General features: G+C 45.3%; 6 protein-coding genes and 1 non-coding gene across 14 annotated transcripts; 2 read left to right on the forward strand and 5 right to left on the reverse strand.

The window, feature by feature from the left end:
- The first annotated feature begins 11793 nt into the window (after positions 1 to 11793).
- ARAF (A-Raf proto-oncogene, serine/threonine kinase) lies at positions 11794 to 22167 on the forward strand. 5 transcript variants are annotated; one of them, XM_068532894.1, is made up of 16 exons: positions 11794 to 11881; positions 13221 to 13375; positions 13515 to 13618; positions 14381 to 14483; positions 14574 to 14728; positions 14841 to 14939; positions 16359 to 16515; positions 16620 to 16647; positions 16727 to 16872; positions 16967 to 17169; positions 18900 to 19076; positions 19178 to 19224; positions 19763 to 19881; positions 20121 to 20252; positions 21248 to 21382; positions 21588 to 22167. In XM_068532894.1, exons 2-16 carry the CDS (start codon positions 13280 to 13282, stop codon positions 21720 to 21722), a joined length of 1836 nt encoding a protein of 611 aa, XP_068388995.1. In that variant the 5' UTR covers positions 11794 to 11881; positions 13221 to 13279; the 3' UTR covers positions 21723 to 22167. The 5 variants fall into 5 exon arrangements, with proteins under 5 accessions (XP_068388995.1, XP_068388996.1, XP_068388997.1 ...); XM_068532895.1 differs by having other exon boundaries at positions 16374 to 16515; XM_068532896.1 differs by lacking the exon at positions 11794 to 11881 and adding an exon at positions 11888 to 12025.
- A 444-nt stretch (positions 22168 to 22611) lies between these two features.
- On the reverse strand, positions 22612 to 67313 carry SYN1 (synapsin I). Of its 2 annotated transcripts, none has more exons than XM_068532889.1 (13): positions 66937 to 67313; positions 56000 to 56057; positions 55805 to 55896; positions 53997 to 54153; positions 53735 to 53824; positions 28391 to 28453; positions 27168 to 27310; positions 26996 to 27070; positions 26805 to 26907; positions 25346 to 25492; positions 24903 to 24990; positions 24213 to 24804; positions 22612 to 23232 (listed from the first exon to the last, which is right to left on the reverse strand). In XM_068532889.1, the coding sequence occupies exons 1-13, from the start codon at positions 67311 to 67313 to the stop codon at positions 23097 to 23099; spliced, it is 2121 nt and encodes a 706-aa protein (XP_068388990.1). In that variant the 3' UTR covers positions 22612 to 23096. The 2 variants fall into 2 exon arrangements, with proteins under 2 accessions (XP_068388990.1, XP_068388991.1); XM_068532890.1 differs by having other exon boundaries at positions 23084 to 23194.
- TIMP1 (TIMP metallopeptidase inhibitor 1) lies at positions 32869 to 36430 on the forward strand. Its single transcript, XM_068532911.1, has 6 exons — positions 32869 to 32975; positions 33828 to 33956; positions 34716 to 34795; positions 34979 to 35105; positions 35355 to 35479; positions 36155 to 36430. Exons 2-6 carry the CDS (start codon positions 33836 to 33838, stop codon positions 36323 to 36325), a joined length of 624 nt encoding a protein of 207 aa, XP_068389012.1. The 5' UTR covers positions 32869 to 32975; positions 33828 to 33835; the 3' UTR covers positions 36326 to 36430.
- On the reverse strand, positions 53342 to 53448 carry LOC137757580 (U6 spliceosomal RNA). Its single transcript, XR_011072419.1, has one exon. It is a non-coding gene; the product is annotated as a U6 spliceosomal RNA (small nuclear RNA).
- A 4246-nt stretch (positions 67314 to 71559) lies between the features above and the next one.
- On the reverse strand, positions 71560 to 76907 carry CFP (complement factor properdin). The gene is made up of 9 exons (XM_068532906.1): positions 76832 to 76907; positions 76598 to 76748; positions 75239 to 75414; positions 74594 to 74764; positions 74265 to 74456; positions 73901 to 74074; positions 73458 to 73649; positions 73187 to 73298; positions 71560 to 71774 (listed from the first exon to the last, which is right to left on the reverse strand). The coding sequence occupies exons 1-9, from the start codon at positions 76905 to 76907 to the stop codon at positions 71624 to 71626; spliced, it is 1395 nt and encodes a 464-aa protein (XP_068389007.1). The 3' UTR covers positions 71560 to 71623.
- A 4505-nt stretch (positions 76908 to 81412) lies between these two features.
- ELK1 (ETS transcription factor ELK1) lies at positions 81413 to 95301 on the reverse strand. 2 transcript variants are annotated; one of them, XM_068532905.1, is made up of 7 exons: positions 95259 to 95301; positions 95183 to 95214; positions 87978 to 88221; positions 84859 to 85308; positions 83693 to 84157; positions 82904 to 83005; positions 81413 to 82818 (listed from the first exon to the last, which is right to left on the reverse strand). In XM_068532905.1, the coding sequence occupies exons 3-7, from the start codon at positions 88185 to 88187 to the stop codon at positions 82720 to 82722; spliced, it is 1326 nt and encodes a 441-aa protein (XP_068389006.1). In that variant the 5' UTR covers positions 88188 to 88221; positions 95183 to 95214; positions 95259 to 95301; the 3' UTR covers positions 81413 to 82719. The 2 variants fall into 2 exon arrangements, with proteins under 2 accessions (XP_068389006.1, XP_068389005.1); XM_068532904.1 differs by lacking the exons at positions 95183 to 95214; positions 95259 to 95301 and adding an exon at positions 92108 to 92242.
- A 1199-nt stretch (positions 95302 to 96500) lies between these two features.
- On the reverse strand, positions 96501 to 102979 carry UXT (ubiquitously expressed prefoldin like chaperone). 2 transcript variants are annotated; one of them, XM_068532913.1, is made up of 7 exons: positions 102924 to 102979; positions 102640 to 102746; positions 101589 to 101670; positions 101386 to 101453; positions 101009 to 101116; positions 96810 to 96873; positions 96501 to 96596 (listed from the first exon to the last, which is right to left on the reverse strand). In XM_068532913.1, exons 2-7 carry the CDS (start codon positions 102735 to 102737, stop codon positions 96546 to 96548), a joined length of 471 nt encoding a protein of 156 aa, XP_068389014.1. In that variant the 5' UTR covers positions 102738 to 102746; positions 102924 to 102979; the 3' UTR covers positions 96501 to 96545. The 2 variants fall into 2 exon arrangements, with proteins under 2 accessions (XP_068389014.1, XP_068389013.1); XM_068532912.1 differs by lacking the exon at positions 102924 to 102979 and having other exon boundaries at positions 102640 to 102788.
- Positions 102980 to 142567: the final 39588 nt, after the last annotated feature.

Below are 142567 nucleotides of genomic sequence, written 5' to 3' on the forward strand. Positions count from 1 at the left end.
TACCAAGAACATTCCAGAATAAACAGTCTGAACACTAAACTCCATCGTGGGGCCTGCTTGTTAGAGAGCCCCACCTGCAATACCACCTTCCTATCTTGCTGCCTATGCTGTCAGGTTTTAAAGGCAATGACAAACATTGCAACTACCAGATCAGATGGATGAGTCTTTGGCTTCAAGGTATATGGTTTCAACAAACTTCTGTATATAACATAGCTAATATTATATAGCTAGAATACACCTCAAGTTGCAAAGCTTCGGCCTACTGTGAAACGTGTGCATTTTGAAGATATAAATGGAAAGAAATCCTTTAACTCAGCTTAGATTTCAACTAGTTTGTACGAATACTAAGGCACTCAGATTCTTGGATTAAACCTGAAAACCTGCCCATTAATTGTAAAAAAAAAAAAAAAATAGAAGAAAGAAAGAAAAAGAAAAAAACTGGTGATCTAGAAATGTAAGAATTTTATCTGAATTAAAACTTCATATTGAGGATGAAATGTTTTTTACCATCTTAGCCTTTTTTGTTTCTTATACTTTAGTGTGACATAAATTTTAAGATTAATCTGAACAGAAACATTTGAACTCAGAGCAAAATATTTGCATCTTTTTACAATCTTGTGTTAGTTTCAGATGTATAGCAAAGTGATTCAGTTATATATATATATATACATATATATGTATATATATACACACATATATTCATATATATATTCTTTTTCCGATTCTTTTCCATTATAGGTTATTACAAGATACAGAATATAGTTCCCTGTGCTATACAGTAGGTCCTTATTGTTTATTTTATATATAGTAGTGTGTATCTGTTGATCCCAAACCCTTAATTTATACCTCCCCGCCCTGCATCTTTTTGAAATAGAAATTTTTAGTGCAGTATAAATGACTAAGTCTCTGTTGAAATCTTTCAACAGTGCCACTAGAGGGCCTGCACCTAAGGAAACACTTGGTATAGTAGAGGTTGCTAGGTTTAGCAATTGCTGGTTTTAAGAGCCTTAAAAACTTTAAGATAGAAAATAACTTGCGTGAAGAAAATGAGAAAGAGGGAGACAGAGAGAGAGAGGTAGACAGTGACAACAAAGCATTAGGTGTTGATGGGTTACAGGAAGGATCTTAGATGTCCTAGGGCCTAACAGTGCCAATACTGCTCTTCAGAATTAAGAAGTACCATTTCTCATGGGAACCTGAACTTTTAAAGAAAAAAGGTTAAAAGAAACGCACCCTTCTGTGGCATTCTTAAAAGCTTTGACACCGTTTTTAGCATCAATTAAAATTCTTCTAGTATTACGATGCAAATTACATTGTTTTAGGAGCAAGATTGGGAATAAAGGAGTGGACACAGGTTTAGAGAGCTAGGCTAGGCCCTGCTGGGAAGGGTGGGTCTAGGCCCCCTCATTCTGTCCCTGGCAAGTTCAGCCCCCTCATCCTTAGGACCAGGGAGGGAAGAAAGGGAGTCTGATTCTCTTGTTCCAACTTCATGTTTACCAGCCTCTGCCTAGACTGTCTCCACCTTTGGGCACCTCGCTCTACATTAATGCCTTAAGACATCTCTTTTTCCTTCTGCATTGGAAGAGGCTTCCCATGAGACAGAATGACCTTTAGACTGGAAAATTAGGCATTATCTATAAAATTGTAAAGATTTTCAAGTGAGTGTGCATTTCTGAATGCCAAGAATTGTTATTTTTCAGTGATTTCTCAAGGGAACGCTGATAAGAAGATGTTTTGAATATTTTCCTTCCATGCCCTTTGCTAACATCATCTTTGCTCACATAGTTGTTGAGAACGTGAAACTGAGACAAAAATGTTGTGTAATCTAGAGGAAAGAAATGTTCCCAGATCCTTATCCTTGAATGAGAAATATGGTGTATTTAGCTTCTGGAGTTGCCATAACAAAATACCACAGACTGGGTGGCTTAAACAACAGAAATTTAATTCTCACAGTTCTGGAGGCTGGAAGTCCAAGATCAAGCTGCTCCCAAAGTAAATTTCATTCTGAGACCTCTTCTCTTGATTTGTAGGCGGCTGCCATCTCACTGTGTGCTCATATGAACTCTTCTTTGTGAAGGGGAGGGGAGTGAGAAGAAGAGAGGGAGGAAGGGAAGGAAAGAGGGAGAGAGAAGAGAGAGAGAGGGATAGAGAGAAAGAGAGAGAGGGAGATGGAGAGAGGGAGAGAGAAAGCTCGTGAGCACTTTTTGATGTCTCTTCTTTTAAGGACACTAATCCATCAGATCAGGGCTCCACCCTTATGACCTCACTTAACCGTAATTACTTCCTTAGAGACCACATCTCTAAATATAGCCACACTGGGGGGTTAGCCACACATGTGAATTTTGAGGGGACGCAACATTCACTCCATAACATATGGTGAAGATGCCTTCATTCTCTTCCATAAATAACGAGCTAAATGTACTGAATGTACTTGTTCCCCATAAATATATTGGTAAAATCTCTTTAAATATTAAAGCTAAAGATGGAATTCCACAGCATAGTAAAATTTTTTCAGAAGGCTCAGAGAATATTCTCTCTATGCCTGAAGGTATTTATGTTTCCTATAAAATATCTGATTGACAGAAATATTGTGCTGAAGCATATTGTATACCTAGACCATTTCTATATTAAGCATTTAACTGCTAACCTAGAATTAAACCCAGGAATAACAGACAGGCCTTTTCAAGAGGAAGGATGCTGTGTGTAGCAAAACTTCTCCTGCCACTGTGAAAAAAACAAAACAAAACCCAAAAGTTTCAGGGAAACAGCAGCTTTTAAAGAGACTTTAGCCAGAGTTATATCATTATTTTGGAAAAAGCACCCAAGGTCTTGGTATTGGGGATTGTGTGGAGTCATTAAGAAAAGGAGCAGGCACTTCTGCTTCCAGCCAAGATGAAGTAACAGGTAACAGATATAACCTCCCATCTGAAAGAAGCAAAATAAATGAAACAATATAAATGACAGTGGACAATATAAATGAAACAATGGTTTTTTAAGACACTGGATATCAGGCAATGAAGGACAATGATCCCTGAGATATGGAAGATAAACAAGGTGAGACCTGTGATTGCCCCAGCTTACCACCTTGAGAGAGTTTCCATGCCCAGCAAAGTGTCAGAGAATGAGATGAAGCCCAGTAGACTCCTTGAGTTGGGAAGATCTCCTGGTTGTGATAGTGTACTACAGTTTTGCAAGATGTTACCATTGGGGGAAATTTGGAAAAGGGTACATGGACTTCTCTGTATTATTTCCTACAACTGCATGTGAATCTACAATTATGTCAAGATGAAGTTTTAAAAAAACTTTAACTTTAAAAATAAGAGAAATAAAGGTGCTTTCAGATATAGAAAAGCTGAAAGAATTAATCACTAGTAGACCTGCAGCATGAGAAATGTTAAAGCATGTCCTTCAGGCAGAAAGCAAATGATAACAGATGGAAATCAGGACCTACCCAAAAAAATGATGAGGGACTTCCCTGGTGGTCCAGTGGTCAAGAGTCCACCTTCCAATGCAGGGGATGCCGGTTCGATCCCTGGTTGGGGAACTAAGATCCCACATGCCACGGGGCAACTAGGCCCTCATGCCACAACTACTGAGCCCGCGTGCCATAACTAGAGAGAAGTCTGCACGCAGCAATGAAAGATCCCACGTGCCACAACTAAGACCCGACACAGACAAAAAATAAATAAATAAAATATTTTAAAAACCCCAAAGGAATGATGAACACTGGCCTTGGAAACTACATATATAAATATATAAGATTTTGTATATTCAAATCTCTTTAAAAGAAAATTGCCTGTTTAAACAAAAATAATAATAATGCATTATGGGGTTTATAACATGTAAAAATATAATGCATGACAACAATAGTATAAATTTCAGGAGGGTAGAAATGGAAGTATACTATTGTAAGGTTCTTATACTATATATGAAGTGGTATATTGTAACTTGAATGTAGACTATGATAAGTTAAATATGCTTACTATGAAACCTAAAGCAACCACTAAAATAACAGTTATAGCTCATAAGTCCACAAAGGAGATAACATGGAATCATCATAAAAATATCAATCCAAAAGATGGTAGAAAAAGAGATAAAAGGGCACAAAGAGCAGACGGGACAAACAGAAAATGAATAGCAAGATGATAGACTCGAACCTAACCATATCAATAATCACACTGAACATAAATGGTCTAAACATCCAAATTAAAAGGCACAGATTGTCAGATTGGATAAAAAGGCAAGACACTACTATATGCTTCCTACAAGAAACGCTTTAAATATAAAAACAGAAATAGGTTAAAAGTAAAAGTGTGGGAACAGATACACTGTGCTAATACTAGTGAACACTAGTGGAGTGACTATATAAATATCACACAATGTTGATTCCAGAGCAAAGAATATATCACAGAAAAGGTCATTTCATAATGAAAAGTAGCCAATTAATCAAGAGGACATAACAATCCTAAACATTTATGCACCTAATAACAGTGGATCAAGATACATGAAGCAAAAACTGATCGAACTGCAAGAAGAAATAGAGATTTCAATACCCTTCTTTCAAAAGCTGATGGAACAAGTAGGCAGAAAATTAACAGGGATAGAGTAGATGTGAACAACACTGTATTATTCTGTTCAGGCTGCCATAACAAAAAAGGCTGGGTGGCTTAAACAACAGAAATTTATTTTCTCACAGCCCTGGGAGCTGGAAGTCCAAGATCAAGGTGTTGGCAGATTTGGTTTCTCCTCAGGCCTCTCTCCTTGGCTGCAGATGGCCACCTACTCACTGTGTCCTGACATGGTCTTTTCTCTGTGTGTGTGTGTGCTGCTGGTGACTCTCCCTCTTCTTAAAAGGACACCAGTCATACTGGATTAAGACCAACCCTTATGACTGGATTGAACTTTAATTACCTCTTTAAAGGCCCTGTCACCAGATATAGTCACTTTGGGGGTTAGGTCTTCAACGTATGATTGTGGGGGAACACAATTCAGTTTATAACAACACTACTAACCAGCTTGACCAGACTGACACTTATAGAACAATCCACCCAAAAACAGCAGAATATATTCTTCTCAAGTGCACATGGAACATTTACCAATATAGACCATATTTGGGGCCATAAAACAAGTTTCAATAAATTTATAAAGATTAAAGTCATGCAAAGTATGTACTCTGACCAAAATGAAATTGAATTAGAAACCAATAACAGATGAATCCACTATCATAGTTTGAGTCTTCAACCTTTCTCTCATAAATGGACAGATGCAGCAGGCAGAAACCAATAACAAAAAGATCCTTGGAAAACCCCCAAGTATTTGGAAACTAAATAACCCATGGATCAAAGAGAAATCAAGAGAAAAAATTTAAAAATCTTAGAATTTGTGGGATGCTGCTAAAGCAGTATTTAGGAGGAAATACCTATATTAGGAAAGAAGATCTCAATTCAATGAGCTTAGCTTCCACATCAAGCAACTAGAAAAAGAGGAGAAAATTAAATCCAAAGTAAGCAGACGGAAGGAATTAATAAAGATCAAAGCAGAACTCAGTGAAACAGAAAACTGAAAAACAATAGAGAAAATCAATGAAATCAAAAGCTGTCTTTTTGAGATCAATAAAATTGATAAACCTCTAGATAGACTGATGAGGAAAAAAAGGCACCACTTACCAAAATCAGGAATGAAAGAGGTGACATGACTACAGATTCTACAGACATTAAAAAAGATAATTAGGGAATATTATGAACCACTTTATGATAATAAATTTGACAACATGGATGAACTGGGCAAATTCCTTGAAAGACACAAATTACCAAGGCTCACTCCAGAAGATAATCTGAGTAGCCTTAAAGAAATTGAAATTGTAGTTTAAAATGTTTCTACAGAAAAACAAAAAAACAGAAAACTCCAGGCCGTGGCTTTACTGGTGAATCTACCAAATATTAAGGAGGAAATAATAACAATTCTACACAAACTCTTCCCCAAAATTGGAGAGGTGGCAATACCTCCCAACTCATCCTATGAGGCCAGCATTATCCTCATACCAAAATCAGACAATGACATTACCAGAAAAGAAAACTACAGACCAATATCCCTCAGTAATATAGATATAAAATTTCTAAACAAAATTTTGGCAAATCGAATTCCATAATGTATTAAAATGATAATACATTGTGACCGAGTGGGATTTATCCCAGGAATGCAAAATTGGTTTAACATTTGAAAAGCAATTAATGTGATTCACCACAATTACCACAATGACAAAGTTAAAAAGAAAACCACATGATCATCTAAATAGATGCAGAAAAGCATTTCACAAAATCTGATACTCATTTTGACAAAACCCCCCAGAAAATTAGGATAACAGGGAACTTTATAGGGTATCTGGGAAAAGGAAAGGAAAGGGAAAAAAAGGAGCAGAGCTCCTCAAGGCCATAGCCCTGGCTGGCGAAGCTGGGTACCTGCAGGCCACCAGGATTGCTAAAACATCTGTCAATGCTGGGAATGAGCCTTCTGAAATGAAACTAGCCTTCGTATTGGATTCTTTGAGATATTTAATCTCTCATAATCCTGTCAGCGTCCTTGAACTTGGATCATACATCAAGTTCTGCCAAGGGACATAGATCTTTGCTTTGATACTTTATTAATATCAGTGGTGATGATAGTGATAATAGGAATAGCTAACAGTTACTGCACAGCCACTATGCATCAGGCACTGTGTAAAGTTTGATACGGATTAGTTCACAGAATCTTACAACCACCCTATGATGGAAGTATTTAAAAATATATATATTAAAGATAAGGAAACCGACACGGAGAAAGGAAACAATTCGTCCAAGGTCATACAGTTGCATAGCAGGACATGGGGATACTCACACACTCTAACTAGACAAAAGGTCAACTCTTAAGACATTCTGGGTAACTTCAGAATTGATTTTCTCATACTACATGATGGTACACAACATGTACATGGGCAGCCCAAAAACTATGAGGAATTTTTATATATACAAAGGACTAAATATAATACATATATAATATCAAGAATGATGTAGCAAAGACCATATGTGGGTCATTTATCCAGAAATAATGAAAATTTATTTGGGGCATATTTGTCTGAAATCTCACTTACAATGGTTTTACAAATTGAATAAAAACTTATTGAATATGTGTGAAGTAAACCAACAGATATTAAACTTTTTTTTCACCTTTGATGGACCTGTGGGTCAGTGTACATGTGCTTGGAATAAATATGCTAACCTTGAGAAATTTTGTACCAAATGCATTTCTGATCAAAATCAAAAGCAAACATTTCAGAATCACTTCCTTTGGGGAAATTGCTTTTTGTTTAATTAAAAATTTAAAAATAATTGCTGAACATATTGAATTGCAATCCCTACCAAAGGAGCTACCAGGGAGGGCCAGAGGTGTGTGTCACTGTTCATGGCATTTCAAAGATGGTTCCACAGATCAGTTTGTAGGTTTATATTGATCTCTTTGTTTGACTATTAAATATTTTCATATTCGAGTTTTGCTTTATTTCTAAGAAATAAACATAGCCACCGAAGGATTTCCTCATCAGAGTAAACTTTAATAACAGAATTACAGGACCTGTTATTTGGTTTAATTATTTTTTTCTTTTTTCCCCCAGCTTTATTGAGAAATAGTTGACTTTTTTTTTTTTTAAACTCATCTGGTCCTTGGGTTTGGAAACTGAAAATATACAAAACCGCACGTTTTATGAAAACATGGAAGTATCATATTTAACATATAAGGAACTTTTTAAAAAATTAATTTAAAACAAAAGAACCCTGTCTGTTGGTTTAATGGTATGTTTCTCATCCATTTGGATCACAGGGATAGCAATTTCAAATTATCACCCGATGCATTTTGTAGGACAGACTTTTTAATAAGGAATATTAATGTTACAGGTAGTGTTTCGGTTCACTTGCAAATTTCCCACACTTCTGACCCCTGGGTTGTATATTCAAAATGTCTTCAAGAAATATTCAGAAGCGGAAACTTCCACACTCTGCTTTAGATGGAACACTTACAGTTGCACTGGCACTCATCTAAGAGCAACATTAAAGCTGGTTTGCAGCAAGTCTCAGGCCCGCACCACCTCTCATTGGCTGGGACGGCCCAAAGACCACCTGGGCTCAGAGTGACTCCCTGCAGACCACTGCAGTGGCCTAGAGGAGCCGATAATTGAGGGCGCTGAGCCAGGACTTGGGACTCCCGGCTAAGTCTTGGTTTGTCACTCAGCAAAATGTGTATACGCAGTCCTCTCCCGCAGTCATCTCTCCTGTAATGGGTTGCTGAGCAGGAGGCAGGGTGATGGGGTTTCAGAGGTGGCGTTAACCTGGCGGCCACAGGGGCGAGCCAGGGCAGTGGCCTTGGGAAATGGGAGTGGCAGGTTTCAGAGGGGAGCCTCAGGCACGCAGGACTGCTGGGGTAGATCCAAGATTCCTTAAGGAGGTGCCCCTGGCTTGCACCCTTGTTTAACATTTTTTGTTAACCAAACATTTATTCCTGGGGCTCCCTCACCTCTGTCCAGTAAGGGCAGCCTGAACCTCAATTTGCTCAGCTGTAAAATGGGTAGCCTTACAACAGCAGTCGGTGAACACTTCAGGTTTTGAATGTTTCTCAGAATTTAAAATCAACACTAACAAAAACCAACAACGAGTTTAAAATCTTTTAAAAGTTTTAGGTGGATAATTTTGAGGGTGATGTCAGAAAACCATAATCAGCTAGTTTGGGTTTTAATTTTTGTTTTAATACATGGTGCTTCTGATGATTTTAATGTGATGATGATGATTAAAAACCCAAATCCCTTTAATGGCCTTCATGGCTTGTCAGGTACCTGTGAGGTATATGGCTGAAGTCGTGTTAGTTGGGATGGGTTTTGAGTGAGTCTATGAGTCTTTGGAGAGAACGGATCGCCTTTGAGTGAGCCTCGCCCCCCCCAATCCGCCCCCGCCCCATCCTTCCTCTTCCCCACACAGCACTGTGCAGTGAGCTTACCCTGGGATTTTGCTCATCTTTTTATAAACGTTGTGCAAAGGAGTCAGAAATCTGTGTTCAAATACTGCCTAGAAATTAAAGTTTTTAATCAAATTAAATAATATTTAAATGAATTGAAATTTAAAATACACTCTCCCCAGCCATGAAATTATTGTTTCTCCTGGTGAGCATTTCGGAGCCCCTCACTGAGCTCCAGCTGGAGTTGTTCCTTACCCCACGTGGCGCTAAGGTGGCCGCCAGGGCTCCTGCACTGGGAGACAGGCATGCCCGGTCCAGGGATCCAATTTCAGAATAGAGAATTTGTTTTTTAAATCCTCTAATCAATAAGAATTCATAAGAAATCAAATGTTTAGAATTACGTTTGAAGCCATTTTTTGCCATGCATTTTAAAAATCAAGGTATATTTTACATACAATAAAATATTCCCATTTTCAGTATAGAGTTCAATGAATCTTGACAAATGCATAGAGAACGTCCCAATCAACCTCCAAAATTCCTTCATGCTCATCCCAATCATTCTCCCCCAAGACAACAACTAGTTTGATTTCCTTCACTACAGATTATTTTTCCTGGCTTAGAATTTCATACAAATGGAATAATTACAGTATTTCTATTTTGTGTCTGGCTCTTTCACTCAACCTTGTGTTTATGAACTTCACAGACATATGAAGTAGTTTGTCCCTTTCATTTGCTAAGTAGTATTCCATGATCCCATTGTTGTGTTTCTTTGTCAATTCTTATGTTGCTGGACTCCTGGGATGTTTCCAGTTTTTTTGCTGTCGTGAAGAAAGCTAATGTGAACATTTGAGCACAAGTTTTTTGTGTGGACATATTGCGGTAGCATGCTGTGGCTGGCTCACCAGAGCCAATTTTGCAAACCTCTTCTCAACTCTGGTTCTGTGACGTCATATTAGTACACAGTTTGAAATAAGCCATGATGGGAGTATTTACACCATAGTTGGCAATCGCTACAAATTAGAGCTTTCTTTCCCCGGAGAGCTTGTTGGTAAACATTTACCGGTACACCACTGGACATACGTTTTCTTTTTTTTTGGAGTAAATACCTAGGAGTGAGATCGCTGGATTGCATGGTATGTCTGTTTTACTTTACATGAAGCTGCCAAACTGTTTTCAAAGTGGTGTAACATTTTACACTCCCAATAGCAACATATGAAAGTTCCAGTTGCTCCACATTCTCATGAATACGTGGCATTGTCAGTCTTTTTAATTTTAGCCATTGAATGAAGATCTGAATAGAAGAGGGGTGATGGGAAATGGAGGTTATATGGCAGCCAAGTAAGCTGTACATTTGTCTTTCTCCTTATAGACAGAGAAAGTCCTCAGTAAATACAAGTTGAAGCATGTTGAGATCCCCTCACATAATGCCCTTTCCCTGATCTTTCCCATTTCATCTCAGAGAGGAATGCTGAGGCTCCTAATGGGAGAAGGTAATCACTTCAAACACAACAGGCCGCGTTCATACTGTTGGGGAATAATTAAAAATAAAATCTTGTGCCAACCCAGTGAATTCGCTCCACAAAGGTAGAAAAGAATGAAATAGTTTTATTGTCGAATAAGCATTAAACCAGCTCGTGATGTGCATCACAAGCAATTCACTGAAGAGATTTCAGAGAAGGAAAGAAACCTCATCGTTTTATATAGCCAGGCAGATACAACCCATTGCACACAGGTTCTTAAGACAGATGATAACTTGCCCTCAAGAGAACTTGACAGCACCATTTACTACACACAGGTCATCTCAAATTCCCTGGTAATCGGTGTAGCCATCTGCCTTTAGGCAAAGGAAGAATAAAATACATATCTCCTTGACAAGCAGGTGACAACTTGGAGCCAGTCGCCTAGGTCAAATTCCTAGGGTCGTGGAGATAGGGCGCTATCTCCGCTGACGTTTACATTTCAAAGAGATGGCTCCCAGGCCCTCAAGAACAACATTCCTGAGTTGTAAAACTGGCAGGAGGCCTATTTAGCTTTTTTTTAAAAGAGTTACATATATCTTGAAGGTACGGAGAAAAAAGTTACAAGTTTTCTGAAGGAAATACTCCAAGAAAAGGGAGGATGGAAAGTCTCTTTCACTTGTGACACCAGGAAAAATTCAACTTTTAAAAACTTTGTGTTTACCCTACAATATTTCCACACGCTTCCCTGCGTTATGCCCTACTCCAGGTCCACAATTTCCCCTGACCTTCTACTATTAGTCTTTCAAAATCCTTATCAACTCCATTCCTAAAGGAAGCCTCCCCAAACAGCAGGCCGCCACTCCTAGAGCCACAGCCACGGCCACACTAGAGACTCGCTGTTATCAAAGGCTATGACTACAGTCTCTTAGAATTGGAAAACTTTGCAGATATTTGGTCTGATTCTAACCCATTTCAAAGACGGTAAAACTGAGACAGGAAAATCCCAAATGGGTACTTAAGGCGCCGGGTCACTGGAGCAAAAAGGACGCTTAAGGATCCCCCGCCCAAATTCGGGGATCCCTAAAGTCAGCCCCAGGTGACCAAAAAAAACAAACAAACCAAAAAAAACCCTGCTTGATTCCACTACGGCACGATTGGGGTTAAAGCCCACGGAACGCAGGTCTCCTCCTGACTGCGCCTGCGCGAGTCAGGACGTGCGAATTTGCCCTAGACCCTGACGTTTCAGGCAGCCCCTCCTAATGCGGAACACGACCCACATTCCGCCGGTCCTGCCTTGACAGGCGTGACTCTAATCCAATACGAATGGAGGGCTGAGTCCTCCGGAGCCAATAGCCAAAGTCCAAGGGGCGGTGGAGGCGGACTCTATAAGGAAACAAGAAGACAGGCCCAAGATGGAGGCGGCGGCGGCTGTAGCGGCGTGACAGGTGAGGGCGGGCCCGGCAGGGTTAGGTTTCTGGAGCGACCGCTGGGCTCGGGTAGGGAGCCGGGACCGAAAGCTCAGCTCCAGGATGGCTGCGCCTGGGCCCCGACGCCCCCCGCCCGGAACCGGAGGAGTGGTTTGACCTGGGGTGAGACCATCGTCGACAACGCGGGGGGGGGGTAGACTGGAATAGGGGTGCAAGGCTGCGGGGGATGGTTTCGCCCGTCGCGTGTGGCAGCGCGCCTGCGCAGAGCTGGAAGGCCCTCGGTGGGCGGGGCCGGGCCGAATGGGGCTTGGGTTGTGGTGCCTTGTCATGTGCAGTCCCTCTCAACCTCCTTAAGGTATCTGATGACCCTTGCTTACCGACAACGGGGAATGCGTGAAGACGTAGCTCACTTCTCGCTTTCCTTATTCTGGATCAATGTCTAGCCCACTAGGAGAATGTTTGAGGATTCCCCCATTCCTCCTCTTTAACCCTCCCCAGCCTCCTTCCGTGATCACCAGTAATATGCCTGCGACCCTTTCATTAGTTGTCAGGGAGAATTTTGGCGCGCCCTCCGCCCCACCCGCGCTTTACCCCCGTTTATCTCAACTCAGCCACGTCTGGTGTTGCTCCATTACCCTCCTTTCCCCCATGACAGTGTCTGGTGACACCCGTTATCCACTCTTCTTCCCATTACAGTCCCTAGTGACCCCTATTACATCTCCCCTCAGCGTAGTGTCTGCTGAGCCTCTATGAACTCCCCATCACAGTCTGGTGACTCCCATTAGCCACCTAACACAGTATCCGTGAACCTACCATCATTACCGTTCAGGGCTTTGGGATGCCCACAGTGCCCTTACGAACACTGTTTGATGCAATTCCCACTTCCCTCAAACTAAGGGCAGTATCTGATGATCCTCTGTTAGTTCCCCATCACCCTGTCTGTGACTCCCTCCGCACCACAGTATCTGGTAACCCCCTTCGCCATTAGAAAGCCAGGGCAGCCTGTTCATGTCCATTACGTACCTGACAGGCCCCAGTGCAGTGCGTGCTGACTTCCCCGTTAGTCCCTAGCACGGAGACTTACGTGCTCCTGTGCCCTCCGGGACAGTGTGTGTACCTCTCACTATGTCCTACCCCCCACCCCACCCTGCCCTATGCAGTGAATCCGAGACCTTGGCACTTAAGTGTGAGACAAACAACAGGAGCGGCTGAGCAGAGGAGGAACTGGATCCCTTGGGCTGTGTGGAAATTAGGCTACAAGGGGTGACGTGGAGCTGGGAGATTGAATTTTTGCCCCCTGCCACTTTGCTTCCAGACCATCATTATGGGACCTCTGAATTTTCCCTCTGTCTTCTAGGAGCCCCATGGCACCTGCCCAGCCCCACCTTAGCCCGTCTTGACAAAGTCCTAGGCTCCATGGAGCCACCACGGGGCCCCCCTGCCAACGGGGCCGAGCCGTCCCGGGCAGTGGGCACCGTCAAAGTGTACCTGCCCAACAAGCAACGCACGGTGGTGAGTCTGACGGGAGCAAAACTGGCAAGGGGTGGGCGTGGACCCAGTTGTAAATCTTGGATCAGAAAGGTGACAAGGGCTGGGAGAGTCAGCTGGGGACCCCACTGAGCGCTGACTCCTCACACCTACACACACACAGGTGACTGTCCGGGATGGCATGAGTGTCTACGACTCTCTAGACAAGGCCCTCAAGGTGCGGGGTCTCAATCAGGATTGCTGTGTGGTCTACCGGCTCATCAAGGGGTAAGTGTGGCACCGCCACCTCCAACTGGGCACGCAGCCTTCCAGCCCCTCCTCAGAGTCATGCGACTCTCCACTCTGCTGTGCAGTCTCTGTTAGTCTTCCCTTCATTCAGTGAATCCGTGAGTGCATCCAGCTTTTGTCTCATTACTTCATTAGTTTATTGGCCTGTAAGGTCAGCAACTCATTTTCTTCTTGGACCCCAAATCCTCACCGTGCTCCGTCATGTCCTCCCAGAATTCATCTGTTTCATCTTTCACTGTTTTATCAATTTGTCAGCTCTCTCCTTCCTCCATTTCCTTGTTCTCTGTCTGCTGTGTGGGCCTCGCTGACCTTCCCTTTATTCCTCCGTTTTAGAGTTCCTTAACTTTTTTGTATTCAATTCACGCATTGCTTTTTATTTGTTATCTCAGTGCCTCACCAGCTGCTTTGTCGGGGGCTTGCTCAGGACTCCTAAGATTTAGTTGTTTCTTCAGTCTCATTTGCTGCTCGTCTTGTGGCTAAGAGCATGGACTCTTCGCACTGTCCTGCCACTCACAATCCCTTGTGGCTCTGGACAAGTCGTTTCATCCCCCTGAGCCTCAGTTTCCCCATACGTAAAATGGGGGCAAGGATAGTACTAGTTCCTAGAGTTGCTGTACTAAGAATGAAACATGTCATCTATTATTGCATGGATGGCAGGCTTGGAGGGACTTTTGGGGGGTTCCCTTCTTCCCCATGGCCCCTGTCCACCCTCCCACTCACTCCCTTCCATGCCTTCTGCAGGCGAAAGACAGTCACCGCCTGGGACACAGCCATTGCCCCCCTGGATGGCGAGGAGCTCATTGTGGAGGTCCTCGAAGACGTCCCCCTGACCATGCACAATTTTGTGAGTGCAGGGTAGAAAGTGGGGGCAGACCGTGGGTGTGGCGGGAGGGTCCCTGACCAGGCCTCAATCTTCTCTACTCTGTGACAGCAGGTACGGAAGACGTTCTTCAGCCTGGCCTTTTGTGACTTCTGCCTTAAGTTTCTGTTCCATGGCTTCCGCTGCCAAACCTGTGGATACAAGTTCCACCAGCATTGTTCCTCCAAGGTCCCCACAGTCTGTGTCGACATGAGTACCAACCGCCGACAGTGAGCCTGGCCTGGGGTGGGCAGGGGGATGGGGAGGACAGAGGCCCAGCCACAAGGCTCTTACAGACAGCTGACCCATGTTCCCTTGCTTTACACCCTGAATGCCCTCAAGGTTCTACCACAGTGTCCAGGATTTGTCCGGAGGCTCCAGACAGCATGAGGCTCCCTCGAACCGCCCCCTGAATGAGCCACTCACCCCTCAGGGTCCCAGGTAGGGAATGCCTTAGCTGAAGGGCTGCTGTCAGAAGAAAAAGATCTGGAGGCCTCCGTAGAGTACAAGCCATACTGAATTCATTTGTTTACTCCATGAACATTTATTTAGCACCTACAAGTGTGAGTAAGGGCATGGAGCCCTGGGGCCTTGGGTGAGTCCCCTGATCTCTCTGGGCCTTAGTTTTCTCATCTGTAAAGAGCGGATAATGACCACATAGGGTTCTGGTGAGGATTAAATGAGTTAAGACATGTCCAATGCTTAGAACAAGAACTGGTATAGGATAAGTTCTTATTAATTATAATATATATCTATATATATGCATCTAACTACTTAGTTAATTCCTCCAGTATAACCATGCTCAAGCCTTTCCACTTTGAAATACATATTATTTTATCGTAAATTCCCTTTCACTTCTCCTTTATGTTAAGTATTATAATACTATAGTATTTCAATGTTGAAATATATTATTGCTCTAATATATCATGTTCATATGATATGCATTTTATATATCTATATATTTTATAATGTCAATATTTATATGATATATTTATGCTATTGTATTATGTGTTATGTTGATAATATTTTCATATAATGTAGAACATCAAACATTTTTATGTAATATATGAAATAGTAAAGTTAGAGCATTATGTTATTTTTAATTATGGGTATATGTGAATAAATTATCTATGAATTGCATTTCAGGATAGTGAAGGGACCATTAAGAAATATTTTTGTAACATTATAATATATTTAGTATATATCATGTATAACAGATGTGTATGTGTAACATATAACATTATTATAATATGTGTAAAGCATTGTAATTTTAATATAGATAACATACTGTACGTTATATAATACATAATATATTTGAATAGTACATATAGTTATACAATATTATATATTGCTCTTCCCCCACTATCTGCATGGCTTGCTGTCCTTCCTTTAAGTCTTCGCTCAAATGTCACTTGCTCAGAGAAGCCTTTCCTGACATCACCAGGGACACTTCCTGTCTCCTTATGTTGCTTTATTTTTTGCTTTATTGCACCTATCACCATTGGACATATTAAATATTCTTTGTTTTTTATTTCTCTTTTTTCCTGCTGCAGTCAGCCCCATGAGGGCAAGAACCTTTATTTGTTTTTTGTTTTTTTTAAATTTAAAATTTTTAGTACAGTTCAAATCAGCATGCGTGTAGAACCTTTATTTGTTTCGTCCACAGTTTTATTTCCACTACCTAGAATGGTATCTGGCACATGGCAGGCACTCAGTCAGCGCTTCTTGAACAAATGCATAATAGTAATGACAGTGGACGTTTACTCTGTGTGAGCTAAACACACACTTAGGACGGGGCGGGGCGTGGGCGGTGGTGGCAGCTCTGCTGGTTCTCTCATTCACTCGACAGTGATTTCACAGCCTTTCCCCTGCCAGCTCCTGCACCCAGCACCGCGACCCCAAGCACTTCCCCTTCCCTGCCCCGGCCAACGCCCCCCTCCAGCGCATCCGCTCCACATCCACCCCCAACGTCCACATGGTCAGCACCACAGCCCCCATGGACTCCGGCCTCATCCAGGTTGGTGTCGAGGCGGGAGGTCACGGGGGAGCACCGGGCAGAGGGGAGGGCCATTCCTGTTGTCTTCTATGTCCTCTCTCTGACGCCCAGCCCTCTGCTTCCAGCTCCCTGCCCAGAGTTTCAACACTGACGGTGAGCCCCCCGCTACCTGCACCCTGAGTCCCCCACCCCACCCCACCCGGCTCCACTCACATCCTCTCCGCAACTGCAGCTGCCGGGAATAGAGGTGGTGGCGATGGAACCCCCCGGGGGAGCCCCAGCCCGGCCAGCGTGTCCTCGGGGAGGAAGTCCCCACATTCCAAGTCCCCGTCAGAGCAGCGGGAGCGGAAGTCCTTGGCCGATGACAAGAAGAAAGTGGTGAGCTCCAGGGGGCACCTTTGGTGGGGGCACCGCAGGCCGAGTGATGAGGGGTGTGGGCAGGCCCCTGAGATGCCGCCCTTGTGGCCCGCAGAAGAATCTGGGGTACCGGGACTCGGGCTATTACTGGGAGGTGCCACCCAGTGAGGTGCAGCTGCTGAAGAGGATCGGGACGGGCTCGTTTGGGACCGTGTTTCGTGGGCGGTGGCACGGCGATGTGGCCGTGAAGGTGCTCAAGGTGGCCCAACCCACAGCTGAGCAGGCCCAGGCCTTCAAGAACGAGATGCAGGTGCTCAGGTGAGATTGCTCGCGCGCAGGGATGGGGGCAGGGGCGGTGGGCACCGCCTTGGTGCCTCTCTGGGGAAAGGCCATACTGAAGGCACTTCCTGCACGTCCCCTGTGTACGTGTGGTGTTATAACCATAATGGTAAGTTTCTTCTCTATCAGAGAAGCCCCTTTCCCCTCTGGGAAAAGGGTATGTTTAGAGGACCTCTGGTCACATTGGTGTTTGTGTTTGTGTAAATACTGATATTAATTAATGGCTCTGCCTCCAAAATGTGGGTCTTTTCGTTTGCCTGCTGTGAAATGGGTATCACTAATGTTACTGTGGTACTTACATCAATGGCATAATGTGAGTTAACTGCATCGCCAGGCAGCCTGGCGTCCTTCCCTCTCCTCTGCTTGTTCTGCATCATTAGTATATCTTTATTGTGTTGCCTTCTTGTTATTAATTATAACAATACCATACTTTAAAGAACAGTATTAGACCTATAATCAGAACCAGAATTTAATCATTGTTTGATTAATGATTGTGGTTGCTCTGCCTAATATATCATTCATACTATATTAACTCATTTGTGCTAAGAAACCCTGATGCTCCCTTTTTGCCACCCTAGTTCCTACCACTCCTGGGGTTGCCAGGGTGGGCTTTCCCCTCTGACAAGTGGGCACAATTATGTTGCAGAGTTGACGTTATCATAATTCCTTGTGCTGTTTTAATACTCATCCTCATAATGGATGCCACAGTAAGGAAATTTTCAGTCTTTGCTCCTCTCTATGAAATGACAATGATTTGAGCAGGCTGTGAATTTGCGTTGTGTTCGTATTGAAACTATAACCTAACTGCTGTGAAGAATACTAATGTGCTGTGAGCAAAATTGCGGAGCGTTGTTGATGTTCTTTGCGTGTAAGTTACCATTGTAACTGCAGTTAATACTTCTATAAGGAGTGAAAGTTTTCTTCTAAATGAGGGTGGCTCCATTCATACAGGACAGAGTTTCTGTCAGGTAACCTAGGTACCCAGTAGCGATAACAGCAAGGACAGTGATATTTTCAGGGTGCTTGCTTGTGTTCAGCTGTTCTAATAAGCACCTTACAGGTTATTTACTCACATAGTCCTCCCAACACCCCTGTCAGGTAGCTCACGGAATTATCACAGTTTTGCAGTTGAGGAAAATGAGGCACAGAGAAGTTAAGTGTCTTCCCTGAGATTGTACAGTGAGTACCCAGGGAAGCCTGGATTGGAACTTAGGGTCTAATTTGAGTCCAAATCCCAAGCTCTTTACCTCTAAGCCTCTCATGGTTAACAGGATATAGTCACACATCACTGATATTTTTACCCGGCATTTATCGATATTCTGTTGATATATCACTGATGAAGGTTGGCATTCCACTTTCTCATCTCATCTCAAATGGTCACAGGCTCAGGTCATGATCAGGGTCAGAGGTATGGCAGGTACTGATGATTAAGACACTCCTGGTCAGCAGGGGGTGAGGGGTAATCCCTCCCTCCTGCTTTTGTTGGGAGACTTGGATGAGGAAGCCCAGGACATAAGCGCCCAGCGTGGAATCATAGCCCAGCAAACACATCTCACAAATTCATTGACTCTGGCCATAGTCTGGCCCTGAGCCTCCTGAAAGCCAGGGTGGGAATGATGGCAGAAGGCAGCAGTGAACAGCGCCATTCCCAGTGCTCAGAAAGTTGCTGTTTACCCTCCCTGCCCTGATACCTCCCGCCCTGCCTGCAGGAAGACACGTCACGTCAACATCTTGCTGTTCATGGGCTTCATGACCCGGCCGGGATTTGCCATCATCACACAGTGGTGCGAGGGCTCCAGTCTCTACCACCACCTGCACGTGGCCGACACACGCTTCGACATGGTCCAGCTCATTGACGTGGCCCGGCAGACTGCCCAGGGCATGGAGTGAGCGTCCTGGCCTGGGGACTAGGGAGGGGCTGGGGGATCTGGGGGTGGGGAGATGAGGTAGCCCTCAGACCATCTGACACCTGCTTGTACCCCAACAGCTACCTCCATGCCAAGAACATCATCCATCGAGATCTCAAGTCGAACAGTATCTACATGTTCCTCTCTAAGGGCTGGGCTGGGGTGGGGGGCATCAAACAGGATGAGGGCTTAGAGGGATGGCTCTTGTGGGAGGCTTTCTGGGGGCAAACAGGGAGGGGCACACGTGGCATTTCCCTTTGCCAGGTGCCAGAGCTGTGGCTGGGGAGGGGCCTTTAATGGGAGTCTCTTGGTCAGGAGTCAGGGTTTTGGCTGGTGCAGGTGCTGTTCTTCGGGACTCTGGTCAGGGTCTGAGGAGCGGCAGCTGTGGAGGGCGTTAGGGGAGCTCCTGACCAGTGTCACAGGCATGGTGAGTGTGGGTGCCATTAGAGGAGCTTCCTAGTCAGGAGGCACAGGAGGGCCAAGTGTAGGGGGCATTAATTGGAGCTCCCCACCCAAGTCAAGGTTGTGGCTAGTTTGTGTGACATTGCGGGGCTTCTGGTCGGGGTTAGAGGCGTGACTGGTGTGGAGGTGTCAACGAGAGCCTCCCAGTCAGGGCGAGAAGCCCGGCTATTGGGAGTCCCTGTAGTGGCCCTTGACCCTGGCGGACATCTTCCTACACGAGGGGCTCACGGTGAAGATCGGGGACTTCGGCCTGGCCACAGTGAAGACGCGGTGGAGTGGAGCCCAGCCTTTGGAGCAGCCCTCGGGCTCTGTGCTATGGATGGTGAGTTGGGCCAGGCTGGACTGGGGGCATATAGGGACATGGGCTGCTGGGCTAGGATGTGGGAGGCCGAGTGGGGCCGGGGATGCCTGCACCCCAAGGTGTGGGTGTCTGGACTGCTCATGCTTCACCCCGTGTGGGTGGCTCTGAGTTACACCCAGTGTGGCTGGTGGGCTCTGGGCCTATGGGCCAGTCATTTGCTGACCTCCACATTTCCTCCTGCCCGGTCCGACCTATTGAAGGCAGCTGAGGTGATCCGTATGCAGGACCCGAACCCCTACAGCTTCCAGTCAGATGTCTACGCCTATGGGGTTGTGCTCTACGAGCTCATGACCGGCTCGCTGCCTTACAGCCACATTGGCAGCCGTGACCAGGTGAGCCCCGTGCCTTACCTGCCATCTCCCAGGCCAAGGGATCCCCTCAGCCTCCAAACCTCAGATCTCCACCTTTGCACGGACCAAGAACACCACACTTCCCCCAGAAACCCCAAGTTTTCTGAGCTGAGGATTCCCAGATTCCTCTGGGTCTTCCGTACCCAGAATTCCCTCCTTCACCCACATCTACTCCTCTGGGTCCTCAAAGTCCAGAATCTCCTGAATCCCCTATACCCAGAATCCCCCTAGGCCCCCCAAAGCCCAGAAGCCCTCTGGACCCCTAGACACATACAGTCCTCTGGCCTGGGTACTCAAACTCTCCAAAGTCCCCAAAGACCAGAGTCCCATTTCTCCCAGAAACAATCCCTTTGTACTTCTGGAATCCTCACAGTTACCTACAACCATTCAGGCCTTAGGTATCTGTCAGACTTCAGGGCCCTTGAATCCGTAATATTCTAGGCCCCAGACATTTCTCCAGGTTCAAGGCCTGGACTCTCCCAGACCCTCAGAAACCCAGGATCCTCTAGGCTTCAGGTACCAGTAGTCGTTGGGTCTTGAGCACTCACAATCCTACAGACCTACGTGGACCCATAGTCCTGTAGGCCCCAGACCTCTACAGAAATACAAGCTACTGAGGGCTGGAATCCTTTAGCTTCCTCCAGACCCAGAATTTCATGTTTCCCCCAGACTCAGTACTTTCTAGGCCCCTAAGCCCCCTAGAAACCTGTGGACCCATAATCATCTGGGCCCCGGACACCTACAGCCCTTGACTTCCCCCAAGCTTAAATCCTTCTGTTCTGTAAGCAGAGAATCCTTCTAAGTCCTCAGAGACCCAGAATCTTTAGATCCACAAGATACCCACAGTCCTCTGGGCCCCAATACCCAGAATACCCCAGTTCTCCTAAAAGGGGCCCTCCAGGTCCCTCAAGACCCAGAATTCCCTGGGCTTCCCAGCCCAGACCCCCAGATCACCCCATTCCTGTCCTCCCTCCCAGATTATCTTTATGGTGGGCCGTGGCTATCTGTCCCCGGACCTCAGCAAAATCTCCAGCAACTGCCCCAAGGCCATGAGGCGCCTGCTGTCTGACTGCCTCAAGTTCCAGCGGGAGGAGCGGCCCCTCTTCCCACAGGTGGGCCGAGGAGGAGGGCTGGACACCCTGGGGAGGGAGCCTCTGAGGAGAAGGACTCTGAGGTGTGAATGTGAACTGTGTTGTGTTCAAGGCTCCGAGGTGTACAATGTGTGTGAGTGTGTGCTTCCCCATTAGGCTGGGGTCTGGGGGTGTCAGGGTGCCCACGCGGCTCTGGACACCCCTCCTCACCCGCCCCTGCCCCCAGATCCTGGCCACGATTGAGCTGCTGCAGCGGTCACTCCCCAAGATTGAGCGGAGTGCCTCCGAACCCTCCTTGCACCGTACCCAGGCTGATGAGTTGCCTGCCTGCCTACTCAGCGCAGCCCGCCTTGTGCCTTAGGCCCCACCCCCAGCCACCAGGGAGCCAATCTCAACCTGCCACGCCAAGGAGCCCTGCCCACCAACCAATCAATGTTCTGTCTCTGCCCCGTTACTGCCTCAGGATCCCCCATCCCTGCCCTGGGAGATGAGGGGGTGCCCATGTACTTTTCAAGTTCCTCTGGAATTGGGGGGCCCTCAAAGACCGAGACCCCTGCCTCCTCCATAATTCGGTTTCCTCTTGGCTTTGGCGATACTTCTGAATTCGGGAGTTCCTCCATCTCCAACGGCTGGGATTTGTGGCAGGGATTCCACTCAGAACCTCTCTGGAATTTGTGCCTGATGTGCCTTCCACTGGATTTTGGGGTCCCCAGCACCCCGTGTGGATTTGGGGGGGTCCCCTCTGTCTCTCTCCCACCATTCAAGGACTCCCCTCTTTCTTCACCAAGAAGCACAGAATTCTGCTGGGCCTTTGCTTGTTTATTTTTCTTCCGGACTCTTCTCATGGGGTTCAGAGCCGCTGAGGGGTGAGGGTGAGTCCAGGCAAGGGTTGGAGGTTGAGGGGAGGTGCGGACCACACAAACAGCGCCACTGCACGCATCACCACAGGCGGCACGATGAACGAGGACCACATATGCCAAGCACGGCACGAGAGGAGGCCACGTCAGTCACAGACACAGACATCACTGCAAAGGTGGGGAAGTGGGGGACCACTGGCCTGTGTGCAAAGGATTCTGGGAGGATGGGTGGCGTTTGCATATTTAAAGACAGCTGTCAGAGGCAGGAAAGTGGGGCAGGGGTCCCTGGGGAATTGAGGGGTCCTAGCAGTGGGAGGAGCTCCCAGTGTGTTGAGTGGGGTTGGTTGGGGTGGGGGGTGGGGGGGTGAAGGGAAATCCTTGGGGAGCTGGGTGGGGGCAGTTGAAGAGGTGGATCTCCAGAGATGTGAGATCCATAGAAAGGGTCTCAAAGGTAGGGGTTTCTTAAGGATTTGGGAAATTTTGATAGGGAACAAGGTGTGCTTGAGAGATCTGGTACCAGGAGTGGGGTTTTCCAGGAATTTCAGGGCTCCGGGAGGGGTTGCCTGGTGTTTGGGAGCTTCCAGAAAGGAAAATGCATTCTGAGGGCACCAGGAATGGAGGTCTTCAGGGATTTGGAGGTTCTAAAACTGAGAAGTAGGTCTCAGTTTTTGAAAGGACTTGGGAATTCTAAACGTGAGAACTGGATTTAGGACCAGGAGTGAGGTTTCCCCAGGGACTTGGGCATTCTGAGGAGTGAGAAGAGGGATCTTGGCGATCCAGGAGAGGGCTTCTCAAGGGATGAGCTTCCAAAAGTGAGAATTAGATTCAGGGCCCAGACAGGGGTTGCCCAGGGATTTGGGGGCTCTCAGGGTGGGGTGTCAGTCGGAGAAGAGGCTGGCGAAAGACTTCCTCAGGCTGCGGATGGTCTCAGCTTTCACCTCGTCCTGGCTAAGGCTGGGCCTGGGCGGGGCTGGCTCTGGAAGGTTGAAGGCATTGGTCAGAGACTGGGATTTGCTAGAGAGAAACAAGGTGGAGGCGTGGGAGGAAGGGGGGGAGAGGAAGGGAGGAGGGGGAGAGAAACACAACGTTACCCCAGGCCGGGCCCCAGCCCTGCCCCTCTGGTCCTGGGGCTGTGCCTGTGACCCTCCCCCCCCCCCCCGCCCCAGCACGGGCCTGGACCCTGAGGGAGTCTCAGGACGAATGGAGGAGCCCTGGGCCAGGCTGGGAGGACTTGGATCCAAGGTGAAGAAGCCTGGGATTGATGGGAAGAGTTCTGGGCTGAATCTTCTCTTATAATTCTAGGCTAGATTGGGAGGAGTTTGATATATAGGTGACGATGGGCAGGGAGGTTTCCAGTCTAAGGGTGAGGAGTCCAGAAAAGCGGGGGGGGGGGGGGGGCGGTGCTTGGACCAAGGACAGGCTGGAAGGGGCAAATCTAAGGGGGAGCAGTTGGGTGGGGCAGGGAGGACTTCTGAGCTAAGAGAGGAGGTCTGGAATGGACCAGAAGAGGCAGAGAGGATGGTGTGATTTGGGAGGAGACTGAGATGGACCAGAAGGGAGCCTAGACTTTAGGAGAAGCATGAGGACGACTGGGAAGAGTGAAGTGACATAGGAGGACGGTGGGTGGGGCCGGGAGGAGTTTGCGGGTTCGGCTGGGGGGGGAGTCAGGTTGGGCAGGAGGAGGATGAGTTTGGCAGGGAAGTACTGAAGGAGGGTCAGCAAGGCGCCTGGGGTGGGCCGAGAGGAGCTGGGCTGGGGGGCTTTCCCAGGGCCTACTGGGAGGATTCTGCACTTCAAAGGGGGTTTCTCTGGGATGGAGGGCAGGAGCCTCTGTGAACTGGGAGGGGTCTGGCCCAGACTGGAACTGGAGAGAGAGCTCTCAGGACCCCTGTGTAGGACCTGGGTCTGAGGAGCCTGGGAGCTGGGGCTGCCCTCCAGGTGCAGGAGCGCATTCTGTGAGCAGCAAGGTGAGGGCTGCTGTGGGGTCCCCTTACTTGAGCTGGGGGTGTGGGGGTCCCCCGGCAGCGGCGGTGGCAGGTGGCGGCACGTCCTGGCTGGGTTTCTGGGCCAGCTGTGGCTTGGTGGGACGTCCAGCGGGGCCCGAGCCACTGGGTCGAGGCTGCTGCGTGGTGGGTGGCCCAGTGCGGGGCATGGGACCCGCCTGGCTGGCCTGGCGTGTGGGGCCGGCAGGGCCTGGGGGTTTCTGGGGTGGGGCCTGGCGCTGCTGACCACCCGGTGGAGCCCCTGAGGCCTTTGGCGGAGCCTGACCAGAGGCCGATGTCTGACGAGTAGCCTGTGGGGGGCCTGCCTGGCGCTGGGGAGAGGGGGAGGCCGGCGGGCGGGCTGCTGGAGGTGCCCCGGGGCCTCCCGCCACTGGCCGGGATTGGCGGCCTTGACCCTGGGGCAGCGGCGTGGCCTGGGACGCAGGCTGCTGGGGCGCTGATGTGGGACTCGGTAGGCGCTGGGGCAGGGGGCTGCCAGCTGGGGGTCCGAGGCCCGAAAGGTGCTGCTGACCCTGCGGGGTCGGGCGCTGCTGCAATGGGGGTCCCTGGCGTTGGGGGCCTGGGCCCGGCTGTGGAGGGCCGCCTGAGGGACGGAGAGAAAGTGCACACGTGAGAGCGAGCAAGTGAGAGGTGGGGGGCTGCCGGCGGGGTCGGGGCCCAGGAAGCTGGCCCCTCACTTACCCTGTGGCGGGGGTCGTTGCTGAGCTGGGGGCCCCGCGGGCTGCTGGGAGGTCTGGCGGCCCAAGGGCAGGGCCCCTGGGGACGGAGTCTGCGGCAGAGGAGTGGAGCAGGAGAGGTTAAAAATAGTTACCAGCCGGTGGAGCATCAGCCAATCAGAATGACATGGGTTCCCTGTGTGCTGGGTGTTGCCGCATTTGTGGCTGAGCTGAGGGGATGGCAGGTTGTGGGGTGCGGGACTCACTCCCAGGGGAGGGGTCAGGAGGCACTCAGGGAAGTCAGGGTAGCAGCTATTTATCATTTTTTTAAAATAGTTGGTAACTGCTGCGACACATGTGCGTCATGGCGATGCCCCTAGCCTGCTGATTATCAGCTCTGTGACACAGTATGACCAAGGGCTGGCCTGCCCGCCACTAGCCTCCAAGGGCCAGAGCCAGGGGCCTGACCTGGCTGTGGGAGCCCCTGCCGGGAGAGGCATCCCGCTGCCACTGCCGGGGCAGGGCCTGGGCCATCTTGTTGACCACAAGCTCTACGATGAGTTGCTTGTCTTCATCCTGGTGGTCACCGATGAGCGGCATGGAGGAGCCCACCACCTGGGGGAGGAGAAGGGATCCAGTGAGGAGAGAAGCAGGAAGTGCATGGGAGGGTGACGATGACGAAGTGCTTTAAGTTGGGAAAAGGCATGACTGGCGGCTGCCCAGGAAACCAACTTCAGTATGAGAAGCACCGATTATGCAGTGTGGGGAAGGCTTGCCTTTTACAAGATACCTTACAGCTTAGGACAGACTAGCAGGGGTGAGCTAATGAGGGCCTACTGGCCAAATCCGGCCCAGCACCTGTTTCTGTGCAGCCCCAGGCCCCGGAGCTAAGGATGGGTTTTACATTTTTTAATGATTGAAAAAAAATCAAAACATTTCATGACGTGAAAATTATATGAAATTTAAATTTCATTGTCCATAAACCAAGTTTCATGGGAACACAGCCACCCTTACTTTCTTGCCGTATCGTCTGTGGCTGCTCTTGCAGAACTGAGGAGCTGCAGTAGCGACCGTATGGCCCACAAAGCCTAAGATACGCACCGTCTGGCCTCGACAGAAAACGTTTGCCAATCCCTGCTTTATAGTTTGCTCGGTGCTCTGTGTTTTACAAAGAACTTTGTGGTTTACATGGTACTTTACAGTTTACAAAGCTCCTTGCCCTTTACAAAGGACTGTTACATATATGGCGTGTTTAGACTTTGGAAAGTGCTTTGCAAAGGGCACCACTGTTTACACGATGCTTTACCATGTATAAAGCGCTACCGTTTACCATGCACTCTGAATTTTCAAGGTATTTTACAGTTTGCAGATTGCTTTACTGTTTACCGGGGACACTGCTGCTTATAAAGAGCTTTAGAATTTTGAAAGCGCTTTGCTTCAATAATGAGGATTTCCCAGTTTACAGAGCTCCTCTTTAAAATAATTTTATGAAGCACTTTGCTGTTCACTAAGGAGTACCTTCCTAAGGTACTTTACAGTTTACAGAATGCTTTAAGTATCAACCACCACTCTCTATAAAGTTCTTTGTAGCTTACGAAGTACTTTGCTGTTGGCCAAGTACAAATTCACAGAACACTTTAAAGATTACTAAGTGCTTGGTCATTCACCAGAATGTCTCAGTTCACAGAGGACGTTACAGCTTAACAAGTGTTTTGCGCTTCACTAAAGATGTCCAAGTTCACAGAGCAGTTTAGAATTTAGTAAGTATTTTGCCATTTGCCAGGGATGTCCCGGTTCACAAGGCACTTTACGGTTTTACATATTGCCATTCGCTGAGGGCTTTCTAGGCCCTGGCGTGCTTCACAGTGTTGCTGCCCTGCACCTGCTCCCCGCTCTGTGCCCCCACCAAATTCTGGGGTGCTCCTACCTCAATGATGTGGTCCCTTCCGTCCTTGCCATGCAGCGCTTCCACTGCGCAGATGTCCAGTCCCCCAAAGATCTCTGAGCACGTGTCCACCCACAGCTTGTACCTGCCAGGACACAAGGCAAGGAAGCCCATCAGTGCCTGGTCTGGGCGGCCACACTTCTACCCCCCAAGCCCAAGTTCAGGCCGCCCACCTGTCAGACATGGCAATCTGCTCGAGCATCGCAGAGCCGGTGTTGGTCTTCCAGTTTCCTGACACTGACGTCCTCCTGGAGAGTAAGAGGAGACAGGAGAGAGGCTTGGGGGGCCTGGGCTGCACAAGGCAGGGCAGGGGACCCCTACCCAGGCCTTGGTCTCCTTACTCACATGTAGGCCTTGTAGTTCTGCCCAATCTTCTGGACGCGCACATCGTATTTGGCATCAATGAAGGGCTCGGCAGTGGCATATGTCTTGGTCAGTGCCACGACACTTGCGATGTCCTGGAAGTCGTGCTGGTTGTCCACCTTGACCTGTGGGAGTGGGGTGGGGAGCAGGGCCCGGTCAGGAGGGGGCGGCAGTCGGGGTGCCTTAGGGCAAATGACACAGGTGTGGTGAGTGCACAGAAATTTGGTGGACACCCCAAGGCACTCAAGCATGCATTAATTCTGGGTCTCCTGGTTTTTACATGTACACACAGACACCAAATTGGGCGTCTACAACTCTGTGAACACACAAAACCCGACTTTTAGACTTGTTTACTTTAAATGGTTAAGTTGTATGGTACGTGAATTATATCTCAATAAAGCTGTGGGAAAATTGTGTGTATATACAGTATATGCATGTGGGCACCCAGACAAAATCAATTGTACACACAATATATAAACATACAGAAGCATGGACACACTCAAACATACAAATTACAAGTCTGCTTTCTACGGACACACAGACAAAATCAGATGGGTGGACAGCATACAGGACCCCAAGACCCTTGAATGTAAAAGATGATGTAGTGTGTGTTCAACACAGAGGCCTGCCTATACACAGACACAGTGCTGGATACACTAACAAAATAACAGGACACACAAAACTGGCTGAACGCATGATAGAAAATTGGGCCACCAAAATGTAAGAATATGAGGAAAAATACAAATAGATAAATGACACAATTATACAGAATTATTGTGTGCACTGAATACACAATATACTTCTAACAGGCGTACCTTCTCGGAGATACTGTGGGTTCAGTTCTGGACCACCGCAATAAAGCGAAGGTCACAATAAAGCAAGTCACACAAACTTTTTGGTTTCCCAGTGCATATAAAAGTTATGCTTATACTGTAATCTGTTAAGTGTGCAATACATCTAAGTGTCTAAGAAAAACAATGTAATACCTTAATTAAAAAATACTTTATTGCTAAAAGATGCTAACCATCATCTGACAACCCAGGGTTGTCACGAACCTTCAATTTGTAAAAAAAAAATGTAGTATCTGTGAAGCGCAATAAAGCGAAGTGCAATAAAACGAGGTATGCCTGTTCTTATATCCGCACGATGCCAGGAACATGCATCATTTATAAGCACGCACATACAAAGCCCACCCGGGGACTTACCTTACCCATCCCAGAGTGTGCGTGCCCCATCTTCACAACTACAGGGTACGTTGTGCTGCTGAGCTGGTAGGGTGGAAAGGGAGAGCATGGTCAGGGAAGAAGGGCTGACAGCCATGGCTGGGGGTGGTGCTGAGGGGAGCCCATCCAGCGGGAGCCACACTGAGAGCGATTTTCCCAGAAGAGGTGGGTCAGAGACAGCCAGCCGGCAGCTGGGGGTCACACAGTACCTCGGCGCCCAGAATTGAACCCAGAGCCCTGCCTGCCTGTCCCTCCCTCCACCACCCCCAAGTCCCAGACTTCCCGCCTCTGCTTTCCTGGGCAGAGGCATGGGATAGGGGTGGGGGACTTTTCCGGAAAAGGGAAAGTTTGTTTTTACAGTGAATGGATGATAGAGAAGTGGGTGTGTGATGTGCGTGCGTGGGCGCGTAGTGGCGAGCATGTAGCAACTGGACCCCTCAGCCAGGCCTTGTGTGTGTCTCCTCCACACACATATACAACCCAGAGACACACAAACCCTCAGAACTCAGATCTACACAGCCAAACCCAGAGCTTCCCACACATGCTGAGACCCACGCGATGGAAAGATCCACCACCAACACCGGTTCCGGAGCCTGCCTTGCTGTGTGGCTGCACAGAGACCCTCACAGCCAGCCAGCCAGCCCAGCAGCACACACTCAACACTTGTAGACACGCAATCAACACTTTTGGGCAGAGACATACACACAGCCCTCCTCCTCTCACCCAAATCCACGTAACAGACGGACACGCAACACGAAGGTTATCCATGCAACACAGAGACGAACAACCCTCAGAGGCACAGCCACAGAATGCAGAGGCACACACAACTCTGACAGGCACACACAACAGAACTGGGCACGTATTCAACACTGACAGATACACACGCAATGCTCCTGGGCATACGCACAACAAACAGAAGGACCCACACCACATGGACAGGTATACACACTTCTAGGTATTCACACTTCTAGGTATTCACAGAACCACCGAGACCCACAACACAGAGACTCATACTCCTGGGCACACGCAAAGTGTATGCAGGGACGCACACACAAAAAACGTGCCTTGCCATATATACAGATGGAGAGGCATGCACACAACCAGAGACACCCAGAACCTCCTAAGTACATGGACAACACCCCGGGGTGTGTACATGCACACACACTCACATCCAGGCGTGGGGATACCTCAAGTCTCCCCCAACCCTGGGTGGAGTAGAGGGGACCTAGTTGGCCGACCCCAGCGCCACCATACATGGATGCACATGCAGGGCTTTGCCCTCCCTCCTCTGTGCCGACAGGGGTGACAGGGTAGAGGATGGCATTCCCGGAGGGGCTGCTGGGGCGGTGGCGGTTCCCAGTTCCCGACAGGCACAGGAAGTCCGCAGGGTCAGGGTGACCGATTGACCTTCAGGCCTCACCCTCCCTCTGCACGCCCCCCCACCTTCCTCATTTCCCAAATGACTGGCGTCATGATGGGGCGCTGAGAGGCACTGAGTTGTTACCGGGATGCTCTGATTAGCATTCCAGGGAAAACAGGCTGAAATGGCAGATGACGTAACAGGCACACACGCAGACCACAGAGGTGATAGCACATCCTCAATTCCATTCGCAACCCAGACCTGCTTTACAGGGGCAGGCACAACTCCAGAAGCAGCAGAAAACATAATGGGCTCAGGACTTCCCTGGTGCCACAGTGGTTAGTCATCCACCTGCCAATGCAGGGGACACGGGTTTGAGCCCTGTTCCGGGAAGATCCCACATGCCGCGGAGCAGCTAAGCTCCGTGCGCCACAACTACTGAGCCTGCGCTCTAGAGCCCGTGAGCCACAACTACTGAGCCCACGTGCCACAACTACTGAGCCTGCGTGCCACAACTACTGAGCCTGCGTGCCACAACCGAAGCCCATGCGCCTAGAGCCCGTGCTCCGCAACAAGAGAAGCTACTGCAATGAGAAGCCCCACGCACCGCAACGAAGAGTAGCCCCCGCTCGCCGCAACTAGAGAAAGCCCGCGCGCAGCAGCGAAGACCCAATGCAGCGAAAAATAATAAATAAATAATACAATAAAAAAAAAAACACCAACAAAAAAACCATACTGGGCTCAGGTACACTCAAGTACACACACACACCACAGAGGGGCACACACCACCTAAAGGCACACAGGCAACTCTCAGAGGCAGAGACACAGCAGGAAACTGTGTGCAAGCACACATGCACACCACCCCCCGCCCCGAGGTTTTTAGGCTCTTTTCATAAACCTTCCTTGTTTTCTCTGGACCTGAGCCTGAACACAACACTGTGTATATGTGTATGCGTGTGCCCACACATGTGTGCATGCAGGGAGCTCTGAACACTGGGATCCCCTGGCCAACCCTAGGTTTGAATCTTGGCCTCTCCTCTTCCTAAGGCCATGTTCAACCCCAGGCAGGTCACTTAACCCTCTCTGGGCCTCAGTTTCCTGATCTGTATAAAGGGTACAATCAGGCCCAAGCAGTCGGTGTGTGTGGGGACTGCCAGGTGTCTGCTGTGCACACCCAGCTGGACCCCACGCCCCCCACACCCATCCAGCTCGCCAGGTGGCCATACAGCCAGACACCCGTCCATGAAACCCCACCAGTTTCAAAACCTGCACGATAACCCGGGTCCACACAACCCCTCACATGTAGACAGTGGGCAAAACTCTGTGCTGACTCAGGTTTCAAAGTCATGATGCTGCAGCGGGACTTCCCCTGCCCTCACTTCTCCCTTCGCCTCCACCACCGACTTAGCGCCCCCCGTCTCATTCACTCTCATTTCCCACTTTCACAGTCAGCTCCTCCAAATTCCTGGTTTACTTCTCTTCCCTCTTATCTGGTCCTGCCCACCCCCCCAACAGAGTCATTTCTTCACTCTCCTTCCTGGGCAGATCACTTGACCCCTTTGTGTATCTCATTTTCCTCATTGGTATAATGAGAACACGAACAGTCTCTAACTCACAGATGTTGTGAGGAACACATTAGTTATTTCGGGCAAAATGCTTAGCACAGTATCTGGCACACAGGAAGCCTCCATCCTCAAAAGGTGTTGGGCACTATTATTATTATTGGTTTAATATCCCTAGGTTAGCCAATATTAATTAACAAGGAGGTAATCGGGACTCACTGACAGATAAAGTATTTCCAAAGATTTTAGAGCCGTGTTTGATACATAGTAATAGTAAGCACTTCGTAGTGCTGGTGGTAGTTTCTGTTTTGGTGGTAGTGTTGGTGGTGATGGTTGTGCTAGCCACTCTGAGTTAATCAAGCTTAATTAGCAAGGGGGTGATGGGGATTGGATGAGAGAACTACACAAAGGCTTCAGGGCACAGTACACAGTAAGCGCTCCATAAGTGGCTCCTATCATCACTATCATCATCATTATTATTATTGGCCTGTCCTCCCTGACCTAACCAAGGATGTTAATCGGCCCTCAGAGCCCTTTCCCAGGACGCCAGGGAAGATTCAGGCAGCATCTGGAAGCTGGTGGACAGAGATTGCCTCACGCCGATCCCCACCAGGGGCGTGGGAGGGTTGGTGGGGAAGGGGCAGGGCAGGATGGGAGGGGATCAGTTTCCTACTGACTCACTGGCCTCTTTCACCACCATTCAACTCCCCCCACCCCAATGCTCATTCATTCACCAGCGACCTCCCCGCTTGCCAGGACTGTGCCCAGCGTGGGTTAAGATCCTGGTGCCAGTTAGCCTAGGTTCAAATCCCAGCCATGCCCTGTGGTCCTGGGAAAGTTCTTCAATTCCTTTATGCCTGTCTGGGAAATGGGAATAATACCGATAACCACCTCAGAGGCTTATCGTAAGCTTTAAGTGAAATAAATTATGCCGAGTGCCGCCCGGTACACAGTTGGTGCTATATAAATGCTGACTATTTGCCTGTGGTTTTTTTTTTTTGAGAAGGGTTAAGACCCAGGCTCTGGCTCCATCCAGGTCACCTGAGTTCCAATCCCAGTTCTGCCACTTATTAACTGTGACCTTGGATAAATCACTTAACCTCTCCGTGCCTCAGTTTCCCCACCTTGTATCCTTCCTCCATTCACCTGCCCTACCTCCCTCCACTGCTTCTACTTGTTTGCTCTCTGCCGCTCACCGCCCCCCCCCCAAAACAGTAGGTGCACAAGAAATGCTTATTGAAGGAATGAACTAATTTGGGCTTTAGCCATGGGGATTTTCGGGGATGTGGGTGATCGGATAGATTTTGGAGACTTTAGGGAATTGCACTGGGTGGAATCCTGCCTGTAAGCCCTCCATGAGACCGCCTGGAGGGACTGGTGCCTGACGTGGAGATGGGGGAGGGGGGTGGTCAGGGCGAGGCTCAGGGGGAGGGAGAGGAGGAGGGTGCATCTCCTTTTCGGCAGCCCAGGGCCCGCCCCTTGGCCTCCACGGATGGTGGGCGGATGAGTAATGCATCCAGGAAGCCTGGAGGCCTGTGGTTTCCTACCAGCTGCCACCCCGCCCCTCGCTTGGATATTTATCCTCCGCTGCTCCAGCCCTGCCGCCATCGCCGAAGACCCAGCGCCCAGAGAGGCTACACCAGAGGTAGGTAGGGGCTTGGGCGGCCCGCAGGGCCTGGAACTGGGCTGGAGCTTTCCTGCCTGATGATACTCGGCTGCTCAGCCTGGCCAGCGGGTACCGGGAGCCTAGGCTGGTCCAGGGGAAGAGGGTGGGGGGCTGGAACTGCTCCCCCAGTCCCGACACTCCAAATTCCTTTGAACCCCTGGCATCCATCCTCAGCTCCCCGAAAGCCATGAGCCCTTAATGTCAGATGCCTCCCAAGCTGCCAACTCCTCTAAATTCCCTCCCTGTCCCCCGGCAACCCAAACCCCTGATGCTCCCTAAACTCCCCCAGCCTCCCAAATCCCTAAACTCAAAGCTTCCTCTGAACCCAAATCCCTCAGGCACTCCCACCCCCTTAAGCCCCCAAACTCCCTCAACTCCCTAAATCCCCAACCTCCTCCAAATTCCTCAACTTCCCTCAACTCCCCCACCTCCTCCACCTCTCAATATGCGCAACCCCCAAACTCCCAACCTCCCCGAAAACTCCTCCAGCTCCCCAAAGCCCAAATTCCTCAGCCCCAACTCCTCAACCTTCCGACTTCTTCAACACTCTTAAATTCTCAAACTCCCCAGCCCCCTTATTCCCCAAACGCTACAGCCCCATAACTCCCCCACTCACCTAGTCCCCTAAATCCCTCAAACTCCACAACTCCTAAACTCTCCTGACTCCCTACCCCCCTAAACTCCCCTGGGCTCTCAAATCCCCAAGCCCCTTAAAATCCCCAAACTCCCCAACCCGGTGTGTGTGTGGGGTAGAATGGGGTGGGAGGCCTGCCCAGGTACATGGATCGGCTGAGCTGGGGGCCCTCTGAACCCTCCTCCCCACCCCCACAGAACGCACCATGGCCCCCTTTGCACCCCTGGCCTCTGGCATCCTGTTGCTGCTGTGGCTGACAGCCCCCAGCCGAGCCTGTACCTGCGTCCCACCCCACCCACAGACGGCCTTCTGCAGCTCCGACCTCGGTGAGTGTATCCACCCTGCCCACACACTCTGGGCTTCGGTTTCCCTCTCAGTCCAGTGGGGTTCACGATGGTGCCTACCTCTAGAACAATTCCACTCAGCCCCACACTGACTCTGCTTTAGCCGCTCTGCCATCCTCACACTTCCGTGATTACTCAAGGCCCAATCCCACCTCAGGGCCTTTGTACTGTCTACTTCCTCTGCCTGGTATACCCATTCCCCCAGGTATCCACATGGGTGGCTGCCTTAAATGTCACCTTCTCAGGGTGGCCTTCCCTGACCACCCTGTTCAAAACTTGAACCCCTGTCCCCTACTACTCCTGATCCCCCTCACCCAGCTCTGAAGTTCCCCATCACACTTAATACCGTCTAACTTCCTATATACTTAATTATTTTGCTTATGTTTAGTCTCTCTTCTCCTGGCTAGAATGTGAGCTCCACAAGGAACGGATTTCTGTGTTTTGTTCACTGTTATGTCCCTGACACCAAGAACAGTGCCTGGCACAGAGCAGGCGCTGCAAAATATTTGTTGAGTGAACGAACACATGATGAATATGTGAAAGAGGCTTGAAGCAGTGCTTGGCTAAGAGTAGGCACCAACATACAGGTGAAGCAATTAACCAATGTATAAATCGCTAGGGTGCTGTCTGGCATCCAGCAATCCCTATTTAAGTATGTGCTTTGCTAGTATTATTATTGTGATTATTTTTATTGGCTCATGCAGTCCCTTTGACTCGTTTTTTTCCCCTCTTCTCCTGTAGTCATCAGGGCCAAATTTGTGGGGACTGCAGAAGTCAACCAGACCTCCTTATACCAGCGTTACGAGATCAAGATGACCAAGGTATCCCTCCTGCCCCTTCCCCCGGCAGTTCCTAAAATCTTCCTCCCTGTCAAAATAAAAGACTTTGGCCACCGGTTTGGCGAGGAAATTAGCTGTGATATCAGAGTGCTATACGACTTCAGGGAAGAATGTGGAGTGGGAGGATTATGTCAGTAAAAGATTCTTCCCCTCATCCATTGACAGATGTTCAAAGGGTTCAGTGCCTTGGGGGATGCCTCTGACATCCGGTTCATCTACACCCCCGCCATGGAGAGCGTCTGCGGATACTTCCACAGGTCCCAGAACCGCAGTGAGGAGTTTCTCATAGCTGGTGAGGCCCCGCCCCATCGCCCTGTGCCACGACACCCCTCCGATGCTGCCTGGCAACTGCAAGGGAGGGAGGAGAGGCTCTGTGGGAATGGTCCCAGTTGAAATGGGGACCGCCCCAATTTCAGCCTATCAGAAGGCTGGGGCTTTGCCCAGCGGGGTCTGTGGTCCTGGGAAACCAATCTGGCACCACTCTGTCCCTGGCCCAGCCAATCAGAATCTGCCTGTTGACCCCCCCCACCCCGCCCCGCAGGACAACTGTCGAACGGGAACCTGTACATCACCACCTGCAGTTTCGTGGCTCCTTGGAACAGTCTGAGCTCCGCTCAGCGCCAGGGCTTCACCAAGACCTACGCTGCTGGCTGTGAGGAATGCACAGTGAGTGCCTGGACCTTGCCCGCCACCTGGAGAGCAGTCCTTGGGCTCTTCCCCAAACCATGGCTTGTTTTTGGTTCCCTCTGACTATTCCTTGTCCCTATGGCTGCTTCCCAAACCCTAGGGATGTCCCTGATCTCTCCTGCTGTTCCCTCAAATCTGAGACTGTTCCCTTGGACATTCTGCTTGTTCCTGGGAATTCTCTGTTTCCTGGACTTTCTGGCTGCTTCCTGTCCCTCTGACTCCCCCCTGTGACTGCTCGGCCACTCTGACTGTTCCAAGACTGCTCCCTGATGGCCCTGAATGTCCTCTGACCCCAGTGACTATCTCTGAGCCCCACATCTCCTTATGCTTAAGTTTCGTGCCCACCGGTTGTTCCCTGCTACTGCCAGCTGTTCCCTATCCAATGGGACAGGTCCCCAGGAGACCTGCCTGACTGTTCCCCCACCACCATTCCGGGAAGCTGATCCTTTCCCTGGACTGCTGTCACCTCCTCAAGCCCAATGACTGTTCCCCACGATGGGAGGGAGTGTTCTTGAGTCTGTACCCAGGTGGGGTGACAACAGGTCTCCCCAGCAGCTCCAAATTAAAAGCTGAGGAGCAGAAAGTTCTCCTCCGGAGGGGAGGTAGGGGCAGGAGGAGAAGCCCTCAGAGATGTGTCTCCCTCCCCTCCTCCAGGTGTTTCCCTGTTCATCCATCCCCTGCAAACTGCAGAGTGACACTCATTGCTTGTGGACGGACCAGCTCCTCACGGGCTCTGACAAGGGCTTCCAGAGCCGCCACCTTGCCTGCCTGCCCCGGGAGCCAGGGATGTGCACCTGGCAGTCCTTGCGGCCCCGGATGGCCTGAATCCTGCCCCTTCAGCGGAAGCGGAAGCCTGCACAGTGTTCACCCCCATTTCCACTCCCGCCTTTCTTTCTCCAAGACAATGAAATAAAGAACTACCACTCAGCAGGCAGTGTCCCTGTGTAGTGTCTGGGAACAAACCTATGTCAGACGACCTGGTGCGAGCATCCTGGGACCAATGCTGAGGGGGTGAGGGGTGTCAAATGCTTTTTATATTTTACATAAAATTTGAGGTATTGGTAATAATTCTCTACATTGGCATTAGTGCTGGCGCCTGCAACATCAGTAATGGTAATTTAACCTGCCTTATCAACCACGGCTTATTGGATAATCTCTCTACTCAACGCTTAAAAGCATTTTACCAGACTAATTTGTAATTCCTATTTGCATTGAACTTTCTAGTTCATAAATTATCCCACTGCTGCCAAATCACTACCTCACTGGCAGATTCCGCTATTCACAAATCCCTCCAGTTGACCAGCTCATTGACAAATGCCCTATCAATCAGTAAACGGCTCTCCTCCTTGCCTCGGGTGTGGTCCTGATGTCATTCAGGGAGGATATTTTACCCCATCCAAACCTGTGGGTGTTACTGTCCCCACCCTTAGGTTTTGTACTGTGAGTCTGACTTGAGTGAAAGAGGAGACTCCCAGGGGGCCCAGAGGCCCCCCATCAACATAACCGAGCCAGGGACTCTGGAAGAAAGGGTAGCCCTGGTCTCCCACCCACAGCCTGTGGGAGATTCCTTGGAAGTGTTCGTTTGGAGAAAAGGAGAGATGGGGAGAAGGTGTGATCTGGAAATCCCCAAGCTCTGCCCTTCTCCCCTCTTCCCTATTTCTCCTCCCCTCACTCCTCTGACCAACTCTGACGCAGTGAAGTACATGTAGTGTTCAAAATCAGGACCAACCAGGCACGTTAGCACCACCCCCCCTTCCCCTACACAGCTGTCCCTTCACCAAAACTGAGGCCTCTAGACTCGAGCCTCACCTTTCTGCTTTATCTTCCCCCATGAAATCTGAGTGAGAGACCCTCCAAACACTCCCTTCCTCAGGCCTTCCTGCTCACACAGCCGGGCCCAGGCCCCTCTGGGCTCTTCCCAGTCCCTGGTGCCTACCCCTTACACTCCAAAGGTCCTGACTGAAGTGGGAACTGGGCTTTCAGATTGGTGCAAACATTCAGTGGAACACTCAAGTGTCCTGTTGACCTGGATCCTCTTTACAGAGATCTTTGTTGAAGGAAAAGACCCCCAAATTCCCTCCCATCAGACTACCTACTGGTGCTACCAATAGGAACCCAGGTCTCCTCCAGGACATTCTGGGTCACCAAGCGTGGCCCCCTGGATCCTCTGTGGTCCCTGTCCTTTTGCACTCCTGGAAGGTTCTGCCAGGGTCTAAGGTATGTCCCAGGGATGTGTGGATTTTGAGCACCCAGTGGCTGCTTGTGCAGATACGTCCAGCAACAATTTCTATGTCAGTATCTACATGTTGATATGCCCTGGGAGGATCTGAACCCTGTCCACCGAAAGGGGCAAATGGCAGCTTCCACTGATGGGTACAAGTGTAAGGGAAGGACCTGGGCCCTGGTGGCCTTGTCGCTATTGGCTCAACTGCCTGCAAGAGTCTGGCAGCTCCTGACAGTTCACCATACCCTGTACTCTTACACTGGTCCCTGACGCCAGGGCTTCTTCCCTGAGCGCTCTGCTATTTTAACCCCTGGGAGGAAGGTGAAGGAGAAAGTGGCAGAAGAAGGATGGAGCCTGGTGTGGAGACGGTTCTCCTGCCGACCTGTCCACCTGCAGGTAGTGCCCTGGATCAGGACTCAACGCTTCACGGGGCTGACCGCCAGGCCCAACAGCAGCCCTCTTCACAGAATTTAGAACATACAAGGCCACCTCCCCCAGACCCCGGCAGGAGCTCCTGGCAGGAGATCTGTAGTCCTGGGGTCACTACATCCCTCATCACTCTTCTAGGAAATCCACTACAGTGAGTGAAGTGATTTACCCCTCACCCCCACATTCCATGTGTCTGTGTGTCAATCTCTGCTTGGAAGAGCATCTCTGATGGCTGAGAGAAAGCACGAGGGGGTAGCAGTCCTGTGAGGTGTGCAGCATGGGGTCCAGCTCCATGGGTAGCCTGGGGGCTGGCCCTTCCCTCACCCGAGCCTCAGTACTTCTCCCTGAAAAATGGGTCTCACACTCCCTACCCAGAATCCTTCCGAGGTCTGTGCTAGGGTTGGAGGATGATTTATGGGTGCATTCGTTCATTGGGTATTTTGGGGGGGGGGGTCAAAACACATGAAACTCTTATAACAATAACTTCCTGTGTAAGATTACTAACAGTGATATTAATTTCTAGACTGGCAGTGTAGTGTAGTGGTTAAGAGCCTAAACACTCGAGCCAGGTCATTTGCAGTCAAATCCTGCCCCTTCCATGTACTAGCTCTGAGACCTTGGGGAAATCACATTACCTCTTTATGCCTCAGTTTCCACATCTGTAAAATTGGTATAAAACAAATGCCTAACTCCTAGGGACAATGTAACTTTACATGTAAAGTGCCTGGAACTGTGTTAGGCACATAGCACTTACAAGTATTGGTTAGTAGTAGTAAGATAAATGTAATTTAATGTATAACTTTAGTAGTGATCATTCTTCTCACTAATGATTATTTACAATATTGAAAATCACATTTAATGTCAGGAATGATAATTTACAATATTGGAAATAATGTATAATATCAGTAGTAATAACTGAATGCACCCTGGAAACCTTAGTTTAACTCGTGATCCTGATAATCTCCCCCACAGATGTTACAAATATTTAATATGCTCATTTGTTTTTTCTTATTACTAGGATACTTTTACACTGCTTCCCAATGTGCAAATCACCCCACTTAAAAATACCAACATTTAAAAAGACTTCTGAGGACAACCCCTCTCCCCAGTGATAACATTCCCCACTATGAAGTCCTCACTGTGGACAAATCACCACATTTATAAATCTCTACTGTTGCCAAAACTACAGGTGACAAATCTCTAAGCCCTTGGTAAATCTTTCCTTTGAAAAGTCCCCTCTCTTCACTGTACAAATACCTCTTTCACAAACACCCCACTAACAAATACCTCTGTTGAGCTACCCTCTTTATTCATAAATATCCCATTGACATATCTCCATTGAAGACCCCCCGCATTGACAAATATCCCCATTCACAAATACCCAGAAGTAATCTATCGCCCACTCATGGACCCCAGTGACAAATATCTCTCTTCATAATTACCCGATCCATTGGCATATCTCCTATGACCACTCAGTTGACAAATCTCTCTATTCATAAATACCTTTCTATGACATAATTCTCACTGACAACCTCTACTGACAAATCTTCCCATGTATTCTACTGGCATATCTCCCCATTCAGACATGCCCATCAAAATGCTCTCATTGCCAATCTTCCTATTCAGAAATACCCACCATTGATATCTACCTCATTGATAAGCCGACTTTAAAACCTTTCCATTCATAAAACCCCATCCATCCATATAGCCCCTCTTGATTGACTTCCCCCACTGACATTTCCCCATCCTTAGATATCTCTAGTTGGAAAATCTCCCTGCTGGAACAGCTCCCAATATATTACCCTATATGTTGAAACATCTCTCCACACCCCCCAATGACAGATGAAGAGGTAGATTTCTATACGAACACCCCTTCCTTTTTATCAATACTGACACCTACGTCTCACTCTCCAGCCTTGGACACTTCCTATGCCAGTAGTGGTGAAATCTGAGGACCAACCCCAGTTATACTGTAGAGCGCCCACCAAAGGAAATGATTAGGGCACAAGCTCTCTCTGGATGTAGGCGTGAAGGTGGAGTTTAAAAAAGAGATTAGTTGAAAGTCTGCATGAGAAGCTGTGAGAACCCCAGACACGCCCCAAATACCAATCCCCACTCCAATAGAAGGCTAAAGACATGATCTCTTATAAGAGTAAAAGAGAGGGTTCAAATGGGCAGGAATGCCCAGGCCGCACCTCCCTGTTGTTGACTATTTATCCACCACTGAGCTTGGGCCTCCTGCTGAACCTCTGTGGAGAGTTACAGCTCTGATGAATGGAGGTGGGGCCACTGGTACCAGAGGCCCAGTCTCAGTGTCCTTTCCCCCCACCACACCATGGGGGCCTCCCTTGACCCCAGGCCCCTGGAAAGTAGTAGTGTTAATTAAATGTTCCCTGAATCTTCTCCTGATTGGGGGTGAGCTGGGCCAGGGAAAAGTTATGCTTCGACTCCCCCCACCCCGACTGTGTCTCCAGGTCCTTGCCATGAGTTCCGACTTCCTGCTGGCCCCTGCTTTGCTCCTGGCTCTGTCCCTGACCACCCTTGGGCTGGCCCTCATACTGTTTATTGTAACTCAGACGTGGGTAAGTCTGGGTAGACCTCAGAGAAGCCTCTGATGCAGGGACTCACAGTGAGGTTCCAGAAGGGTGAATAAAGCCCCCTGAGGTGGTTGAACCTGGATGGTAGTTGCTCTGCAAACCTTTTTTTCCCAAGAGTCTTGGGGACAGGGAAAATCTTGAATGTTTGAACCCCAAGGGGTCCCCTGACACATTTCTCCCACCCTTAGTCCTTGTGGCTTAATTCCTGGGTCTTCTCACTGAGACCATGAGGCATTATGAGTTCAAGTAACCAGGGCACCCTGCTCACCTCTTCCCTGTACCCACCTCCCCACCAAAATACAAGCCCCTACCTTGCTCTGACTGAGGGAATCGGGTGGGTCTTTGAGATCCAAAAGCTAATGATGCAATACTAAGACCCAGCCCCTCACCCCATAAATGCTCTTCAGTCCCAGTGTCCCTCTCTCTTTTCCCCCCTCACAGACAATCAACGTCCTGAAAGGGGTCCTGAAACTCTGGGTCATGAAAGTACCCAAATATAAAGAGCAATGTGGTTGTATCTATCTACACACCCACCAAGAACAGTGGTGGTGACATCCATGGGGAGAAGTTTTCTTCTAGGAATTCCTTATCTCAGGTCAGCCAGCCTGTCCCCACCCTGCATGGACTCCTCATCCTCAGACTTCCGGCTCTGTCCCAGCCCTGGAACAAAGTGCCCCTCCCTGGGGCATTCTTCTACCAAATACCCCCAACCTCAGGATACTGTGCTCTTGATTTCAGCCAACCACAGCAAATTCTGTCCCTGACCCATAATGTCCTGGATCTTTGGGGCTGACCACCTGGGGATCACAATCTGTCCCAGCCAAATGACATCTGGTCACACTTTACTGACCATCAGGACATGGCATCCATCCCCTCTAGGCTCTTTGAGGGATGGGAACCTGCACTGAGTTGTGTAGCCTTGGAAGGGGCTCGGGGAGGAGTATATCAAGAGGTATCTTGAATATCTACAGGTAAGGATGCCCGGGGCCTTGAGTGTGCCCCTCAGGTATGCCTGCAGCCACAGCTCCAGCTCTGCCCTGTTCTTTCTGCTCCCTGTTCCTGTTTGCTGGGCCCTACTTCCTCTCCTGGTCCCCTGCCCCTGCTCCTTCTCCGTGTTCTATCCCTCCCCCCGCTCCTGCGCCCTCTCCTCGCTCTCTTCTTTCCTCTCTGCTCCCCACTCCTCTTTGTTTCCTCGTTGTTTGCTATTCCCTTTCATGGGTCCCTGGCTCCCCTGCCTATCCTTAGCGTCTGTGGCCCTTCTCTTCCAGGAGCAGAAGCTATGAGGAGAAGCGAGTGGAGGAGTGCCCTGCCCAACCACCCCCAGGTGCCTCCCTGCCACCCCCACAAAGCCACATACCTGAGTCTCAACCTTGCACAGTGTCCGTGGAGGGACCTCTGTTTATCTGAGCACTGGCAAGAAGAACATGAAGCCATGAACTTGGCTGTCTTCCCCGGTGACCTGATATCTGCTATTGAATCTTCCTGTACAACAGCCTCTGGCCCTGGACCCAGACTTCTATTCAGCCACAGTGGGCTGGGGACGCTTCACCTCCTTCAACATCACAAACAAATCTAAGCCCATCAACCTCCCCCCACCACCCCCTCAAGCCTCCCAAAGACCACCAGCTTCTAACTGTGCTAGGGATCTGTCTGGTTTGTGTTGTGTTTCTTGATCTGGGTGCAGAAGACAGGAGTGTGTTCACTTTGTGAAAATTCAATGAGCTGTACTCTTATGATATGTCCCCTTTTCCGAACTTGTTATACCTCAGTGAAATTGGCCCTTCAAAACAAAACCCCATAAGCTACAAGAATATACTGTACAGCATGGAGAATATAGCCAATATTTTATAATAACTGTAAATGGAGTATAATCAATAAAAATTGTGAATCACTATGTTGCACACCTGAAACTAATATAATATTGTAAGTCAACTATACGTCAATAAAAAAATAATAAGTTAAAAAAAAGAAAGGGAAGAAAAAGAAATCCCCGCCCTCTTGACATATCTCCCTCGCTCTTTACTTCAATTGCTCCCTCACTCCTGCTCTCTCTCTTTTCACACAATCCCCACATCCCTGACCCTGTTGATTCTCACCCCAAAGCACCCTCTCTTTCCTCATAGCACAGGGACCATGAATCCTGGGCCCAGAGAGGGGACTGGATCCGGAGAGACCTTGGTGTTGGACTCCACCCGTCACATCATGAACCCTCTGCAAATATTTGCTGAGCCACAAATCACCTGGAGTGCAGGTAGCAAGGGAAGGGAAGTCCTTATGCCCATAGCACCCCACCCTCTAGGTCTGCATGACCAAGTTGATGTAAGTAGATCACCAGGCTAGGGAAGTCGGGGTGAAAAGAAGTCAAACTGTGCTTCACAAGATCTTCCCTGTGCCCCACCCCTGACTGGTGACTATTTAGACACATTGAGATGAGTATCCCTGAGGATTCCTGGTGGTCTCCAAACTGGACGGGAGTAGATGGGGTAGGGGGGCCAGAGTCCTGGTATGTGTCTTCCAGCTTCAAAGTACGGGGTGGCGCAAGACTGCTCCCACAAATCCACGCCTAGCTTTTGCCCCTCCATGCTGCACAGTGGGGTTGGCGACAAAAGAGGAAATAGGGGAGGCAAGCTGGCCTGTGGGAAGTCTAATGCTTCTGCCACCACTCGCCACCATTACCCACCATTAACTTTGTCTTCTTCCTGGCCTCTGAAGTCCTGTTCTTTCTGTCCCTTGACAAAAATAGCCTCTGCACAGCTACAGACAGCCAGGAGGTGCGTCTGCCCTACTAGATATCAGGAATTAATGAGAAAATATAGTTATTAAGACAGTACTGCACTGGAACAGGTATAGAGAAAGTGACCGATGGAGTAGAACAGAGAGTCCTGAACTTGCCCCACACATATATAGGATTTTAGGATATGACGGAGGTGGCATACCAGATCAGTGGGGAAAAAAGTGTTGCCTATAAGGAAAAAGATGAAACTGGATCCCTACCTATCTCACACTGTATATGAAAATCAATTTCAAGGAACACATATAATAAAGATGTTCGGAAGAGTGCTACTTGATTGCTACATTGAGAACAGCGTAATGTAAGTGAATGGATGTGATGACCACTCTGTAATGCATGTAGAGAAGCGTTAAAGAAAACATGTAATAAAGATGTTTGTAAGAATGCTAAAAAGAAACAGAAAAAGTAAATCAACTTCAGATGGATGAAGAGCTTAAATGTCAAAAACAAAGCTTGCCACTTTTATCATCTACTAAATTTCCATATGTACATGGATCTAAATCTGGGTTTTTAATTGTTCTTCTTTTAGTCTGTTAGTCTATCTATTCATGTGTCAGCATCATATCGTTTAAATTAGAAAAGCTTCATAAAATGTTTGCTGGCAAATGCATTAAACTCCTTGTAGGCTGGTAGGGCTAGTCCCCTCTCATAGCTCTTCTTTTTCAGGGTTTTCCTGGCTATTCTTGCATGTTTGCTTTTCCATATGAACTCTACTATCAACTTGTCCAGCTCCAGATAACAGCTTATAGGTATATTTGGGGGGATCACATTGTATTTATAAATTAAAAATAGAGACCTAGGAAGGGGAACTGACATCTTTATGATGTTAATTAATCTTATCCACAAATAAGGAATGTCTTTCCAGTTGTGTAAGTCTACCTTTGAGTCTTTCAGGAGTGTTTTAAACTTTTCCTCATATAAGTTTGCACACCCCTTGCTAAATTTATCCTGAAATATTTTATCTTTTTTGTTGTTACCTTACATGGGGTTTTCTCTTCTATCTGGTTATTTGTGTATATGAAAACTACTGATCTCTGTATGTTGATTTTATATTCTGCTATGTTATTAAGTTACTTTATTGTTTGAAGTTGTTATTGGTTCTCTGGGGGATTTCCAGATATACTATCATATCATCTATTAATAGAGATATTTTTACATCCTCTTTACCCATTCTTGCATCTATAATTGCTTTGCCTAGTCTAACTGCATTGGTCTAATACCTCTAAGTATTGTACAATGTTGAAAAGGAATGGAGACAGTGGGCACCTTGCTTTGTTCCTGACCTTAGTGGAAATGCTTTCAATGTTGTCCTATTAAGTTGATAATAACTTTCGGATTGAGGTATACAAATTTGATTATGTTAAGAAGGCATGAGTTGATTTCTGTTTTTGAATGATTTTATCATAATGGGTGCTGAACTTTGTTAAAGGCTTTTAAAATATCTATGGAAATGATCATATGACTTTCTCCTCAGATCTGTTAATATGTTGTATTATATTAATACATTACCTATAACAAACCATCCTCGCATTCCAAGAAGGAAACTTACTTACACAGTTATGCTATCTTATTTTCTTAATTTAGTTCTGGATTTGTTTGCTAATATTTTATTTAGGATTTTTGCATTGATATTTATGATTGAAAATGGTCTATGCTTTTCTTTTTGTGTTATCAATGTTATAATTGCTTCAGAAAAATAATGTGGAAGTTTATCTTCATTTTCTGTTCTTTGTAACAATTTAGGTGGCATTGGGATTAACTGGTCTGTAACAGTTTGGTAGAATTCCCCTGTGAAACCATCTGGGCCTGATGCTTTTTTAGGGGGTAGTTCCTTAATAACTTTATTTCTTTTATGGAAATTGGTCTGTTAAGCTCAAATGGGGTCGATTTTGGTAAACTGTGTTTCCCTAGAAAATTATCCATTTCCTGTAGGCTTAAAATTTTATCTGTGTATGCCTTTTTATATTTTAACTTTTGGAATCATGCTAACATATTACATTTAAATGCATAAAACTAAGTCAGTATAGATGGGAAAAAACCTAAAATTTAATATAAAGGGAAACAAACTATATTTGAAATAACATGAATAATATAACCATGTTGAATGACAAAATGAACTAAACCATGTAACATTTGAATACAGTACTTTGTATATCCTCATCTAAAGACATAAAAAGGGCAAACAAATCTCAAGCTATACCTTACTACAATTGTTTTTCACAGTGGTAAGGGTGTTGAAACTCTAAAAATACTTTCTGTGTATTGTAGGATTGAGCAAATGAGTAAATATATTGATGATGTTGGAAGCTAGGGCTCTCAATGTTAGAGAAGATAAATATAAATATAGAAAGAGGGAAGGCTAGGAGGAACCCTATGTTGTGTTGGATTAGAATTGAAAGTATCGGGGATCCTAGCTCAAAGAGAAGAAACTCCTCCCAATTCCCTGGTCCAACTGATTGCTGATCACCAGGATCCTGTGAGTTTCTGCCCAGAATGAAAAAAACAGTTTTCATCAGATACACCACACTAATACTGGTAGGAATGTTTCCCTCCTGCTGTTCCAGTGACTTGCTGATCTGCGCCCTTTCTCCTTCAGTGGAGCCAACCTGCACAGTGAGACAATGTGGTGAGGCACCTCCTGTGGATAAAAGGCATGTAAATCCAGACCCTTCTCCCTCCATTTTCCTGCGTGTGATCTTGAACCAGTCAAGGGCGCCCCTCTCTCCATGGCTTCTGTTCCTCTCAGGCTCACATCCCCCCTTCTCCCAGAGATGCAGGAAGGAGGAAAGTGTGTGAAGTAAACTCTGAAGAAGCCCCAGATGAAGTGACACAGCCAGGAAATTTCAGAGTAACAAAACTCTGGGGGAATTTCATGACATTGGAAACACAAAGGATCCAATGTGGAAGGCTGATCCAAACTTGGCAAGGAGGATGACAATTTACAAAGCATAGAAATAATGTTGGCTCCCTGTCATCAGGTATGCCATGAAAAGAAGGCAGTCATTGCTCACACTACTGTTCATAAGTTTATTATAAAGAAATAAAACAATTTAATTCTTAAAAAAGAAAAAGAAAGTATCAGGGGAATTCCCTGGCAGTTCAGTGGTTAGGACTTGGCACTTTCACTGCTGGGGGCCCAGGCTTGATCCCTGGTTGGGGAACTAAGATCTCACAAGCCGTATGGTGTAGCCAAAAAAAACCCAAAAAATATCAGTATGAACACATTTCATATAATTTCATATATATGTATATATAAAATTTCATATGCATATATTTCATATATATATATATATATAATGAAATTTCCTAAGCTCTGCACAACGAGAGGATCTAGAAGCAAGGACATTCCAGTAGCAATGAGTACATCTAGCTCCCAGATCCTGGCTTTGAAATACCATTATCCTAGGGTTGTGAAAGAATAAGATATGCCTGGAGGTGATGTTGGCAGAAATGCCAGAGTAAGGGCCTATAAAAATCCTCTCCTCCATAAAAGCAATGAGAATATTGGTAAAAATTGTCACAATCAACTTTATCAGAACTCTGGAAACTGACCAGAGGTTTACAATAATTCAGGAAGCATTTATTGAAGAAAAAGGCTGAATCTCACTAAGAACAGTAAGTTTTGTGGCATTTGAACTTTTCCTGTTCCCATTCTCTTCTTCCCACTTCCACAACAGATTTTAAAATCAATACCCTTGCAATTCTGATGAAAACACAGCAGGCTGGCTAGCAGCCAATGGAGGAAGCAGAACAGGGTAGGAGTTCCTCTAAAGCCCCATTCCCAGAAACTATCTTTATTTGACCTGTATGGCACTTCCCCAGAAAACTCCATTCACCAGACTTGTCTATTTGACCTGACTCAGAATCCACCTGGTGTGAACAGTTTTTCTTGGGGGTGCTTTTCAAAAATAATCAGCAGCAATTGTTTAACACAGCAGCTGTTTGAGGCAACGATTACAGTTAAGACAATCAACAAGCTGACCAAAACTTAACAGAAAAATCTGAGTAATAAGACGTTCATAGGAGGCTTTGAAAAGTTCTGACATATTCCTAGGAATCTAGAAAGCCATAAATATGCATAATGCTGTGTGCATGCCTAGGATCTCTGGCTGACCTTGAGGCTCTGCACAGGCAGGAAGTGAAGGCTAAGGCAAAGTTGTAAACAGCCTGCCTAAACATTGAAGGCATGCCCCAACGTGCCCTCAGAGCCCATCAGCAAAGGCTGGGAGACTTACTAGATCCAGGTGTTTAAAGAAATATCTGTCCAATCATTAGTTGACCACTAAGCTAATAAAGCAGAGACTTCAATGACCATATATGACAAAGAATATAGACTTTAGAGAATTAGTTCAGGAAAGTCCCTAAAAAACCCCCCAAAGAACAACAAAAGCAAACCCTGGGGAGGAGGGGGAGTCTGATTTCCAGAGTTGCCACATTATATTATTTAAGATATTCAGTTTTCAACTAAAATTTATAAGACATGCGAAGAAACAATAAAGTATGACCCAAACACAGAAAAATAAAGCAGTCAGTAGACACTGTCCCTGAGGAAGTCCAGATGTTGGAATTAATAGACTATAAATCAACTACTTGGAATATTTTCAAAGAACTAAAGGAAACCATGTCTAAAGAACCAAATGAAAGTATAAGAATGGTGTTCTAACAAATAGAAACTATCAGTAGAGATAAAAATTATAAAATAATAGAAATTCTGGAATTGAAAAACATAATAACTGAAATGAAAAATTCATTACAGGGGCTCAACAGTAGATTTGAGCTGGCAGAGGAAAGAATCAGCAAATTTGAAGATAGGTCGACTGAGATTATCCAATCTGAGGAGCAGAAAGAAAACAATAAACAAAATTACTGGAGCCTCAGAGGCCTGTGAAACACCACAAGCATGTCAACACACACATACTGGGAGTCCTAAAAGGAGAGAGAAAAGAGAAAAGTGAAATAAAGAATATCTGAAGGAATAATGGCTGAAAACCTCCCAAATCTGATGAAAAAGATTAATCTGTACATCAAAGAAGCTCACGAACTTCAAATGGGATAAACTCATAGAGATCTACATCTAGGCGCATCATAAGCAAACCTATAAAAGTGAAAGACAAAGAGAGAATCTTGAAAGTAGTAAGAGAGAAGTGACTTTTCACATACAAAGGATCCTCAGTAGGACTGACAGCTGATTTCTCATCAGAAACCTTGGAGGCCAGAAGGCAGTGGGACAACATATTCAAAGCACTGAAGGAAAAAGACTGTCAACTAAGAATTCTATATCCTTCAAAACTATATTTCAAAAATGAAAGAAAAGTTAAGACATTCACAGATAAGCAAAAACTTAGATAATTTGTCACTAGCACACTTCTCCTACAAGAAATACTAAGAGAGTCCTTCAGGCTGAAATGAAATGACACTAAACAGTAACTCACATTCACATGAAGAAATAAAGAGCACCTGTAAAGGTAACTACATAGATAAATATAAAAGACAGTGTGAATGCATTTTTTATTTGTAATGCTTTTTTCCTCCTATCTGATTTAAAAGATAACTGCATCAAGCAATAATTATAAGTCTATATTCATGGGCATATGATGTGTAAAGATGTAATTTGTATGACAATAATAGCACAAAGGCAGAGTGAGGGAATAAAGCTATAAAAAGGCAAAGTTTTTTTTAATACTATTGAAATTAAATTGGTTTTTAATTAAAATGAGAGTGGTATAAATTAAAATGTTAATTGTAATCCCCAGGGAAACTACAAAGAAAATAATTTTTTAAAAAACATGGAAAAAGAAACAACAAGAGAATTAAAATGGCACACAGGAAAATATCTATTTAACACAAAAGTATGCATTAATGGAGGAATACAGGAACACAAAAGGCATAAGAAATATAGAAAACAAATAGCAAAATTACAAGCATAAATTCTACCTTATCAGTAATTACATTAAATGTAAATTAATTAAACACTCCAATTAAAAGGCAGAGATAGGCAAAATAGATGAAAAACATGACGTAATTATATGCTGTCTATAGGAGACACCCTTTAGATTCAAAGATACAAATAACTTGAAAGTAAATGAATGGAAAAAGATTTACCATGCAAATAGTAACCAAAAGAGAGCTGGAATGGCTATACTAACATCAGATAAAATAGACTTTAAAACAAAAATTGTTACGAGAGATAAAAAAAGGACATTTTATACTGATAAAAGGGTCATTCCATCAAGAAGATATAACAATTATCAACATATATGCACCTAACAACAGAGCCCCAAATACATGAAACAAAAAAACAGGCAGAACTGAAGGGAAGAAATAGACAATTCAATAATAATTGTTGGGACTTCCCTGGGGCACAGTGGTTAAGAATATGCCTGCCAATACAGGGGACTCAGGTTCAATCCCTGGTCCAGGAAGATCCCACGTGCCACGGAGCAACTAAGCTCGTGCGCCACAACTACTGAGCCTGTGCTCTAGAGCCCGTGAGCCACAACTACTGAGCCCATGCGCTGCAACTACTGAAGCCCGTGTGCCTAGAGCCTGTGTTCTGCAACAAGAGAAGCCACTGCAATGAGAAGCCCACGCACCACAATGAAGAGTAGCCCCCACTCGCTGCAACTAGAGAAAGCCCATGCACAGCAACAAAGACCCAATGCAGCCAAAAAATAAAAAAAGCAAAAGAACAATAATTGTTGGAGATTTCAATACTTCACTTTAAATAATGGATAAAACAACTAGACAGAGGATAAACAAGGAAAGAGAAGACCCAAACAACACTATAAACCAACTAGACCTAACAGACATCTATAGAACATTCCATCCTACAACAGCAGCATACATGTTCTTCTCAAGTGTACATAGAACATTCTCTAGGACAGACTATATGTTACACAAAACAAATCTCAATAATGTAAAAGAGCTGAAACATACAAAGTATGTTCTCTGACCACAACTGAATGAAATTAGAAACCAATAACAGAAGGAAATTTGGGAAATTCACAAATATGTGGAAAGTAAACAACACACTCCTAAATAACCAATGGGTCAAAGAAGAACTCACCATGAAAATTAGAAGATACTTTGAGATGAATGAAAATGAAGACAACATACAAAAATTGCTTATAGGGAAATTTTAGCCGTAAACGTCTACATTTAAAAAGAAGAAAGATATCAAATCAATAACCTAATCTTCTTAAGAAACTATACAAAAAACAAAAACAAACACTAGAGCAAGCAGAAAGAAAGAAGTAATAAAGATTAGAGTGGAAATAAATGAAGTTGAGAATAGAAAAACAATAGAGAAAATCAATGAAACCAAAAGTTGGTTCTTTGAGAAGATCAACAAAATAAGCAAACATTTAGACTAAGGTTTTATTTTATTTATTTATTTATTTATTTATTTATTTATTTAAACTAAGATTTTAAAAAAGAGAAAACTAATTACTAAAATCAGGAATGAAAGAGACATAACTACTGACCTTAAAGAAATAAAAAGGATTATAAGAGAACACTATGAACAATTCTATGCCAACAAATTAGAAAACCTAGTTGAAATGGACAAATTTCTAGGAAGACACAAACTCCCAAAACTAATTCAAGAAGAAATGGAAAATCTGAATAGACCTACGATAAGTGACGAGATTGAATTAGTATTTAAAAAAAAAAAAAACTTCCTACAAAGAAATACCCAGGACCAGATGTCTTCACCAGTGAAGTATGCCAAACATTTAAAATAAAATTAACACTAGGGACTTTCCTGGAGGTCCAGTGGTTAAGACTCCACGCCTCCACTGCAGGGGACACGGGTTTGATCCCTGGTCGGGGAATTAAGATCCCACATGCCGCACGGCACAGCAAAAAAATACAAAAATTTAAAAATTTAAATATTAAAAATAAAATAAACACTAATCTTTCATTAACTCTTCCTACAAATAGAAGAGGAGGGAACACTGTCCATTTCATTCTATGAGGCTACTATTACCCTGATACCAAAACCAGACAAAGACATCATTAGAAAACTACAGATCAATATCCCTTATGATTATTGATACCATAATTTTCAACAAAATACTAACTGAATCCCATAGCATATAAAAAGGATTATATGTCAGACCAAGTGGGATCTGGCCCAAGAATGCAAGTGTGGCTCAATTTGCATGAAAATCAATATGGTAATACGCCATATTCATAGAATAAAGGACAAAAAGCCGTATCATATCAAAAAACATAGAAAAAGCATTTGACAGAGTCCAGCATCCTTCCATGATAAAAACACTTCAACAAATAAAGAATAGAAGGGAACTTCATCAACACTTAGGTAGCAGTTAATAAATGTCAGATGCACTGTTGTAACCACTTTATGTTCATTAAATAATTTAATTCTCACATTAACTCTATAAGGCAGGAACTATTATTACCCATATTTTACAGATGGGAAAACTGAGGCACAGAGCATTTAACTAACATTTCTTATGTTCGGAAGCTAATAAGTTGTGGAGTTAGGATTACAACACAGAAATTCTGACTACAGGGTCCATGTTCTTAACCATAGTCAGCTATACTATCTCTCAGTGAATGTAAAATAATAATAATGATAAACAAAGTTGGTTTCCTAAGAACTAATGATTTGATCTTCATCTGTTGGTAAACTTAATTCATAGCACTGTTGACTTATATCAGTGACCATAATTTGTAATACTTGTAAGAATTTTTAATATTAGTACCAATGTTTATTTAAGTTGGTAAAGCTGGGTCAATACTGATATTTAATTGTAATTTAATTCATAAAACTGGTGATGATTATTTATATAAGTAAACATAATTTGTAACATTGTAAAAAACTTCTCAAATTAGTTATAAAACTTGATGGCATTGGTAATGGTGATTCAATTTCTTTTTTTTTTTCCAATTTCTATTTGTAACTAAAACCTGATTCATAACTGTGGTACTCATAACTTATACTAGTAAACATAACTTTAATGTTAGTAATTATTTATGATATCAATTGGATGTTAACCATATTAATAATGATTTCTGTTAGTAACTGTAGGATAGCTCAAAACATAGGTACTCATAATTTATATTAGTAATCTTAATTTGTAACATTGGCAGTAATTTGTAACAGTACTTTACAATGTTTGTACTAATAGTTTAATTTCTTTTAGTAATTATAACTTAATTCACAACATAGGTACTACTCACTTATATTGATGATCTTAATTTGTAACACTGTAATAAATTGTAACCTTAGTTGTAATATTTGATGATATTAGTAATGATAATACAATTTTTATTATTAAGTGTAATATAATTCAAAACAGGGACTTATAATTTATATTAGAGCATAATTTATAATATTGATAATAATTTGTAATAATAGTTATAATCTTCAATGGTACTAGTAATAATTATCAACTTCTATTAGGAACTATAATTTAATTCATAACATTGGTACTCACAATTTTTTATCAGTAACAGTAATTTGTAATACTGGGTATAATTTGTAATATTAGTGATTATATTTGTGGTAAAAGTAGCCGACAATCCAATTTTCTATTTGTATACAATCTAATTTTTAACACTGCTACTGATAATTTTTATTGGCAATCCTAATTTGAAACACTATTAACATTTCTATCAGGAGGAATAATTGGTAATGTTAGTAACAATGACTTGATTTGTATATGTAACATAATCTGATGTGCATCATTATTTTTTAAGTCTTTATTGAATTTGTTACAATATTGCTTCTGTTTTATGTTTTGGTATTTTGGCCGTGAGGCATGTGGGATCTTAGAATTATGCAACGCTTCATGAATTTGCGTGTCATCCTTGTGCAGGGTCCATGCTAATCTCCTCTGAATCGTTCCAATTTTAGTATATGTGCTGCCGAAGTGAGCACCATAATCTGAATCATTACATTAATTCTGTTAATTTACATTAGAAATCAGTTTTTTAATACTGGTGAGAATAGATACTATAACAGGATCAATGATTTAATCACACCTGTAACAACATAAGTAAATTCCTGGTAGTAATAAACCCTATCACGAAGCAACGTCGCCCTCCATGTGCATGTGCCGGCTGCACTCTCTGATAGCATACCACTGGTAATACATCCATTGGCAATACTATTGCAATAGGCATGATGCCTTTCCTTCCAGCTCACTCCCTTTCCCCAGACTCACCATCTCTTTGTGATTGGGGTAGAAGGTCTGATCGATTAGAGGGAATTCCTCTGTCCCCAGTTTCTTGTGCAGTCGAACCATCTGAGCGAACTATGAGAGTCAGGAGAGACGGGTCAGCAAGTCCCTTTACCTGGAGGGAGTCTCCAAGCTGGGACTCCAAGCTTCCAAACTTCCTCCGTTCCCCCAGATCACAGTGGTTTCAAGCTCCCGCATGCATGTATGAGCTGTTCCCTCTGCCAGTAGCACCCTTCCTGTCACTTACCACCCAGGGCTTGTCACAGAAGTTGTAGACAGAATGCAAAGAGTTAACGCTGGGGATTCCGGCATACTGCAGCCCAATGACCAAACTGCGGTAGTCTCCATTCCGTGCCATGCTGAAGGCATGCTGGCGGATCAGCACGAAGTCTGGTTTCAGAGACCTGGGGTGGCAAGGGTAGAGTGTGGATGGTCCTCCCAGAAGCTCCCCACCGCCTTTAGAATAAAGGTCAAGTTTTGAAATCTCCACAGCTCCTAGAAACTACACAGTGGTTTCTCACCTCAGCCACATACACAAGCTGTTCCCTCCACCACATGTGCCCTTCCTACCCTTTCCTCATCTGGTGGCCCTCTTAAGCCTTTCCTGCCTGCTCCTCTCCTCACCAAGGTGAGCTTGCAACTTGCCCGCTCAGCTCTCACAGCTCCCGGTCACAATCTCTCAGACTACTTCTGTCCACAAAGGATGCTGCCCAGAATAAATTCCAGCCTCAGAGCCTCTACATGGGCTATTCCCTCTGCCTGAAACGCTTCCTCCCTAGATTTCTACATGCACCACTCCTCCACCTCCTTCAGGTCTTTTCTCAAATGTCTCTCACACTACTGGTCTACCCCCAACCAAACAGCAGACCCTTCCCCAATCCCTTCACCAATCCCTATATCCCTTTGCTGATATTTTTTTCTTAGCACTTTGAATTTTCTTCTTTATTTGTTTATTGTGTGTATCCCACAGTAGAATGTAAGCTTCATGAGAGCAGAGGGATTTTTTGTCTTTTTTGGGGTCTGTTTTGTTCACTGCCAGGACCTCAGCATGTACAACAGCTCCTGGCACACAATAGATACTCAGTAAATATTTGTTGAATGTAAAATGCTGAGAGCAGCACCTGGCATGCAGTAGATGCTCAAGAAATGTTTGTTGAATCAATATTTGGTTGGCCAAAAAGTTCGTTTGGATTTTTCTGTAAGATGTTATGGAAGAACTCGAATGAACTTTTTGGCCAACCCAATAACTGAGAAGTTTGGCTTGTGGTCTTCTGGGATCCTTGGCTCTTCTCCAGAAGAGAAGCTATCTCCTTACATTCTGTGCCTAAGTTCTTTTTCTAAAAATTGGAATATAATTGGCATGCTATATGTCAATTATTGCATAAGTTTAAGGTGTACAACATGTTGATTTGATACATTTGCATATTATAATATGATTGCCATTGTAGCATTAGTTAGTACCGCTACCATGTCACATAATTATTTCCTTTTTCATGGTGGGAATAATTAAGATCTGGTCTTTTAGCAGGTTTGCTGATTATGATACAATATTATTGTCTGTATCCACCGTACTGTGGATTAGATCTCTAGGATTTATTTATCTACCAGTTGCAAGTTTGTACTCTTAAACAACATCTCTCCTATTCTTCCACCCCACCCCCTAGCCTCTGGCAATCACCTTTCTACTCTCTGTCTCTATTAGTTTGGCTCTTTCAGATTCCACATATAAGTGATAGCATACAGTATTTCTCTTTCTCTGTCTGATTTATCTCACTTAGCGTAATGTCCTCAAGATCCAACCATGTTGTCACAAATGGCAGGATTTCCTTCTTTCTCATGGCTGAATAACATCCCATGTGTGTGTGTGTGTGTGTATGTGTGTGTGTGTATCACTTCTTTATCCATTCACCTGTTGATGGATACTTAGGTTGGCTATTGCAACGTGCCTAAGTTCTTGCTCACAGAAGGATGAGAGGGGAGGTGGGGACTCTCCCTCAGCTCTAAGGGAGCCCTTATGCTTCCCCCATAACACCAAGGTAACCTTTTTACACTCACCGCACAACCTTCACCCCATTCCGAAGAACTTCCATGTCCACAGAGAATCCACCATTGGCATGAGCCACGAGGTTGAGATCAGAGAATTCAGCCTGGGAAGGAAAAAAAATCAGGGATTCACTCACATCACACAAAAAAGACCACTCAGTTTGCAGTCTGGACAGTTGACCCCCATGTCCACCTGCCCGAACTAACCTGTTCTACTTTAATGTCAATTTCTCCATGGATCTTTTTCCCTTTGAAGTATTTCGCCCTGAAGAGGAAAAGCAGAGCACATCCGTCAATGCTCCAAATCTCAGGAAGACAAAACCCAGGCTGGTCCTTTGACCCCTTTGCCCCTCCAGTGCCACTAGAGAAACTATAATGTGATTTATAATTGTTGAAATACTTTGAAAAACCTAACAGTTCTTTGTGAACAATGAAGTCTGTTGTAATCCTTGTGGAGGTATGTAAATGTCAAAGGACATTGCAAACTATAAAACAAGTTCTTAAAACACAGAGAGCAGGCATTTCCCAAAGCATGGTCTGCTTGTCATACTGCTATCTGAAAAGCTTTGCAAAACAAGGAGTGCTTTGTAAAGTGTAACATACTTTGAAACTGCATGGAGGTTTGTAAATGGCAAAGAACCTTAGGGGATATATATATATGGAGTGTGCCCAGGCATGCGTCAGCGCCTATGTCTGCTTGTGTGGCCTGAAGCATCTCTCTGCTTTCTAGCCCTTTCCCAAGGAAGAACACATTCACCATGTGTAGTTGTGCACTGAGAGGGACACAGCAGCCATGAGTGGGCAGCTGCATTAGAAAAGGAGGAGCAGATTGAGGGGTGCAGGCCGGTGGGGGTTCTATAGAAGCCAGAGTCAGCCATGATGAGGGTGGGGAGGAATGCAGCTGAGGATGAGGGGAAGCCACAGGAGGGGAGAGGCGTAGGAACAGCAGTAGACACATCACGAACTGCTAAGTCACTGTCCCTGGGCCCATTCCCAGATGGGCTTCTCCCCCAGGCCCAGGATTCCTTCCTGACAGGCTTCTCCACAGACAGAAGCTCATCCCCAATCAGGTTTCCCGTAGAAGAAGGCTGAGGGGAGGAGCCACTCCTGGGATTGCCTACATGCACACAATCAGGGTCTCTGATATACACAGCACAACCAGCCCTAGTGATTTCACTGACATACCCCTAAGACCCCAAGCACAGCTATTTTCTCCTCTCTCTCCCTCTTCCCTCCTACCCCCTACTCCATCACTGACACTGTCCCCTCACAGATGTTGGAAGAGAATCTCTTAGACCTGTGCATTTTTCATTTAGAAAATGATGATGATCACATGATATCACTTATATGTGGAATCTAAAAAAATGGTACAAATGAGCTTATGTACAAAACAGAAATAGAATCACAGATGTAGAAAACAAACTTATGGTTACCAGGGGGAAAGGGGGGGGAGGGATAAATTGGGAGTTTGGGATTGACATATACACGCTACTATATATAAAATAGATAACTAGTAAGGACCTACTGTATAGCACAAGGAACTCTACTCAGTACTCTGTAATGACCTATATGGGACAAGAATCTAAAAAAGAGTGGATATATGTATAACTGATTCACTTTGCTGTACACCTGAAACTAACACAACATTATAAATCAACTATACTCCAATAAAAAATTTAAAAAATAAAAATAAAAAAATAAGATGAATGGAAAAATAAATAAATAAATAAATGAAAATGATGAGTATAGACTATCTCACTTTTTTGACCATAAATGTAGTGGATACTGTGGTGTTCTGCTCAGATCTCCTCTTCAGGGCCAATGCACCCTGAATATCAGCTGTTGAAAGATCACAGCTGTGTCCCCTTGGGAATTGTCTTCTGTCACAGGGAACTTCCTTGGCCAAGGTTATACTCGCTTCTGGCAGCCCATGGCTGATATCTGGTCTATGAGTGAGTACAAAGGCCAGCCTCTTTGCCTCAATATAGGCTGACTCTGAAGGACCATCCTAGCTCTAGAGCTCCCCCTTAGGATCAGCTGAGGCCTTGGATGCTACCGCATTGTGGACCCACTTCTCCCTCTGCTCAACCTTGCCCTCCTTACAGGTGCTGATTCCAAAGGCACTCCCCAGTAAGCCTGTGCATGCAATTCTCTGCCTCAAAATCTGTTTTCAGAGACCCCAACCTAAAACAGTGGGCCAGAGAAGTCAAACTACAAAGAAGACTCTACTGCCTTTCTGGAGCTGGGCCACCCAGCAGCCAGCAGGCAATAAGGAAGCATCATTTGTGGGGGTGGACCACAATAGTCCCTGACGTGCTGTAGCAACACAAAGCGCCCTGTGACATGTCTGGGCTGTGGTGCAAGCAGGATGCCACTTGAACCATATGATCTGGCAAACCCTATGATGCTGGAGATGTCTGTAGTGAGAAAAGATGCAGTGTGGAGTTGATTCTCCTGAGTGGGAGAATTATAGTGCAGGCCCACGGGGTTTTGAAGCAGCAGGAACTTTAACTGATGGTGGACTGTAATGAGATACTAGTGGAAGGGGATGCACTAGCTGGTGAAATATTCCTGGTACTAGGGAGGTGTGAGGGAAATGGTAACCAGACTTGGATGACTATTCGCTAAACACCATTGATTAGCTGAAGAAAGATATGACATGCTCAGGGTGAATGATCACCAATTCAAAGCAAAATGTAAAAGGCAGAAGACCTCCTTGGCTGTATTTAAGGAAACCCCAATCTTCTGCAACCAGAGGGCAGACAGAGGAGAAGATCAGACTTAGGACCTAACTGTAAGTGTAGTAGAACTTCAGAGAAGGTTGAATTCCCAGGCCCAGTACATCTCCTATGCCATGCTCAGGGCCCTAAAAGGACAGGAGTGGAGCCCTGAGATTGTGATGGGGATATCTGGAAAGATGCATGTAACACCTTGAACTTACAGATTCACCTGAACCCACTGGGTCTGCTGGAGTAGCCCATTCCTTGTTAGAATACAGACCTTCCCTGTGCTTGAAAATAATGCAGAGGCCTCGAACGAAGCATGTGTCTTATAAAACAATTCTTACCCCTTTCAGAATCAACTTCCCTTCCCCTCTTGGCAACCATCAATAACCAGGGTCAAATCCTAGCACAACCTGACTGGAGAGGTTCTAAGCTTGCAAAGGAAGGAAAGGAATGATATACAGAAGCTGAAGAATCTGACTAACATGTATCAGCAGGAGCTGGGAAAGCATGCCTGAGACTGGATGCTGAGGACAGTGGACCAAGGGAGTGAAGCATGAACTTGGAGCACTCTCCCAGGACACAGAACTTAAAACCACGGCAAGGACTCTAGGAAATGTTGCTGATACAATTTTGGATGACTTGTGGAAGCTTGGAAAAAACAGTGGACCACACCAAGTGAAGCAGAAATACCAGACTTCCATGGCAGATTGTGGAGGAAAGGATCAAAGGGCTCAGAGAAGCAAATGTATTAGAGGAGATACACTACTTAAGTCTGGAAAACCAACCAGCTGACTATATTCTATGGGAGGGCCCAGAGGATATACCCGACTTACAAAATGATGAATATGTTGGTGAGAGTGGCACCAGCCATGTTGAGAAGCACAGTGGACATAAGGTCATAAATGAAGTCCTGGCCCAGGTCCTGCTCACAGTGGGTACGTTGGGTCCACAGGTCCACCTAGTGGTCACTTCCCCAGCTCACAAATACATAATTGGAATGGACATATCTGTAGTTTTCAGAACCCCTACATGAGTTCCTTGGCCTGCCGGGGCAGAGCTATGGTAGTGGGGAAGTTCAAATGCATGCCTCAGAAATTATACCCCCCTCCCCTGATCAAAACTGTAAATCAAAGACAATATTGTATCTATCCTAGAGGTGATGGTGGAAATTAGTGCTCCTCTGAAAGAGCTAAAGGACGCAGGGGTGTCAGTCCCATCATATCTCCACTGAATTAACCAGTTTGGGCCCTGAGGAGGCTGGATGGATCCTAAAGAATGTAGACTACTGCGAGCTCAACCAAGTGGTAGCCTTGATTGAAGCTGCTGTACTGGTCATGCTCTCATTGCTGGAGCAAATTAAAGGATCTCAGGTACGGCAGGTGGGCACTGATTTAGTGAATGACTTCTTTTCTATTCTGATCAGAAGAGAGGATCAGAGACATTTCACACTCACATGAGACTGACCACAATATACATTGATGGTCTTGCCATAGGGCTATGTTATCTTTCTCACCCTATGTCATCATATAGTCCAAGAGGACATGGACCATCTGTACATCCCAGAGAATACCACACTGGACTACTATATCGATTACATCATATTGATTGGCCAAGATGAGCAAGAGATGGTTAGCACATTGCCTTGATAAGACACATGCACTCCAGAGGGTGGGAGATAAACCCTGAAAAGACTCAGGGTCCTGCCCATTAGTGCGATTTTTAGGGATTCAGTGGGCCAAGGTATGCCAGGACAGCCCCTCCAAATAATCGCGCAGAGCATTGCATCTTGCACCTTCCACCATGAGGAAGGCCTCTTCAGGTTCAGGTGAGAGGTCTCTTTAGGTTCTGGAGGCAGCATATTCCACACCTGGAAATACTGTTCCGATCCATATTTCAGGTGACACATAAGGCTGCCAGCCCTGAGCAGGTCCAGGCCGTGGTGTGAGCAGTCCTGCCACTCAGGTCATATGATCTGGCAGATCCTACGATACTGGATAGTGGGGAAAATGCAGTGTGCAGCTTACGGGATGCCTGAGTGGGAGGCCTCTGGGGTTCTGGAGCAAGGCCATGCCATCTGCAGCAGAGAATTACACAGTTTTTGAGAAACAAATCCTGGTGCAGTACTGGGCCCCGAGAGAGACAGAATGCTTGACCGTGGGGTACCAAGGGACCACGTATCCTGGTGCCTATTATGAGCTGGGTCCTGCCAGGCCCACCAAGTAATGAAGTCAGATGGGCCCAGGAGCCAGGATCGACCCCAGGCAGGACCATGCAAGCTGCCTGAGCAAGTAACCCGGATGCCCGTGTCATCCACACTGTGTGTTAATGCCTCCCTCAGCTCACTAAGGGAACACCTTACAACCAGCAGATGAAGGAAGAAAAAGCCTAAGCTGGGTTCACAAATGAGTTGGCTTGGTACGTGGGTGGAAGCCAAAAATGGACAATGACGATGCTATAGCCCCACTCAGAGTGGTCTTGAAAAACAGTGGCAAAGCTCCCAATGGGCAGAGCTTTGGGCTGTGCACCTGGTCATCTATTTTGTGGGGAAAGAGAAGTGACCCAAGATTCGAATACATATTCACTGATGGGCAGTGGTAAATGGCTTGGCTGATTAGACAGAGGCCTTGAATGAACAATATTGGAAGATCAGGAAAAGGAGGTCTGGGACACCGAAATGTGGGTGGACATACGGGAGTGGAGATGAAACGGAGTGAGGAGTGAAGATATTTGTACTGTGTGTTTACACCCATCAGATAGCATCCACCCTGGAAGTGGCACTAAGCAACCAGGTAGACAGAATGACTCAGCCAAATGATGTCAGCCAGCTTCTAGAATCAGCCAGTGCTGGCAGATGGGCACACGTATGAAGTGGCAAGGGTAACAGAGATAGAGGCAGCATGTGAGGCCTACGGCATTATTGCTGAATGTCCAACCTGCCAGCACCAGAGACCAATATTGAGTCCCTGACACAGCACCATCCCTCGAGAAGACCAACCGGCCACTCCATGGCGAACTGACTACACTGGGCTCCTTCCACTCTGGAAAGAGTAATGACTGATTTTGACTGGAATATTCTATATATGGGTTTGTCTTTCCTGACTACAGGACCTTAGCCAGCAACCCTGTCCAAGGGCTTACATAATATTTGATCCGCCAGTATGGGATCCCACATAACATTGCATCAAACTGAAGGACACACTTTACAGCAAAGGAGGTGCAAAAGTAAGCCCACGACCATGGAATCAACTGATGACATTATATACCGCGCCACCCAGAAGCTGCTGGCCTGAGAGAGTGATAGAACAACCTGGTGTAGCCACAGCTAAGACCTAAGCTTGGAGGTGATACCGTGCAGGAATGGGATACCATCCTCCAAAACACAGGGTACACGCTAAATCTGTTGTTTGTGCTGTGCTCTTTAGAGGTAGAATACACCTGTCTGGAGACTCGGAGGTGAAAGTAGGAGTGGCCCGGCTTACCATCAATCCCAGTGATCCACTTTTGGAATGTGTGCTTCCTGTTCCCTCAGGGTTCTGCAAGGTTAGAGGTCCTGGTTTTCCAAGGGGGAACACTGCTACCAGGGGACACAGCAAGAATCCCATTACCTTCTAAGCTTTGACTGCTACCTGGACGCTTCAGGTTTCTCATGCCAACGGAAAGGAAGACGAGTCACTGTCTTGGCAGGGGCACGTGACCCTAATCATCAGGAGGAGATAGGGTTGCTGTTACACAGTGGGGGCAGGGAGGAATATGTTTGGCCCCCAGGCGATCTGCTTGGGCATCTGTCGGTACTCCTTGCTTAACATTGATGGCAAATGGACGAGTACAGCAGCCACAGTCTGAGGGGATGGGGACCAGGAGCTCAGGGATCCCTCAAGGATGAGGGAACGGATCACTCACCAGGTAAGCCACTGAGACCAAGGGGGGTGCTAGCCGAGGGTGAGGGGAATCTAGAATGTGAGGGAGAGGAAGGAAACAATGCATCATTTACTTATGCCACATTTATCAACTATGGCAGTGGAGGCTGTAGTTTGTCCAACTAACTGTGCTCTTTCAAGTGTCCCCCAGAAAACAAGATCAATTAGAATCCTGGAGACGCTGTTCCCAGATGGGGTGAACTTACTTCTAAAAAGCAAGTGAATCTGAGCAGCCCAGGGGGTAGGCTGTGCGCTCCACCCAGATCTTCACACTCCTCCTTCTTGTCACTTCTGTCCCCCAGCTTCTGGGAACACCTGCTGCTGAAGGCTCACAGTGCTGTCCGTCACTGGGAACTGCCCCCTGAAGCAGGGACTCACCTTCCGCAAGATTATGCCTCCTCCCAGAGGGCAGCCTGCAGCCAGTGACTGACTGATGCAGGACTACAAAAGCCTGGCCACCCCATCTCAACTGGGACAACTCTGAAGGGTCATCCCAGCTCCAGAGCTCCCCAGATGATCGGCTGGGACAACTGTTGTGAAGCATCACAGCTCAGCCTTTCCTTCTGCCAAATCCTGCTTCCCCCACTCCTCCCCTGCAACACGTGTTATTCCCAAGAGCTCTCTCCGATCAATCTGCACACAAATCTCAGAGTCTCAGGGTCTGCTTCCAGGAAAGTCTAAGAAAAGAAGCCACAAGAAGAAATATATAACCCACTATATACATATTTACATAATAACCCATCCTAATATATATTATATAAGACATATAATGTTGTACAGAAAATTTAATATAGGATGTCTTATATAACATATTGCATATTATATATTATGTTACAGTATCTAGAATGTGTATAAATATGCATATATTAGAATGAAAGTTTCAGTAAATAATTACCTTTAGTACTTGCAATGGAGTCTGATATTTCCTATTCTATTTTATTCCATTTCATGAAGAAAAACATACACATATATATGTATTATATACTATAAACTCATTATATAACAAATGTATTAGAGAATAGACATAATATATATGGTATACATTATTGATTACATTTCTTGTTGGAGTGACAGTTTCACTAAATAATAATTCCACTTACTATGTGCAATATACTTTGTTACTATTTTTATGTATCAATATGATCATGTATCATAGTTCTACTTTCATTTCATGAAGAGAATGAAATGCTGGTCACAAGCCAAGAGGTGACCCACAGCCGAAAAAACACTGGACTAAATTATCTGTAGAAAGAGGTGACGAGTCTCAACTCTGAGTCTGCAACTTTAAACCACACAGGGCTCAAGACCCAGGAAGGAATGAGAGTGGTGAGGTTTGGTGGGAAAGGCATCAGACTGTGCTTAGGTGTACAATCCATTACAGAGTTTGCACAACTCCTCCTTTATTCCAGGCTGAAATCCCTAAGCTTGCGTGCTTCTGAATGTCTGCAAGTTGGTGATGCAGAGGTCTCTATTCCTCACACTGAACCTGGTGTACACAGGCTCTCTCCCTTTGCCCATCCCACCCCACCTACAGCAGACACTAAAGAAATGGTTGCTAGGTTGATTGGAAGAGAAGACTGGAGTGGCTGCTGGGATAAAGGAGGGCTTTTGGGATACAGAAGTGGAAGGGAAGAATTGTTCACAGAATTCAGCAGATGCTCAATAAATGCTCGCTAGACAAGTTCGAAGAAAAAAGTGGAAAACACTGGAGTTGTGATTATGGAAAGGGGAAGGGCCTTGTCAGTAGTCAGTAGATAATTAATAAATGCTTGATGGAACGAGGGAAAAGGCAGCAAAGGACCTGCCTGGAGGGTCGAAGTGAAGAAGGGAAGTCTAAAGGAGGGTGGTTACCGGTATACAGCAGGGGCTTCATTAAGGTTTGTTGACTTCAATGGAGCAAATTTAGCCAGGAAGATGGCATCTGTGTGAGTGGGTGTTAGTGAAGGAATTACAACACGTGTTCAATAAATGCTTTATGGATTGAGGGAGAAGAGAGTGGAGGAGTCTGCTGCAGGGATGGGAATGTCGTTGTTTGAACAGGACACAGTAAAAGAGTGATAAATGCTTTTTGGATTAATTGGGGGAAAAGGGCAGTTGGGAAGATGGCTGCTATGTGGGGGAGGGAACCTAGCCAGAAAACAGTAGGTACACATCATGAGCTTTCGATTGTGTCGTGTGAAAGGCAGGATGGAGACTGTCGAAGGGGGAGTTAGGGCTACAGGAGGGGGAGAAGAGGCACTGAATATGGGGTTCTCAGTAGTATACAGTAAGTGTTCATTAAAAGATTGTTGGGGCTGAGTGGAGGAGAAAGTATGGAGAATACAGCTGGTGGTTGGGATTAGAAGGAAAGGGAACTGAGGAGGGTTCATCCTAGGATATAGTAGTGCTTAATAAATGCCTCCCATACTCTTACACATGGAAAGTATGCAATAAATATCTGTAGAATGAATAAATAGAGAGAGCTCTGAATAGAGACAAAGACTTCTGGGTAAGGGTTCCTGGGGAGAGGGGTGACTAACCAGTAAAGAGCTGGTACTCAATAAATTCAGGCTGAAAGAGACCCCTGGAGAGAGAGCTCCTGAGACAAGGGCAGGAACTTCCAAACTTGGCAAGAGGAAGTTGAGAATGGCTCTTATATAGTAGGTGCTCAGTAAGTGTTTACTGGCTTAAATAGAAAAAAGGCCCTTTGGGGTATAGACTTAAGATTGGGAGAGGGAATCCTAGCGATACTGAAGGGAGTGGGAAAAGGGTAACCCTTCTAAATTTGGTTCTAGATTTATTGAAGGAAAGGACCCTGGGGAGAGGCTTTATGATTGGCACAGGTTATCCTAGGAGTAAAGAAGGGGAATCTGCTTCCTACGCACGACAGGTACTGCATACGTGCTCACTGGGCCCACTGGAAGAAAGGCACTTTGGGGAGGAGGTGTGACTATAGAACACACAGAAGGCACTCCATCAATGCTCACAGGAGCTATTAGAGGAAAAGGCCTTCGGGGGAAGGTGATTTAGAATCGAGCACCCGGCAGACAATGGCTAAATGCTCACTGGATCCATTAAAAGAAAAGGTCTTTGGGGAAGGGGGGTGGCTAGAGATGGGCATATCGTCACTGGATCCATTGGAGGAAAAGTCTTTGGGGGAAGGGGAACGGGGATACAGTAACTTGATTTATGTAAGCTTGATTCTCCATTCTTGGGAGGAAAGGCTTTTATGGAGAAGGCACAGAATCAGGCACACAGTGGGTGCGCCACAAATGCTCCAGGAGTGATTTTTTTAAAAGGTCTTTGGAAAGAAAGATTGAAACGGTGCACGCAGTAAGTGCAGATATATGATCACTATTAATTGGAGGCAAAGGCCTTTATGGAGAAGGTCTAAGATTGGGTCATGCAGATGGTGATCAATATATACAGACTGAAGCCACTGGAGGAAAAGGTATTGGGAAAAGGGTCTGGGGTGAGGTAAACAGCAAGCACTCAATAAATGCTTGCTGAATACACTGAAGGAAAGAGCCTTTAGAGAAGGCTCACACCTTTAGATCAGGCAGTTGATAAATGCTAAGTGGGTCCACCAAAGGAAAGGTCTTTGAAGAAGTAGCTTGAGAATAGGGGTTAAGGGAGGCACTCAAATGAATGCTTTCTAGATCCGTTGTAGGAAAAGGATTTGGAGCAGAGAGCCTGAAGATGAGCCCCACACAGAAGGCTCAAAAATGCTCATAGAACTCATTTGAGGAAAATATGTTTGAGGAAGGGGCTTGGGGGTGGGGCATACACCAGGCACTTAATAAATGCTTCCTAGATCCTTTGGAGAAATAGGCTCTTAGAGAGGGGGACTGAGTTGGGGCACAAAGAAGGCATTCAATAAAGGCTCACAGGATCCATTAAAGGCAACGCTTTGGGCGAGAATCTGGGATGGGATACATAGCAGGCACTCAATCAATGTTTAGTGAATAGTTTAAAAGGTTTTTGAGGTGAGGGCTGGGGTGGGGGCACATAGCGCACTCTGGATACATGCTCACAAGATCAGAGAAGGCCTTAGGGCAAGGACCGAGGGGGACAAGACACATATCAAGCTCTCAACGAATGTTCACAAAATTCACGTAAGCCAAAGGCCTTGAGGAAGGGCTCCCACTGAGGCACACTCCAGGCACTTGATAAATGCTCACAAGATCCATTAGAGGACAAGACCTTTGGGGCACGGGTTGGGGGTGCAGAGCACATCAGGCTCTTGATTGCTCGCAGGATATACTGAAGTCAAGGCTTTTGGGAAGGAGGCACACAGCAGGCGCCTGATAACTGCTCCCCGTATGGATCTAGAAGGTCTGGGTAGGGGCAAGGAGGAGGCAAGGGCGGGGCACACAGGAAGCGCTCCGCATAATAATTTAAAGGAAAAGGGTTTGGGCGAGGGGGCCAGGCACAGGGCACACAAGCGGCGCTCGATAATTGCTCATGATGGAACGATCTGGGGACCCAGAACCGCGGGGGGACGTCCGCAGCAGTGGCTTACCAGTCGGTGTGGGGCTCGTCGATTACCAGCAGCACCCTGGCGGCGGCGCCCCCACGGCCTGCGCCCCCAGAGCCGCCGCCCACTTGCTCGCTGAAGGTGGCGGCCGCGGCCGCCGTGGTCTGCTTGACCGCATTGGACAGCGACGAGAAGAAGCCACCGCCCCCCGAGGACCCGGGGCTAGGGGCAGCCGGAGAGGCCACGGGGGCTGCCGATGAGGCCCTCTCAGCAGTGGCGGTCGCAGGACCGGGCGTGGCTCCCGGGCTGGGGGCAGCGGGCGGCGGCGGGGGCGGCTGCGGGCGCTGCAGGTCTGTCATGTACCCATTTGGCAGATTGGCCATGAAGTTGCTGTCCGACAGGCGGCGCCGCAGGTAGTTCATGGCTGCGACGCGGGGCAGGGCGTCCTAGGAGCAGTCTTGTCAGGACCGCGGGGGCGGACCGCGCGGGGCCCAGGAGCACAGCTGTGCTCTCAGGCACGACGCGACTCTTCCGCTGCCCGCTGCAGACTGAGGCAGCGCTGAGTCGCCGCCGCCGCCGCCGCCGCAGCGCGGATGGTCGCGCCCGTGACCCCCTCTTTCGCGCCCCGCGTGGTGCAGTCCGGCTGGGCCGGTGGCGGCGCGGACGCGACCAAGGCGACTGGGAAGGGGAGTTTGCGGAGGTGCGGCGAGTGACGTCAGCGCGCCTTCAGGGCTGGGGTGGCGGTGGCGCGCGCCGGCAGGCGGGGGCGAAGGCACTGTCCGCGGTGCTGAAGGCGTCATTGCGCAAGCGCCACGCCGCATCCTCTCTCCCCTCCCCCGCCTCCGATTGGGGATGCGCAATTTGGGGAGTGGGGGCGGGGTGGGTGTTTGTCCGGGGGGTCCGGGTGGGTGCGTCAGGCAAGCCCCCCACCCCGCCTCATCCTGGTCTTCACACGCACTCGCACTCACACGCAGGACCCTCCGCAGATACTCGGTTTCCAGTGTTGATATTCACCACAGGAGGCATTTGGGGGGATGGGAACACCCGGAGGCTCAAAAGTAGTGAAATAACCCCCTCACGGCGAGGGCTGGGGGTCACACGCAGTACTCCGCGAGATCAGTTTCCCACGTCCACATAGGCTCAGCTAGGCAGAGAGATGGATGCGGGGGTGGCGTAGACAGCATCAGACAGGGGGAGGTGGACACTTGTGGGGAGTACATACCCTTGCGCTGGGGGGGGGGGGAGCTGGAGGCACACAGGGAATGCCACGTATGTGGAGAAATATAGACACACACACAAGCAAGGAAACATACGGAGGCATGTGCGGAGAGAACACACCGATCTAGGTATCTATACAGACACACATAAGCCCAGGGTAACACTCATGGGCATGCATGCATACATGCACGCAAATACGCCTACACACGCACACAGGCACCACTCGGACACACGGAGACCCAGGGAAACTCACATGAGCATGCACACCCAGACAAAACACACCCACAGACAATCATGGACAAACCTAGATCTCCACACAGACATTTCCTGAAGCTCTAGCCTTGATGTGTGTTCACCTCCCCACCTCACCCCCCTACACACACACTTGGCCTATAGGTCCCCATCCCTTTGCCCTGGACACAGTCAAAAACCACGATAACCATCTGGCATCGTCAGTGCTCAAGGCCATCTTCCCCTGCACCAAAGAACTTTCCACAGACAGAGGCAGACCCATCCTAGGGTATGCAAACTGTAGGTGCCAAATAGTGTTTGCCACATGAGCAAATGATCCTTGTAGGTTGGGCAGAGGTGGGCTGTGGAAGCTCCCTGTAAGATCCTGGCTACAATGAAAACACAAATCCATTTAAAAATAATCATTTGTTGACTGATTGTACCCAACCCTCACTACAGTACTATGGGGCGGGTAATATGATTTCCATTTTACAGATGGAATCCACGAACTCCAATTCATTCCCAGAGGGTCATGTTCACTTTGTGATCCATACATTTTTTTTTTTTCTTTTAAGAATGTGCCAGAAAGAGGTGTCAGTGTGGCTGGAACAAAGTGAGTGAGGGAGATTGTGGCAGGAGATGGGGTCAGAGAGGTTAGCAGGGACCAGATGGAGCAGGGCCTTGTGGGCCATCGTGAGCGATAATGGTGGACCAAGTGAGATGGAAGAAGATATGGCAAGAAGTAGGCAGATTTGGAGTTCCTTGTGCCATCAGGATTTTCAAGTGAATCATCCAGTTATTCATTTGTATATTCTTCATTCATTAAATCTTTGGCCTGTTTAAACAAGGTCGTGGTGTGAGGTCTGGAGCCAGAGAGCCTGGGTTCAAACTGGGCCTCCACTATATTCTTGAGAAAGTGACTTAACAGCCTCTGAAACTTGGCTTCCTCATCTGTAAAAATGATCACCCGACCCAACTCTAGAAGGGTGGGGGTGGGGGAGTGCTGTGACTTCTGCCAGGAATGTCCTTTCCTTCTCTCTCTCAAGGATCGTCTTTGGCCTAGGTCTCCAGGAAGTCCCCTCTTCCCTTAGGCTCTCACAGTCCACTATCTCTGTTCCCTCCTCCATCGCAGCCAGCTTCAGCCCACTTGCAGGCCTCTGCTTTGGCCATTCCTTCCCCCTCTCATGGATGCCCTCTCTGGCATCCCATATCCCAGTGTTCCCCAAATGGGGAACTCTCCAGAAATTGGGTATCTCCCAACATTTTGAAGTATGTGCTCCCCAGTTTTTGCTCAGTAACAAAAGCAAACAAGCTCTGCTGGGCCCGTGGTGCCCTCTCTGGGGGATGGGAGCAGCTGCAGGTCTACAGATCTTTCTGGCTCCTCTGGGAGTGAGAAGGTGGGCTCCTTAGGAATCTGTCTCCAGTCTGCCTCTTCCCAGTAGCCCCATTGCCAGGTTCCTAGTACTCATGTCCCCCAGTGTCATTCCCTTTCTCCAGGTGGCTCATTTTCCAGAAATTAATTTTTTGGTAGACTGTTTTGCAGAAGAACGAAGATTCCCCCGACCCCCACCCCAGGAGTGTCTCAACTCCCTGAGGCAGAGGTAAGGCTCCTCTGTACTGGCTTCATCTTCTCCAGCAGGAAGGCACATACAGAAGGGGCTCCAAGAATGTGTTTCTTTGTTGTGCATTGGTGAGCAATGACTCTGAATCACACACACTTGACATATGTTCGTAATCAGTATTGTACCCATGTTTATAACTCACACATACATATTCATGCCACTTTAATGAGCATGCACACACACCCACATTCCTATAACTTACACACTGTTATATGCACACGGTTGTAACTTCACACGCACTCCACATACACTCAATACATCCTTAATTCCTGCACAGACCCATAGGTCTGCATATCACACATTCACAGAGATATGTGCCTCATAACGCACACATAGAGCCAAATTTCCACTTTCTTATAAACCCATATTTTTCTCATACCCTGGCAGTAGCACCGGAACCCCTCACTTAGGCTCATTCCTTCCAAGATAACCGAATATCCGTCGATTTCATCTTCACCCCAATCCATCAATTGACCCATTTTACACAAGGGAAAATCGACCCAGAGAAGTGAGCGCCCTGACAGACTCCAGGTGTCACAGATTTCCCAACGGAAGCCTCCCACACAGAGGTGCCCCTCCACTCACAGGACAAAGTCCTAAACTCTGCTCCTGACATGGTGTTTCAAAAATGTCCAGCCCACTACCTATCTGTGCCTGTTTCCTCCTTGGTAAAATGAGGATAATAATATTGACCTCATATGTTCATTGTGGATTAAATGAATTCATGCTATGGAAAGTCTTAAAACACTACCAGGCACACAGCCTGGGTTTGTTCCCTTCACTGTGGAGACACATATGGCTCTGACTCTTCTTCCCCATCCCCCATGATGTCCAGCGCTATTGTTAGTATACAGTAGGCGTTGGTAAGTGTTGAATAAAATGTTCGAATGAAAGGATCACCCTTTCTAGTCTGTTCCCTTGCTTAGATGTCCTCCCCTTCTACCAGCCCTCCTCCACCCGATGCCCAGACTTAGCTCTAGTATACAGTAGATGCTAATAAGTGTTGAATGAATGAACAAACGCTAAAGGAATGTGTCTGAGTGTCTTGGGGGCTCCTCCTGGCAGATGCTGACTCTAGCTTCTCTTTGCCCCTGTCCCGGCTCAAAGCACCTCGTAGGCACTTCCTCAGCCCGCCCCCCGCCTCGCGGGAGCTATTTGTCGCCGATAATTGCAGCGTTGGAGCTGGGCTGTTGGGAGTGGGTGGGTGCAGGTGTTCGCTCCGTGGGGCGCCAACCCCTGCCAGGCCTCATTGCCGGATGACGCGGAATCCGCCAGCGGAGGGAGCTTTAGGAGCGGGGAGATGGAAAACAAGCACTCTGGCCAATCAGAAAGTGCCTGCCAGGGAGGGTAGCCAATCAGGAAGCCCGTAATTCGTAAATCGGGACTCTGCAGAGGGACGTGCTGGGTGACCCGGGGCACTGCGGGGAAGGGGGGCAGACATCAGGGCTACAGCAGGGACGGACACTCGCCTTCACTCCTGTCACACCGTGGTCACGGTGGAAAATACTGTTTTCCACCACAGGCCACTGCGACTTTGCCTGTGCTGCGCTCTTTGGCCTAGAAGATGCCATGGCCCCACTCCTGGGGAAGAGGCTGGTTTATTGAAGTCTGAGAGGTCAGGGGGTCAGAGTGGAAGAGAGAGATGTTCGAGCTTCTCATCCTCAGGGTTCTTCGCAGGGAGGCACGTGTAGACATGGCCGTTTCTCCTCCACCACCACCTTCTGCCCTTGCAGCACATCGCACAGTGCCGACGGTTTCCCCCAGAAGGTCACATTCTTCTCACCCTGACCTTCGACCATGGTAACGGTGGGCCTGGTGCGTTAGGGGTGGGGGATGAAGGCGAGAAGCTCAGGGAAGGCAAGAATGCATTCAACAAACTCTTATTGAGTGCCTACTGTGTGCCCAACACTATTTTTTTTTAAGCTGTGAGATATTGGGCAATTTCTTTATCTCCCCTGTACCCCAGTTTTCTTCATCTGAAAAATGGGAATACTAGTAATACCCACCTCACTGGGCTGAGTGAGGATAAATGAGTTGATTCAGGTAAAGTGCTCAGAGTCATGTTGGGTACACAGTAAGTGCTCAATAAATGCTGGTAATTATTTGTTGATATGAGCTACCTTCTCTCACCTCTAAAACCTTTTATTTATTTCCCCATTGCCCACTGGAAAAAACCCAAATGCCTTGCCCTGGCATTCAAGCCTTGTTGTTAGGTGCAAATCCCTGCCCCCAAGTCAATCTCTAGTTCTCACTTCCACTTTATTCAAAGCCCCATGTCCAAAATGGTCTTTGCCTGGGTTATTTGTCCCACTAGGCAAGCTCTCCACTCACTCCCATTCCGATTCTCTCAATCAGTCCTTTCTCCATTCATTCCCTCCCTCTGTCAAGTCCTTCATGCCTCCATTCAACACCCCTAACTCATCTTCTGGACCCACTCTACACCCCACACCCAGAGACCAGATGGCAGGCTTTCCATGAGTTGGAAAGAGGCCACTTAATCTAGTAGTTTGATGCATGTGGAAATAAGGAAGGGGTAAGTGAGTGTTTCAACCCTCTCCAACACCTGGGCCACCCTGGCCACCTGGAAACACTTCAGGCGGCTGATCACCTGTGTCCGGGACTCTGCTCACACAGTTTACATGGTGGGAGAGCCTTCCCCAACCCCCTCCTGCCAGGGGAGGCCCAATCAGCTTCCTGGACCCAGATTGAGGTGGCAGTCCCTTTTCCACACACCAACCATTTCTCAGATGCCTTCTGTCAGGGCCCAGCGGACCTGGATCCCGTGGGGGAATCCATGGGATCTGGGTTCTGTGTGTCTGCAACTGTTTTGCCAAAAAGGCCTTAGAGTGCTTTGGGGCACGGGTGACTGAGGGAATGAGAAAGTGAATGGAGGCATGAGTGACTAAACGAGGAAGTCAAAGCTTGGGTAACTGAGGGGCCAGAGCACATGGACACAGGAAGGACGGAGTGAATGGGAGAATGGCTGAGTGACTGAATGAGTCACTGAAGGGCACGGAGGCTACTGATTCTCCCCTCAACATCCTCTTTCTCAGCTTCTTCTTTAGTTTCTCCCCTCTTCCTACAGCTGCGAGATGGCACTCGGCCAGACAGGCACCTTGGACCCAGTGGTGGAAGCCCTGGTTGGGGGTGGCCAACTCTCCCACCCTGACTGCTGACATATCAATATCATGACCCCTTCCAAGGCACACTGCCCCCTCACTCACGAGAATTTGGGGAGCGTGGCCTTGCAGAGGCGCTGGCGGGTGCGGATGGGGTTGGGTCCACACGGGGGCATGCACAGCCCCCAGGTACTCCACTCCGACCAGAAGCCTTTCCCTGCCATGAGGGGAGGGGTTCCTGTGTCAGAATTAGAGGTCTTGGTGGGGTGGTGAGAGAGAGGCTGCAGGGACATGCGGTCTGCGGCAGAGAGTCAGAAAGCCCCTGTCCCTGCACCGGCTGCCGCACCCTCACAGCATGGTCTCTGGGGGCACTCACAGAGGCAGCGCTGGATGTTGTAGCAGTGCCGGATATCCTGTTGTTCCCCGCTACATCGCTGTCCATCAAACTTGCGGCCCTTGCAGAGCCTGGAGCGGGTCTGCTGGCCTGGGATCTCCTGGCAGCTGATGTGTTTTATGCTCCGGCGGATGCAGGTGCTCCACTCCCCCCAGAGCTCCCACTCTCCGTTCACTGCAGAGACAGGGGCAGCTGGGCTTGCACCAAAGAAGGGAGCCAGCAAGGGGGTTCAGAGGAAGGAATGGGGGCTGGGAGAGGGGGTGGGAATGATCAGATGTGGGAAAGGGGGATCAGAGTTGGAACCAAGGCATCAGAGCCAGGAATGGAGGAATCAGAGGCAGGAACAAGGCATTAACAGCGGGGACTGGGCAGCAGAGATGGGTGGGGGGCTTAGGCATGGAAATGGTGCATCTTGGGGTACTGACCGGGGCAGTGCACGGCCGTGTTGCAGATGTGGGTCCGGGTGGCATCACCGACACAGAAGGGGCCCCCGTGCTGGGGCACAGGGCGATCACATGTCCGTTGTTCCCGAGTCTGACCCAGGCCGCAGGTCACAGGGCAGGGGCTCACAGCGCCCCATGGCCCCCAGCCACCAGCCACTGTTGGGGAGGACAGGAGTGGGGAGAAAGGCCACCTCAATCTCCCCCCTCAGCCCCTAGACCCTTGAGACAGGCTGCCCCCAAACGAAGAGCTCCATGGTCACATGGTCTCAGATCGCTGTCCCTTGAAATGGCAGAGCATCTGTGCCTAAATCAAGAGCAGAGTGTCAGAGGCCTCATCCCCGAGTACCTGGGCAGGGTGGCAGGCCGGTGCAGGCCCGCTGCTCAGAGGATGACCCTGGGCAGGGATTCCCAGGAGGCTGCGTGGAGGGCTCAGGTGCAGAGCATGTGCGGCTTCGTCTCTCCTCAGATGCCTTGGGTCCACCGTGGCAGGTGCCTGAGCAGGGGCCCCAGGGGCCCCAAGCAGCCCAGGCCCCGTGTGCTGTGATGGGGTGGGGGTGGGGAGATGCCAAGTGTGGTCATGCATGCTGCAGTCCTCCCACCCTGGAAGTTCCCTGCTGTAACCCCCAGACCCACCCTGGGTGCCCACATCATTGCTCTGTGGTTGCCCTCACTCACTGGGGCAGACCTGTTTGGTGTCACAGGCCTCTGACTCCTGTGCCTCTCCTGGGCAGTGGCCCCCACACTTGGGGGTGGGGCGATCACATGCTCGACGACGAATCCGGGTCCCTTTAGAGCAGGTGACAGAGCAAGATGCCCAGGGCCCCCAGTTGGACCAACCACCCATCTCTGTGGGAGAGAAAAGAGGGGGACAAGATGGAGGTGGTGGTGTCATTCAGGGGTCCAGGCTTCCTCATGTATCCCACATCAGCTAATCCTGTGCCCATTGTTTCTGCCACACCTGGCCCACCACCATTGCTCATCTGGACTATTGCAGTAGCCTTCACAGTGGTCCCTTTGCTTCACTACTCACCACATACAGTCTGTCGTTCTGACAGCGAGAGGGATCTGTCACAACCCAGGTCAGATCATGTTTCTCCGCCATCACTACATCAGTCAGAATAAAAGCCAACATCCTCACTGTGGCCCACAGGGATCAGTCCCCCTCTGACCTCACCTCCCACCACTCTCCTCCAGCCACGCCGGCCTCCTCCTCCACACCTCACAAACATGAAGCACACTCCCACCCTCAGGGCTTCTGCCCTGATAGTTCCCAGTGCCGGGTAACTGACGGTGCTCGCCCGCCTTGCTGCTCCTCCTCACCAGGACAGCACGGCTTGTCCTGACACGCCTGCAGCTGCCACTGGAGGGTCCCAGGCTCCACCTTCTCGGGGCATTGCCCGCCCCAGCCTATGCAGCGCCGGTGCCGCAGCTGGGAGCCCTCCATGCAGGTCACTGAGCAGGGGACCCACTCGGACCACGGTGACCATTGTGGGAGCCTGCAGAGAGAAGCACATGTCCCATCCTGGCACGCTCTGACAAGGATGGTGTATGGGACCACAGAGTGTGGGTAGGCACAGACAGGGGTGTGGGATAAATGTATGTGGAATGGAGTGATGAGAGTATCTACCTCTTAGTGATGTTGGGGAGGAGATGGGCACACAACAAATACTTAAATATCATTTACCTTCATGATCAGGAACCTGGAGTTACCCTTTGAAGTCCCCCAAGGACAGTGCCAGGCACGCAGTAAACAAGTGCAAGGACTGGGGGCCCAGAACTGCTGTCAGAAGCCTACCAGGCCACAGCCATGCACGGTAGCGGGCAAACAGGAAGTGCATAATAAATAGGAGCCATCATCCCAATGAGCTCAGAGACCCCATCAGAAATACCCCAGATCCAAGCCCCTGCATGGCATAATGCTAAACAGGTGGGACCTGTTGACAACTAGGGACCCAGAGCTGCCTTCAAAAATCCCCAAGCGCCCCATCCCCATGGTGTATCTGGGATATATATAGTAAAGAGTTAGAAAATACGTCTGACATACAGAGAGGGCTCAGTACACGTAAGCTGGCATCACGATTAGGAGACTAGAGATACCCTCAGAACTCCTCTGGCTACCCCCAACCTCTGCAATGCATCTGGTATGCCGGAAGTGCTCAATGAATACGAAGTGTCATTATAATTAGGGACCTGCAGCTGCCCTCAGAATTGCCCAAACTCTCCCCCTCCAGCAATGTGTCTGTATACAGTAAGTGCTCCGTATGAGCTGTCATCACCATCTGGGGACTTGAGCTACCTTCAGAAATACCTGAGCTGCACCCCACCCACAATGCTTCTGGTATGCAGGAAGCGCTCAATACATGTAAGCCATGGCAGTTCTCAACTCGGGATGATTTTTACCTGTCTGGAGACATTTTAGTTGTTGCAAGTTGCCACTGGCATCTAGTGGGAGGCCAGGGATGCTACAACACGTCCTGCAACGCACAGGTCAGCCCTCACAACAAAGAATTTTCTGGCCCCAAATGTCAACAGAGCCGAGGCTGAGAGACCTGGAGTCATGGTCACGATCAGGGCCTTGGAGCCACGCTTGAGAATCTCAGAGAAGGCCAGAGCCCAAGTTCTGGGTCGCCCCGCAGACAGTCCTTTCTGCCTCCCCTCAAACCCCAGGCTCCCCCTAACCTGCACGCCATACAGAGCTTGCTGCCGGGCTCCTGGAAGGCGTAGTCAGGATTGAGACAGCAGTCTTCCGTGCTGACACCTCCCCCAAGGAGGCCCTTGCACTTGCCCGTGGATTCCTCATACTGGGTGAAGCAGAGTACAGGGTCTGAGCCTGGAACAGGGCGGGGGAGCACGGTCAGGGGTGTGGGGGGGCCCAGGCACCCCTGGGGGCCAGCCAGGCCCCCACCCACTCACCTGTGGCTGGCAGGGTGAGCAGCGGCAGCGGCAGCAGTAGCAGCAGTAACCGGTGGGCCTGCACTCGGGTGGGCATGCTGAGCACTGCACCCCTGCAGCCCCGCCAGAAAGGAGGCCCGGCTTTATGTGGGCTGATCTGCTCCTAGAGTCAGTGGGAAAGAGGAACCAGGGGCAGGAGGAACTAGGAGGGTGAAGGGCAATGGTGGTGATGGGGGATGGCGGGGAGGGGAGGGTATCGTGCAGGTCTCTTCAGCTCCGACCTCTCCCTTGCCACCTCTGTCCCTGAGCTTCCTCCTCTCCTCTCCCCTACTTCCTGCCTCACTCTCGGTCCTGTTTTGTTTGTCACTGTGTCCCCAACACCCTAGGCCCCGCCCAGCAGCCCAGTGGCACTCAATCAATGCTCTTTGGACAAATTCTTACTGAGGGGAAAGTGGAGCCTGGAAGTTGGAAGCAAGATTGAACTCCCTCGCTGTGTGACCTTGAGCAAGTCACTTGAACCTCTCTCTGAGCCTCAGTTTCTCCACCTGTAAAATGCACGCCCTCTACCACAATGACAGGGCCAAACTCACAGGGGTGTTGAACAAGGGTGAAGTGAGCATGGCATGCTCAGCGTGTCCCTCCTCATGGGGTGGAGCGGGCATCGAGGTAATTACTTCATCCCTCCATCCTGACTTCACCACCACCCTCCTCTTTCCTAAAAGTGAGGTTCATTGTGGTCAGCAATGTGGAGGGGAGGTCAGCACAAGGGAAGTGAGAAGGGGAAGTGGCAAGAGTATGGGGAGGAGAATTCAGAAGGACTGAACTGGTGATATCCACTGCCCCAGGGGCCAGCTGGGGACACCCTCAGGGCCCGAGGAAGGGGGTGGTTGGCTTGGCCATGTTCCATCAAGTATCTTGGGTAGGTAATACCTGCCACCCCTCCCCACCCCACACACAGCCTACATCATAGGGCGTGTTGCGAAGATTGGGAGTTAAGATTTTTAAAAGTCCTTAAGCCCAGTGCCTGGCATACAGCAGGCGCTGTTTGTTAAATACACTGATTCAACATCTACTGAGCAACTATTGGGTGCCAGTCGTTCTGGGCATTGGCTGGAACAGACAACAAGACAGCCCCAAATCCTGGCCCTCAAGGGACTTACGCTCTAAAAGAGGCAGACAATAAATGTCACCTCCCTCACAGAAGCCTTCCTCAGCTTTTTGTAGGGCACCTCTCATTCTCTAGCCCAGTGGCTCTCAAACCTGTATGTGCATCAGAATCATCTGGAAGGTTTGTTGAATCCAGATTGCCAGGCCCCACCCCAGTTTCTGATTCTGTAGGTCCGGGGTGGGGCTCAAGAATGTGAATTTCTAACAACGTCCCAGGTGACACTGATCCTGCTGGTCGGGGACCACACTTGAAGATCCATCATTCTAGTTCCTGACCCTTTACTTTTCTTTGTGGATCTCATGTAGAAAAACTATTCTTCGTAACCCTTATCTTAATAATTAATTCCAATGCAGCCCATTTTCCATGCTCCACAGAGCCTTTTTTGTTTTTTTTAAATAAGTCCTAATGAATGAAACTCCAGAGCCTGCTTTAAAAACAGGAATCTTTTTAATTAACAAAAAGGAGTCTAAGAATTAGGAAGGCAATGTCTCATTTCCCCTGCATCCAAGGAGGAACACCATTCTGCAAATTAAAACAAGGTTGAAGGATTCGATTTGGCCAGGCGTTAAAACAGAACTTTCTCAAGAATACTGGTCTTGCTTTATGGGTGATAAGGTGTGTTGACATTCGTATCCGTTACAGATGTACTGTTTCCTGATAACACCTGTCTTTGAAAGTGTGCTTTGAACAAAGGGGTTTTGTTATGCTTCTAGGACTTCAGACATCAGTGCTGTTAGCCTATGAAAACAAACTCCCCAAGAAACCTGTAATTCTGGTTGGCTGCTTTATCTAATCACCTGTTGCCCTGGTAATAATGTCATAATCGATACTTCCTTTGTTCCTAAACTGTATACCTACTCACTGGATTTCCTTGGGAAGGGGATTGTCACCACTTTCATCTTCTGCTACACGTTTGGGCAATAAAATGACTGCAGATTTCTTATTTAAACAAAGACTGAGTCTTATCTCATGTAATCACTGCAACACCACCTAATATGATGTATTTGTTTGTCTGTTGTCCTCACTAAAATGCCAGCTCCACAAAGGCAGGGATTTGTGTCTGGTGTGTTAACTGCTGTGTCTGGAGGTCCTGGATGGGCACCAGCAAACAGTAGGTGCTCAATAAACCTCTGCTGAATGAATAAATAAATGCAATAAATAGAGCTTTAGAGATTCTGATAAGCGTGAAGAGGAATAATCTGGATTGGAGGTAAAAATGCGAGCATCACGGCAGGGAGAAGTAGTGTCTCAAGTGCCGGGACTGGACCAGACCACCTGGAGAGGGCTTGGCTCGTGAGAAGAGGGAAGGGAAGCCCAGGCAAAGCCCCGGCGAACTCCAGCATTTCACGTTTTGGAGAACTGGGAGAAGCCAGCCCAGGGGCCTGAGGAGGAAGAGGACAGATGGAAGAGGGCCTTCCTCTAGGCCTGGCACATTCCATCCATGGGTTCTCACACACGAATTCAGCCTCATTTTCTCTTTTTCTTTTTTTTACATATTTACACACACACTTCTGAATTTAGCCTCTACTATAGTCTCTTACGAACAAGCTCACATACATACTCAAATGCACAGCCTCTCTCAGCCACTCAGGGAGTTGTTTACTGTCATTGGCCCCCAGTCTTACTATGGTCTCCTTTGGCCAAGACCACAGTTACCCTCACGGGTCAGTTTTGCACATCCACAGAGTCACGCCTTTTGATAGGATGTTTCCACCGTTCACTCGGGCCGTCATTTTCTCACATACACAAATGGTTAGTGATTTTAGCCACCAGTGGTCTCTCTGGAAGTTTCTCGCGCACACACCCACACCCACAATCACTCTTTCTCCCACCTCTTCACACTCGCACCCATTCTGCACACCCAGAGTCACTATGCTAAGAGTTTCACACGCATACACAATTGCACAGAGTCTCAGACACCGTCTTAGTCGCCTAGTCTCACATTTCTTTGCAAGCAGCTTCCAACATGCCCAGTCCTTGCTCTACAGCCTTTAATAAAGTCTCTTGCAGTTTTACACAGACCCACAGTTTCTCAGACACTCTCAGTCACTCGTTTTCTCAGACACTCTCAGTCACCCAATCAGTGTCACGGTCACTTGCCCTCACTCAGCCTCTGACATCCTGTCGTCACTAATTCACCAATGTTACTAGGCTCTCAGTAAGTCTCACACACACAGCCTCTCATGGCCCATCTTAGTCGTTTACACCATCATCTGCTGCATCCAGCCAGCGTATCATGTACCCTCAGACACAATTACAGCCTCAGCGGTTTCTCACACACACTGATCGCATGGTCTCTGTGTCTCATTTACTCTGTTTCATTTTCTCAGTTTTTCACCAGCATGTAGTCTCCGGTTTAGTCTCTCATGAAACGTTTCACACTCTCACACGCTGCTCAGTCATCAGTTTTCTCTCAGGCGGCACTGACTTCCTTCTTTTTTACTCATTGCCTCTCACTCACAGTGAGGTGGTCTCTAGCTCACTTTCACTCACTCAGTCTCACCATCATTTTCTCTTACACTTTCAGAGTCCCTGAACCTGTGGGCTACACTGGAGTAGTAACTGCAAATCAATCTGCCACTAGGCTGAAGTACACACACACACACACACACACACACACACACACACAATTACAGCCTCTCACGCTCTTCCAGTCGCGGCCACATTTTCTCAGTCTCTCACACAGTCTTTGCTAGTTTAGTCTCACAGGAACGGTTTTCATACACACAGTTGCGTATTCTGCTATCTTACGTCTCAGGCACCCATCCGGCCTCACAGCCATTTTCTCTCATACCATCAACCTCTCACACATACGCTCCCATTACTTTAGTTGATCCAACAGTCTTGCGTTAACAGTTTCACACACAAGCCATCTCCCAAACACTGAGTCACCTGCTCACTTACAGTGAAGTTCCTTACCTACACACGGTCCCTGACGATCTCTATGGCACTTTCGTGCTCGTACAGGCTCTCACACGTTGTTTTGGTTACTCAGTCTGTTTTGCTCACCATCAGCCTGTTCAACAGTGACTGATGCGCAGTCCCCACTTCCTTCTCATAAACGTTATTTCACACACACCACCAGTTTCTCGTATAGTACCTTAATCACTCATTCAGTCTTACGGTGGTTTTCTGCCACCCAGCCACGATTTCTCACATAGGCACAATGTCAAGTTTGCAGTTACAACTTCCACTCTCTCAACACACGGCTTCACAAACGAACGTGCGCAATCACAGCTTTCCATAGTTTTCTCTTTTTCACACACCTGGTTACCAATCTACAGTCTCTACCACTGTTTCGGACACACACCACCATGCTCTCTCACCCTCACGATCAATCTCACACCCTCACCGCCTTTCACACAGAGTCACGCCTCTGCACACAGTTACTTCCAATGGCTTTAGGGGGAAAAAAATGCTAGCAGCCTCCAGCATCACCTTTAAAAATATATATTTACAGGAACAATTCCCCATTCTCTGGGACTCTTAGAAAAAAAGATCCATTTTTGGGGAAGTAAAACAAACAGTGGAGACAGGTGTAGCACCGTCCCCCAAATCACCAACCCCCAGGTCCCCAGGCCCAGGCTGGGCCGGTGCTGACGGGAGGTGAACCCAGGAGTCCTTTGAACCCGCCCTTCTCCAGCCTGGAATTCACACAGGACAGGCTTTATGTCTCTCATTCCTCCCTCCCAACTCCAGGGACACTTAAAGGGTCCTTTGTACCCGCCCGCAGGAAATTGGGGGGCTGGGAGGGAGGGAGCTGAACATACACGTTTGGTATCAAAAATAAACACTTGGGGGAGGCAGGAAGACCCCCTCCCCAAATCCCTTCCTTCCCACCCACCCTATCTCAGATATAGGAACAGATGCCTCCCTCTCCCCTATTGAAAAGCCCTGTTTAAAAATAGATTATACTATCAAAATGGCAGGGGGTGGGGGATAGGGAGACCTGGAGTACTGGTTGGAGGGGCCCCCCAGACGGGGACCACTCCCCAAAAAAAACCCTCCATTGGGAGGAAACAGGCAGGACCCCAGGAGTTTGGCAGACACAGGAATGGCTTCTCAGGGGAAGAAGAACAAAAGGGGCATTCCTCCCCGGCCAAAAAAGGTGGTTGAAAAAGGACAAGCTGTCTGAGAGAAAGACCGGGGAGGTGGAAATTCCCATTTCCAAGGGTGTGAGCCTTCCTTGGCCAAAACTCCCAAACCATTAAACAGCACAAATTCTTCCTGGACCCTTGGGGAGGGCCAGGAATAATAAACTACAGCAATCTAGCTCCTCTACCCACACCCCAAAATGGAGACAGGGCTCCCTCAGCTCCCCAAGGGCAGCCTGAGAAATAAATAAAGAAAGGTCCTTCTCAAGCCAGACCCCGACTGTCTCATCTTGGGGAAAAAATGTGGAGATGGGGGAGATGCCCTTGCCAACCCCCCCTCCCCGAAAGAGTTGGGCCAGGCTCCTCCCAGTGGCCTTCAAAAAATAAATAAATAAACCGTCCCCACCACTGCAGTAGGAGACGCGTTAAGAGCGGCCACTGGGGGACTGACCAAGAAGAGAGAAGTTGTATGTTTTCTGTGGAAGGGTTACTGAGAGATCCTTTCTCCTAAGAATCCCCACCCAACCACAACCACAGCACGAGTCTGTCAGCTGAACTATGTTTCTCCTTGAGACGGCTGGCTGGAGAGAAGTTCAGGGCATGGATGGAGTGACCCCAGAAAGGGGTGGTGGTGGTGGTGGTGATAGTCATGGCTTCTGGGGCCCGGGGGAGAGCACCACGGGGGTTGAGAGGCCATCCACGCTGATGGAAGGGATGTGCACCTGGGCGCTGCCACTGGACGGAAACTGGGGACAGAAATAGGGAGAGGTCATGGATTGGGACCGTGCTAGGATCTCTCACCCTTTCCAAGATGGGGGGAGCTGATCCTACCTGGAAGGAGAGCTTGGCCGGGCTACGGGGTGCAATGGGACTCAGGGTGCTCCAGAAGTGAATGCTGGGGGGCAGCGAGCTGGGCGTCAGCAGCACCGGGGTCTGTGGGGAAGGGGTGGTCGGGGCGCAAGTGAGCAAGAGAGCAGGTGTGGGAAAACCAAAGGAACTTGGTTCCAGCCCCGCCAGATTTCCCACTCATACTTCCGAGATCACTCCTCAAAAGTGCACAGGCCTGGACCATAACTACTAAGGCCATGCCCGTGACAGCTCTCCAGCTTTACACAGACAACCCCTCCTAACTCTTGAGGGCCCACCCCAGCCTCATTGGGCAAGACCACCTACAAGACCCCACCCACACGTCGCTTTCAAACCTCACCATCCCAGTAGCTCAGGGTCAACTTCCAACTCTTATCCCCCACCTGCATACCTCACAGGAAACCCGCCAAGCAAATCCCAGACCCAAAAGCCCCGCTTAGGTTCCTCAAGCTATGCTCCAACCCAGAAAGAGTTCCTGCAGAAAGCCTCTCGGGCCCCTCAGTCCCTGCCCACAGAACTCCCTAGACCTGCCCTTCTTTTGGGGACCCGACCCCTCGGCATTGCAGGCTTGGTCGCCTTGCAGCAATCAAGCCCCGTCTCTCCGCGCAGCCAACCCCACTCGAAGGCTCCACCCTCCCACTCACTCAGAGGTAACCGCATTGGCCCTCGCGGTCGGTCTAACTCCTCCCACCCCCACTCCGCCCCAATCCCATTCATTCCAGGTGCCAGCCCCGCCCCTTCGAAGGTTCTCACCAATGTGTGCGTAGGTAGCAGGGAAGGCGTCAGCGCTGGGCCTGGCGCCTGCAGACCGGAACCAGTTCCCGATCCCGGAGTCCGTTCGGGTCCCGGCCCACCCAGCAAGCTCGGGCTGAGCGGAAGCTCCAGGTCCCGGGGCTTCCGGCCCTTCTGAGGCTGGGCGATCTCCGTGCTAGAAGTTGTGGAAGCCGCAAGGCCGCCCACCGCCGCAGTTTCCATAACGACCGCGGGCAGCCGGGCTGGCACGCCCTCCGCGGGAGGGGCTTCTGGCTCGGCCTTGGGCTCAAAGGGCTCGGCCTTGACGGCTTCCAGGACAAACCCCTCCTCCCCAGTGGCTGCGGCTTCTAACTCTTCCTTGGGCTCTTCCACTTTGACTTCTGGGGGCAGTGGCCGGCCCAACCCAGGCTCCATATTTGGCTCTTCGGATTTAAGGTTTGGGGCCTCGGGTGGGGTCAGGATGACCTGGGAGAGGAACAAGTGCAGAGGGGGTGCCTAAGGATTGCTGGGGTAGTGAAGCCAATTATTTCCCTTGGAAAGCGGGACCTGGTAGTGGGAGCAGGTCCTCCAATAAGACGTGGGACTTTGCCAAGGAACTGGGGCTCCTTCTGGAGTAGGTCCTCCTATCTGGGGGCAGGGGAGGGGTGAGACACCTGATAGCGGCACAGCTGCCTTTAGGGGCGGGACACCAGGAGATACCGCCCCCATTTCACGAAAGCAGGGGTTCTCAGAAATTTGCTTTATGGACCAGCAGCATACGCCTCATCTGGAAACTTGTTAAAAATGCAAACTCTCAGACTCATCCACAGACCCACATAAACAGACATTCTGGGGGGTGGCCCCCCGAAATCTGTGGCTTAAAAAGCCCTCCAGGTGCTTTCTGATGAGTGCTAAAAGTGTGAGAACCAGTGCATTAAGCAAACACATTCAGGACACCTACTACATGTTGGGTGTACTGCTAATTGTCGTGTACTGAATTTCCTTCTTCCTTCCCAGGCTTTGCATAGCTTTCCTCCCCATCCCTTTCTCCAAGGGGACTTCTGTGTCCCTCCTTCCACTATATCTCCTTTAATAGGACATTTATGTCCCCCCTCCTCCCAGCCCCCCTCCTCATTTGGGAATTGTACATCCCTCCTCTTGCTGACTTTCCGGGTTCTAGTCCTTACCTGCAGAGGCAGGCCGGCCTCCTCAGCCTCCAGGCAGGCCTCCAAGGGGCTTGGACTGGTGCTCCTGCTCCCCGAAGGGGGCACTGCTGCTCCTGCAGGGGCGGTGCTGGGGAGCACTGTGGAAGGCCGAGGATGAGAGGGCGGCTGCGGCTGCGGCTGCAGGGACTGGATGGTGAAGGTGGAATAGAGGCCCGAGCGCATGTAATCGTTCCGGCTGCTGCGCGCCAAGCCACCCGGGCCTGCCACTCCTGCACCCTTGGGTGTGCCTGGCTTCCCAGAGGCAGTGTCCCCGGGGACGGCGTGTACAGCTGTGGTGCCCACATTTGCCACAGTGGAGGTGACAGACACCTCAGGCTGGGGCGGGCAGTCCTCAGTGGAGCACCCCGCGACCTCGGGGTAGGACACAAACTTGTAGACGAACTTCTGGCCACTCACTTTGCGGATGATGTTCTGGGAAGGGGGGAGACAGGATAGAGGGTCTTAGAAGAAAGGGCCAGGGAGGGTGCGGATGGTGAGGGGGTGAAGGGGTGTTGTCTCCTATAGTGCCTTTCTTTCCTCGTGCCCCTCTCCTGTCCTTTTACATATACACCGTCCCACCTCAGTGTCTGCCTCCCCATAGGTTCCCCCTCCCAGCTTCTTTCACATCTCACCCATCTCTCAATTTGGGGTCTCCTCCGTTGTCCTCCAGTTTCTACTGCTCTCCCCCAACCTGATTCCCCTCTCTGTATTCTCCCCCAGCTTCTCCTCCTTTTCTGTCCCCCCCAACCCATAATCCTTCCTTTAGTCTAATGCCCTTCTCCCCTCCACGTCTCCTTCCTGTCCATCCCCCTCCAAGTCTCCCTCTGTCACACTCTCTGCATCTCCCTCTGTCCAATTCCCCCACCCCCACCTCAGATACACACAGCCACACCCACGGGCTCCTCTCCACACTGGGGCCCACCTAGGGGAGTAGATCCAGGAGCAGGCTTTCCTCCTGGCTCCAGGAACCAGGAGTGTCTGTGGGCTAACAGGGCCAGGCCCTGGGGCTGGCTGCCAGGACAGTTTTGGAGTCTAGTTTATGCAGTAAGACAGGAAAATGAAGTCACTGATAATAAATGTTGGAAGAGACTAAATGAATGTAGAAGAATGTGGTGATGAATTGTTAATAAACATGAATTATTACAGGATTATTTAAAGCTCTTGACACAGACGTGGAACAGGGCAAGGTCATCAGGGAGGACAGGATGGGGAGCCTCATTCTTAATACTGTTGGGCAGGTTTAAGCTGAGGCAATTGGAAAATGAAGTCACTGATAGCAACTAACAAGAATTTAAAATACTGGTATAAATATTGGGAGAATCTTAAGGCTGGCTTGGGTGGGTCACAGAGCACGTTTGGGGTATTTCAGGACAGGTCTGGAGGGTCTCAGGGATATTCTGGTGGTCTCAGAGCACAGAGTGAGGCAGCCTCATTATTAATATTGTTTTAGAGGTTTGAGCTAAAGGATTAAAATATAAAAATGGAATAAATGCTATAAATGAGTTAAGGGTGTGAAGCACAGGTCCAGGGCTGTTCTGGGGGACAAGAGGCATCTGGAGGGCACTAGGGCACCCTGGGGACATCTTAAGTGTTGGTCATGTATCTCACAGGGTGGGTTTGTGCTTCTCAGAAAAGGAATGAAAAGGGAGATTCATTAATATTGTTTTGGAAGTTGCAAAGGGGGTTGAAAGGAAGGGGAATTGGATGAAGGCAGTCAAAACGTACACACTTTCAGTTATAAGAAAAATAAGTACTAGGGATGTAATGTACAACATGATAAATATGATCCACACTGCTGTATGTTATATATGAAAGTTGTTAAGAGGGTAAATCCTAAGAGTCCTCATCACAAGATTTTTTCTTCCTTTTTCTTTTTGTATCTATATGAGATGATGGATGTTCATTAAACTTATCGTGATGAACATTTCTTGCTGTATGTAAGTCAAATCACTATGCTGTCACCTTAAACTTATACAGTGCTGTGTGTCAATTATATCACAATAAAACTGGAACATGAAAAATATTGTTTTGGAAGTTTCAGGTAAAGAAATAAGAAACTGACGGGACTTCCCTGGTGGTCCAGTGGTTAAGACTCCACGCTCCCAATGCAGGGGGCCCGGGTTTGACCCCTGGTCAGGGAATTAGATCCCGCATGCCGCAACTAAGAGCCCGCATGCCACAACTAAAGATCCCACGTGCTGCAACTAAAGATCCCGCACGCAGCAACGAAGATCCTGCATGCCACAACTAAGACCCGGTGCAGGTTTATTAAAAATAAATAAATAAATAAATACTTTTAAAACAAAAGAAGTAAGAAACTGAAATAACTGGTATAAATATGGGGGGGTTATCTAGCACTGGTTTGGGAGTCTGAAAGGATAAGATAAGGAAAATGTACAATTTTAGCTATAGGAATAAGATGATAAATTAAAATAATTGATATAAATATTGGAGTGGACCAGTGTTGCTCTGGGAATACAAGAGGATGGGGTGTGGAGCGGGCATTATACATGTTGTTTTGGAGGTCTTAGCTAACGGAATAAGAGATAAAAAGAATTGATAAAAACGCTGAGGGTCCTGGAGAATGAGGTAAGGAAAGGTTAGTATAATGCTGTCATGGAGGCTTTGATTCTAAGAATAAGGATATTCTAGAATTCTTATTCTGGGATAAGAGATTATGAAATAACTGGGGGAGCCCAGGACTGGCCTAGGATGAGGAAGAGTCATTACTAAGAGTTTTCAAAAGTTTTGGCCAGAGGAATAAGGCAAGAAGATGAAATGTCGTGCGGGGCATGGTGGGACAGCAGGACTTTGGGGATCTCAGAGAGAGTGGAGTGAGTAGGGGGTCAGTGTTAATGGTGCTATGAAGGTTTTAGCCAAAGCTAAAATAAAATACAAGAAAATAAAACAACTGAGATAAATGCTTAGGGGCCCCCATGTTCGTGTAAGAGTACCAGAGGATGGGGTAAGAAATGGTAAATTTTAATATCGTTTTCAAAGTTAGAGCTCTATCAATTTAGTCAAGAAAATGACATAACTGATTTAAATGTTTGGCACAGGCCAGGGGGTGGGGTTCCTGGCCCTAGTCTCAGACACCTTACCTTATCATAGTAGTACCGCAAGGCCCGGCTGAGCTTGTCATAATTCATGTTGGTCTTATTCTTGCGCAGCCCCCAGAGCCGGGCCACCTCCTCAGCATCCACCAGCTTGAACTCACCGCCATCCCGGGAGGTCCAGGAGATGATGTGGCCATTGCCTTGCTCTCTCAACAGCTGCAGCAGAAACTGCCACAGCGTCACAGAAGGGTCCATTGCTGGGGGAGTGCTCACGCCATCCCAGGGGTACCTGGAGAGCAGAAAGCTCAGAGCTGAGAGGTTGCAGACACAGGAAGGGGAAGAGGTCAGCAGGAGGAGGATTCCTTTCTTGCCATCTTGCCTCCACCTCTGTCCCCAACTGCCACCACCATTCCCTGAACGCCCTCAGCCTGGCTTTGGATGACTCCTGTAATGCGATGAGACTTCTGGGGATGCTAGGATAGCGTCAATGTCTTCTGCGTGTGGGACAAATGTGAACCTCTGGGGGCCAGAGGGCAGACTGTGACACGCAGAATAATGCCCCTCACCCAAAGATGTCCACATCCTAATTTCTGGAACCTGTGAGTATATTATGTTACCTGGCAAAAAGAACGTTGCAGGTGAGTTTAAGGTTATGGGCCTTAAGCTAGAGACTATTTGGGTGAGCTCAATCTCATCACATGAACTTTTTTTTGTGGTTACAATATACCCTTGTTGCTTATTTATTTTATACAGATCCTACGACCTCAAGGAATTGAATTCTGCCAGCAACCGAAACGAACAGGAAACGGATCATCCCCTGGAGCTTCTGGAAAGGAATACAGCCCTGCTGACACCTGGATTTTAGCCTGGTGAGACCTGTGCTGGCCTTCGGACCTCCAGAACTCTAAGAGAATAATTTGTGTTTTAAGCAGTTAAAAGTTTGTTATAATTTGTTACAGCACGAATAGAAAACTAGGATAAGGCCCCACACCTGAACATTTTCATTTGCATCTTCTACCACATCAAATATTAAGTTTTCCAGGAGGTTCCTTCTGCCAGCTCCTCGCAAAGGCTGTTCACTTCATGCTGGGTTCCCTTCCTCTGCCTAGAAGTCTTCTCTATCGTTCAGTTCCCAGCCCCAAGGGCCTTGCCTTTATGAAAATTCCTAACACTGAATGTCTGCTCTCTTCTGTCTCTCTACCCCACGCTCCTCTGACCCATCTCTGTCCCTCTGTGTTCTCCTTCTTGACAACAGCAATAATGAACATTTATTGAGTGCTAAATACATGCCAGGCATTGTACCAATCAGAGGCAATATGGCCTACTGGACAATCAGCCTCTCCAGAGCCAGACCACCAGGGCTGGAATCCTGGTTCTGCTACTTATTAGCAGTGTGACACTGGGCATGTTCTTTAACCTCTTGTGCCTCAATTTTCCCATCTGTAAAATAGGGATAATAATAATACCACCTAGCTCATAGGGTTATCGTACAGATTAAATATACTATGCCTGGGGTATGATAAGCTCTTATGAAATATTAGTTTCTAATTTGTTCATAATTCCTGATCTGCTATGCCAAAACCTGATCTGAAACAAAATAAGGCCTTTTGTGGTCTTCACTGATCCTCACTTGGTGTGACTGTTCATACATCTTGCTGCAGAAATCTGAATGTGGCTGATTACAGAGCCCACTAAGGGTGTTATGTAACATCTTGTATGTATACCTTGTCACCTTTCTAAAATCTGAAAAATTCAAAATTGTGAAACACATCTGGCCCCAAGGGTTTTAGATAAGGGCATGTAGACCTGGATTGCTATTTCTATAGCTATTGACTCATTTCTCTCTCATCACAACTTTGGGAAATAGGTACTCTTATTATCTCTAATTTACAGATGAGGAAGCAGAGGCACAAAATGTCTAAATGACATGTACAGGCCACACAGCCCTAAGTGGCAGAGCCAGGATTTGGACGCAGGCAGCCAAGTTCCAGGTGTCTGATCTTTTCAACCATTAGACTAAACTGCCCCTTGCACTGACTGCTCCCTCAGCATGTCGTGCAGAGAACAGGACCCTCCTGGCCCCGCCCCCCCACCCCATAACTGCTCCCTTTGCTGAGTGTGAATTGGAAATAAACATGAGGTTCCTTTTCCTTAAGGAATGAGCTTTCATCAATCAACTGTTCACCCAGCTGGGACTGTTGGGTTAAGAATAAGACCTTCCAAATCGGAAGGTTTCAAAGAACCTCCCTCTATTATTTATAGCTTGAGTCTTTAATCTGTAATGAAATACAGTCTGATCCTCTTATGTCTGAGCTGTTTCGAAGTTCATCCTGCAGACACAATTTTAGGCAATTATGTAAGTCACAAGGCCACGAAGTGTCCAGATCAGAGTCCCATGATCAGAGACCTTGCTGGGTTTATTTGGAAGGCCTGTTTGTTTCAGAGGCACAAAGAGACCAGTGTGACTCCTGGTGGCGACAACAGGCAATTTTACCAGTTCCTCTTTCAGTAGCCACAGAATCTTTTACTTAAGGTGAAACCTGACGGTTGGCTTCAAGCCTCAGCAGCACATGGGGTTTTGTATTTTGTTTATTATCACGTCTCCCATGTGACCCCTAATAAGAGTTCTAGTCATATGCCTCACTCAGATGTGTTTACTTCTCTTTATTTCGTTCATTTAGCAAGCATTTTTGGAGGGCCTACTGTGGGCCAGGTGCTGGGGATACAGCAGTGAATACAACAGTCAAAAATCCCTGCTCTGGCAGAATTCACATTTTAGTGGGGAAGACAGACAAGAAACAAGATAAACAAGAATATGTCAGATGGTGATAAGAGCTCCGGGGGGGGGGGGTGGGGAAACGAAGCAGGGAAGGAGTTCTTATTTTTGAAAGGGTAGTCAGGGGAGGGTAGTCACGAGGTGATATTTGAGGAAAGACCTAAGAGAGGTGAAGGCGTCAGGTCTGTGACAACCTGGGGAGCAGCCATCCAGGCAGAGGAAATAGCCAGGGTGAAAGGCCCTGAGGCTGGAGAGCCTGTCAGGTCAGAGGAAGGGAAAGGAGTCTGGCGTGGTCAGAGAGAAGGCAGTGAGGGGAAAGTACCAGGAGATGAGAACAGAGGGGCAGCAGGGGCCAGACTAAGTAAGGCTCTTTCGGGCCCTGGAAGGGCTTTGACATTGACTCTGAGTGAGACAGGAGCCATGAGAAGGCTGTGAATAGAGGGGTGACAGGCTGTGATTTGGATTTTAACAGGATCCCTCTGGCTGTTGTGAGGAGAACCAACTGTACGGGCTGAAGAGGCTACTGCAATAGTCCACGTAAGAGATGGTGGTGGCAGCAGTGGAACTGGCGAGAAGTGGCTGAGTTCTGGATAAAATCTGAAGGCAGAGCGAACAGGATTTGCTGGCAGATAGGATGGGGGTGGGGTGGGGTAAGAGAGGTGCCAAAGGTGATTCTAGGTTTGTGGCCTGATCACCTGAGATGGCAGCACTGCGGGAGAGCAGGTTTTGAGGGCAGATCGGGAGATCAGTTTTGGAGATGGTCAGTCTCAGAGGCCCTGTGAGATACCTACGTGTATGCCAGGAAATAATCATACTAATCTAAAAAATAGGAACCAGTCACAGAGCCCTTACTGTGTACTGCAAACCATTTTAGTCACTTAACTCATTCAATCCTCAAACCAACACTATGCATGGGCATTATTATTACCCTCCCGTTTTCCAGATGAGGAAATGGAGGCACAGAGAAGTTAAGTTAACTTGCCTAAGGTCACACAGCTGGAAGTTAGCAGAGCCAGGGTTCAAACCCAGGCAGTTTGGCACTAGGCAGTGATCCTGGCCACCTTGCTCCATCAGCTCTCTATAGAGCAAAACAGAAGGGTAAGATCCTACAGGGGGACAGGGATGCTATTTTACACAGGGTGAGCAGGGAGGGCTTCCCTGAGGAAGTGACATTTAAGCAGAGCTCTGAAGGAGGGGAGATAGCAAGCCATGCTGACATCTGTGGGAAGGGTGCTTCAAGCACAGGGAACAGTGTGCACAAAGGCTCTGAGGTGGGCCCAAGCTTGGCATGGGCACCCTGAGTTAATCCAGTTCCCATCTCAGAATATGTATGTGCTGTTCTCCCTGCCAGGGGTGCCCTTCCCCCTTCCCCACACATGATGAACCCTTTATTACACACATCATCAAGTTCTGGTATCTCCCAGGCAGAATTAACTCTTCCTCTGTGTGATCCAATGTGCCGAATAACCTGTCTGCCCTTGCAGATCTGTTCTTCTCTCTGGGTCTCCAGCCTCATACTCCTGTCCTGTTCCAGCTGTGTGACCTTGAGCAAGTTACTCAACCTCTCTGGCTCTGTTTCTGTACCTGTAAAATGGCGGATATGTCACCCTCAAAGTAAAGTATCTGCAAGATACACCTACTCTCAAAGGCTTTTGTGAGGATTAAAGGTCAGTATATGTAAAGGACTTAGAAAAGTTATCTCTGGGACATAGCAGATACTCAAATGTTACGATTAGCTGGCTTGACACTCTACTCCCTCCCCAGCCCCTCCCCCACAATCTTATGTATCAGCATGGCCTCACTATCTGGCTCCCACCAGCTTTCTGACCTTGCCTCCTACCTCTCCCTCCACTCTGCTCCAGCCACTCTGGCCTCCTTCATGGCCCTTGAACATGCCAGGCACAATCCCACCTCAGGGCCTTTGCACCGGCTGTTCCTTCTGCCTGGTACACTCTTTTCCTAGGCATTATGGCTCCCTTCCTGAACTCCTTCAGGCCTTAATTCAAGAAGCACCTTCTAAGTGAGGCCTGCCCTGTGCCTAAGATTTCAACCACCCTGATACTCTATTCCTACCTTCCCTACTTCACTTTTCCTCCTTAGCACTTGTCTAACATACTAATTAATTAGACTTATTTATATAGTCTGCACTCTTAGCAAATGTCTGCTCCACAAAGGCAGGAACTTCTGCCTGTTTTGTTCCCTCCCATATCCCCAGCACCTAGAATGCCTGGTGCTCTGTAGGTGCTCTGTAAGTGTTTGTTGAATGAACAGTCCCGACTAACCAGCCTCTTTTAACTAGCTCTCTTATGCCCTCTTCATCTTCATCTGCCCCCCACCCTGATTTGTCTGATATTATATTTTTCCCATTCATTCGTGCAATAAATTCTTATCAAGTACTGGATAAGAATTTTAGGTGCTGGAGACCCAGCAGTGAATAAGCAGACAAAAAGAGTCCCTCATGGGACTCCCATTCTAACGGGGAAAGACAATAAATATGACAAACTGGTAAACTATACAGTGTGCCTGACAGTGATAAAGGGGAAAGACACAAATAAAGCAGAGAAGGGGTCTAAGTCTTGCTGGGTGTGCAGGTTCAGATGGTCAGGGACGGGTTGACATTTGAACAGAGCCCTGAAAGGATCCACACAGAGATGGGGGTAGAGCGTTCTGGGCAGAAAAAATAGCCAAGGCAAAGGCCCCAAGGCTGGGTCACACCTGGTGTTTTTGAGGATGAGTTAGGAGGCCAATGTGGCTGGAACAGAGTTGGGGGGGGGGCGGTGCGTAGGAGGTAAGGCCAGAGAAGTTACTTGTTTTATTAACTCACAGGTATTCTTTATTTACATTGGAGGGTATTCTAGTTCTGATTCCCCCATTTAACCAGTGAGGAAAGAGGTGCAGAGAGAAAGTGGTTAAACCACTAAGGTCACATAGCTGCTGGGATCGGGGGTGGATGGGTGCTGAGACAAGGTGTGGAATGGAGACAGCTCTGCAGGCAGAGGGAACAGCAAAAACAAAAGCGTGGAGATGGGAACTAATTTGGTTTTTAAGGAGTGGGGCCTCGCGTGAGGTGAGATGAAACGAGAGAGGAAAGCCTCAAAAATTATCCTATGTTCTAAGGGGCAACCTAACCTGGTACCTACTGATCACCTCTGTGTAAGGTATTTAACCTCCCTATGCCAAACTTCCCTCAGTACCTAGCTCATAGGGTGGATTAAATGAGCTCATTAACATACAGCATTTTGCCTGGTACACAGTAGGTGCTCAGTAAGTGTTAGCTCCTACTGGCATTATCACTATCACGAATGTATTCATTTACTGGAGGGAGGCAGGATGTCTTAGTGGTTAAGAGTTGTGTATGAGAGGGTGTGTTCTAGAGTAAAAAAGTCCTGGGTTCAACAAGCACACAGGCTGATCCACTATTAAGAAGGTGGGAGGGTGGCAGGGAAGGCCACAGACTGATCCACCACAAGGAAAGGAGGGGGGAAATAAAAGCACACAGGCTGACCCTCCTGGAGGGATTACAAAGCACTGGACTCACAGGAGGGTACACTGGAGGGGTGTGAATGCAATCACATGGGTGGCAGGAAGGCCAATGAACAGATCCACTGCAAAGGTGTGTGTGTGTGTGTAAAGGCTCACCTTATTTACTAGGGGCAAGGAGAGCAGAAAAGCACATTGACTCCTGCACAATAGTGGAGAGGGAGAAAAGCCACCCCACAGACTGATTAAAAGGAGAGGGGAACAAGGCCATGGACTGGGCTACTGAAAATGGGGAGATATAAAGCACTAAACTGACCCACTATTAAAAGGAAGGGAGAAGCCCAAGGACTGGACTGACAGTCTACAAAAAAGGGAGGACAGGGCAATGTGCTGATAAGCAGGAGGACGTGAAAACAAGCATGTAGACTGATCCACTGTAAAATGGTGTGTGTGTGTGTGTGTGTGTGTGTGTTTGATAAAGCCATGGACTGATGCATTGGGGGATTGGAGGCAGGAATACAAATTCACAGATTAACTCACTGTTGGGGGGGTGGGTACAACGCTACGGACTGACTCACTACAGAAACAGTAGGGATGAAAAAACAAGGCCACAGACGGGGCCCCTGAAAGTTGAGGACAGGAGAATACAAACACTCAGACGCACCTACTGTCAAGGAGGTGGACATTGCCGGAGACTGGTTCCCTACAAGCGGGGATCTGGGGCAAGACCACGGCCGAGTCTACTGTAAGGTGGGGTGGGGAGAAATACAAACACGCAGACCGACCCATTATAAAACAGGAAGGGAGGTTAAGCCACGGGGCAAAGGGCCAAAGGGAGGGGACAATGGCACAGGTAGGTCCACCAGCCGAGGTGGTGGTGGTGGGGAGTCGAACACCAGCAGGCCATGGGCCAAGCCACATCCCCCCGCGCGGGGGCGGGAAGGATACACAGGGTCACGGACCGGGCCCTCCACCCTCCAGGCCCCGGGCTCACCTGTGTGTAGCGCAGCGGCGGTGTTGGCAGCTCCGGGGGGCGGGGGCTCCATGCGCGGCCCTACCGCCCCCCAGGCCCGGGCTCCGAGGCGGCGGTGGCGGCAGCGGTGGCGGCGGCAGCACCTAGAAGCCGCCCCTGCGTTTCCCCACTGCTCACGTGGGCCCACGAAGGAGGAGCCGAACGTTCCGCTGCTCGCTGATTGGCCAAAGCACCGTGGATCGACGGCGCGGCTTCCAGGGCTGGGGAGGCGGGCCTTGCTCCACAGAGCTATGTTGTGATTGGCCCGAGGGGAACTGGTGGAACGCAGATGGTCACCTGGGTTCCGAGGGGGCGTGCTCGACCCCTCCAGTGCTCCACGCTGATTGGTTCAAGACAGATGGCTAGGTCATGGGCGACAGCAAGGTTCGGGGGACGCCTGCCTCGCACTGATTGGCCTATATGGGATTGATGGAAGACAGCCAGCGTCCGAGGATAGGGGTGGTTAGGCCCTGCTTTCTGCTGATTGGCGGCCGAGGGACTCTTAGCTGCCAGAACCCCTAACGGGGCGGTGCCAAACTCTACGCAGCTCAGCGGAAGCGGGACTTGTATAGAAGTACACAGGCATAGCAGCCCGCAGGGAGGTCTGGCAAGGGTTCTGCGTAGGCGGGCAGGGTAACTCTGTAGTGATTGGCTAGAAAAGACGAATTTAGAACCGAGCAGCTGCCAGACAAGCGAAGGAGTGTTGAGTGGCGGAAACTAAATGCCTACGAGGGCGGGTCGAGCTGCAGCTAGTAATAAACCGGTGGAACCAGGCTCTGCATCGATTGGCGGAAGCTTGACTCAACCTAGAATAGGGGCTGGACCAGGGAGGGCGGGATCAGCCCTAGGCCCATTGCTGGTAGCTGGAACTATTGATAATTAGAAGCTGGGGCAAGGCCAAGGTTGGGCCTAGACGGGCGTGGGTGTAATTTAAGGTACCTGAGAAACGATTGGGGTGTGGGAGAAGGGTAAACCCTAGGGCCAGGAGCGAAAGGCTGCCTTGGGGAGCAAACTTCCACCCTGAATCGGCCCATTCTCTAAGGTAATTCAAAGACTATTGTACAGGAAAAGAAATGGAAGGGTCAGGTGGGGGCCCAGGTTGTCAAGGCGATGGTATAGAGGGCAAAGCAGAAAGCCAAGTGGCACATTCTGCCAGGGGACAGGCTGAAGGCGGGACTTCAGTGGTTTTTAAAGGTTCCACACAGACCGGATCTCTGGGCCTCCTAGTAACTTTGTGCTTTAGAAATAGGGCACTTTCGCAAACTGCAGGGGTTAAGGGGGGAAAGAAGGGCCATATGACTCAAAGACATTCAGGCTCTTTAATGTCAGGGGAGGTAGGAAGAAGTCAATGGTGAGGCTCCGGGAAATTCTGCAGGCCTTGTAGTTCTCTAAGCCCCTGAAAAAGAGAACAGAAAAGACTGAACGGAGCCTGGGTCCAGGCCCCACCCCAGGCTTGCTCAGAACTCCCTTCCCTCCGAGCCAGCTCGGCTTCAATTTGACTCCAGTTTAGAGGGAAAGATGGTGCTTCCCATCTCTGGCTCTCTCTTCCTCAGGTCACCGCCGTAAACATTTGGAGATAGAGTCTGGGAATGGGGTGAGTTGCTCTCACCTCTAGCAACATGTGGATATGGGCCTTGATATTCATGGAGTCCTTGGTGAGGCTGTTGCTGAGCCTGGAGAAAAGAAAAAAGAAAGGGCGAAGTGGGCCCCACTTATGATCATGAGGATGATGCTTCCTCATCATTTCAGGAACTACCTACATCCTGGATGACTTCCACACGGCAGGTGGTAGGACATCCTATTACCTGACCTGCTCCTATGCAGAGATGCCTGGCTGCCATCTGGACGGCACAGATTCAGAGACATTTATTGAACGCCTACTCTATGCCGGGTCGTTTTAGGTACTGGGGAGATAGCAGCAAACACAACAAACAAAAATCTCGGCGTCGTGGAGCTCAAACTCTCATTAAGAGGGACAGTGATGGAATAAAACACGGAGTATGTCAGATGGTTATAAGTACAATGAAAAAATTAAATGATAAGAGAGGATAAGGAGTGCAGGCATGGGGGCTGTAATTCTAATTAGAGTGCTTAGGGATGGCTTCACTGAGAAGCATTTGAGTAAAGACTTAAAATGAAGAGGCGAATCATGTGAATACACGGAGGATGAGTGTTCCAGACACAAGGGGCAGCAAATGCAGAGGCTCTGAGGTGGGAGTGTACCTGGCATGTCTGAGGCACAGCAAAGAGGCCAGCATGGGTGGAGAAGAATAAGCGAAGGGGGGTTGTAGGAGGTGAGGTCACAGAGGGAAGTGGGGGAGACAGATCATGTAAAAGCTGACAGGCCATAGTAAGGACTCTGGCTTTTACCCTAAGTGAGATGGGAACCAGGGGAGGATTGTGATCAGAGAAGGGATGTGAAACAACTAGGGTTTAAGAGGATCCATCTGGCTGCTGTGTGGAGAACTGACTAGGGATAAGGACAGCTAGCGTGGAAGAGGAAGCCCAGTGAGGAGGCTATTGAAATAGTCCAGGTGAGAGATGCAGACTCACACCACAGCGGCAGCAGTTGAGGTGATGAGAAATGATTGGATTTGGGATATATTTTGAAGGTAGAGTCAACAGGATTTACCAAAGGAGGATGCTGGGTGCGAGAGAGAGGACTTAAGGAAGACACCAAGGCCTAAGCAACTGGGAAGCTGGAGTTGCCTGAAACCACTCTGGCTCTGGACTGTTGAGTTATGTGAACTAGTCAATTCCTTATATCTATGCCAACTGGGACCAGTCTCACCCAAAAGAATCCTAATTGATACAAAGGATCAAGGAAGGCCTTTCTGAAGAATGAGTAGGAGTTAAACAGTAGGACGGTCTTTTCCACAAAAAGTCCAAGAGGCAGGAGAGAGCTTTCTGAGGAGCTGTCAGGAGACCAGTGTTAGAAACTAAGCGAATGGTGGAAGGAAAGTGGCACAGGATAAGATCCAAGAGGTAGGAAGGGGCTAGATCATGCAGGGTCTTGATATCATGATAGGAATGTGGATTTTATTGGCTGAGCTATCTGTCAGTGTGGGAGTGCTTTAAGGAAACGAAATACTGTTAAGAAAAGTAGAAGGCAACAACATAGGATGTCAAATTGGGAAAAAATAGTATGAACCCATTTATATATCACTGTCTCCCAAATTTATATTTTCAATCCAGCCCTCTCTCCCGAACTCCAGCCTTGGGAGTTTTAACTACATCTTCAGAAAATCTATTTCAGTGTTTAACGAGCACCTCACACTTACCAGGTCCTAGACTGAACTCCTGATCTTCCCCTCCAAATCTGCTCCTCCCTTATCTTCTCCACCTCATAAAATGGCAATTCCATCCTCCTAGTTGCTCAGCCAAAAACCTGGACTCCTCTCTTTTTCTCACACCCCACATCCAATCAAGCATTCTATTTAAAATTGCAACTGCTCCCTCAGAGGCAATGTTTCTAATCTCCAATCCTTGTTGTTCTCTGCAACACTGTCAACCTGTGACATACTACATCCTTTACTTATTTGTTTACTGTCTGTCTTCCCTGACTAGAATGTAAGCTGCGTAAGGGCAGAGATTTGGTCTGCTTTGTTTCCCGCTGTATCCTCAGGAACAAAAACAGTATGCGGCACATAGTAGGCACTCAATGTACAAGCTTAGTCTGTGAAAGGTTTCAACGCTTAAAAAAAAAAAGGAGGCGAAAAGTATAAAGTTCACCAAATGCTAGTTGTAACACAAAAGGGATATGTTTAATTTATTGCTACTGATTAATATGTAAGGCAGTGTTAATAGTCATATGGTTATTCGTTTCTTCTATAATCATGTCTGCTTATGGGTATGGATGTGTACTCCTTTCTCTGTAATCAGAAAGAATGTACACAGAGACCTGATCCTCCCACTCCTCAAACAAAGAAACAGACTGAGAACAGGAAGGACTGATAGGCCATTTTGGTTAAATAAAATAACCTGAAAGAAAGTTACTTTAAAGTGTGTCCGGAATAACCAAGTATTTTAAAGAACAGAGTGAGCTACACAGACTCAAATCTTCATCTCCTAGAAAGATTCAATTACTACGGAGTCCTACTAATTATCACAAAGTAGTAAAAGATTCACATTTCTCATCACACTAATAGACCAGGTCAATACATCAAAAATACCAGACAGGGGGCAGGCAATGACAAATACCTCATTTTGGGGAAAGACATCAAGTCTCATAAAATTAAAACCTATTTGAAAGGCTCAGGAATCCTGTGACATAACAAGGAAGGCTTTGTCATAAAAAATTGGACTTGGTCTAAATGGCCACCAAGTTCAGAATTGCATTGGCCTATGAAACCAGGTCCCTCGGCCAAATTATTCACCAACTGGCCTGATCAGTAAGACTTAGAAATCCCAGCGGGTCTGAGGCTCATTTGGGTCTACGGACACTGAAATCCTGAAAAGGTTTGAAAAGAGAAGAATTACTGAAACCTAAGGGAGGCAACTCTGGAAGAAATGAATGTAGGAATAAAGAGAAATATAACCTAGAAGGAATCTTAGATCCGTGGGGTTCACACTTGTGAGATGTTGTTAATCTAAGTGTATTTGCTCAGCATCCCCTCACTCACTCCATCTGAGTGAGTGAATGCTCGCCATTCTCGGCAGTTCCTCCTAACATGGCAGGCACACTGGTTGCCTTGCCAGGAATGCTCTTCCCCAGACAGCCCTATGGCTTGTTCACTCAACCAAGTGACTCAAATGTCACTTCCTCTGGGAGGCCTTCCCTAGCCACATTTCAGACCTCCCGTCCACACTCCCAATTCCCGTTCCCTGCACAGAACCTTAAACTCAACTGGAGCCCATCCTTTATCCCCACATTACCTCCCCATCACCACCCACAGAGATCTGCTTCAATCCCCACTTAAATCTATTTCCAGCATATGCTTTTAAATTCATTCAACAAACAGAGTGCCTACTATATGCTATGTGCTATTCTAGTGACTTGGGATATAGAGAAAATCTCTCCCTTTGCAAAGCTTATATCCTAACGCGAGGAGGCAATGAACATTGTAAAGAAGTAAATTACACAGTAAACATTAGGAGGTCCTAAGTGCTAGAGAAAAAAGGAAAAAGTAGAACAAGGGAGGGGAATCAGGAGTGCCAGGGGTTGCAATTTTAAAGTTAGGTTATAGAAAGCCTCATTGAGGAAGTGACATTTAAGCAAGACTTAAATTGAATAAGGAGAAAGGAAGCAATGCAGGTACCTGGGGAAAGAGTGCTGTAGGCAGAGAGAAGAGCCCCTGCAATCACGCTGAGGTGGGATCATTCTGAGGGTGTTTAAAGAAGCCTGGGAAGGTTAGTGTGGTGAGAGCACAGTGAACGAGCAGGAAAATTAGAAGGAGGTGAAGTCAGAGGTAATTTGTTTTATTGTTTCTGATTTATAGGCCGAGACCTCCAGGATCTGGTCAAAACTGTGCTGATGTGTAACAGTTATAGTCCTTCTAGGAGGTAAGCCTTCAAGGAACCCTTCTGTCTTGTTCCCTGCTGCCTCCCCACCACCAAGCACAGAGCCTGGCACACAGCAGATGCCCAATAAATTTTTGTGTGAGTGAACAATAAAAGACCATATATCAGTGCTTATTATGTTCTACACCTGGGGCTAAGCTTTGCATCCCCACTTTCCTCAGCCCTAGCCCTGAGGGGGAGGGGAGATGGGTTCCTAAGTGTCATCCCAGGTAGCCATGGGGAAAGGGGGAAGAAGGGTGTTGCAAATGGTGGTGTTTTTTAGGCACTATCCTCATGCAATGGACTTACTCTGTGAGGAGACTGCTCTTACGATCAATGAACCTGAGAGCTTCTGCCAGTGTCAACTCCAGGAAAAAACCATATCCAAGGGCCACATAGATCCGTGAAGTGTCTGGGCTAAGGAAACAGTGGTTAGAGGAAGCGGGGAAGTCCTTATCGCTGTTTAGCACACCACACAGTTTGAGATTTTTTTTACTCCCCTCTCCCCCGCCTTCCCCAAATTGAAGCTCTGGGTGGGCAGGGATTTTGTCCTATCTTATTTACTGTCACATCTCCAGCACCTAGCAGTGTCTGGTACATAGCAAATACTCAAAAAAAAATTTTTGTTGAATGAAGGAAAGGGGAAGCTGAACCCTGTGGGCTCAGAGGGGCGGGTAGACACTCACACCACTGTGTCAACGAAGAAGTTACAGCCCAAATCCACCTGCATATATAACTCCGAGTGATTAGCTTCCTGTGGGGCCAGGGAGAAAGAGGTAGGGATCAGTGGTCAATTTTTAGGTTAGGTGACAGGTTTTGGTCTGGGGTATCTCCTCTCTTCCCCCTCCTTTGCCCACAAAAAGATGGTACCTAACCCTGGCATCTTTACCTGGAGTCGCTCAATGACATTTCTCAGTTGAAGGTATTTGGCCAGCTGCTCATACACCTTGTCGCGATGGTCCAGCACCTTTCTGATGGGACAAGAGTAAAATGGTGACCAAGAGGAAGTCCTGTCTCTCTTGGAATACCGCATATCATGACCCTCTGAGACTCTCATGTCACCATGCCCTAAAGAGGTGTTTCAGTGCATAAGTCAAGATTTGAACTCTGGGTCAGACTACTTCGGTTTGAATCCGGGCTTTCCATTTTACTAGCTGTGTGACTTTGGCAAGTGAGTAACCTTTTTGGAACTCAATTTCCCCATCTTTAAAATAGGAATAACGAGTATTACCTCACAGAGTCATTAGGAGGATTAAATGAGTTTACTATAAAGCATTTAGAATAGTGCCTGCCAAATAAGAAGCTCTATATATGTGTTAGCTATTATTTATTAGTATTATTACACTCTACTCCCAATGCCTCCCTCCAATCAGGATACCCCATTCTCACCCCAGAAAAAAATCCTCCATCCCTTTTAGGATGCTCATAATCCTAGACCTGAAAACTCTACTTCCTGCTCAGATTAATAATGATAGGAATAATAATTTTTCATACTCATTGAGCCTCTAGTATCCAAGTTAAATCCTTTACAAGGACTGAACACGTTGAAAACTCAAAACCACCACATGAGGAAGGTTGCATTAACTTCCCCATTTCCCAGATGAGAAAACTGAGGCACAGAAACTCGAGGCGAGGTACAACGTGTTCACACGGAAAGCGAAAAGGCCAAGCCAGGATTCGAACCTGAAAACTCGCTCGTAATCCTTAAGTGCCATCTGAGCCCGCGCATGCGCGGACACACCCTCCATTAAGGCCGCCATGTCTTCTTCCCCCCCCCCCGCCGTCGCACCCCGGATATCGCCCCTCCTACCCCTCGAATGGCGCGCGGGGCCGGGTTCCGAACGCCTCACCCACCAATCAGAAGGCTACACCCTGACTTCGAACGCCCCGCTCACCACGTGCACCGCTCCAAGCGACCCGCCCCCTATTCTGTCACTCACCTCAGGTCCCGCTGCAGCACGTCAGAGATGAAAGCCTCGTAGCGCAGCACCTTCTCCGCGGTGGCCTCCACCGCCCGCCGTTTAGGGGGCGTCGCCATGATGGGCTCCTGAGGAATGAGGAGGGGGAAGACCATGATAACCACTCAGTTTGCCCTCAAGCACAGTACATCTGCACCCTCTCAACGTTAGGAGTGGGGTCTTCCGGCTCAAGCTGGGGGTTCAGCCTTCTGCCCCTCCCAACTCTGGGACCCGGTCACACAGGGACACCCAAACGCGGCCATTACCTGAGAGCCGCCGGCAAAAAGAAGGGTTGGTAAGAACCTTAGCTTCCGGGTGGCGCGGGTAAATGACGTACAACGAGGGCGCTGGCCAACCAAATAACCAGGTGGCGTGGGGTGGTCCTGAACGGAAGAAAACGCCTGAGAGAAGAGAAGGGCGGGCCTTTACAAAATCCGATGAGATTAAGGAAGGCTGCAGAGCGTGGGAACCGGGACTAAACGCGGAGCCTATGAGGACTGCGCGTGGTTGGTGGGGGTGGGGTTTAATAGGATTTGGCGGGTTCCAGAGGAGGCGGGACGCACAGGTGGAAGTAGAGAGAGTAAAGCGTTTAGTATTTAAAAGTAAGAGCTTCACGGGGAGATCAGCTCGGTGCTTTGTGACCACCTAGAGGGGTGGGATGGGGGGGAGGGAGACAGACGCAAGAGGAGATCTGGGGATATATGTATACCTATAGCTGACTCACTTTGTTATACAGCAGAAACTAACACACCATTGTAAAGCAATTATACTCCAATAAAGATGTTGAAAATAAATAAATAAAAAAACAAACAAATAAATAAACAAACAAATAAATAAATAAGTCCGAGCTTCAGAAGCAGACGGGCTAGAGTCGATCATGAATCTGGTCTGTAAAAAGGAAAGTACATCCTTGTATCGCCCTGGATTTTGATTTTTCACACGGGAAGTTTGGGTTTGACTCCCGATAATGGAAATGAATGTGAGCATTAAACAAACGTTTTTAAAAGGAGACAGTTTTTCTAAAATGCACCTTTGATGACTCCAGCTCTGTGGCCCACAATCTAACTGGGGTTCAAGCAGAGATTGACAATGCACTATGTCTAATCACGTCATTTAATAGGGGCGTCAATTGGAGGGTCGCTGAAGTCCTCTGCCCAAGATAGGTTATCTTGTAGCTGAAATAGTTCCTATGTTTTTATCTAAATGTGTAAGCTTTTTATTAGTTTATTTCTAAGCGCTCAAACTACCGAATGGATTTATTTCCCATGTTAAATTTTCAAATAATAGCATCTAACCCAGTAAGTCCAGGCCTGAGACTGGAGGAGAACCTGGATGCTGGATCCCCCAAATGATATTCCCACCTGCAGGGCCTAGAGCACCCACCCCAATCAGGGAAGTCTCCCCAGATAATTTGCGGGTTTACGTGTCTTTTAAGCAAGCTTTGTTTCAAATACTCAAAACCTGAGCAAGTCAAGCTTTTCTTTGCCCTTAGAACAAGATGATTGCAAAGGAAATATTGTGAGTTAAAAAATTTTTTTGGTAAATCTTCTCATGTTACATATGGTTACAATTACATTTAGTTTGATCAAAACAGACACTAGGTAGTTAGACAAATATTATCGAGTTAATCTATACCATTTTCTTGTGAAAAAAAGGTGTTACATTTATTATCTTTATTTAACATGGAGAGCACAGAGTTCTGATGAGCTGGAGATGGGTTTGTGCAAGTCTATTAACTTACATTCCACAAAAACCATTTTTTTTTCTTTTTAAAAAGGTTTCTAACTTTATTTTTTACATTTCAAACCTACAGAAAAGTGGGCACTGAACACCCATATAGCCTTCACTTAGATTCACCAAATGTTAATATTTGATAGCATTTGCTTTCTCTCGTTTCAGACCACGCAATAATTGTTCACATGGCTGCATAGCATTCTGTCTTTTGGATGGCCTCAGATTTTTGAGGCAGTCTTCTGTTCCTCGATGTTTGGATGTGTCCAGTTCTTTTCATTGTTATAATCCAGGATAAGTTAACAGTCTTTGCTTTCAAAATTTTGTGTGCTACCATGTTTATTTTCTTGTGACAAATTTCTAGGACTGTAATTTATTGATCTAAGGGAGGCTTGTATTGTAAAGCAAGTGTTAAGTGACAATTGTACACCTACTCCCAATAACAAACTTCCTCATCGAAGTTTTACATCGAGGTCAGCACACTGTGGCCCCCAGTTTGCTGACCCTTGTTTTCCTACTGCCTGCAAGCTAAGAATACTATTTACAATTTTTAAAGGCTTGAAAAAAAGTAAAAAGAAGAATACTTTGTGACGTGTGAAAATTATATGAAATTCAAATTTTAGTGTCCAGTAGTAAAGTTTTAAACATAGCCACACTCATTCATTTACTTTGATGAAAGAAATTTTCACACATTGAGGTATGGGGAAGTCATTCTGGCTTATACATGAGTTAACCTGAATTTTATGCTTACTAAAACAAAACAGCCTGTTTGTGGCTTATCAAACTTACACTGTACATCTACTTTAATTATTAAAGAAAAGGGCGCATTGACTAGAAGTAAAGAATATCCATGTTAAAGATAAAGATTAAATGCCTCCCTTCCTGGGATGCCAATGCTGGTACTCCTTCAATGATAAGACTCCCTCCCCCGGCGCTAAGGCCATACTGACTTGCTCTGCACGTTCTGATCTGTTTCTTTTTTTAACTTTGTAGGAATGTATCCCTGACCTGTTTGATGTTCTTTGTTCTGACAAGATACAAAACTCGGCTGAAAACCAAGCTTCTCCGGAGCAGTTCCTCAGAGTTATCTAAGAGGCTGTCTTCTGGGCTATAGTCCTCAGTTTGGCTCAGTTCTTTTCTATTCCTATTCCTATCATAGATTGTTTATTGATTATTTCTGTCGACAACTTATTGTCTGTGGCTGCTTTCATGCTGTGTTAACCAAGAATTCCAAGAACGGAGGCGTGGTTGAAATAAAGAGGCATTTATTTGGGGTTTGTTAGGACTAGTCCAGGAGACACAGACTCAAGAAGCACTTGAATTGTGTTCTGCAGGACTACAAAATGGGGGAATTTTATAAAGGCAAAAAAACACCACAAGGTTACATAAATTGTCAAGAATTAGGATTGCAGCTGGTAAGAAGTGAGTGTGCTTGTTAAGCAAGCATTGGCTGGGGTTCAAAATGATTACATAGATGCCAAGGGGGGACTTTGAAACTACAAGGTTGCAACTAGCAGCTGCTAGCAGATATTGTTTTGAAAAGGGCCGCTGGTGTCCTTGAGTTTGATACAGTTCAGAGAAAATTCAAGTTCTCAGTGGTGCAGGGATGTGTCTGAGACAAGATCCCCAACAGCTGCCCGACTCCATTTTTTGTATGTCTGAACTGTGATTACTCCATTATAATTTCAATTTGTCATCACTACGATGGCAGAGTTGAGTAGTTGCCAAAGAGACCGTATGGCCTGAAAATTCTAAAGAATTTACTATCTGGCCCGTTACAGAAAAAGTTTGCCAATCCTAGCTCTACACAATCATGTCAGTCACCAATACATAGGTTGGGACTATAATAAGTACATGGGCCTCCCTGGCTTCAGCTTGTGACTTCTTACTGGCTTATGGGTGGGCGTTTTCAGGCTTCTGGGAGATATGAGGCTCTTATATCTCTATTTATATTTTCTCTTCCTCCGGTCCAACCTCCTATCCCCTAACCTCCCCCAGCTCTGACTTAGAGATCTCTGCCTTTGCCTTTACCCAAGAAGAGTAAGAAATAACTGAGGCCCAGATGAGTTATAGCTCATTTGTTCATTCACTACCTACTTTATTTTCCACTGGATATTTGGAACCTGATAAAAATACATCCCATTAAATTGAAAAGTAAAGGTAAGATCACAGAAAATATAAAGCAAGTAAAAGATTAACATCAAAGAAGATTGGGAAGTATGTATGAAATTCACATCTGTGCATAGCTGTGAATTTGTCTCTGATCTTTCCACAGCCATAGCAAAAAGGAAATTGGGTTAGTTATGTCGATGAAAATAATCTTTAAACAATCTAAATATAATAGGAATAGAACAGAGTTTTATTTGAGCCAAATTGAGGACTCTAGCCTGGAAGGCAGTCTCTCTCAGATAACTCTGAGGAACTGCTCCGGAGAAGCTTGGTTTTATATCTTGTCAGAAGAAAGAACATCAAACAAGTCAGGGATACTTCCTTCAAAGTTAAAAAAAAAACAGATCAGCACATACAGAGCGAGTCAGTACAGCTTTGACACCTGTTAAGGGCATCTTAAACATTGGCGTACAACCATTGGCAACCCAGGAAGGGAGGCATTTAATCTTTAACATGGACATTTTTTACTGCTGGTCAATGCACCCTTTTCCTTAATAATTAAAGCATATGCACAATGTAAGTTTGATAGGCCACAGGCAGTTTTAGTTAGCATAAAATTCAAGTTAACTTATGTATATGCCAGAATGACTTCCCTATACCTCAATATGTGAAAATTTCTTTTTCTTTTTTAACATCTTTATTGGAGTATAATTGCTTTACAATGTTGTGTTAGTTTCTGCTGTATAACAAAGTGAATCAGCTATATGTATACATATATCCCCACATCCCCTCCCTCTTGCGTCTCCCTCCCACCCTCCCTATCCCACCCCTCTAGGTGGTCACAAAGCACCGAGCTGATCTCCCTGTGCTGTACAGCTGCTTCCCACTAGCTAGCTGTTTTACATTTGGTAGTGTATATATGTCAATGCTACTCTTTCACTTTGTCCCCGCTTACCCTTCCCCCTCCCCGTGTCCTCAAGTCCATTCTCTACCTCTGCGTCTTTATTCCTGTCCTGCCCCTAGGTTCAACAGAACCATTTTTTAGAGTCCATATATATGTGTTAGCACATGGTATTTGTTTTTCTCTTTCTGACTTAAAACCATAATTCAAAAAGAGACATGTACCATAATGTTCATTGCAGCACTATTTACAATAGCCAGGACGTGGAAGCAAACTAAGTGTCCATCAACAGATGAATGGATAAAGAAGATGTGGCACATATATACAATACAATATTACTCGGCCATAAAAAGAAACAAAATTGAGTTATTTGTAGTGAGGTGGATAGACCTAGAGTCTGTCATACAGAGTGAAGTAAGTCAGAATGTGAAAATTTCTTTCATCAGTTATGTGATTTGTATTGTTTATGAGGGAAAAGCATACCAGTTCATCAGCAGAAGGAAATATTTCATGGCACTCAGCAGGAAACTATAAAATTAGAACTCTCCTTCACTTCCTGCACTAAAATGAATTCCAGATGGATTAAAGATTTAAATGTAAAAAAACTATGAGCGTGCTAGAAGGAAAAAAATGGAAGAATCTTTTATTATTCTCTCAGAGTGAAGTCCTTTCTAATCATGACATAAAATTCTCAAGTCATGAGAGAATATATTGATACATTGTGTACATAAAATTAATGTATGCATGATTAACTTAAAAAGCCTTAAAGCCAAATGACAAATGCGAAGAAAAATTTGCAAGAGATACAAGAGATACAATCAATGGCTAGTTTACTTAATATATAAAGAGTGCTTACAAATCAATATAAAAGGCCAATAATTTAAAAGGAACTAGACAGAGACAATTCATAGATATACAAATCACTTTTATTTATTTATTTATAATTTTATTTATTTATTTATTTATTTATTTGGCTGTGCCCGGTCTTAGTTGCGGCACACGAGATGTTCAATCTTTGTTGCAGCATGCAGGATCTTTAATTGTGGCATGCAAACTCTTAGTTGCGGCATGCATGTGGGACCTAGTTCCCTGACCAGAGATTGAACCTGGGGCCCCTGCAATTGGGAGCACGGAGCCTTAGCCACTAGACCACCAGGGAAGTCCCACAAATCACTTTTAAATACATGAAAATGTGTTCATCCTAAATCATAATAGAGAAATGCAAGATAAAGATATGAAATGCTGTTTTTCATCTATCAGTTTGGAAAAGACCAGAAAGATTTGTAATACAGTTGACCCTTGAACAACAGGATTAGGGTTTGATCTGCATGGGTCCAATAAATATATTGGAAAATTTTTTGGAGATTTGTGACAATTTGAAAAAACTTGCAGATGAAACATGTAGCCTAGAAATATTGAAAAAATTAAGAAAAAGGTATATCATGAATGTGTAAAGTATATGTAGATACTAGTCTATCCTTACATAGGCATAAGATGAGTGATATAAATATAAGATTTAATAGTGTTAGTTTTCTTACTGTTTTATAACTTTGCTTTCAAAGAATAACATTACCATACAGTATTCCTCTCTCCTCTCTCTCTCTCTCTCTCTCAGTTGGAGAAACTGAGTATCAGCCGATAATCACAGGTAACTGTTGGTTTTTTAACAGTAACCTTGTTTCTAAATTGGGAGATTGGGATTGACATATACACACTACTATATATAAAATAGATAACTAATAAGTACCTACTGTATAGCACAGGGAACTCTATTCAATACTCTGTAATGGCCTATATGGGAATAGAATCTAAAAAAGCGTGGCTATATGTATATGTATAATTGATTCACTTTGCTGTACAGCAGAAACTAACACAACATTGTAAATCAACTATACTCCAATAAAAATTAATTTAAAATTTTTTAAAAAGTAAAAATAAAAAAGTAACAGTGTTTCTAATATTGTATTATGAATATGACAAATACTGTATGCCATAAAAATTTTATAATGATTCATTTATTAGTGTATAGGCTAGGCTACTGTGAAACAATTGTATCAATTATACTAGCCTATCATAAAGCAATCATATTGTGCTTCTTCACTATCAATGCATGAAACATTATAACTATAAATAAATATGAATATCTTTTTCACATTATCTTTTCATTTTTGATGTCTAGTGTTAGTAATACAGATAACATCTACAGTGTTCTGTTTTTAATGTTTATTTATTTATTTGGCTGCACCGGGTCTTAGTTGTGGCATGCGGGATCTTTAGTTGCAGCATGTGGGATCTAGTTCCCTGACTAGGGATCGAACCCAGGCCCCCTGCATTGGGAACGTGCAGTCTTAGCCACTGGACCACCAGGGAAGTCCCTACAGTGCTTTGTATCATATAAGGCAATATTGATGTAGGTACTGAGAGATGATTCATCTTGTAAACAGATGACTTGAACTTATCAATAAATACAGTACAGTACTATAAATGTATTTTCTCTTTCTTATGATTTTATTAATATCATTTTCTTTTCTCTAGCTTACTTTATTGTAACGATACAGTATATAATACATATAACATACAAAATATGTGTTTATCAACTGTTTACCTTATCAGTAAGGCTTCTGGTCAACAGTAGGCTATTAGTAGGTAAGTTTTAGGGAAGTCAAAAGTTATACGTGGATTCTTATGGGGAGCACCCCAACCCCTGTGTTCTTCAAGGGTCAGCTATATACTGTTGGTGTCACAGCTTAAGTTCTCTGGGAAGTAGATACTGAGATGGAGTTAGAAGTGCAGGTTTATTGGGCAGTAACACCTGTGAAAGAAAAAGGGGGGAAGGAGGATTGGGCAGGTTTGGAAGCTGTCAGACCATGATGCCAGCCTGACAAAGTTGCAGCTAGCCCAACGAGGAGCTCCAGAGCAAAGATTACCTGTTAGAGGAGTCCTGCCTCACACTTTGAACCACCTCATTGCTCAGTAATTGGCTGGGGATAGTGGGACCTTGACGCTAAAGCTGAGGTGAACCGCAGCAGAGCTAACAACTGGAGACTCTCAAGTAACCATACCTCTCAAAGCTGGGCAATGAGTCCTTTCTTGAAGAGGAGTCTGACAAGCTCATCTCCACGTTGGCCACAGTTGACAGCTACGTGGGAAAGCAAATATTGTTACATGCTGTTTGGGAAGTAAACAGAGGAATATATATATATTTGAATTTTTAAAATTTTGTTTATTGTAAAATATACCTAAGATAAAATTGACCATTTAAACTATTTTTAAGTGTACTTCAGTAGCATTAAGTACATTCACACTGTTCTGCAACCATCACCACCATCCGTTTCCAGAACTTTTTCATCTAGAATATCTTTAACTAGTTTAAAGTACACCTAACTCTTTGATCCAGAAATTCCACTTCTAGGAATTTATCCTACAGGTATATTAGCACCATTATGTATTGAAGTACAACCAGAACATGCATGGCAGCATCGTGTGTATTAGCAAAATATTAGAAACAACCTAAATGTCCATCAATGGTGGACGGGTCTAATTAAGGTACATCTGTACAAGAGAACATGAACTATTCACCAGAAAGTTATAATCCAGGGCCTGTATGTACCCAACAACATGGCCTCAAAATAATAAAGTTTAAAAATAAAATTCTAAAACTTCTTTTACAATTTCTTGTAAGCCAGACAGACCACCCAGCAAAGATTCTCTTAGTCTTTGTTTCTCTAGAAATGTATTTTGTCTTCATTAAATTTTTGAAATTTTAAGATAATTGTAGGTTCACTAGAATTTGCAGAAATAGCACAGAGAGGTCCTGTGCACTTTCATCCAGTTTCCTGCAATGGTTAAATCTTACATAACTATAGTACAATATTGAACAAAGGAGACTGACAGCAGTATGATGTGTGTATATAGATAGTTCTATGCTGTTTTATTACATGTTCAGATTCAATAACCTCTACAACAATCAGGATACAAAAATATTCTCTCACTGAAATTATCTGCCTCATGCTACCCTTTCATAATCGCACCCCCCCTCTCCCTAATATCTCTTAACTCCTGGCAACCACTAATCTGTTTTCCATTTCTATAATTTTGTCATTTCGAGAATGTTTTATAAATGGAATTATACAGTATGTGCCCTTTTGAGATTTATTTTTTTTCTCTCAGCATAATGCCCTGGAGATCCATCCAAGTTGTTGCAGGTATCAATAGTTCCTTCTTTTTGTTGCCAAGTAGTATTCCATGGTATGGATGTATTACAGGGTGTTTAAACATTCACCTATTGAGGGACATTTAGGTTGTTTCCGATTTTTGTTTTTGTTTTTTTAAATTAATTTTTATTGGAGTATAGTTGCTTTACAATGTTGTATTAGCTTCTACTGCACAGCCATACATATACATATACATATATCCCCTCCCTTTTGGATTTCCCTTCTATTTAGGACACCACAGGGCATTAAGTAGAGTTCCCTGTGCTATACAGTATGTTCCCCTCAGCTGTCTATTTTATCCATATTATCAATAGTATATAAGTGTCAATCCCTATCTCCCAATTCCTCCCATCCCATCCCTTTCCCCCTTGGTATCCATACATTTGTTCTTTACATCTGTGTCCAATTTTTGGCTATTACCAATAAGGTTGCTATGAACAATTGTGTACAGATTTTTGTGTGGATTTAAGTTTTTATGTCTCTAGGTTAAATGTCCAGGAATGCTATTGTTGAGTTGCATGGTAGTGATGTTCAATTTCTTTAAGAAACTGCCAAACTATTTTCCAGAGTGGCTGTAACATTTTATAGTCCCACCAGCAATGTATGAGTGACCCAGTTTATCTGCATCCTCTCTAGCATTTGGTGTTGTCACTATTTTAAAAATTTTAGCCATTCTAATAGGTGTGTAGTGATATCTCATTGTGGCCTTAGTTTGCATTTCCCTGATAGCTGAAGATGTGGAACATCTTTTCCTGTGCTTGTTTGTCATTCGTATATCCTCTCTGGTGAAATGTCTTTTCACATCCTTTGCTCATTTTCTAATTGGCTTGGTTTTTTTTTTTTTTTACACTTTCGAGTTTTCAGAGTTCTTTACATACTCTAGATACATATCCTTTGTCATACATATGGTTTGCAAATATTTTCTCCATCTGTCTTTTTATCCTCTTAATGGGGTCTTCTGCGGAGCAAAAGGTTTTAATTTTTGAAGTCCAAGTTATTGATTATTTTTCTTTTTGGATCATGCTTTTGGTGTTATATCTTCACAAGCCTAGCTCCCAAAGATTTTCTCCTATATTTTATTCTAAAAGTTTTGTAGTGTTATGTTTTACACTTAAGTTTACGATGCTTTAAGAAACAGCTTTATTGAGATATAATTCATACACAATAAAATCCACACATTTGAAGTGTACAATTCAATGGTTTTTAGTATATTCACAGAGTTGTGCAACATCACCACAATTTAATTTTCAAACATTTTCATCACCTCAAATTGAACTCCTGTGCCCATTCTTCAGTCCACTCCAGCCCTAAGCAACCACAAATTTATTTCCTGTTTCTGTAGAGATGCATATTCTAGACATTTCATATAAATAGAAACATACAATATGTGAGCTTTTGTATCTGGCTTCTTTCATTTAGCATGATGTTTTCAAGGTTCATTCATTTAACATTTATTTGTATTTTATTGTAACATTTATTTGTATTTTATTCCTTTTTATGTAACATTTATTTGTATTTTATTTGTATTTATTTGTAACATTTATTTTGTATTTTGTTCCTTTTTATGGCTGAATAATATTCCATTGTGTGTATATAACACATTTTCCCCTATTTTGCCAGTAGAGTAAAATGTAAAGTCCTTACCTCCATTTAAGTCCCTTTATCCTCCTCCTTTTATAATATTAAGTATTGCCTCTATGCACATTGAAAGCCACATCAAACAATGTTATTATTTTTGCTTCAACCATCAAACATGATTTAGAAAACTCAAGAGAAATCAACTCTATTTTATTTACCCCTGTTTTACTCCTTCAGTTGTTCTGACTTCCATTCTGGTGCTCCAAGATTCCTTTTTTCATTACTTTTCTGTTACGAGGATTTCCTTTAGCCATACTTTCAAAGTAGGTCTGCTGGTGACAAATTCTCTAAGATATTTTCATCTGAGAATGCCTTGATTTCCCTTTTATTGCTAAAGGGTATTTTTGCCGGTTAAAGACTTCTTGGTTGACATTTTTTTTTACTTCATCACTTGAAAAATGTTATGCCAATTCCTTCTGGTCTCCATGTTTTCTGATGAGAGATTCACTGTCATCCAAATTGTTTTCCCACACATATAAAGTATTGTTTCTCTCTCTTTGCTTTCAAGAATTTTTGTGTTTAGTTCTTCAGAAGTTTGACAATGATGTGTCCAGGCATGGGTTTCTTTAGATTTATTCTGTTTAGAGTTTGCTCAGCCTCTTGAATCTGTAGGTTTATATTTTTCACCAAATATGGCAAAATTTCGGGCATTACTTTTTCAAATACTTTTTCAGCCCTGCCCTCTTTTGCCTCTCCTTTCAGGACTTTGATGACACAAATGTTGGAGTTTATGTTCTACTGGTCCCTGAGGCTCTACTCATTGTTTTCAATCTATTTTTTCTCTGATGTTCAGATTAGGTATTTTCTATTGTTCTATTTTCGGGTTCACTGATTCTTTCCTCTGTCCTCTCCATTCTGTTTTTGAACCCATCCATTGAGTTTTTTTTTAATTCAGTTATTGTATTTTTCAGTTATAAAATTTCTGTTTGGTTTTTCTCTGTATCTTTTGTTTCTTTGCTTATGCTTAGATTCTCTGTTTTTTCATTTGTTTCAAGTGTGTTCGTAACTGAAGCATTTTTATGATGGCTGCTTTAAAATCCTTGTCAGATAATTCTAACATCTGTATTGTCTTGGTGTTGGCATCTGTTGTTTGTTTTTTTCATTCAACATAGGATTTTCCTCATTCTCGGTATTACGAGTGATTTTCCATTGCATCCTTCACTTGTGGGTATTATGATATGAGACACTGTGCTGACAGCAAAAAGGGAGTATTGCCTCATTACTGCCAGGTAGTGGTCAAAGTCCCAGTTCCCCCCATAGCCTCTGTTGATACCCTGGTGGGGGTACCTCATTATTGCTGGGTAGAGGTGGGAGTTAATACTACCCACTAGGCCTTTGCTGACACTGCCCTGGCTAGGAAGGGGTCAGGGTCTCATTGCTGCTTCCCACGTGGCCTCCACTGACACCAGTGGGTAAGATCTTTGTTACTGCTGGATGTGGAAGTCCAAGGTCCTTACAGAGTGTCTAGGTGTCTGGGGCATCACAAGGGGTGTAGCCTCATTACTGCAGGGCGGGAATGAAAATCTTGGCTTCCCATTCAGCCTTCTCTGAAACTACAATGGCACGAATGGGCAGAGATAGTTTGCCTTCATTTTGAAGCACATATTTGACATAGAGTTATTGCTTGACAGTGTTTTTCTTTCAGCACTTTTAATATTATTCTATTGCCTTCTGCCCTGCATTGTTTCTGATGACATGTCAGCTTTAATTGTATTGTGATTCCTTTTTTGTGTGATTTTTTTTCTTGTCAGTTTCTAGGTTTTCTCGTTGTCTTTCAACAATTTAACTATGGTGTGTTTAGGTGTGGGTCTGTTTGTGTTTTCCCTTCTTGGAGTTTGTTGACCTTGTTGGATGAGTAGGTTAATGCTTTTCATCAAATTTAGGAAGTAAGTGGACATTATTTTTCAAATATTTTTTTCTTCCCTATTCATTCTCTTCTCTTTCTGAGACTCCTATTACAGGTATGTTTGTACATTTGATGTTGTCCTATAGGTCTCTGAGGCTCTCTTCATTTTTCTTCATTCTTTTTTTCCTGTTCTTCAAGTTGGACAACCTCTATTGATCTACAAATTCACTGATTCTTTTTTCTACCAGGTCAAATCTGCTTTTGAGATCCTATAGTGAAATTTTCATTTCAGTTATTGTACTTTTCAACTCCAAAATTTTCATTTGGTACTTTTAAAAATAATTATCTTTCTTCATGGATATTCTTTATTTGATGAGTCATTGTCATCATACTTACCTTTAATTCTCTAAACATAGTTTCTTTTATTTATATTTATAATAGCTGTTTTGAAGTCTTTGTCTACTAAGTGCAACATATGGGCCCCTTCATACACAGCTTCTACTGAATGCTTTTTTCCTGTGTATAGGTCATACTTTTCTGTTTTCTTGCATATTTCATAATTTTTTGTTGTTTTTGGGGGGAGGTGTGAAAACAGGATATTTTAGATAATATATTGTAACAACTCTGGATTCTGATCCCCCCAACCTCTAAGGCAGCAGTCCCCAGCCTTTTTGCCACCAGGGACCGGGTTTCATGGAAGACAATTTTTCCACCAAAGGGGGGTTATGGTTCAGGTGGTAATGCGAGTGATGGGGAGCGATGGGGAACAGCAGATGAAGCTTCTCTCACTCGCCCGCCACTCACCTCCTGCTGTGTGGCCTGGTGCCTAACAGGCTGCGGACCCGGGGGTTGGGGACCCCTGCTCTAAGGGGTGTTTTTGTTTGTTTTGTGACTTGCTTGGACTATTTCTAAAGAGTGTTTTTCCTCAGTGTCTGTCTGCTTTTATTTCTGCTCAGTGTTTAAAAACATTGTTTTTATATATTTAAGCCTGGCCTTGTTAGGGTAGTCCCTGGGTCAGCACAGCTTAGTTGTCAGTCAATGATTGGTCAGAGATTATACTTAGACACCTTGAGGCAGTAAGGCGACTACCCTTTGCTGATGGATCTGTGTGTAGCTTGGGGGAATGCATTAAAAGTGCAGCTATTTTCCAAGTATCTCCTGGCTTTTACTGTCTACATTTACAGTGTTTTATGTTCAACCAGGGTTGAGTACCTTGCTCGGGCTGGCTCCAGTTTTTCCTGAAGATGCATGAAGATTTGCTCATGTGCGCAGTTCTTCTAGATCACTTGGTAATTAGGATCTTATCAAGGCCTGTCTTGTCTGTGTCATTCCCTGGATCTCCCTGTTAAATTTATGACTGACTTGTTGGTTTATTGCTTGCCCCAATCAGTATTGAGGCCTCAGGCTAGCTGTGATGTTGACCTTTCCTGATTGTTAGCCACTGAGATCACTGATGTTTTTGATAATGCCCCTGGGCATGGAATTTTCCTCACTCTGCTCTAAAAAAAGTCAGCCGCCTCCTGCAGCAGAGCTGCTTGTCCTTGGGGACTGTTCTTTCCTAGTGAAACTTCTGTGTCTCAGAGCTGGAGGGGGCAGGAACAGCTCCAGGTTGAAACATTACAGACTCCCATCATTCCTACTGAGATTCAAGTAGATTTTCTCGAATAAGCACTTTTCAATTTGTTGTATAATTTTGGTCAATTTCCAGAGTCTTTAACTGGTTGTTTTTTGACAATTTTGTCCACTTTTGTAGCTGCTTTTTGGGGAAAGGATTTGCCAAGCTCCTCACTTAGCCATTCTAGAAGTCTCTCCATTCCTGAAACTAGATTTTTTGATTGCATCATTTAATAAGTGTTAGTATGCTTAATGAAAATTTGTGCCAGTATAGATTAACAGTTTTGATACAAAAGACTTATGCATGCTGTGACTTAGACTCTTAATCAGTTCCAAAAATGCTTAGTCACCATGCAGAGTCTGCATTTTTATATGTTTATTCATATATATGTGATGCTTGTGACACATGAGAATGAAGAGATATTGCATTATTCCCCAAAATGGGTGACAAAAGTTTGAAGTATCAATAAATGAGTAATATTATTACTCTCCTTATTAATGGTGCCTTTATTTCAGGGACTAGTTTTTTTGTCTTTTTTCCACATGTTAGCTCTGTTTAACATTCTTTTCTCACTTCTAGGGGAAAAATGTGTTTCTCCTTTACTATCCCTCATAGCAGATGAAATATTGCCTCCTTGCCATGGACATTTCAGTTCATACATTGACATGCTCAATCAGATGGTGTTTAAAGTATGTATTAATACTTACATAAAGAAACTAGATATCACTTTAAGCTTCCTCTGCTACTTCTTTCTTTTTTTAAAACTTTTATTGGGGTATAGTTGATTTACAGTGTTGTGTTAGTTTCAGGTGTACAGCAAAGTGAGTCAGTTATACATATACATATATCCACTCTTTTTTAGATTCTTTTCCCATATAGGCCATTACACAGTACGGAGTAGAGTTCCCTGTGCTATACAATAGGTCCTTATTAGTTATCTATTTTATATATTGTACTACTTATTTCTTAAGCTGTTACCTTAGATTAGGTAATAGGAATAATTTTGTAGTTTTATTTTTCTGTAACCAAGTGGAAGAATGATTGACGTCACATTCTAATATGTTCTGAAAATTTAAAGACTTTAATTTAAAATTGTGGTTTCTAAGATGATTTCATCTAAAATGATTCTCCTAGTATCATAGAGTGAAAACAAGTTCTAAAGAAGGTAAATGTTATTTATTTATTTATTTATTTTGCTGCACCACACAGCTTGTGGGATCTTAGTTCCCAACCAGGGATGAACGCAGGCCCTCAGTAGTGACAGCGAGGAGTCCTAACCATTGGACTGCCAGGGAGTTCCCAGTTAATGTCATTCTTGGTATTACAAGTATCTGGTTCAGATTTTTCTTATCCATCTTAAGAATATTTTTAATTCAGAGAAGACTAATTTTAGAATCTTAAGTCTGTTTCCCTTTAAATATTATATAATATTTATTCAACAAGTTTAAGTTCTGAAAATGCCTTGATAGGCATAAATTGTAGATAATATCTCAATTTATGGTCTTACAAATGAATTGTAATTTGTTTATTTTTTTGTTATTTTGTCATCTGTAATGGTTATACACAAATACTTCTTTGAGTTATTTTTATTTTTGTTAGTTATGTTTGAAACTAAGCACTGTGAAAAATTATCAATCCACTAAAAATTGCTTTAAAAAAAGTCTGCCAGTACTTCCCTGGTGGCGCAAATGGTTAAGAATCCGCCTGCCAATGCAGGGGACACGGGTTCATTTTTCTTTGTATTTAATTTTTGTCAATTTGATTACTATGTGTCTCTGAATGTTTCTCCTTGGGTTTATCCTGCCTGGGACTCTCTGTGGTTCCTGGACTTGGGTGGCTATTTTCTTTCGCAAGTTAGGTAAGTTTTCTCTTCAAATATTTTCTCCGGTCCTTTCTCTCTCTCTTCTCCTTCTGGGACCCCTATAATGCGAATGTTGTTGCATTTAATGTTGTCTCAGAGGTCTCTTAGGCTGTCTTCATTTCTTTTCATTCTTTTTTCTTTATTCTGTTCTGTGGCTGTGAATTCCACCATTCTGTCTCCCGGGTCACTTATCCATCCTTCTGCCTCAGTTATTCTGCTACTGATTCCTTCTAGAGTATTTTTCATTTCAGTTATTGTATAACCCATCTCTGTTTGTTTGTTCTTTCATTCTTATAGGTCTTTGTTAAACATTTCTTGCATCTTCTCGATCTTTGCCTTCATTCTTTTTCTGAGGTCCTGGATCATCTTGACTATCATTATTCTGAATTTTTTTTCTGGAAGGTTGCCTATCTTCACTTCATTTAGCTGTTTTTCTGGGGTTTTATCTTGTTCCTTCATCTGGTAGAAAGCCCTCTGCCTTTTGATCTTGTCTATCTTTCTGTGAATGTGGTTTTTGTTCCCCAGGCTGCAGGATTGTAGTTCTTCTTGCTTTTGCTGTGTGCCCTCTGGTGGATGAGGCTACCTACGTTGTGTACTTTCTATTGCCATATATTCCTGTTGACTGACAATGTCTGTCATCCTGCCTTTAATAATGCTAAGATTGATATGCAGATTCAGGTAGTATCAACTACGTTTTGAATTAATGCGTAATTGTTTACAATATTCTGTAAGTCTTTTAAAGTGACTGTTGTCTATTTTTGGGATGCCTTTTCTCTCCTTTCTTTATTAATTCGTTTTGTGACGTTTGCTTTCTGAAATATTTCAAAGAATCAGAATGAGCTTTTTTCTCTAAAATAGTTTTATTATGGATATTTTCAAACATACCTTAAAGTGAAGAAACGAGTAAAATGACTCCACCTTGTACTTACCACCCAGCTTCAACAAGTATCAACCTTTTGCCAGTATTTGAACTGAGGTTTTTGTTTTTTCTTTTTAACTTTTAATTCGGAATAATTTTAGATTTACAGAAAAGTTGCAAAGATAGTGTGAAGAGTTTTTGTATAACTTTCGCCCAATTTTCCCCATTATTAAGATTTTACATTTCCATGGTTTATTTGTCAAAAACAGAGAAACCACCAGTGATACATTGCTGTTAAGTAAAACTCCAAACTTTTTTTGGATTTCAGCAGTCTTTTCCATTAATGTTCTTTTTCTGATCTAGAATCCAATCTAGGCACCACGTTGCATTTAATTATCATGTTTCTCCAATCTCGTCTAGTCTATGACAGTTTCTCACTCCCTCCTTGTTTTTCATGACCTTGACAGTCTTGAGGAGTATTGGCCAGGTATTCTATAGAATGTCCCCCAATCTGGATATGTCTGATGTTTTTATCTTGATTAGATTGTAGTATGGATATAGAGAGGGATGACAATAGAACATATTTTTGGCTTGGGGACTCTTTAGACCCTCATTGCCCTGCCTCTTTACATCTTGGGCGGAGACCTAAGTTCTGTCCTCTACAGATGAAGGGGGCCAAGAACTATTTGATTACAGCACCTCCTGGTTAGGGTAAGTTGAAGTAGACCAACATCAGAAATCTCTCCCGAGATTTTGCAAAACCATGACATTCTAGTTCTTTCTAATGCTTTGGGGGTTTCAGTAACAGTTTTTTTTTAAATTTTGGGCTGCGTTGGGTCTTCATTGCTGCACGTGGGCTTTCTCTAGTTGTGGTGAGTGGGGGCTACTCTTTGTTGTGGTGCTCGGGCTTCTCACTGCGGTGGCTTCTCTTGTTGTGAAGCACAGATCTAGGCACGCGGGCTTCACTAGTTGCAGCACGTGGGCTCAGTAGCTGTGGCTCGTGGGCTCTAGAGCGCAGGCTCAGTAGCTGTGGTGCACGGGCTTAGTTGCTCTGCGCAGCATGTGGGATCTTCCCGGACCAGGGATCAAACATGTGTCCCCTGCGTTAGCAGGCAGCTCCTTAACCACTGCGCCACCAGGGAAGTCCCCAATAACATTTTTTTGAGCAAACCAGGTCTCAATTTATAGTGCTCTGTGAAATAGTTATTTACCTTTCTGCTCAGAAAGATAATTATTTATCTTAGCTGGCTCAAAATCAGTCGTGCTTCTCAATACAAATACTTTTGGCTGTGTGCATGTCTTTGGCATGTTTTTCCAACAGAACTTAACATCATCCAATATATAATTTATTTTTAGTTTAATCTCTGCCTTCCACCAGTAGATTGTAAATTCTCCATGTGTGCTGTGATTTGTGATTGTTCACTGATGAATCCTCAGTGCCTCAGTGTAGCAAGTTCTGAATTTAATAAATGAGCCAGTGGAGGTAAAGGCCTGAATGCAGGCAGCGGGGCCTGAAACACAGGTGTTTTGCCAGCAGGAGGAGCTCCAGGACATCGGAATGGAATAGACCATTTCATCTGCTAGTAATTTATGGTGACCAGCAGAGTTCTACCCTAGTGTTTCTCCAATTCAACCATGCACCGGAAACCCCTGAGCATCTTGTTCAGGATAATGCTCATCTTTACATAGGAGGTCTGAGTTGGGGCTCAAGATTCTTCACTTATAACAAGTTCCCAGGTCATGCTGCTAGTCCACACACCACACATGAATTAGCAACATTGTATAACATCTCCTAGTTATGTTAAGGAATCATAACATTCCCAATAATTCCAAAACTTTAAGGTTCTTTTTATAGAAATGTAGTGGTTAGGAGAGTTTAGCCTTTGGAGACAGACAGACCTGCATTCAAATCCTAACTCAGCCACTTTCCCACTGGGCATGTTAATAACCCTGTCTGTCTTAGGTTAATATCATCTTTGTGCCTAAGTTTCCTCAGCTATTAAGTGGGAGGAATAATATGTACTTGGCAGAATTATGAGTTAAATGGACAAATGCAGGTAAAGTTCTCAGGACAATCTCCAGCACACAGTGAGTCCTCAGTAAATGGCACTTAAAAATTAATAGGAATATAGTAGAGCACTTTACATTTTAAAAGACTTTCCCATGTGTGGCCTGGTCCACTGCCATGAGATAGCTAATGATTTAGGTCGCATTACTGTTGGTTGATGATTGGTGATAATACAGGACTCCAGGTTCCACTGGATCAAGGGGGAATGAAGTTGACCTGGCCAGCTATATTCTCAAGCTGGAACTGTTAATCTCTTCCTCATGGGCAGCAAGGCCCAGAGTCCTCTTTTCTTTTTTTACTCCAGTTTTATTGATATGTAGTTGACATACAGCACTGTACAAGTTTAAGGTGTACAGCATAATGATTTAACTTACATACATCATGAAATGATTACCACAATAAGTTTTTAAAAATTTTTATTGAATATAGTTGATATACATATATATATTCTTTTTCAGATTCTTTTCCATTATAGGTTATTATAAGATATTGAATATAGTTCCCTGTGCTATACAGTAGGTCCTTGTTGTTTATCTATTTTATATATAGTAGTGTGCATATGTTAATCCCAAACTCCTAATTTATCCCTCCCTCCCTTTCACCTTTGGCAACCATAAGTTTGTTTTCTATGTCTGTGAGTCTATAAATAAGTTCATTTGTATCATTTTTTTTAGATTCCACATATAAGTAATATCATATGATATTTGTCTTTCCCTTTATGATTTACTTCACTTAGTATGATAATCTCTAGATCCATCCATGTCGCTGCTAATGGCATTATTTCATTCTTTTTTTTATGACTGAGTAGTATTCCATTGTATATATATACCACATCTTCTTTATCCATTCATCTGTTGATGGACATTTAGGTTGTTTCCATGTCTTGGCTATTGTGAATAGTGCTGCTATGAACATTGGGGTGCGTGTATCTTTTTGTATTATAGTTTTGTCCGGGTATATGCCCAGGAGTGGGATTGCTGGATCATATGGCAACTCCATTTTTAGTTTCTTGAGGAACCTCCATACTGTTTTCCATAGTGGCTGTACCAATTTACACTCCCATCAACAGTGTAGGAGTGTTCCCTTTTCTCCACACCCTCTCTGGCATTTATTATTTGTAGACTTTTTAATGATGGCCATTCTGACTGGTGTGAAGTGATACCTCATTGTAGTTTTGATTTGCATTTCTCTAATAATTACAGATGTTGCGCATCTTTTCATGTGCTGATTGGCCGTCTGTGTGGCTTCTTTGGAGAAATGTCTATTTAGGTCTTCTGCCCATTTTTTGATTTTGGGGTGTTTTTTTTTTTTTGTTATTATTGAGTTCTATGAGCTGTTTGTGTATTTTGGAATTTAAGCCCTTGTCAGTCGCATTGTTTGCAAATATTTTCTCCCAGTCTGTAGGTTCTTTTCACTTTGTTTATGGTTTCATTTACTGTGCAAAAGCTCTTAAGTTTTATTAGGTCCCATTTGTCTACTTTTGCTTTTATTTCCATTACTCTAACAGATGGATCCAAAAACATGTTGCTGCAACTGATTACCACAATAAGCTTAGTGAATATCTATCATTTCATATAGATACAAAATAAAAGAAAAAGAAAAAAGTTTTTCCTTGTGATAAGAACTCAGGATTTACTGTCTTAACAACTTTTTTTTTTTTAGGCCATGCCACGTGGCTTGTAGGCTCTTAGTTCACCAACCAGTGATTGAACCTGGGCTCTTGGCAGTGAAAGCACAGAGTCCTAACCACTGGACTGCCAGGGAATTCCCAACAATTTTCATATATAACATACAGCATTGTTAATTATCTTAATCCTGTTGTACATTACATCTCTAGTATTTATCATACAACTGGAACTTTGTAGCTTTTGACACCTTCATCCAATTCCCTCTCCCCATGCCCGCCATCCAGAGTCCTCTTTTCTGGTGCTGGGTGAGACATGACTACCCTGAATTCTTATGACAGCAGTGTGTAAATGTGTAAGGAGAGAGGAGGAGCTCAAAATTAGTGTATGTGGAAGCATCCAGGCTTGTGACTGTGAAATGTAAGAAGCCTGTATTCTCTTGGTTCCACTGTCTCAGTAGCCTGCCTGTCTCCTGAAAGAGACACAAGGGGAGAAAATAATGGCTCTGGGTTGATGACAAATTTTTCACAGGTGAGTAGGAATTTCATTCGTTTTCAAAAAGCAGACACCAGGTAGACATTTCTCCTTTGCCTGGCTAGGAGTTTCCTAAAACAGACTGCAGCAATAACTGCCTGGATTCCTGATCATGTTTTGTCAGGTCTCTGGGCTGCTTGTGGGTAGGGGGGACTACACAGAAATGCTCCCATTCAACTCTTCGCTGGGGCTGACACGCCCTCCCCTGGGCATCACATTCTGCTGAGTGCTACGGTGGACACTACAGAATGAGATAAAATGTCTTTGCCTCAAGAGATCCATGTTCTCACTGGGGAAATAATTTTTCAGTTATTGAGTGTTTTGCTCATGCCTACATTGTTCTTGGGACTCTGCTCAGTGTTGGAGAAAGAGAGGAATCAGTTTGGAAGAACTCTAGTATTAGAAATATAAGCTAAGGCATGTGTTAGAGGTGCTATTAGAGTCATGAGACTGGATACGGTTGCTTTGGGAGTGAGTGTGGACACTGAGCCTTAAGGGTAGAAGACCCATCTCAATTTCCTGTGAATGTGGTCTTCATACCACAGGGCTATCACCTCATTCGTCCTCATATGAACATTAAAGGACACGGTATCTCACTAAGACAGAATCTGTGTGATTTTACTGAAATCAGCAGTCTTCAGGTATGTGGCTATGGACTTCCCCTGGGGAGGAGTGGGATCTGTTGGACCTCACTCAGCGTACCTTATACAGAGATGTGATGCTGAAGAACTACAGCAATCTGGTGACAATATGCACAAATGGCATCATTCCTTCGCTTAGTCATTTATGAGGCAAGTATTTCTTAAGCACGTATTCTGTTCCAGGATGTGGGCTGGGGACTGGGAAAACACCAGTACATGAGACAAAAATGATCCTTGCCATCATGAGGCTTATTGTCTAATGACTTCCCAACGAAAATGAAGACCTGTACTTTTCACTGACTCTTTATTTCCTCCATGGTTAAAATGCTTGGGATTCCTTAAATATGTATCTAAGCTTGGGCATGAGTTTCAGATCAGGGATCCTCAGTATATTAGAGGCACAGAATGGATATTTGTGTTTGGGATCCTTTTGAAAGACTTTTATTTGATTGATGAGAGATTTGGTATGCTCATTTGCTGCTCTCACATTCACACTTGCCTATCTTTAGAATCCTTGAGGGTGAAAATGTTGGCAGCTGTTTCATGGAAGGTCTTATTTTCTATACAGTCATCCCACTTCATGTACTCTTTCCCACGAATGGACATTAACCATGCAAACTCAGCATACAAATCCCAGAGAAAGACCTATTTATCTTCTTTACATTTAACATTTTAGCAAATTCCCTGGCGGTTCAGTGGTTAGGACTCTGCACTTAATATGGGCTCTTAATTTCTCTCCACTGGGGATTTCTTTCTTTCTTTTTAATTTTTAAAATAAATTTATTTATTTATTTTTGGCTGCATTGGGTCTTCGTTGCTGCGCGTGAGCTTTCTCTAGTGAGGCGAGCGGGGACTACTCTTCGTTGTGGTGCGCTGGTTTCTCATTGCAGTGGCTTGTCATGTTGCCGACCACAGGCTCTAGGCACTCGGGCTTCAGTAGTTGTCGCGCACGGGCTGACTTGCTCTGTGGCATGTGGGATCTTCCCGGACCAGGGATCGAACCCGTGTCCCCTGCATTGGCAGGCAGATTCTTAACAACTGCGCCACCAGGGAAGTCCCTCCACTGGGGATTTCTGATAATAACTTCTTTTTGTCAAAATCCGTCTCAATTGTCATAGAATTATTGTTAGCAAATTAACTAAACGTCTACACCTTATCCCTGTAATTGGCAACATGTTCATATAGCTAAGGTTCTCAAAGTATGTCTTTGCTCATGATTGCATTCTTTTCTAATTAAGGGTCTGTATTTTGAATTTGGAAGAAAGCTGTATTGGCTGTACTGACTTTTTTTGTACATTACATCCCCATGACTTATTTATTTTATACGTAGAAGTTTGTACCTTTTGACCCCCCATGTTGACTTTCTAAACCTTTATTCTGGCGTTTCTTTCTCCACATTTTAAATATTTGTCAAGTTTGTTTCTGAGTGGGAGTTTTCTTAAACACCCAGGGTCAACTTTTCAGTGGGAGATGTTTGGGGGAACAGCCATGTAATGACCTGAACTGTCATGGTAAGAGTCACAAGGGATGATTCTTTGTCCTTTACATTAAGAGAATATTGAAAAGGCCCTGAATTAGAAAAGCCGTGTGTGGAAGGCTAAATAATAGCACCCCCAAAGATATCCAGGTCCTAATCCCTGGAGCCTGTGAATGTTACCTTATATGGCAAAAAAGACTTTGCAGATGTGATTAAGCTAAGGATCTTGAGATAGAGAGACTATGCTGGACTATCCAGGTGGGCCCTAAATGTAATCACAAGTGTCCTTATACAAGGGAAGCTGAGAGAGTTTTGACTACAGAAGAGAAGGCAATGTGATGAGAGAATCAGGTTTTGAAGATGGAGGAAAGACCCATACTCAAGGAATACAGGTGGCCACTACAAGCTGAAAAAGGTAAGGAAACAGATTCTTTCCTCAGAGCTTCCAGAAAGAACCAGCCCTGCCAACACCTTGACATTAGCCCAGCGAAACTGATTTCAGATTTTGACCTCCAGAACTGTGAGATAAAAAATTTGTGTTGTTTTAAGCCACTAAATTTGTAGTAACTTGTTAAAGAGGTAACAGGAGACTAATATGCAATCTAAGAACTGGGAAAGTCATTTAGGCAAGTGGAATTCACACAGGAGAAAGCAGTATCTCAGGAAAGATACTATAAATATTATTAACTTAGCTCAAAACATGTTTTTTCACTGGGAATTCATACATACATATTTCCATTAATTTGACTCAGATATTGAGTGTTTATAAAATAATTCAGCCTTAAGCAATTATCAGAAAATCTCCATATGAAGATAATGAGCATGATAGAGCCTGATTGCAGAAGAGTCACCCTTTCAACTTGAAAAAGAAAAAAACTTAAGGCAGGAACCATATACACCCACAGGAAATCATTAAAAAATATAATGTCCACTGTATACATAACAGAAGGGGAGAATTCCAATGAAGGTAATGAATAGAAGAATTTCTTCAGTCATAGCTCATCTCTTCATCAACAGGAGAGAGTGTATTCTGGAGAGAAACCCAATGAATATAACATTTCTTTTGAAATTTCCAACATGAGGGCTAGCCTTACTCAGCACAGGAGAATACATACCAGGGTGAAGATCTATGAATGCAATGATTTTGGGAAAGCCTTCAGGGATCTCCCTTCTCTTAGGAAGCATGTGAAAACTTACACTGGAAAGGGACTTCCCTGGTGGTGCAGTGGTTAAGAATCCACCTGCCAGTGCAGGGGACACGGGTTTGATCCCTGGTCCAGGAAGATCCCACATGCCGTGGAGCAACTAAGCCCGTGTGCCACAACTACTGAGCCTGCGCTCTAGAGTCTGTGAGCCACAACTACTGAAGCCCATGCACCACAACTACTGAAGCCTGCGCGCCTAGAGCCTGTGCTCCGCAACAAGAGAAGCCACTGCAATGAGAAGCCCGCACATCGCAATGAAGAGCAGCCCCCACTAGAGAAAGCCCACGCACAGCAACAAAGACCCAACACAGCCAAAAATAAATAAATTTATTTTTAAAATTTATAAAAAAGAACCCTTACACTGGAGAGAAATCCTTTGGATGAATTCTGTGTGGAAAGACCTTTGGTGTAAGTATATCCATTAAGGCATACATGAGAATTCACAAAAGAGCAAATTGTATGAGTGAAATCAATGTGGGAAAGCCTCCAGCACAAACTCTTACCTTAAACAGCAGAAGAGAATATATAATGAGGAGAAACTCTATGAAAGTTATACTGAAAATGCCTGTAGTTGTTCTACTTCCCTTAGGAGTCACATGAAGATTGCACTGGAGAAAAATCTTATGAGTATAATCAATGTAGAAAAGACTTCAGTCTGAGAGCTCAGGATAATACATACTGGGGAGAAACCTCTATGAGTGCAAGTGATGGAAGAAATGTTCACATATTGAGCTATGTGGAAGTCGTTCCGGCTTATACATGATTTAACTTAAATTTATATTAATTATTACAGCCTGTTTTGTGGCCTGTCAAACATACATTGTATATCTGTTTTAACCATTAAAGAAAAGGATGCATTTAAAAATCAAAATGGAGTAACTGTGGTTCAGGAATCCAAAATGAAGCTAAGTGGCCACTGTGGATGTGGTTTCAGACACATTCCTGCATCACTGAGAACTTGAATTTTCTGAACTGTGTCAGACTCAAGGACACCACCAGCCATTCTCAAAATAATATCCTGCTAGCAGCTGCCAGCTGCAACCTTATGGTCTCAAGGTCTCTTGTAACTATGCAACCATTTCAGACCCCAACAAATCCTTACTTAACAAGCACGCTTAGTTCTTGCTAGCTCCAATCCTAATTCTTAACAAACAACTTACGAAATTTTGTGTTTTTTGCCTTTATAACACCCCCTTCCCCCATTTTGTAGTCCTGTGGAACACAATTCAGTGCTTCTTGAATCTGTGTCTCCCAGGCTATTGTCCTCAGTTTGGCTCAAATGAAACTCTTTTCCATTCCTATTACAGATTGTTTATTGATTCTTTCTGTCCACACAAGTTCTGTGGGAAAGCCTTTGGTGATTATCCTCCCTTTAGGAAACATGTGAGGACTCATGCTGGAGGGAAACTGTGGATGTTTTCACTTACTGTGCATAAAGGAAGTTAAAATGGGAGCGAGACTTTATAAATGTTATGGATATGTAATTGCCTTTGTCAGTGTCTCATCTTCAGAGTGGACCACTAAAGTCATTAATTTTTGTTCTTTTGCAATGTAAACTTTTAAGACTATAAGTGTCCCTTTAAGTAAGTTCCTTCATTACATCACACAAGTCTTATATAGCATTTGCATTAAGAGTTCATTATAAATATCGTCAAATTTCCATAATGGCAATTTAAGTGATCCATGGATTATTTACGGGTATTTGATGTAATATTAGTATGTGGATATTTCAATAACATTTTTGTTTTGTAACATCGAATTTTGTACAAAGAACACTGCCTTTATTAAATTGATTCTTTGATATTTGTTGGGACTTGTTTTCTGTCATAGCTGAAAGTAGCAAATACTTCTAGCTACTTATTATCCATTCTCCCCTTCTTCTGTGCTTAGGAAACCCTGATTTTTCTTAGCTTAGTAACGTGTACTATAAAATATAATCTATATCCCAGCCATTTCTTTGCAGCCTAAAATCCATAGTCCTGGCCAGTGGGAAGTTGGCATGATCACTGGGTGGTAAAAGAATCTATAAAAAAAAAGTGGATATATGTATATGTATAACTGATTCACTTTGCTGTACACCTGAAACTAACACAACATTGTAAACGAACTATACTCCAATAAAATTTTTTTTAGAAAATCACTGGGTGGTGCTTCAAAGAAACTCCTGAAAAGGGAAGTGTGTCATCAGGCTTACTCTCTTCACAATTTTCTCTTTGCCTCTTCCCATTGTTCCTGTCAGGAAAGTAGGCACAATGCCTAGGGTTGGAGGAGCCCTTTTATAGCCACAAGGATTATCTTAGTCTGCTCAGGCTGCTATAACAAAATACCATAAACTGGGTGGCTTATAAACAACACATATTTATTTCTCACAGTTCTGGAGGCTAAAAGTCTGAGATCAGGGTGCCAGCACATTGGGTTCTGGTGAGGGCCCTCTTCTGGGTTGCAGACTGTCAACCTCTAGTTGTATACCCACATGGTTGAGAGCAGACCAGAAGAAGCAAACTCTCTTGTGACACTTATAAGGCCACTAATCCCATTCATGAGTGCTCCACCCTATGAACTCATCTAATCCTAGTTACCTCCCAAAGGCCCCACTTCCTAATACCATCACATTGGGAGGTAGGGTTTCAATATATAACTTTTGGGAGGATGCAAATATTTGGTCCATGACAAGGATTAAGACTACAGGCTAAGGATGGAGTTACAAAAAACACATCTTGGCTCCACAATGCCATCTTTGAGTGGTTGCATCAATCCTAGACCGCCTATTTCTGCACTTCTTGTGACATGATAAAAGTAAACTTGCTTTCAGTTTAAGTCACCATTTTGTGTGTAGGATGGTGTCTATCACAGCTGAATAAAACCCTGGAGTAGATTAAAAAAAATTATCCATGTGTGGTTGAAAAAAATGTATATTCTATAATTTTATTACAAATTTTCATATATATGTCTATTAGATTGTGCTTGTTAAATGTGTTTTCAAGTATGATATGTACTATTGAATTTTTATTTCAACCTGTCACTTGCTGCTAGACATATGTTGCAATCTTCTTTTATGATTATGGATTGTTAAATTATCCTTGTAATCTTGATATCTTTTTCTCTTTTCTTTTTCCTGAGGCCGTGTTACTAAGTACAAAGAAGTTTGGACATTTAATTTCTTTCTGGTTAATTGTTCCTTTTATTCTTATGTAGCAATCATCTTTTTGCACTAACAGTGAATTTTCATTCATTCATCTTGCCCTCATGGTGCTTACATTATAGTGCCTGGGGTGGGGTGGGGTGGGGTGGGAGAAGATGGATGATAAACCAGTAAATGCAGTGAAAGAGCATGCAGAGGGAGATAGAGAGTGGGGAGGTTGAGGTTTATATTCTGTAGAGGATGGGCAAGGAAAACCTCCCAGTTAAGGGATTTGAAAAGAGACCAAAGTGAATTGAGAGAGCAAAGTTTCTGAAGCTGGGCGAGGGTGTTCCAGCAATTGCAAGGAGGACAGTGAGCCTGAAGTTGAGCAAATAAAGGCAAGGGTGGAAGGAGGTAAAATCAGAGATGTAGCAGGTCCTCATCATATAAGGCCTTATAAGTTGCTGTAAGAACTTTGCCTTTTAACTCTCAATGAGGTGGAGATCCATTAGAGGGTTCTGAGCAGAGATATCAATGATATCACTTATGGTTTTAAAGGATCATTATGGCTATTATATTTAGAATCAACTGTAGAGGGATGAAGGCAGAAGCAGGAAGACCAGTTAGGAGGCTGTTATGAAATCCAGGTGAGAGATAATAGTAGTTTGGACTAGGGTGGCAGCAGTTGTCAGATTCTGGATATATTTTTAAGATAGAACTGACAATATTTTCTGATGGGTTGGATGTGGTATGTGAGAGAAAAAAAGAAGTAAGAAATGACACAAAAGTAGTAGCTAAGTATTTCTGACATGAGCAAATCAGAATATCATAGTTTCTAGTTCCTCAGGGGGAAAGACTGTGAGAACAGTAGGCATGGGTGGCAGCGGTGAGGAGAAAGGAGTTTGGTTGTTAACATGTTAAATTAGACATGCCTAGATGGCATCTAAGTGGAGAATGTCTGTGTGCAGTTTTCCATGAGTCTGGATGTAGAGGTAAAGCTATAGATATAAATTTGAATGTCTTGGGCCTATAAATGGTACTCAAAGCCATGAGACTAGATGTTATCACCTAGAGAGTGAGTATAGATAGGAAAGAGACGAGATCTGGGGACTGAGCCCTGGGGTACTTCAACTTTTACAGCTTGGGGAGATGAGGAGTAACATGCAAAGGAGACTGAGAGAGTGGAGAAATAAGAAAATCATATCTAGGAAATTAGTGATTAACGTGTTTCAAGAAGAGACAGATCAACTTTATCAAATACTGATAGGTCAGGTAAGATGAGGAATTAGCGTTGGATTGAAAATTGTGAAGGTCATTGGTGACTTTGTCTAAGTAGTGATAGGGGCAAAATCTTGATTGGAGTGGATTAGAGAGAAAGTGGAAGGACAGGAATTGGAGACAGGAAAGACAGCATTTCTTTTTGCCCTTAATGTCTGTTTTGTCTAGTATCAATATAACTATATCAGCTTTTTTGTTATTGTTTATTTGGTACATCTCCATTCTTTTTTATTGTGGTAAAATATACATAACATAAAATTTGCCATTTTAACCATGTTTACTTTTTCCATTCTTTTACTTTCAATCTTTCTGGGAATTTAGGTTTTCATTGTGCCTTTTGTAAACAGGTGAAAAGTCAGGCTGGATTTAAAATTTTCTAGTCTTTCATACTATTTTGATATAGGTAAAAATATTCACAGACATTTATGTAGTTATGGATGCTTAATAGTTCAAATAGCCTTTAGAAGAATAGACATGAACAACTTACAAGTCAGAGCAGGAAAAATGGAATGATAGAAAATTGAGAACAAAAAAACTTTGGTCTTAAAAAAGAGCTAGAAAGCAAGAAAAATAAACAAACAAATATAGAAAAAGGGGCTTCCCTGGTGGCACAGTGGTTGAGAATCTGCCTGCTAATGCAGGGGACACGGGTTCGAGCCCTGGTCTGGGAGGATCCCACATGCCGCGGAGCAACTGGGCCCGTGAGCCACAAATACTGAGCCTGCGCGTCTGGAGCCTGTGCTCCGCAACAAGAGAGGCCGCGATAGTGAGAGGCCCATGCACCGTGATGAAGAGTGGCCCCCGCTCGCCGCAACTAGAGAAAGCCCTCGCACAGAAACGAAGACCCAACACAGCCATAAATAAATAAATAAATAAATAAATAAATAAAAATTTAAAAAAAAACCAAAAAAACAAAGGGTGAAACTTTAAAAAAAAAAAATAGAAAAGGGACTTCCCTGGTGGTGCAGTGGTTAAGAATCCACCTGCCAATGCAGGGGTCACTGGTTTGATCCCTGGTCTGGGAAGATCCCATATGCCATGGAGCAACTAAGCCCGTGCACCACAACTACTGAGCCTGTGCTCTAGAGCCCACGAGCCACAACTACTGAGCCCTCACGCCACAGCTACTGAAGCCCGTGCGCCCTAGAGCACAAGCACCGCAACTGCTGAGCCCACGCATTCCAGGGCCCACGTGCTGCAACTACTGAGCCCGCGTGCTGCAACTACTGAAGCCCACATGCCTAGAGCCCGTGCTCCGCAACAAGAGAAGCCACCACAATGAGAAACCCGTGCACCGCAACGAAGAGTAGCCCCTGCTCGCCACAACAAGAGAAAGCCCGCGTGCAGCAACGAAGACTGAACGCAACCAAAAATAAAATTTAAAAAAAATATAGAAAAAATAAAACAAATAGAAAGCATGCAATAAGATGGTAGAAATGAATGCAAGTATGTTAATAATCACAATAAATATAATAGAAGAAATTCGCCAGCTAAAAGATTAAATTTTGTCACTGGGATAAAAAATGCAAGTTACCATCTGTTTATAGGAGACATCTAAAACATAAGGACAGAAAAGGTGGAAAGTCAAAGGATGGTGTGGTTATATTAATAGCAGACAATACAGACTTTAAGGCCAAAAATACTAAAAATAAAGAGAATAACTACATAATGATAAAAAGTTCAATTCACTAAGAAGTTTTAATTCTAAAATCATATGCATTAATATGTAATAGTCTCTTGTGGTTGCCAAGGGGAAGGTGGTGGGGAAGGGAAGTATTGAGAGTTTGGGATTAACAGATGCAAACTATTATATATAGGATGAATAAACAACAAGGTCCTACTGTATAACACAGGGAACCATATTCAATATCCTGTGATAAACCATAATAGAAAAGAATATGAAAAAGAATATATATATGTATAACCGAGTCACTTTGCTGTACAGCAGAAATTAACACATTGTAAATCAACTGTACTTCAATAAAATTTTTAAAAAATGAAAAAAATAGTCTCAAGACATACAAGACAGAAGTTGATACTACTACTAGGGAAAAAGAAAAGAAATCTACTGTATATCATACATTACTGCTCTCAACTATCGCTTGTACTTGGCTAGGATGTTGGGGGGCAACTCAGACGAGATGTCTCTACTGAGCACCTTCAGCTATCACTCCAGCGCTGAGAGATATTTGACTCTACCACAGAATTTATGTGAATTCAGACATGTTAATCTAATCTCTCTAAGCTATAGTTTTCTTTTCTTTTTTTAAACTTTTAATTTTATTTATTTATTTGTTTATTTCAGGTGCCTCATCTTTTATTATTTATTTATTTATTTAAACATCTTTATTGCAGTATAATTGCTTTACAATGGTGTGTTAGTTTCTGCTTTATAACAAAGTGAATCAGCTATACATATACATATATCCCCATATGTCCTCCCTCTTGCTTCTCCCTCCCACCCTCCCTATCCCACCCCTCTATGTGGTCACAAAGCACCGAGCTGATTTCCCTGTGCTATGCGGCTGCTTCCCACTAGCTATCTATTTTACATTTGGTAGTATATATTAGTCCATGCCACTCTCTCACTTCGTCCCAGCTTACCCTTCCCCCTCCCTGTGTCCTCAAGTCCATTCTCTACATCTGCGTCATTACATTATTCCTGTCCTGCCCCTAGGTTCTTCATAACCATTTTTTTTTTAGATTCCATATATATGTGTTAGCATACGATACTTGTTTTTCTCTTTCTGACTTACTTCACTCTGTATGACAGACTCTAGGTCCATCCACCTCACTACAAATAACTCAGTTTCATTTCTTTTTATGGCTGAGTAATATTCCATTGTATATATGTGCCACATCTTCTTTATCCATTCATCTGCCGATGGACACTTAGGTTGCTTCCATGTCCTGGCTATTGTAAATAGTGCTGCAATGAACATTGTGGTACAAGACTCTTTTTGAATTATGGTTTTCTCAGGGTATATGCCCAATAGTGGGATTGCTGGGTCATATGGTAGTTCTATTTTTATAAACTTTTAATTTTATATTGGAGTACAGTTGATTAACAATGTTGTGTTAGTTTCAGGTGTACAGAAAAGTGGTTCAGTTATAAGCTATAGTTTTCTCATCAGTAAAACGGCAATAAAAATCTTTATCCCTTGGGGATATAGTTGGGAATAAACTATATAGTGCATGTGTTGGAAAGTTTTTTCTGCCCATCACTTCCATAGCTGGTTCTGCCTAGATGAAATGCCAAGGTTCAGTGGGATCTCCCTTCCAAAATCCCATTACCCTTCTAGGCTCTCAGCAGGTCACTGTTATTCTGTGAGGGGCTTATGAGTGCCCTGGGCCATGGAAAACAGAGCTGTCACATGAAGTTTTCATAATATGTGCAACAGAGATGACATATTTATCATAGCAGAATGTGGACACTATGTTCACTTGTGGCCAATTATGTAGGATGAGGTACTCCAAGTGTTTTCTCTCTTCCTCATTGCCACCCCGAGAGTTATGTCCCATAAGCTCTGGGAAAGACTGAACATAATTATGCCCTAATTGGGATCTGGAATGCTCATGCCTAGGTCCTCTGCCTCTTTGTCATTTCCTAACATTTTCTATTCTCATCAGCTGAACATGTAACTGGACCTAGGATCTCTCCCTGTCCAACCTACCCATAATATATCACAGAAAAGCCCTGCTTTGTGGGGTGCAGAAATCCCTTCACTTTGACACCTTGTTGGGGGGACTTGTTCTGGAAAGCTCTCACTCTCCTTTCCTGAAGTTGGTAAAAATTTTTTTAAAAGCCCTGTCGAAACTTGTTTATTAGTTTGTTTATCTTTCTAGCTCCCCTGTATTATCCATGAGGACCATGGCCAGCTTCACAACCACATTCCTTTCCAAGTTGCATTTTCTTTCTCTTTCAGTGACTTTGGGCTTCCTGTTTTTCCTCCCAACCATCTATAATGCAAGAAAGAAGTCAAGGATGGATTTATAATGCATCTGGCAAATCTTAGAATTCATTTGTAATAGGGCTAAACAGGAAACAGTCCAAATATCCATCAGCTGGTGAATGCATAAACAAATTGTGATACATCCATACAATGGCTAATTACTCAGCAATAAAAAGAAGCAAAAGTGCTGACATACAATACAGATGAGTTTCAAAAGCGTTATGCTGAGTGAAAGAAGCCAGACACAAAAGACCATACTGTGTGACCGCATATATCTAAACTCCATATCACTCTATAACTCCATATGCATGCCTCTGTACTGTATGTTTACCTGAAACTCTAGAACAGGCAAATCTAGTCCATGGTGCCATAAAGAAGGTCAGTGGTTACCTCAGGTTGGAGGTGGTGTATAGAACAGAAGTATCATGAGGGAGACTTCTGGGGACTATTCTATATTCTGATTTGAATGAGTTGTCAAAACTCATCAAATTGTGCAGTTAATATGTGAGCACATTATATACCTTACTGTGTATATTATCTCTCAATAAAAGAAAAGTTTCTTAAAAAACAACAAAACTTAGAACACAGGATTTACCTCAGAATAATACCAACCCACACCTTTTCCAAGAGGCATAGGTCTGTTTTTCCCAAGCATATTGATGCTTTCACAGATTCTGATTTTCTAACGTTTGCACCCATGAGATCTTCCTCTGTGGTCCTCTCCCTGCCTGAAGTCTCACCTGAAGGCGTTAGGGACTGAGTGATAGCTGCCTGAGTAGAGGGGATGGATCCATTTTGTTTGATGCTGTCTTCCTCACACCTCAACAATGCCTGGACCAGGGTTAGTGCCATAAATATGTGCTGAATGAATGACACTGGAAAGCCTCCTACTGTAACTGAGAGGACATTTCATCTCATGAACTTTTTAAGGTGCATGGTTCCCCACAACTTACTTGGTTTGTGTGCAAGAAAAATCCTCACTCAAGGAGGGAGGGCTGCAGTAGGGTGGAACAGTGGGAGCTGTTTGTCAGTCTCTTCCCATGATCTCCATCTCCGTTGTTTCCCAGCAGATCTTTTCCCAAGAGTCAGTATCCAGCGGATTTTACATAGACGTGCATACAAGTAACTATCTTGCTGGTACAAACAGATCCAAAATAAACATTCCCACAGTATTTCTGATTATTTTCTTTATTGGGGTATAATTTACATACAATAAAATCCTACCATCTTAGGGTATATAGGGTGTTGAGTTTTCACAAATATATAGACCCATGTAACCTCAACCCCTACCAAGATATTTCTATCACTCCAGAAAGTTTCATCATGATCTCTTCCCAGTCAATCCTCCCCACCCAGTAGTAACCATTATTCTGACTTCTATCACAATAGATTAGCTTTGCTTTTCTAAAACTTCAAGTAAATGGAATCATACAGAATGTACTATTTTCTTTGTGGCTTCTTTTACACAGCATATTGCTTTTGAGATTCCTCCATGCTGTTGCATGTATCAGTTTTTTGTTCCTTTTTATTGCTGAATAGTATTTCATTGTATGGATGTACCAGAGGTTGTTAACCTAGTCACCTGTTGTTGGATAGTTTGGAGCTATTATGAATAATGTTGCTATGCACATCCATGAAGGGCAATGAGTTGGTTTCTGAAATGAAAGTCATAACATCCTTCAGGAAAGGTCAGTGTTTGGCTGCTCCATAGTTTCGGTTTTAGAAACTATGTGGGTCAGTAAATGGCAGTCTGGGAAGACGGATGATTGGAAACCTGCCGGGGGTGTGGCACTGGTGTGCCTGTGTTGGGCATTATTGAAGGTTCCTGTGGTCATCACTGTGGATTAGTGATGTGAAGAGCCTGGTCATGCCAGTGATTGGGGGACTTTGAAGTGTCCTCTGGCAGTCCCTGTAGTTCAGCCATGGGTGGCTTCTGCTGGTCAGTGAATGACTGGCAGCCAGAGGAATCAGGGGCATGGTCCCAGGGATTTGGGACCTCACGTGACCAGAGATCAACTTTCCTGAGTTCGTCAATCACTGGAGGACCTGGTGCACACCTGGTTTTCAGTGTCTAAGAAGGGGGTGGGGAGGGTGAGTTTGAGTTTTCATCTCTGTCAGAAGAGGGAGGGCCAGGTAGGTTGCCCTGGATGTGCACTGAAACATGCAGAAGCTCAGTTTATGCACACAAGATGTTGTCCCCCCTCAGCCTGAGCACTTTGAAGACAATGGAAAATAGGAATATTGTTAATTGGGAGCCAACCCTGCATGGGGTTCAGGATCGCAGAGTGACAGGGACTTCCCTGGTGGTCCAGTGGTTAAGACTCCACGCTCCCAATGCAGGGGGCATGGGTTTGATCCCTGGTCGGGGAAGATCCCACATGCCGCATGGCACAGCCAAAAAAAAAAAAAAAAAAAAAGAATCACAGAGTGACTGAGTATGGGCACTTTGGAGTCAGCTGACCTTGGCTTAAGTATTTCCTGGTCCTTGTACTTGCTAGCAGTGTGATCTTGGGCAACCGACTTCACCTCACTGTGCTTCAGCTGCTTCTACTGTCAAATGGTCCTAATGATAATCATTGTCATGTAGCTGACAAGGTTGCAGTGAAAATTAAATGAGGTACCTGATATTGATCACCAGGGCCTCAGGACAGAGGCAAATTCCAGACTTGGTGTCCCTGAGACAGGTCACCATCTTCCTGCTGCGTGAGCACCACGTGGCTGGTGTCCCACATCCAGAGCCCTTCCTGTTTCAGTGGAAAACGTGATGCAGCCGATGGAGGAAAGGTGGGATGGGAGGGTCAGCCCCACAGCCTAGAGGAGGGGGAGGCAGCTCCCTGCAGGGTGTCTGCGAGCGAGGTCTGGGTGGGGGTGACCACCGGCCCCAGTCAGGGAGACGCTCTCCCCTGATGCCCCACACAGGCCCTTCAGTCCTCACTGGCTCTGTGCACATGCTCAGTTGATCCCCACCAGAGCTGCTTTCCCCCCAGCACAATACTGTTAATTAAGCTATAGACCTAATTCAAATTTCACCATTTTTTCCACTAGTGTTCTTTTTGTTTCAAGATCTTCTCCAACCTTTGACTGTTCCTCTGTCTATCCTTGTCTTTAATGACCTTGACACTTTTGAAAAGTACAGTTCAGGTATTTTGTAGAATGTCTCTCAATTTAGGTTTGTCTGTTGTTTTCTCATGATTAGATTTAGGTTTTGCATTTTAGCAAGAATGCCACAGAAATGTCCTCAGTGCACTTCTTGAGGAGGTACGTGATGTCGATGTTAACCTTGATCATTTGGTTAAGGTAATATCTGCTGGTTTCTCCATTGTAAAGTTTCTATTTTTCCCATTGTACTTAATAAATACCTTGGGGAAGATACTTTGAGACTATGCAAATATTCTGTTTCTATTCAATCTTTTGCCCACTAATTTTAGCATCTATCAGTGGATCTTGCCTACAACAATTATTACCGTGGTGTTTGCCCAATAGTGGTTTTGTATTTCCTTCATTCCTTCTACATTTATTAATTGGGATTATTCTCTAAGAAAGAGCTGTCCCTCCCCTCTCACTTATTTATTGGTTTTTTTATTCACTTTTTAATTTAAATCAGTATGGACTCATGGATACTTATTTTATTCTCTGGGTTATCCTCCAATACAGTAGCCCCTTCTTATCCGCAGTTTAGTTTTCCACAGTTTCAGTTACCCATGGTCAAATGTGGTCCAAAAATATTAAATGGAAAATTCCAGAAACCAACAATTTATAAGTTTTAAAACTGTGTGCCATTCTGAGTAGTGTGATTAAATCTCCCGCCACCCCGCTTCGTCCTGCCTGGGGCTGTGAATCATCCCTTCATCCAGTGTATCCCACCCGTTTGTTGCAATATAGCAGTGATTGTGTTCAAGTAACCATTATTTTACTTAATAATGGTCCCAAAGTGCAGGAGTAGTGATGCTGGCAGTTTGGCTATTCTCTACTGTGCCTAATTTATAAATTAAACTTTATCATAGGTATGTATATGTATAGGGAAAAATAGTATGTATAAGGTTCGGTACAATATGTGGTTTCAGGCATCCATTGGGGATCTTGGAACATATCTCCCATGGATAAGGGGGGAGCTACTGAACTAGCATTATTTATTGTGTTGTTCACATTGTCCCAGCTGTGGCCATTGGGAGCTCCTTCAGGTTGGCTCCTGTATCCTTTTTTTATTATTTAAATAAACTTTTAAAAATCTACAATAGCTTTCGATTTATAGAAAAGTCTCAAAGATAGTTTTCCCTATTGTTAACATCCTACATTGCTATGGTATGTTTGTCACAACTAAGGAACCAACATTGGTACATTACTGTTAACTAAACTACACACTTTATTCGCATTTCTTTGGTTTTAAACTAATGTCTTTTTTCTGTTCCAGGATCTCATCCAGGTCACCACATTACATTTATTCATCATGTCTCTTTGGCTTCCCCTAGACTGTGACAGTTTCTCAAACTTTCCTTGTTTGTGATGACCTTGACAGTTTTTAGGAGTACTGGTCAAGTGATTGATAGAACATTCTTCAGTTGGTTTTATCTGACATTTTTCTCATTACCAGACTAGGGTTTGAGATTTGGGGAAGAATACCACAGAAGTGAAGTGCCATTCTCATTACTTCATATCAGGCAGGGGTACATGCTATCAACCTGACTTATCCCCAATAATGTTAACCTTGATCACTCCCTTGGCAGATGTTTGCCAGCTTTCTCCACTATAAAGTTACTCCCCACCCCCTTTCTATACTCTACTCTTAGGAAGCAAGTCACTAAGCACACGACCCTCCCCCACCCAGGGATGGGGAGAGGATGTTAACCACCACCTCCTGGAAGGTGAAATATCTACACACATTATTTGAAATTCTCCAAATTATTTGTCTCATCTCTCCCATTTATTAATTTATTCAATCCTGTATTTATATCAGTATGGACTTATGGATATTCATTTTTATTTCATGGGCTATAATCCAATACTATTGTTTATTTTTGTTGCTCAGATTTCTAGCTTTGGCCATTAGGAGCTCCTCTGGGTTGGCTTCTGTATCTTTTTGACATGCCCGGCCTTTTTGGAGTACATTCTTACTTTTTGGCACCACAAGATATTTCAAGTTCATCTTGTAGTTTCCCTGCTCCAGCCCTGGACTCAACCACTTCTCCAAGAAGCCCTAACTCCTTTTATTGGAGAATGGTATTGAGAAACAGGATCTGGGCACTAAATGTGCTCACTGACTAGTCAGAACACTCCAATGTTACCTAATATATTCTTAGAGCCCAATCAAGAGACAGAAATCACACAGGAGTTTGAAGAGAGCATGTTTAATATAAGTAATTAACTATAACAGGGAATTGGAGTAATGGGAGATCGGCTACTAAGAGGTAAAGAGCACTCCAAAGAATAGCATATATAGGGAGTAGCCTTTATCCCTAGTGCTGAGATAAAGCACCTGAGAAAGAGGCCACTCCCCATCTCTCCACCCCGGCTTAGAATTTGATCTAATTGGAAAGGGCACGACCATGACCCATTGGATGGCAAAGAAGTTTGCTGAGCAGGTTGGCAGGGCCTGATGGAAGTCTGCCCTCTGGGATGACAGGGGAAGATGTTTATGGGATGTGCCACATGCTTATGGCCGCTGGGTGCTGCTGTCCACCTAGGGATGCATTGCAGAAGCCATGGGTGCTGCAGGAACTTGGTGAGAGCAGCACACCAGAACTAGGAAGAGAAGTCTCTTCCTCCTCCAGTGTATTTCTATGCCCTCTACTGATAACTGAAATACTTAGGCTAATTTCTTTCCTTTCCCATCCTCTTCAGTGCCGTTATACTATTCATTTTAAATATAGGTATGTTCATTTGTTAGCTTATATGTCATTTAGGTTTCACCCCACATTGTAGTTAATTTTAATTTTAATTTTTTTGGAGTATGTGAAACAGTATGGTTCCATGAGTCAAAGCTACACAAAAAGGTATATTCAGAGAAGCGTCACTTACCTCCTTGTCCCTACTGTCCTATCCCTTTCCCACCCATCCCCTGTAGGTAAGTGAGCTCTTTAGTTTCAAGTGTATCCTCCTGTATTTCTTTTGCAAGTACATGTATGTCTTCTTTTTTTTTTTTTTAATGAATAGCCCAGTTTGCTTTTTTTTTTTTTAAAGAAATTCACGTTCTTTTATTTATTTATTTATTTATTTATTTATTTATGACTGTGTTGAGTCTTCGTTTCTGTGCGAGGGCATTCTCCAGTTCTGGCAAGTGGGGACCACTCTTCATCGCGGTGCGCGGGCCTCTCACCATCGCGGCCTCTCTTGTTGCGGAGCACAGGCTCCAGACGCGCAGGCTCAGTAATTGTGGCTCACGGGCCCAGTTGCTCCGCGGCATGTGGGATCTTCCCAGACCAGGGCTCGAACCCGTGTCCCCTGCATTGGCAGGCAGATTCTCAACCACTGCGCCACCAGGGAAGCCCGTATGTCTTCTTATATCCCCTTCTTTCTAGATATTCTTTAAAGCTTCACTTTTTTCATTTAACAGTATGAAATCGTTCCATATCCATTCATAATCTTCCTTTTGTTGGAGATCTTTAAGGTGGATTTCTAGATGTAGGATTGCTGACTCAAGAGGTAAGAACAAATGTGGTTTAGTTAGATATTACCCAATTCCTCGCCGGAAGGATTGAACCAATTTGTGTTCCCAACAGAAATATACTAGAGTGCTTTTTTCCCCACAGCCTCACCAATATAATATATTGTCACACTTTTAATTTTTACCAGTCTGATAGATGCGAAATGGCATCTCGGTGTTATTTTAGTGTGCATTTTCCTAATTATAAGTAAGTTTAAACTTTAAAAATATATTTGGTACATCTCTTTTTCTTTTTGTGAATTGCCTGTTCATGTCTTCCCATTTTTTTAATTTATTTTTTATTAAAGTATAGTTGATTTACAATGTTGTGTTAATTTCTGCTGTACAGCAGTGATTCAGTTATACATATACATACATTCTTTTTAAAATATTTTTTCCATTGTTTATCCATTCCATATATAATAGCTTGCATATGCTAACCCCAACGTCCTACTCCATCCCTCCCCCACCCTCCATCCTCCTTGGAAACCACAAGTCTGTTTTCTATGTCTGTGAGTCTGTTTCTGTTTCATAGATGCATTCGTGTCATGTTTTAGATTTCATATAGAAGTGATATCATATGGTGTTTGTCTT

The sequence above is a fragment of the Eschrichtius robustus genome, chromosome X (genome assembly GCF_028021215.1).
Source record: "Eschrichtius robustus isolate mEscRob2 chromosome X, mEscRob2.pri, whole genome shotgun sequence".
NCBI lineage: Eukaryota > Metazoa > Chordata > Mammalia > Artiodactyla > Eschrichtiidae > Eschrichtius > Eschrichtius robustus.

Excerpts from the sequence above, each read along its gene's own strand:
- SYN1 (XM_068532889.1), bottom strand. The coding sequence starts at position 67,313 with ATGAACTACCTGCGGCGCCGCCTGTCGGACAGCAACTTCATGGCCAAT. Across the intron at positions 27,311-28,390 it reads CACACTCTGGGATGGGTAAG|GTCAAGGTGGACAACCAGCA; the intron begins GTAAGTCCCCGG and ends CCACTCCCACAG. Across the intron at positions 27,071-27,167 it reads CAGAACTACAAGGCCTACAT|GAGGACGTCAGTGTCAGGAA; the intron begins GTGAGTAAGGAG and ends CTTACTCTCCAG.
- ARAF (XM_068532894.1), top strand. The coding sequence starts at position 13,280 with ATGGAGCCACCACGGGGCCCCCCTGCCAACGGGGCCGAGCCGTCCCGG. Across the intron at positions 13,619-14,380 it reads GTCTACCGGCTCATCAAGGG|GCGAAAGACAGTCACCGCCT; the intron begins GTAAGTGTGGCA and ends TGCCTTCTGCAG. Across the intron at positions 14,940-16,358 it reads CTCACCCCTCAGGGTCCCAG|CCTTTCCCCTGCCAGCTCCT; the intron begins GTAGGGAATGCC and ends GTGATTTCACAG.
- CFP (XM_068532906.1), bottom strand. The coding sequence starts at position 76,907 with ATGCCCACCCGAGTGCAGGCCCACCGGTTACTGCTGCTACTGCTGCCG. Across the intron at positions 76,749-76,831 it reads GCTCACCCTGCCAGCCACAG|GCTCAGACCCTGTACTCTGC; the intron begins GTGAGTGGGTGG and ends GCCCTGTTCCAG. Across the intron at positions 71,775-73,186 it reads GCCACGCTCCCCAAATTCTC|GCCCACCGTTACCATGGTCG; the intron begins GTGAGTGAGGGG and ends CTAACGCACCAG.
- UXT (XM_068532912.1), bottom strand. The coding sequence starts at position 102,773 with ATGGTCTTCCCCCTCCTCATTCCTCAGGAGCCCATCATGGCGACGCCC. Across the intron at positions 101,671-102,639 it reads GTGCTGCAGCGGGACCTGAG|AAAGGTGCTGGACCATCGCG; the intron begins GTGAGTGACAGA and ends TTGTCCCATCAG. Across the intron at positions 96,597-96,809 it reads ATATCCACATGTTGCTAGAG|GGGCTTAGAGAACTACAAGG; the intron begins GTGAGAGCAACT and ends TCTCTTTTTCAG.
- TIMP1 (XM_068532911.1), top strand. The coding sequence starts at position 33,836 with ATGGCCCCCTTTGCACCCCTGGCCTCTGGCATCCTGTTGCTGCTGTGG. Across the intron at positions 34,796-34,978 it reads ACGAGATCAAGATGACCAAG|ATGTTCAAAGGGTTCAGTGC; the intron begins GTATCCCTCCTG and ends ATCCATTGACAG. Across the intron at positions 35,106-35,354 it reads TGAGGAGTTTCTCATAGCTG|GACAACTGTCGAACGGGAAC; the intron begins GTGAGGCCCCGC and ends CCCGCCCCGCAG.
- ELK1 (XM_068532904.1), bottom strand. Across the intron at positions 84,158-84,858 it reads AGGCCGGCCTGCCTCTGCAG|GTCATCCTGACCCCACCCGA; the intron begins GTAAGGACTAGA and ends TTCCTCTCCCAG. Across the intron at positions 82,819-82,903 it reads CGGCCAAGCTCTCCTTCCAG|TTTCCGTCCAGTGGCAGCGC; the intron begins GTAGGATCAGCT and ends TTCTGTCCCCAG.